This window comes from Heterodontus francisci, chromosome 7 (genome assembly GCF_036365525.1).
Source record: "Heterodontus francisci isolate sHetFra1 chromosome 7, sHetFra1.hap1, whole genome shotgun sequence".
NCBI classification, from domain to species: domain Eukaryota; kingdom Metazoa; phylum Chordata; class Chondrichthyes; order Heterodontiformes; family Heterodontidae; genus Heterodontus; species Heterodontus francisci.
This window is the reverse complement of record NC_090377.1, coordinates 96,962,714-97,080,697: the sequence shown is the minus strand read 5'-3', so window position 1 is coordinate 97,080,697 and position 117,984 is coordinate 96,962,714. Positions and strand designations below refer to the sequence as shown.

At 41.6% G+C, this 117,984-nt stretch overlaps 1 protein-coding gene and 1 long non-coding RNA gene across 4 annotated transcripts; one reads left to right on the top strand and one right to left on the bottom strand.

The window, feature by feature from the left end:
• Positions 1-8,029: 8,029 nt before the first annotated feature.
• sf3b1 (splicing factor 3b, subunit 1) lies at positions 8,030-80,635 on the top strand. Of its 2 annotated transcripts, XM_068035692.1 has the most exons (25): positions 8,030-8,132; positions 21,475-21,650; positions 30,163-30,264; positions 30,800-30,914; positions 33,904-33,983; positions 34,108-34,272; positions 35,679-35,988; positions 39,149-39,364; positions 39,985-40,106; positions 41,244-41,441; positions 43,713-43,814; positions 43,894-44,073; positions 45,796-45,882; positions 45,996-46,266; positions 46,514-46,659; positions 47,238-47,384; positions 50,298-50,423; positions 67,772-67,993; positions 68,292-68,474; positions 68,597-68,708; positions 69,537-69,657; positions 69,993-70,124; positions 70,541-70,813; positions 73,926-74,142; positions 78,957-80,635. In XM_068035692.1, exons 1-25 carry the CDS (start codon positions 8,105-8,107, stop codon positions 79,113-79,115), a joined length of 3,990 nt encoding a protein of 1,329 aa, XP_067891793.1. In that variant the 5' UTR covers positions 8,030-8,104; the 3' UTR covers positions 79,116-80,635. The 2 variants fall into 2 exon arrangements, with proteins under 2 accessions (XP_067891793.1, XP_067891795.1); XM_068035694.1 differs by lacking the exons at positions 8,030-8,132; positions 21,475-21,650; positions 30,163-30,264; positions 30,800-30,914 and adding an exon at positions 30,928-33,543.
• Positions 80,636-102,218: 21,583 nt separating this feature from the next.
• LOC137372164 (uncharacterized) lies at positions 102,219-117,756 on the bottom strand. Of its 2 annotated transcripts, XR_010975409.1 has the most exons (3): positions 117,643-117,756; positions 105,526-108,588; positions 102,219-102,449 (listed from the first exon to the last, which is right to left on the bottom strand). It is a non-coding gene; the product is annotated as an uncharacterized lncRNA (long non-coding RNA). The 2 variants fall into 2 exon arrangements; XR_010975408.1 differs by lacking the exon at positions 117,643-117,756 and having other exon boundaries at positions 105,526-110,987.
• Between the last annotated feature and the right edge of the window lie 228 nt (positions 117,757-117,984).

The window sequence follows — 117,984 nt, the reverse complement described above, 5'->3', positions numbered from 1 at the left end:
CAGCATCTGTGGAGAGAGAAGCAGAGTTAACATTTCAGGTCAGTGACCTTTCATCAGAACTGGCAAAGGGTAGAAATATAATAGATTTTAAGCAAATAAAGCGGGGGTGGGGGGAAAGAGAACAAAAGGGAAGGTGTGTGATAGGACAGAAGGCCGGAGAGATTAACTGACAAGGAGGTCATGGGGCAAAGACAAAGAGAGTGTGCTAATCGTACGTGACCCTACTTCGGTCTGCATATGTTGGAGTCCAGATGCTTCTCCTTGCTGCTGCAGAGAAACACCAGCTTAAAATTACAGATGGGTGGGGGCGGGGGTTGGGGGGGCGGCTTGTCACATAACAGTCACCCAATGATTCAAACATGATAGTTAGCAGTGTATTTCTTCTTGCTAAAAAGAACAGGCAGTTCCCTTAAATTTCACAGGGCTTGCAATGTCGGATACAGTGTTGCAAATTAGGTGGCCATCTTAAGCTGCTAGCAAAGTTCCTTTTTAAATTTCTTTTAAAAATATAAATTCAGATCTCCAGTCAGTGGAGTAAAGAAAATTATCATTCAACAAAGCATGTTGGCATGACAGGTTGTTTAAAAAAAATCAAGTTGGAATCACAAATTTCTATCTTTTTAGGCTTATAAATTCAAAAGTGATGAGGAAAGTCAAGAGATTTGAACAAAATAACTTGTATCATTAACTGGAGTCTTCCACTTCTATGATTCACAAAGATTACCTTCTTTACCCAGCCAAAGAGAATATTCTATTTAAATATTGCTACCCACAACTTCATCTACACTTCTAATTTGTTTCCCCTAATTAAATAACCCTCTGAATATCTCATACATGAATCATTCTCTCATTTGCTATATGCATAATTAGAATTATAGCACATAGAAAGAAAAGTTGCCTGATCAAATGTTAATCACCAGCCAAGATGAATTAATACTGCATTATATTATATCATCAGACCATTGCATTTTGCAAATGATGGCCATTTTATAAATGGTTTAAGTACTATAAAGCAGAGCAAAATGTATAAAATATAGACCTAAGAAAGATACATAGAAATCACTGTGTACAAGTGAAGAGAGAAAGCACCTTTCATGACCTCTGAATGTCCAAAAGTGCTTTACAGCCAATGAAGTACTTTTGAAGTGTAGTTATTTTTGTAATGTTGGGGCATGTAGTCATTGTTATAATGTAGCCAATAACTACATTATATTTTTTGACTCATCTTAATTTACAGAATTGACCAATGTTTGCATTTGGACCTCTTTTAAGGAGCAAAAATGCCTATCATTCAACAGAGGTAAAAAGAGACTGAGGTTCCAATCAGTTGAACAAGGAATATGTGGAATAATGGGCTGGACTCCTCCAAATAAAGAGAACAGCATGAACGAAGACATTCGACCCTTCTTACCTGTGCCGATTCTTTGAAAAAGCTATCAATTAATTCCATTCCCCTGCCTTTTCTCCATAACCCTGCAAATGTTTAATCTTCAATTATTTTATCTAATTCCTTTTTGAAAGTTATTATTGAATCTGCTTCCACCATCCTTTCAGAAGTTCATTCCAGATCTTAACAACTCAATGCGTAAAAGTTTTTCTTCTAATCTCACCTCCAGTTGTTTTGTTAGTTACCTTAAATCTGTGTCCTCTGGTTATCAACCATTATGCCGCTGAAAACAATTTCTGATTATTTATTCTATAAATATGCTTCATAATTTTGAAAACCCCTATCAAATCTCCCCTTAACTTTCTGTGCTGTAAGGACAACGACCCCAGCTTTTCTGGTCTGTTCACATAACTGAAGTCCTGCATTTCCAGTACCATTCTAGTAAATCTCCTCTACACCCTCTCCATGACCTCGACATCTTTGCTAAAGTGTGGTGCCCAGAATTGGACACAATACTCCAGCTGATGCCTAACCACTGTTTTATAAAGGTTTAGCATAACTTCCTTGTTTTTGTACTCTATGCCTCAATTTGCCAAGGATCCTATATGTTTTTTGATAGTCTTCTCAACTTGTCCTGTCAACTTCAAAGATTGTATGTACACCCCTAGATGTCTCTGTTCCTGCATCCCCATCTCCCATCATGCTGCACGTGTAGTCTTCAGAAGTAGGTTTAAAAGGTGGGTGTTAATTGGACCAGGTACACAATTATAATTCAGTCCTTGTTTTGAAGTCATACATTGTATCCTAATTTTTAAATACTACTTTGATTTGATACTTATATATAGCAAAACACATGACAACTTAAGAAGCATCGAAGCAGAGGTTTTTTTGAACACATGAGATTGCAATACAGGTTGAGGAGCTGGGAAATGCAAAACTAAATTACTGCAGTGCCACCATTCCCAGAAGTATTTATACCATGTCAAGTTTATATGGGCAGTTTCCATTATAAATGTCGACATAAGAGTTTAAGGCACTCCATAAAATGTATCTCGTTGGCCAAGCTTTTGGTCATCTGTCATAATATCTCTTTATGAGGCTCTGTGTCGAATTTTGTTTGAATTTGTGAAGTGCCTTAGGACATTTTACTATGTTAAAGGCACTATGTAAATACAAGTTGTTGTTGTAATGGAAAAAAGAAACCCTCTACAACTAGGATCATTATCTTATGTGATCATCAAATCCAGGTTTCAGTAGAATTCCTGACAGTAGTTTTAAGGTGATGTAATCGCAAGATAATTACAGATGAGGAAGACCATTTGAACAATATTAATTGATCCATCCAGAAGCAACCTGCCATCACTCCATTGCAGTATCCAATTGTTTCTTAAATGCGCCTATGGTTTTTGCCTCCAGCACTCCACCGGGAAGTCCATTCCAAGCATAGCTGGATGATTAATTCTCGGAGCCCTGGACACAAAGAATATTCTGGGCCCGTCCACACCCTCTGCACAACACTCCCCCCTCCTGATCCATTAACACAGAAACTCTGCTGTGTCCCCCTTCTGACAGTAATTTTAAATGCTGGATTATTTTGATCCAGCAATTGTATGTATTGTATATTTTGCATTATGGTGAGCATTAGAGGTGGCCCCATATTTCTGAGGCCCCTGGGCAGGGGATGCATCACTCCATTGGTTAATCAGTCCCTGATTTCAAATGTTGTTCATTCTTTGAAGAACTTCCTGATATCAGTCCTAAAGTTATCTTTCACTAGATTTAACCTTTGTCCCCTTGTTATACCCCATAATTTAATTTGAACCAATATTTCAGATTTACCTTTTATTTACTTTCTCATATACCTCTATAATTCTCATATACTTCCGATGAATAACATAACAAAGAAATACAACATGGAAACAAGCCATTCACCTCAACCAGCTTGTGCTGGTGTTTTTTTCCTCATTCAAACAGTAGCCCTAATTCCTTGTGCCTCTCCTGTTGCAATATCCCTTTAATTCCTTTCATTCAAGTTTTCACCCTTAACATCAGGAATCCATCTCATGTTCCTTCTCTGCAATATCTTGAGAGCTTGTGACTCAGTGACCAAAACTGGATAAAGTATTCACAGTGAGGTCTGACTCGAACACTGTTAAGTTTGATCATGACTTCCTTTGTCTTGTATGCAACTGCTTTGGCTAGTGTCTCATTTTACTGGCATTGTTGATTGCTGCTCTGCACTGAAACAAAAACAAAATACTGTGGATGCTGGAAATCTGAAATAAAACAAATGTTTCAGGTTGGTGAATCTTCACCAGAACTCACAAAGGGTTACCAATCTGAAATGTTAACTCTGTTTCCCTTTCCACAGATGCTGTCAGACCTGCTGATTATTTCCCACATTTTCTGTTTTTATTTCAGATTTCCAGCATCCACCGTATTTTGTTCTTGTATTAGTGAATAAATTACAAAAGGTAATGAGGCAAGTAAAGAAACAAAAGATGGATCTAGAGGACGTGTAAATGGTTACAGTAGAATAGCAGAGGGGGAGGAAAGGATGGAAGATCTGGCAAAGAAGAGAATGCTTCCATGGCCAAATATGTGGTGAAAAATGGTGGGTTAACCGCAGGGATGCAGACCACCCTGCCAACCATGTCCTGATAGGAGAGCCTCATCACAAGCACCAACTCACACCTCCTCCATTCCCAGTGTCTCTGGTGCATTACCAGAATTTGCTGTCTGAAATAATTGGAGAAGTGGTTAAGACTGAAAGTTGTTAAACTCGATGTTAAGGCCAGAAGGCTATAGAGCGACTAGTAGAAAAATGAGGCGCTGTTCCTCGAGTTTGTGTTCAGCATCACTGAAACAGAGTAGGAGACCAAGAACATAGAGGTCAGAGTCGGAGAGTTAAAGTGACAAGCGACCTGGAGTTGAGGGTCACACTTGTGAACTAAACTGAGGTGTTCATTGGCTGTAAAGGACTTTGGGAAGTGCTAAAGTTGTGAAAGGCATTATATAAATGCAAAAGCAAAATACTGTGGATGCTGGAAATCTGAAATAAAAATAGAAAATGCTGGAAACCCTCAGTAAGTCTGGCAGCATCTGTGGAGAGAGAAACAGTTAACCTTTCCGGTCTGTGAATTTTCATCAGAACTGAGAAAAGTTAGAAATTTAATAGGTTCCGAGCAAGTGAAAGGGGGGGAGGGAGGTCTGTGATAGGATGTCGAGCAGGAGAGATTAAATGTCAAATAATTTCATAGTACAAAACCAAATGGAGTGGTTATGGCACAAGTAATGAAACAAAAAATGTGTCTGGATGAAGTGTGAATGGCAGGATAGCAGCCACTCGAATGCAAAGTAATGGAATTAAGAAAGAAACAAGAGAAAAACTGAACCAGCAAAAAACCAAACAAAATGGGGGCAAAGGTTATGATCTAAAATTATTGAACTCTGTGTTGAGTCCAAAAGGCTATAAAGTGCCCAGTCAAAGCGATTGCCCAATCTGTGTTTGGTCTCCCCAATGTAGAGGAGACCATGCTATGAGCAGTGAGTATAATATACCAAGTTGGAAGAATTACAAGTAAATCCCTGTTTCACCTGACAGGAGTGGGAATCTGGACAGTGGAAGGGAGGAGGTGAAAGAGCAAGTATTGCATCTCATGTGCTTGCATGGGAAGGTGCAAGAAAATGGAAGTGCATATTAGAGGTAGGAAGAGTGGAGCAGGGTGTCGTGGAGGAAATGGTCCTTTCAGAATGCTGAAAGAGGAGGCGAAGATGAATTTGATGGTAGCATCATGGTGGAGATTGCAGAAATGGTGGAATTGATCCGTTGAATATGGAAGCTGGTGGGGTGGAAGGTGAGAACAAAGGGGACCCTCTCATGATTTTGCAAGGGAGCAGAAAGGATGAGAGAGGAAGTGTGGGAAATGGGGTGGTCACAGTCGAGGGGCCTGTCAACCACAATGGAGGGGACTCCTTGGCTGAGGAAAAAGGAAGACCTTATGGAAACTTTGTTGCACATGTTTAGCATTGAGTCAATTACCACAATTTATGGAGTACGTGTGTTACTTATTTTTCTGTTCAGTGGTTAGTATTTTTCACTTGTGTGCATAAAATCAATACTGATACTCCAGTGCATTACTGAGGGAGTGCTGTACTGTCAGAGGTGCTGTCTTTCAGATAAGATGTTAAACCGAGACTCCATTTGCCTGTTCAGGTGCATATAAAAGATCCATAGCACTGTTTTTAAGAAGAGCAGTCGAGTTATCCCTGGTGCCCTGGCCAATATTTATCTGTCAAACAACATCACAAAAACAGATTAACTGATCATTATCACACTGCTGTTTGAGAGTTTGCTGTGCGCACATTGGCTACCATATTTCCTACATTACAACAGTGACTGCACTTTTTAATGAAAGTGCCGTGCCTCTGCTTTGTTGAATATATTTTTTGAAGATTCATTTATGAAAGATTGAAAAAATGTTAAACTTTGAGGTTTTCAAAGGGGGTCATGTCAAGGCCACTTTGAATACACAGTTCCTAGAAATGTTTTTTTTTAAAGGGGCACTGAGGAGTGAGGAAAACAGGCCTTTCCGGGAAACCACTTGACTTCCAGCAACAACAACAAGCCTTTCTAGGAAACTACCTGACTTTCATCTCAATAAACAACAGAGAACATTGGACACCTGGAGAGGTTGTTTACAAAGAAGTGACAGGTCTAGATTGATGGAGGTCAAAAGGTTGACCTGTTGTTGGTTTCACTTTAGAATTGTTTTGAGTTGGGGTTGAACTGTATAACAAGGGAGAGAACTTCCAAGGAGAGGAGACAATTCCAAAGGAAGGAGAAAAGACCACAACCCAGCTCAGCTTTCCAACATCTCTCTAAAAGACCCTGAGAAGTCCACTGTGTCAACTCATCTCATCTCCTGTCTTTGAAGAAAAGCCTGCTAAATTAATTCTCAATGCTTCCTGAAAAGAACTGTTCTAAAAGATCCAAGTGACCTGTCTACTTGTACTCGAAGGCCAGACTCTATGCCAGTTTTGGAACACAACATATCTCATCTGCTGTTTCTTCAATTCAGATTGCAGAGCTCTGAGATGCAGAGGGATCTGGGTGTCCTAGTGCATGAATTGCAAAAGGTTAGTATGCAGGTACAGCATGAATTAGGACAGTTAATGGAATGTTATAATTTATCGCAAGGGGAATTGAATACAAAAGTAGGGAGGTTATGCTTCAGCTATACAGGGCATTGGTGAGACCATATCTGGAGTACTGTGTACAGTACTGGTCTCCTCATTTAAGGAAGGATGCAAATGCGTTGTAGGCAGTACAGAGAAGGTTTACTAGACTAATATCTGGAATGGGCTGGCTGTCTTATGAGGAAAGATTGGACAGGCTAGGCTTGTATCCGTTGGAATTTAGAAGAGTAAGAGGCAACTTGATTGAAACATATAAGATTCTGAGGGGTCTTGACAGGGTGGATGCGGAAAGGATGTTTCCCCTTGTGGGAAAATCTAGAACTAGGGGTCTGTTTAAAAATAAGGGGTCGCCCATTTAAGGCAGAAATGAGGAGAAATTTTTTTCTCTCAGAGGGTCATGAGTCTTTGGAATTCTCTTCCTCAAAAGGCGGTAAAAGCAGAGTCTTTGAATATTTTTGAGGCCGAGATTGATAGATTCTTAGTAAGCAAGGGGGTGGAAGGTTATCGGGGTAGCTGGAAATGTGGAGTAATTAGTTCAGCCATGAACTGATTGAATGGTGGAGCAGGCTCGAAGGGCCGAGTGACCTACTCCTGCTCCTAATTCGTATGCTCAAGAATGAGCAAGTATTCAGCCCAAGTGTTTTTTTTTGTCTCTAATAGAGCTGTAAAATCAAATATCCCTTTATTTTTTCAGTTAGTTGGTGTATGTGTGTGTGAGCCTGAGGGGCTAAGGTAGAAAAGGAACTTAAATATTTCAATCTGTGTGTTTATGCTTTACTTCATGACTGGTTAAGACTTGTTTTATAATAAACTGATATTTTTGTTGTTTATTAAAGAAACCTGGTTGGTGTGTTTTATTCTGGGAGAAAAATAGAGTCTATGATTATGTTGTGACCTGTGGAGAAGTGGAACTGGAATAAACAGTGCACTCCTCCCGCCTCGGTCGCAGCAACTTCAAAAGTACTTCATTGGCTATAAAGCGGTTTGAGACGTCTGGCGGTCGTGAAAGACACTATATAAATGCATTATTTTTAAATTCCATGTGCCATTCATCTGCCCATATACTTAAATACAGGAAAATGAGCAAATTTCAAACCTGTGTAACCAAATCACAGGCAATAAGAGTTTAATTATCTTTCTGGTGACATTTGGATAACAGAGTTTCCCCAGATGTGGAAAAAAAGCGGATTTTTCATGTCCCGTTTACATTTTAGAAATTTCTTAAACAACTGACGAAATTGCAGCGCAACAATAGTACAAAACTAGAGAGGTGAGGCATCCACAAAAAGAAAACAGTTTTCAGAATGACAGTTGCAATTTATTTTGTTCACAGCAATGGACAAATATATTCCTTGAATTGTGGTGGAACCATCCAGAGAGAATAACAGCACTGCCGACTTTCAGCTCAGGTTTGGAGCACTTCTGCTGTTGCAGAGGAGCTGCTGCCTATCAATCCCGGCCCCGCCCCCTGACCGGGCAACGTCAGCACCGCGGTGTCGCTCACTATCGTTGTACAAAATGGCGAAGATCGCCAAGACTCACGAAGGTAATGGGAGATAATTTCGGGGTTTATTCAGTCAGATTTTTTTTTGAGGCGAGTCAAGTTAGTAAGAATGTTTCTCGAAGTGTGTCTGCGGTTGTTCTTATTGTGAGAAGGGCTCCAGGCGGAGGAGTGCGGCTGCCGCAGTTTTTTGTGCGAATGGTTGAAGTCAGGAAATGGCGTCGCGCTGAGAGCGCAAATGGGGCTGAGGAGAGGCCTGGACCCCGAGTAGCACAGTCCAGTTCTCAATGTGAGGGCACTTGAACACAAAAGCCCCTGCCCACGCGAAGTACTGGGTTCTTACTGGCTGCGTGTTCTGGAGGTTTGATCCAGGCGGGATACGCAGTTGGCCTGCGGCCTTGTTAACAACAAGCCCAGTTGGACACTATAGGCCGATGCCATCATCATCAAAAGCGAATAGCTTTTCGCATCTCTGCAGATGTTTGCTGGATTTAATGTTGAAATTGTTGGGACAGTAGATCAGATTTCAACCCAGTCACCCCTACTTACGTAGCAAAGTTTTGAATTCGCTGCTCACGTGTTTTACTAGCGCCATTGAGCGCCCATTCATGAAAATAACAAACCTTTGCATTCAAACACACAACGGGGTACTATTTTGGAATTGTAAAAATTGAGTTGAGATTTTCTGTGAAAACAGACACTAACCACCGAAAATGCCTTTTTTGACATTTATCAAAGAATTGTTACAATGTAGAAGGGGATCATTCGGCCCATCATGTCTGCACTGGCTCTCCGCATGAGCAATTTGCTTGGAGCCATTCCCACACCTCCCTGTAACCCTGCACATTCTTGCTTTTCAGATAACGGTCTAATTCCCTTTTGAATGCTTCAATTGAACCTGTCTCCACCACAATCCGTCAGTGCATTCCAAACCTTAACTACTCACTGCGTGAAAAAGTTTTTCGTCGTGTCACTTTTGCTCCTTATACCAATTACTGAAAATCTGTGCCCTCTCATTCTCGATCCTTTTACAAGTGGGAACAGTTTCTCCCTGTCTACTCTGTCCAGACCCCTCATGATTTTGAATACTAGTATCAAATCTTCTCTTAGCCTTCTTTTCTCCAAGGAAAACAGTCCTAACTTCTTGCCGGACAGGTGGTTGATGTGTTGGTGGGGGAGCATTTTGGTGATAGCGACCATGACATGGTACAATTTAAGCTTTTATGGAGAAAGAAATAGACAAGTTGCAAAAAAAGGTTTTGGATTGGGGGAGAGTGAATTTTAGTAAAATAAGGCAGGATCTGGCCAAGGTAGACTAGAAAGAGTTACTTGTCGGGAAATCTACAGAACAGTGGGGGGCATTCAAAAAGGAAATGGGGAGGGTACAGGCCCAACATGTTCCCTCTAGGGTAATAGGTAGGAACAACAGGCCCAGAGAACCATGGATGACCAGAAACATTCAGGGTACGATGAGAAGGAAAAGAGAGGCTTTTAGCAAATACAAGGAGAGCAAATCAACGGAAGCATTAGTGGAGTACAGAAAGTGTAGGATGGAGCTTAAGAAAGCAATTAGGAGAGCAAAGAGGGGATATGAGAAAGCTCTGGCTGGTAAAAGTAGGGAAAATCCCAAGATATTCTACAAGTATATCAATGGGAAGAGGATAACCAGGGAAAGAGTAGGACCCATTATGGACCAAGGGGGAAATCTGTGGGTGGAGCCAGAGGACATTGGTAGGGTGTTGAATGAATGCTTCACATCTGTCTTCACCCAAGAGAATGAGGATGTAGATATGGAACTCAGAGAGAAAGACTGGGAGGTTCTTGAGAAAATTGTCATAGGGAGTGACAAGGTATTGGAGGTTTTGGCAGGCTTAAAAGTGGACAAATCTCCAGGTCCGGACGATTCGTGTCCCAGGATGCTGTGGGAGGCAAGGGTGGAGATTGCAGGGGCTCTGACCCAAATTTTCAATACCTCTCTGGCCACGGGGGAGGTGCCAGAGGACTGGAGAACCGCTAATGTGGTCCCACTATTTAAGAAAGGTTGTCGAGATAAGCCAGGGAACTACAGACCAGTGAGTTTCACGTCAGTGGTAGGGAAACTATTGGAGAAAATTCTGAAGGAGAGAATCTATCTCCACTTGGAGAGGCAAAATTTGATTAGGAATAGTCAGCATAGCTTTATCAGAGGGAGGTCATGCCTAACAAATTTGATTGAACTTTTTGAGCATGTGACCAGGTATGTAGATGAGGGTAGTGCAGTTGATGTAGTTTACATGGATTTCAGCAAAGCCTTTGACAAGGTCCCACATGGGAGACTTATCAAGAAAGCAAATGCACATGGGATACAGGGTAACTTGATAAGGTGGATTCAAAATTGTCTTGGCTGGAGGAGACAGAGAGTGATGACAGACGGCTGTTTTAGTGACTGGAAGCCACTGTCCAGTGGCGTACCACAGGGATCTGTGCTGGGTCCCCTATTGTTTGTCATTTATATAAACGACATAGATGACTATGTGGGGGGGTAGGATCAGTAAGTTCGCGGATGACACAAAGATTGGCCGAGTGGTTAACAGTGAGGTTGAGTGTCTTGGGTTACAGGAAGATATAGACGGGATGGTTAAATGGGCAGAAAAGTGGCAGATGGAATTTAACCCTGAAAAGTGTGAGGTGATACACTTTGGAAGGAGTAATGTGACACGGAAGTATTCAATGCATGGCCTGACACTGGGAAGTTCCGAGGAACAAAGGGACCTTTGCGTGTTTGTCCACAGATCTCTGAAGGCAGAAGGGCAGGTTAATAGGGTGGTGAAAAAGGCATGTTGGACACTTGCCTTTATCAATCGAGGCATAGATTATGAAAGCAAGGAGGCCATGTTGGAGTTGTATAGAACTTTGGATAGGCCACAGCTGGAGTACTGTGTGCAATTCTGGTTGCCACATTATATGAAGGATGTGATTGCACTGGAGGGGGTGCAGAGGCGATTCACCAGGATGTTGCCTGGGATGGAATATTTAAGCTATGAAGAGAGGTTGGATAGGCTTGGGTTGTTTTCGCTGGAGCAGAGAAGATTGAGGGGTGACCTAATCGAGGTGTACAAGATTATGAGGGGCATGGACAGGGTGGATAGGGAACAGCTGTTCCCCTTAGTTGAAGGGTCAGTTACGAGGGGACACAATTTTAAGGTGAGGGGCAGGAGGTTTAAGGGGGATTTGAGGAAGAACTTTTTTACCCAGAATGTCTGGAATGCACTGCCTAGGAGGGCGGTGGAGGCGGGTTGCCTCACATCCTTTAAAAAGTACCTGGATGAGCACTTGGCACGTCATAACATTCAAGGCTATGGGCCAAGTGCTGGCAAATGGGATTAGGTAGACAAGTCAGGTGTCTTTAATGCCTTGGTGCAGACTCGATGGGCCGAAGGGCCTCTTCTGCACTCTATTATTCTGTGATTCTCCAATCTATCTTCATAATTGAAGTTCCTCATCTCAGGAACCATTCCCATGAATCTTTTCAGTACTCTCCCCATTGCCTTCACATCTTTCCTAAAATGTGGTGCCCAGAACTGGACGCAATACTCCAGCTGTAGCCGAACTAGTGTCTTGTACAAGTTTAACATAATCTCCTTGCTCTTGTACTCTATGCCCCTATTAATAAAGCCCAGGATACTGTATGCTTTATTAACCACTCTCTCAACCTGTCCTGCCACCTTCAATGACTTGTGCACACATACAGCCAGGTCCTCTGCTCCTGTACCCCTGTTAGATTTGTGCCCTTTATTTTATATCATCTTTCCATGTTCTTCCAGCAAAATTAATCACAACATTTCTCCACATTGAACTTCATCTGCCACCTCTCTGCCCAATCCACCAATTTGTCTATGTCCTTTTGAAGTTCTACACTATCCTCACAGTTCACAATGCTTCCAAGTATCGTATCATCCCCAAACTTTGAAATTGTGCCCAGTACACAAAGGTCTAGGTCATTAATATATATCAGAAAAAGCAAGGGTCCCAGCACTGACCTCTGGGGAACTCCACTACAAACCTTCCTCCAGCCCAGGAAACTTCCATTAACCACTACACTTTGTTTCCTGTCACTCAGCCAATTCTGTATCCATGTTGCTACCATCCCTTTTATTCCATGAGCTATAACTTTGCTCTCAAGTTATATTGTCCTTTAGTTTCATGAGTGTTTTACGGCTGGCTAGATTTTTAAAATTCGTTTGTGGCCAGCATTTATTGCCCATCCCTAATTGCCCTTGAGAAGGTGGTGGTGAGCTGCCTTCTTGAACTGCTGCAGTCCTTGAGGTGTAGGTACGCCAACAGTGCTGTTAGGAAGGGAATTCCAGGATCTTGACCCAGCGACGATGATGGAACGGTGATATAGTTCCATGTCAGGATGGGTGTGTGGTTTGGAGGGGCACTTGCAGGTGATGGTGTTCCCATGCATCTGCTGCCCTTGTCCTTCTAGGTTGTCGAAGTCATGGGTTTGGAAGGTGCTGTCGAAGGAACCTTGGTGAGTTGCTGCAGTGCATCTTGTATATATTACACGCTGCTGCCACTGCATCGGTGATAGAGGGATTGAATGTTGAAGGTGCTGGATGGGGTGCCAATCAAGTGGGCTGCTTTGTCCTGGATAGTATCCAGCTTGAGTGCAGCTGCAGCTGCATCCATCCAGGCAAGTGGAGAGTATTCCATTACACTCCTGGCTTGTGCCTTGTAGATGATGGACAGGCATTGGGGAGACAGGAGGTGAGTTACTTGCCGGAGAATTCCCAGCCACTGGCCTGTTTTTGTAGCCACAGCATTTATGTGGTTGGTCCAGTTCAGTTTCTTGTCAGTGGTGACCCCCAGGATGTTGATGGTGGGGGGATTCAGTAATGCCATTGAACGTCAAGGGGAGATGGTTAGATTCTCTCCTGTGGGAGATGGTTCGATTCTCTCCTGTTTGAGATGGTCATCATCTGGCACTTGTGTGGCACGATTGCTGTGTACTGCATGTTTTTCTGCACACACTCAATGCATTAAGACAAAACTTTGCTTATGAAGTAGCTGGCAACGCACGACACCCTGCCACCACCCCTCCTCTCTTTCTCCCCCCCCCCGCAACTTTGTAAATCCACGATGACTCAAGAATGGTATTGAGCCCAATTGTTGCCTTATTTCACTCTGAAACCTCATCCTTACAGTGATAAATGCTCTCTGATCTATGAAATGCATGTGTGGTTGCAGTTTATTCAGTTTAATGGGAGTTAATGTAAGAAAGAGGCAGCAATGAATTTATTTAATACACCTTTTAGGCATGTCTGGTACTTGTAAAATCTAATTTGAAATTTCACATTGCTTTGGTGCTTGGATAAATAACCACAAATTATGTTTGAAAATTGGTGAATTTTCTGGGTTCCAAGTGAAGTATCAGCAGTTGATATGATTGAAACCTAAATTTATAATGGGAAACATTTTTGTTTCGTTTTAAGGGGTCAGTGATTCTACATACTTTGAAAATCTATTAATGAGAAGCAAAGCTGTTCAAGGTACAGTTATCTTGCATTTCATTGCAGGATAATTTATAATGGATTTTTAAAAGATTTTTTTTTCAGGTATGCCATAATACCAGCATAGTTTTAATGCTGAATTGCTGGCTTGACTATGGGAATGATATTTTCTGTGGGTTATATAATTGCAATAGAAAGTTTTTAGTTCACAAATCTTGACTAACAAGAATATAACGGTACTAATATTCCTTAATATTAGGAGTTCTTTACTGCTATAACTACCAAAGTAAATATAAATTGACATTCTGTTGCATTAAAAATAGTGCTTCTCATTATTTATTTTATTTATTTAAGTTATTTAGAGATACAACACTGAAACAGGCCCTTTGGCCCACCGAGTCTGCCGACCATCAACCACCCATTGATACTAATCCTACACTAATCCCATATTCCTACCACATCTCCACTTGTTCCTATATTCCCCTACCACCTACCTATACTAGGGGCAATTTATAATGGCCAATTTACCTATCAACCTGCAAGTCTTTTGGTGGTGGGAGGAAACCGGAGTACCCGGCGAAAACCCACGCAGACACGGAGAACTTGCCCTTTTTTCTGTCACATCTAAATCAGATGTGTTGACACTACATTTTACCATTGTGATTCTTTCCATTTCTACACTGGCCACCCTTACAACTTTTTTAACTGAGATGGTTAACTGCTACTGAAAAATTGAGAGTTTAATATGGTGGACTTTGCATACTTGTGGAGGGGGGAAACCTCATAATTAGGCTGGATTGGATTCAATGGCATGTCACAGTGAAAAAGAACAAGTGTTGCAAGCTGCTGTATTATATAGGTCACCTCAATGCAAGTTATTTTAACCTCTTCTGTCTGTCTATTCTCCCCATCTTTCCTTTTTTTACACTGTCACATAGTAATTCTAGATTTTAAAAAATCATGGTATTTTTAGTGCACTTTTACAGATAATTGGAATTGTGACATTTATTATGGTCTCCCTTGATAATTTTAAATGCAAAACATTAATTCCTTCTGCTCTGCAGTGAGATTATATTGTGTTCCTTTTGACACCTCCAACTTTTTTCATCATGGCTTTTTATATTGCAGACTTGTCAATTTCTTTGTCTTTCCCACCTGTATTCTATGCTGTTCATGACAGTCCCCAAATTCTGTGCATCAACAACCTACCTCAGATTTGTCCTCAATTCTGGTCTTCAAATGGATTTTTAAATTTTCCAATCTTTTATTACTCTTAAATCTTAATTTAGCTTTGGGTTACCTGTTTAAGGACCAATACTAGTTTTGTTCTGTTTTTAACATCATGAAAACAATGAGGGATATAGCTCATTGAGCTTTTTCATCTCTGATGCTTGGTCCAACTGGCAGTCATTTCTGTACAAGCTGGAAGTTGAGTCAATAGGTGAATCAGTACTAATCATTCTAATTAATTGGAATGAACATATTGGGTCAAAGCTTTCTTTTATAGATTCTTCTATAATTCATAACAGTTGATTTTTGTAATGTGAGCTAGTGCCTGTTTTGGACTTATTCATTTTGGGGATGTGGGTGCTGCTGGCAAAACCAGCATTTATTGCCCATCCCTAATTGCCTGTAATAAGGTGGTGGTGATCTGCCTATTTGAACCACTGCAGTCATATGGTGACAGTGCACCCACAGTGTTGTTAGGGAGTACCAGGATTTTGACTCAGCGAACGGTGTTATTTTTCAAAGTCAGGATGGTGTGTGATTTGGAGGTGATGGTGTTCCCATGTGCCTGCTGATGGAGAGAGTGAATGTTTAAAGTGGTGGATGGGGTGCCAATCAAGCAGGCTGCTTTGACCTTGATGGAGTTGAGCTTCTTGAGATTTATTGGAGCCACACTCATTCAGGCAAGTGGCGAGTATTCCATCACACTCCTGACTTGTCCCTTGTAGATGGTGGAAAGGCTTTGGGGAGTCAGGAGGTGAGTCAACTAATCTCGTAGCCGCAATATTTGTGACTGGACTAGTTATGTTTCTGGTCAGTAGTGATTTCCCAGGATTTTGATGGTGGGGGAATTCAGTGATGGTAACGCTTTTGAATGTTGAGGGGAAATGGTTAGATTCTGTCTTGTTGGAGATGGTCATTACCCAGCACTTGTATGGTGTGAATGTTACTTAACACTTAGCAGCTCAAGCCTGAACGTTGTTCAGGTCTTATGCGGGCATGGACTGCTTTGTGTTGTGGTGCGAATATGCGAATAGAACTGAATATTGTGCAGTCATCAGCGAACATCCCCACTTCGACCTTATGCTGGAGGGGATCAAGCAGCTGTGGATGGTTGGGCTTAGGACACTATGGTTGGAAACTCCAGCAACGATGTCCTGGGCCTGAGGTGATTGGCCTTTTAACAACCACAGCTATGGAAACATAGAAAAGTTTATGGCACAGAAGGAGGCTGTCCAGCCCATCTTGTCTGTGCCTCTGAAAAAACTATGCAGCCTAATCCCACCTTCCAGATCTTGGTCCATAGCCTTTTAGGTTACAGCACCTCAGGTGCTATCCAAGCGTCAGGGTTTCTGCCTCTACCACCCTTCCAGATCATGAATTCCAGAACTCCTCCACCCTCTAGGTGGAAAAAAAAACTCAACTGCACAGTAATCCTACCAATTAGAACCATAGTAGGCCCCCAGTTATTGACCTATTTGCTGGGCACTTCCTATCTACTCTATTTAGGCCCCTCATAATTTTTTTTGTGCTGGGTATGACTCTAGACTGTAGAGTGTTTACCCCTAATTCCCATTGACTTCAGATTTTCTAGGGTACCTTGATGCCTCTTTTGGTCAAATGCTGCCTTGTTGTCAAGGCCAGTCACTCTCACCTTACCTCTGGAATTCAGCTATTTTTGTCCATGTTTGGACCAAGGCTGTACCAAGGTCTGGAGCTGAATGGTCCTCGCAGAGCACAGTGAGCAGGTTATTGGTTAGTAAGTGCCACTTGATAGCACTGTCAATGACACCTTCCATCACTGTTGACAATTGAGAGTAGACTGATGGGGTGGTAATCGGTCAGATTGGACTTGTCCTGCTTTTTTTGGACAGGACGTATCTGGGCAATTTTCCACGTTGGGTAGATGCCAATGTTGTAGCTGTATTGGAACAGCTTGGCTACCGGTGCGGCTAGTTCTGGAGCACAAGTCTTCACAATATTCGAGATCTTGTCAGGGCTCATAGCTTTTGCCATATTTAGGTGCAGCTGTGCTTCAGTTGGTCGCCTGCTTACCTCTGAGTCAGAAGCTTGTAGGTTCAAGTTCCACTCCAGGACTTGAGCACAAAATCAAGGCTGACACTCTAGTGCGTACTGAGGGAGTGCTGCATTGTTGGAAGAGCCTTCTTTCGTATGAGTCATTAATCCAAGCCCCGTCTGCCCTCTGAGGTGGACGTAAAGGAACCCCTGGCACTATTTTGAAGGAGAGCAGGGGTGTTATCCCTCGCGTCCGGGTCAATATTTATTCCTCAATCAACATTACAAAACAGAGTGTCTGGTCATTATCACATTTCTGTTTGTGGGAGTTGCTGTGCACAAGTTTGCTATCATGTTTCCTACATTACAATTGTGACTACACTTCAAAAGTACTTCATTGGCTGTAAAGCTCTTTGGGATGTCCGGTGGTCTTGAAAGGCACTATATAAATGTAGGCCTTCCACGTTTTTCTTTTTTATCCAGTGCTCTCAGCCGTTTCTTGATGTCACATGGAGTGAATTGAATTGGCTGAAGACCAGCATCTGTGATGGTGGAGATCTCAGGAGGAGGCTGAGATGAATTATTCACTCTGCGCCTCTGGCTCAACATGGTTGCAGACGCTTGTCTTCCACTCACGTGCTGAGCTCTGCCATCATTGGTGATGTTCGTGGAGCCTCATCCTCTTGTTAGTTGTTTAATTGTCCACCACCATTCACGACTGGATGAGGCAGAACTTTGATCTGATCCATTGGTTATGGGATTGTTTAGTTTGTCAATAGCATGCTGCTTCTGCTGTTTAGCATGCATGTAGTCCTATGGTGTAGCTTCACTAGGTTGGAACCTCAGTTTTAGTTGTGCCTGGTGCTGCTCCTGGCATACTCTTCTACGCTTTTCATTGAACCAGATTTGATTTCCTGCCTTAATGGTAATGGTAGAGTGAGGGATATGCTGGACCAGGAGATTACAGATTGTTGAGGAATACAATTCTGCTGCTGCGGATGGCCCACAGCCAGTTTTGAGCTGCTAGATCTGCTCTGAATCAATCCCATTTAGCATGGTGGTCGTGCCACACAACATGAAAGAGGGTGTCCTCGCTGTGAAGATGGGACTTCATCTTAACAAGGTCTGTGCGTGGTCACTTCTACCAGTACTGTCATGGATCGATGCATCTGCGACAGGTAGAATAAAGATGAGGTCAAGTAGGAGTTTCCTTCATGTTGGTTCTCTCACCCCCTGCTGTGTGGCCAGTTTGGCAACTATGATTCTTCAGGGCTCAGTCTGCTTGGTCAATACATTGAAGCCCCCACCCAGACTACATTCTTTGCCTTTGCTATCCTCAGTGCTTCTTCCAATTGGTGTTCAACATGGAGGAGTATTGATTCATCAGACGAAGAAGGGCAGTAGATGGTAATCAGCTGGAGGTTTCCTTGCCCATGTCTGATATAATGAGGCTTCTTGAGCTCCGAAGTCAGTGTTGAGGACTCTCAGGGCCACTTCCTCATGACTGTACATCACTGTGGTGGGTCTGTCCCACTGGTGGGACAGGACGTACCCAGGGATGGTGATGGAAGAGTCTGGGCTATTGTCCGACAGGTATGATGCTGTATATGGCTATGTTAGGCTGTTCCTTGACTAGTCTGTGGGACAGCTCTCCCAATTCTGTCAAGTCTCTAGATGTCAGTGAGGGGAACCTTGCAGGGTTGACTGTGCTGTGTGCCTTTGTCATGTCCAGTGCCTAGATCGATGCTCGATCCATCCAGTTTTATTCTTCTTAGACTTTTTTGTGGTAGTTAGATGCAACTGAGTGGTTAGCTTGGCCATTTCAGGTGGCATTTAAAAGTCAGCCACATTGCTGAGGGTCTCGAGTCACATATAGGCCAGACCGGGTAAGGGCAGCAGATTTACTTCCCTAAAGGGCATTAGTGAATCAGATGGGTTTATATGAAAATCCAGTAGTTTCATGGTCACCATTACTGATATTAATTTATAATTCCAGATTTATTTAATAACTTGAGTTCCCTAGCTGCCATGGTGGGATTTAAACTCATGTCTCTGGATCATTTGTCCAGGTTTCTGGATTACTAGTCTCGTAACATCATCACTAAGCTGATTGCAACAAACTTCAGCCAGAAGTGCTGAATTGATGATCCAGCTCGGCCTCCTCCTGAAGTCCCCAGCATCACAGATGCCAGACTTCAGCCAATTCGATTCACTCCGCGTGATATCAAGAAACAACTGAAGGCACTGGATACTGCAAAAGCTATGGGCCCTGACAATATTCCAGCAATAGTACTGAAGACCTGTGCTCCAGAACTTGCTGCACCCCTAGCCAAGCTGTTCCAGTACAGCTAGAACACTGGCATCTACCCTGCAATGTGGAAAGTTGCCCAGGTATGTCCTGTACACAAAATGCAGCACAAGTCCAACCCAGCCAACTACCGCCCCATCAGTCTACTCTCAATCATCAGTAAAGTGATGGAAGGTGTCATCAACAGTGCCATCAAGCGGCACTTACTTAGCAATAACCTGTTCAGTGATGCTCAGTTTGGGTTCTGCCAGGGCCACTCAGCTCCTGACCTCATTACAGCCTTGGTTCAAACATGGACAAAAGAGCTGAACTTAAGAGGTGAGGTGAGAGTGACTGCCCTTGACATCAAGGCAGCATTTGACCGAGTATGTCATCAAGGAGCCCTCGCAAAACTGAGGTCAATGGGAATCGGGGAAAACCCTTCACTGGCTGGAGTCGTACCTAGCGCAAAGGAAGATGGTTGTGGTTGTTGGAGGTCGATCATCTGAGCTCCAGGACATCACTGCAGGAATTCCTCAGGGTAGTGTCCTAGGCCCAACCATCTTCAGCTGCTTCATCAATGACCTTCCTTCAATCATAAGGTTAGAAGTGGGGATGTTCGCTGATGATTGCACAATGTTTAGCATTGTGACTCTGCAGATACTGAAGCAATCCGTGTAGAAATGCAGCAAGACTTGGATAATATCCAGGCTCGGGCTGATAAGTGGCAAGTAACATTTGTGCCAGGCAATGACCATCTCCAACAAGAGAGAATCTAACCATCTCTCCTTGACTCGATGGCATTACCATCACTGAATCCCCCACTATCAACATCCAAGGGGCTACCATTGACCAGAAACTGAACTGGAGTAACCATATCAATACCCATGGCTACAAGAGCAGGTCAGAGGTTAGGAATCCTGCGGTGCGTAATTCACCTCCTGACTCCCAAAGCCTTCCCACCATCTACAAGGCACAAGTCAGGAGTGTGATGGAATATTCTCCACTTGCCTGGATGGGTGCAGCTCCAACAACACTCAAGAAGCTCGACACCATCCAGGACAAAGCATCCCGCTTGATTGCCACCCCATCTACAAACATTCACTCCCTCCATCACCAACGCACAGTGACAGCAGTGTGTACCATCTACAAGATGCACTGCAGCAACGCACCAAGGCTCCTTAGAAGCACCTTCCAAACCCGCAACCTCTACCAACTAGAAGGACAAGGGCAGCAAATGCATGGGAACACCACCACCTACAGGTTCCCCTCCAAGTCACACACCATCCTGACTTGAAACTATATCGCCGTTCGTTCACTGTCGCTGGGTCAAAATCCTGGGACTCCCTTCCTAACAGCACTGTGGGTGTACCTACCCAACATGGACTGCAGCAGTTCAAGAAGGCAGCTCACCACCACCTTCACAGGGGCAATAAATGTTGGCCGAGCCAGCGACGCCCACATCCCATGAATGAAAAATAAAAGTTACAGGTTGATTGACAGGAGGTATAAAAGTGCACTGGACAAAGGTATAGCAGCGTTTTACAGTTGGGGTTGTAACTTTTTTCAAGAATAGTTTGTGTGGAGACGGTCATCTGAATTTTCACAGCTCTACTGAGGTGGCTTGTTGTGGGGTGGGGAGGGTGCGCCATGGAAATTTGGAGAGCTGTGCAAGCAGTCGGCTCCATTTTGTGTTCCTGTCTCTAAGCACTTTTCCCAAACGCAGGTTTCTAGCAGCAGTGGCTACCTGCAGAACAGTGGCAGGCACCAAATTAAGGTCCTTAAAAGGGCAATGAAGCCCTATTTTTTTTCGACGAGTGTAAATTTTATGAGCGTGCACCGGCCCCCCACTATGTCCACTTCCAAGCAGGTAAGAGGGCTTCACAGCGGGAGGTCCAAGCCTCAGAACCTCTAAGTCTGTTGATGAGCTCAGTGGCAGCAAATGGAAAGGCTGCTGTCAGCCCATATTGCAGCCTTGCCATTGAACTCTTAAATAGTGGAGACTGATGTCTCTGATGACCAGATGCATGTTACTTTCCAGCCGCTGCACAATGCTAATGGTGGCTGCAGTACTACCTCCCTGCTACTCAATCAATCCGGCTCTCATTGGGGGCTGTCGGCCTGCATTGTAGAGGGCTGCGATGTCCTGCGCTCCTGCCTGCCGTCACTAGTTAGCTGCCTCCTGTAAAATAAGGCCATCGGACACGCATCCAAGATGCATGGGGTCAGGACCCAGAAATGAACCCACTGCCCGCGGGAAAATTCAGCCCAGTGTATTTTCCATGGACAAGTACAAAAGTGTCAATGGACTTCTTGCAAAAAAAAATTCACTCAAGTTGTAACTACTTTTTTCCTTTTCCTAAAGATATTGAAGCACAGATCAGAGAAATCCAGAACAAGAAAGCAGCTCTTGTTGTAGAAGGTGATGCCGATGGAGTTGGTCTTGATTCAACTGGTTACTATGATCAGGAGATCTATGGTGGAAGTGACAGCAGATTTGCAGGATATATGACCTCAATTCCTGCAAATGAGCAAGAAGAGGTAAATAATTTTGCTTAAAGTGTCTACATTTAGTTACAAACTATTGTATGAACGTTATTATTCAATCACACTTTGTTTCTAGACCATGTTTTAAGTTGTGTTAACCCAAATAATTTGCTAGTGGAAGTGCTATTTATGAAAATTAGATACAGGTAAGGGGAGACATGCCATCTTAAGTGATACCCTGAAATTAATTATTTTTTAAGAAAAGCAGCAAAGTGGCTTCTAATGGTGTGGTGTATGAGACATTGATGCACAACATGGAGTGATATGAAACTTTTACTCTGGTTTTCTGTCAAGTCCGAGCTCTTAACTGTATGGGTTAATATTTCGTGGAATTTGACAAAAAGCTTTTTAGGCATCTTGATATATTTGCTTTACTGAATGAAAGAGAATGAACGAATGACTAGGTATTCTGAACTGACAGTAGGAAATGCTAAAAATAGTAATGTTCAGCCTATGTTTTAAATTAAAGTTTTAATTTGTTATCATAGCTGTTTTCTAGAACAATTCAAAATGAAGCCCACTTCACACTCTTTCTATTGCCCTTTTATAACTACATTTTTGGCAGTATTTAAACTTTGGCAGATCTTTTGCAACTTTGCAAGTATTTTGATTCTTTGGCAGAATCCTTGATGTTAGATATATCTCTTAGATGGAATTGACATGGTGGAGATACAAGAACCAACCATTCCTTGTGTTAATTGTATATTGATTGTGTTTAATTATATGCAGGTGGAGGCATTAATTGGGGTTTCACTTGAACACATACAAAGAGACACTTACTGAAACTGGTGTGTCTTTGAGTTAGAAGCTATATGCTTGCAATGTTTCACTCTGTAAATAAATGTTAGACTGAGTAAAGATTGGCTCTGATTCTATCCTTTGCCAACTGGCTTTCTTGAATATAGCATGAAACATAGAAAAATAGGAGCAGGAGTCGGCCACTTGGCCCTTCGAGCCTGCATCGCCATACAATAGGATCATGGCTGGTCATCCAAACTCAGTACCCTTTCTCCCCGTACCCTTTAGCCCCAAGAACTATATCTAACACTTCCTTGCATATGTTTAATGATTTGGCCTCAACTGCTTTCTGTGGTAGAGAATTCCACAGGTTCACCACACTCTGGGTGAAGAAATCCCTCCTCATCTCAGTCTTAAATAGCTTACCCCTTATCCTTAGACTGTGACCCCTGGTCCTGGACTCCCCCGCTATCGGGAACATCCTTCCTGCATCTAGTTTGTCCGGTCCTGTTAGAATTTTGTAGATTTCTATGAGGTCCCCTCTCATTTTTCTAAACTCTAGCGAATACAAGCCTAATTGACCCAATCTCTCTCCATACGTTACTCCTGCCATCCCAGGAATCAGTCTGGTGAACCTTCGCTGCACTCCCTCCATAGCAAGAACATCCTTCCTCAAATAAGGAGACCAAAACTGCACACACTACTCCAGATGTCATTTCACCAAGGCCTTGTATAATTGCAGCAGGACATCCTTGCTCATGTACTCGAATCCTCTCGCTATGAAGGCTAACAAAACATTTGCCTTCTTAACTGCCTGCTCCACCTGCATGCTTACTTTCAGCGACTGGTGCACAAGGCCACCCATGTCTCACTGCATCTCCCCCTTTCCCAATCTATCGTGTTCAGATAATCTGCCTTTCTGTTTTTGCCACCAAAGTGTATAACCTCACATTTATCCACATTATACTGCATCTGCCATGTATTTGCCCACTCACTCAACCTGTCCAAATCACACTGGAGCTTCTCTGCATCCTCCTCACAGCTCACACTCCCACCCAGCTTTGTGTCATCTGCAAACTTGGATATATTACATTTAATTCCCTCTTCTATATCATTAATATATATTGTGAATAGCTGGGGTCCTAGCACTGATCCCTGCAGTACCCCACTAGTCACTGCCTGCCACTTGGAAAAAGACCCGTTTATTCCTACTCTTTGTTTCCTGTCTGCCAGCCAGTTCTCTATCCATGTCAGTACCTTACCTCCAATCCCATGTGCTTTAATTTTGCACACTAATCTCTTATGTGGGACCTTATCGAAAGCCTTCTGAAAGTCCAAATCAACCACATCCACTGGTTCTCCCTTATCTATTCTACTAGTTACATCCTCAAAAAATTCCAGTAGATTTGTCAAGCATGATTTCCCTTTCACAAATCCATGTTGACTTTGTCCGATCCTGTCATTGTTTTCCAAGTGCTGTGCTATTACATCTTTTATAATGGACTCTAGCGTTTTCCCCACTACTGATGTCAGGCTAACCGGTCTATAATTCCATGTTTTCTCTCTACCTCCATTTTAAATAGTGGGGTTACATTAGCTACCCTCCAACCCGTTGGAACTGTTCCAGAGTCTATAGAATTTTGAAAAATAAGCAGCAATGCATCTACTTCCTTAAGTACTCTGGGATGTAGATTATCAGGCCCGGGGGATTTATTGGCCTTCAATCCCATCGATTTCCCGAATGCCATTTCCCTACTAATACTGATTTCATACAGTTCCTCCTTCTCACTAGACCCTATATTCCCCAACATTTCTGGGAGATAATTAGTGTCCTCCTTTGTGAAGACAGAACCAAAGTATGTATTTAATTTGTCTGCCATTTCTTTGGCCCCCATTATAAATTCTCCCGTTTCTGACTGTAAGGGACCCACATTTGTCTTCACTAATCATCTTCTCTTCACATATCTATCGAAGCTTTTACAGTCAGTTTTTATGTTCTCTGCAAGCTTACTCTCATGCTCTATTTTCCCCTTCTTGAGCAATCCCGTTGTCCTCCTTTGCTGAATTCTAAACTGCTCCCTCAGGTTTTCTGCTTGTTCTGGCCATTTTATATTTCTCCACCTTGGATCTAATACTATCCCTAATTTGTTTTGTAAGCCACAGTTGAGCCACCCTTCCTGTTTTATTTTTGCGCCAGACAGGAATGAACAATTGTTGTAATTCATCATGCGCTGTTTAAATTTTAGCCATTGTCTATCCACTGTCAACCTTTTAAGTAATTTTCCCCAATCTATCATAGCCAACTTGCGCCTCATACCTTCATAGTTTCCTTTATTTAGATTCAGGACCCTAGTCTCTGAATCAACATTCACTCTCCATCTTAATGATAGCAGGGAAAGGTTGTCTGAAGGTGAAGATTGGAAACTAAGAAAAAAAAATTCAGACAGAAGATTACAATCCTAATAGCCATGGTGAGAAATAGCAGAAAACAAGTGTAAATTGTTGTGATATGATTACCCTCCAATGTTCTAGAAGTCTGAACCGTGTGACCAGTGGAAGAATGAAGTGGATATGCAGACACAGGTTACGGCCATACCAAAGAGGAAACAAGGTGTGGCCTTGGCATTGTCACTTCCTACCAGAAAAAAAATTAGTATTTTGTGAGCTGGATGCCCATCAGTTGGATACTAATGAAGAGTTGGATCTTCTATTAAAATTCTTGGGTCAAATTTACAAGAAAGATGATCTAATAAGTGCTTATAAGGCATGGTCAGACTTTGATAGATTTCAGAAAACAGATGAATATTTCACAGACTTTAATAGACTATAAAAAATTGAGGAAATTCAATTTAGAAAAATCTGGTTCAGTGCTAGGATTTAAATTGCTGGATTATGCCAAGGTGTCGCTTATGGACAAGCTCCTGGTTCTAACTGGTATTCAGTTCCTGGAGAGAGACTCCCTATTGGATCAGATGTTTGCTGCCTTCAAAAAATTCCTGGGGAAACAGTTATTTTCTGCAACCTTGGTGGAATAAATGGGACATTCCATGTGACACAAAGAATAGAAGATTGTTGGATTTCAAAATAGTCTAGATACTGGACGCGGGCGTCAGAGCAATGGAAGGGTTACAGATGGGCAGAATGGCAATGAAAGTGCCTTTCGCAGATCTGATGACTACAGAAGACGACGGAATTGGAACAGCAGAAATCGGTGAATGAATCCCAAGGAACAGTTAGTAGGTCCCTCAGGTGTGACTGAAAGTATCATTATGTAATGAACTGCTCAAAGTGGAGAGGCAGGGTCCTAAAAATGAAACATAACACAGAGAATTCTGAGGCAGAAGATGAAGGTAATGATTAATCTGAACAAATTGTACTGGTCACGAGTTTTAGTCCTGTGAGGAATGTGTTCGACGCGGATGTGTTCAGTTGTGCTATGTTTGATAGTGCTTGCACTTCGACATTGCGCGGAACGGATTGGTTAAAATAGTATCTAGATTAATTAAGCAGTGAGGATCGATGCAAGGTTCAGGTGTATAAAAGTACCATTTGTTTTAGGTTTGGTGATGACAACATATTGAGGTCATGAAAGAGAGTTGTAATTCCATGTAAATAGCTGGAGGAGGGCATTTCATCGGTACTGAAGTTGTCTCTAGTGAGATAGCTTTGTTGTTCTGTAAGCTTTTTTTTATTCTTAAAAAAAAGGCACAAATGAAACTTGACATAGAGCATGAAAAGGCAATTATTTTTGGAAAGTCTGGATCTGCTGTTTTCCCAAACAGGACCTTATTGTATTCCCTTAACAAAACCTGATGTTTCTCATCAGAGTGTTGGAGAAGTATTAATGGCATCAGGTGATGAGAATCAGAGGAAAAAAAGCAATTGTCTTAAAGTTACGACAATTTGCTCACCCTACTTGTCAAAGATTAAAAACCCTGCCAAAGGATGCAGGTGTAGTTGATGGAGAATATACAAGGACGATGGAGATTAGGGAGAGGTGCGAAATCTGTTTAAAATGTATCGGAGGACACCACTGTGTTCTATTGTAAGCCTTCCATTAGCATGTGACTTTAACAAGGTAGTGCCATGGATGTAAAGGTATGGAACAAAGACAGATATTATCATTCTGCATTTTATAGACCTGGCAACCAGATTTAGTCTCTCGTCAATAATACATAGCAAGGACAAAAGGGTGATTATAGACAAAATCACAGAGAAATGGATAGAGACCGGACTAGGGGCACCAGCTGAGTTTCTGGTAGATAATGGAGGGGAATTAGCCAATGATGAGTTCAGAGACGTGTGAAGGCATGACCATTATGATCATGAATACTGCACCTGAAAGTCCTTTGAGTTATTGATTCTGTGAAAAGAATCATGCAATGATCGGTGAAATGCTGCATAAAATGTTAACTTGCAATCTGGTTGATCAGCTAACAACTGGGCAGTTCATGCAAAGATTCGCTTCAGTTGTTTGCAGGGTGTAGTACCTATCAATTGGTCTATGGGCGAAATCCCAAATTGCCTTATGTGCTGTGTGATAGTCCTCCTGCTCTAGAAGGTACTACAATTAGTTACATTTTTTTTCTGCACGTTTGAATGCTTTACATGCAGGGAGATGGGCTTTCATCAAGGCTGAGGTCTCGTAGAAATTTGAAGAGCTCTGAGACATCGTATAAGACAATCTGAGATGGAATTTAATTCGGGAGATTTAGTGTACTTTTAAGAGAGAGGATCAAAGGGAATGGAAGGGCCCTGTTAAGGTAATAGGTCATGATGGTAAGACAGTAGTTATCAAACATGACAAGCTGTTGAGGTTAATTCTTCTCAGTTAATCGGGATTAATTGCAAAATCTCAGACTCTGAACAACTGGTGGAAGTAAACGAGGCACCTTGTACCTAATGCTGGTGCATTTTGTGGTGAAGGTCCCGAGGAGCAGAATACGGTAGATCAAGGGCTGGATAGTGGTAATGAGTGATCATGATGCACAGGACAGAGCTGTCAAAGGCCAATTGCCCAGAGTGGGTACAGTAAAAGCTTTATTATCTGGCATGTGCTGGACCTGAGAGGTGCAATGTAAGCAAAAATTCCAGTTAATCAACAGTTGTACTTAGCAAGGTGGGTTGAGATTCAACCTCCCATTCTGAAGTTATTGCCGGGAGAGTGAAGGGTACCTAGGGCCTGGCATTGGGCAAGCCAGTTCTTAATTTTTCCTTAATCCTTCGGCGTTGGTATACCAAGATAATGCGCGGGAGAGTACACCCTTTTCAATGAACCATCCCCAGTGGAGATTGGATGCAGAACTCCGGAGCAAAACGCATTTGACTGCAGGGACCAAGAATCCCATTGTAGTGAATGGAGAACCAGTCACAGAGGCAAGGTAGCATTTCTAACCTCAGGTGACAACCTGAATTCCCGCAGAAATTCCAGATCATAGAGCTTGCTGATTGGTAAAGTGCCGGACAGCAAAGCTTTTACTGTACATAAATTCTAGAGGAGTCGAATGAATGGAAGGATGCAACAATTGTGGGACGTGCAGGAAAAGCTACTGGCAAGTCCAAGAATCAAGGTTCATGGACTGGTAGAATGGGCTGAAAGAGTGGAGAGTAAAAAGGTGCAGTGCAATTTCTATTAGTGGATCTGGAAGTAACTCGTGTCAGAAAATGATCAAGTACCAGAGAAAGAGCCTCCAAGAGTGCAGGAGGGAGATCACTCAGTAGTACTCCTGACACACATCAAAGTGCAAGTATAGGACATAGCTTGAATAGATTATACAATGAAATGTAAGATGCAGAAGTCCCCATGACTCTGAAATTTTGGTGGCCGCCAGTAAACTTGAGGATAAAATGAGAGGCGCAAATCAAAAGGAATTAGATAGTTGGAGAGAGTTTGGAGTTTATTCTGAGGTACTGGATTAGAGGCAGTCAGCCTTGTCACATACATGGATTTGTACTGAAAAAATCCTTGCAGATGGGACTTAGCCGTGCTGTAGCCTTTAAGGGTTTGAAGAGCGACTGGGTGGTATGGATGTAGAGTGGACTCTCTCATAGCTGTAAAAGTAATCTTGAAAATCTTTTTAGCTCATTTTGGACACAGATTCATGGGGGTGTAGATCAATTAACATAAAAGCCACGTTTCTGCAGCGTGCTACTTTTCAGAGAGAAGTGTTTTCTGAAACCACCCAAAGAGGCAACAGGTGCAGAAGGGAAACTATGGAAACTAAACAAATGCATCTATGGTCTGAGTGATGCATCCAGGGTGTGGTAATTTTCAGTGAGATCTCTTTTGCTGAAAATAGGTTGTGTTCAACTAAAAGCAGTTCCTGCAATGTTATGTTGGCACTATAAAAGAGAACTTTCAAGCGTCTTCATGATGCATTTTGATGATTTCATACATTGTGGTACTGCAGAATTTGAGATGTGTTATTAATAAGATTAGAGTGCAATTCAAGCTTGGGAGTCAGGCTTCTGGGGCTTTTAAACCTGTTGGTGTGGATAATAAGCAGAGTAGGTCTGGGATAACTTTAAATCAACAATCCTATTTAGAGAGTGTTACTCTCATCCCGGTTAATCATGCTAGGTCATCACAGAAATATGATCTTCTATCTAAAGAAGAGAGCAATTCCAAATCTTGATTGGTCAATTGAACTGGTTGTGCACGGTGACTAGATCCGTCCAGACACTAGTTTTGATGTGTTGGAGTTAAATACTACGATGAAACAATCGAGTTGAGAATGTTTTAACGGCAAATGAAACGTTGAAAAGATTAAAGTGGAGACATGCGTACTTAAGTTCCCCTCCTTAGGTGACCCAAAAAACACACAATAGTCATTTTTAGTGATACTTCACAAGCTAATCTTCCTGATGGGGTAATCAAGTGCAGTTGGTTTTATAATATTTCTACTGGGTGAAAATGGGAAATGTTGTCCTTTAGCTTAAGAAGTTAAGAAAATAAAAAAGATTGTTAGTATTTTGGTTGCTGAAACATTGGTTCTGGTGGAGGCACTGGATATGGGATTCTATTTGTTAAATACTTTAAGATTCTATACAAGGGACATAAGATAGTATAACCATTGAATGTTATGTAGATAATTGTTCCTTGTGGGATAATGTACACTACAAAAAATGTGAGTGCGAAAAGATTATGGATTGACCTTGCTGGCTTCAAACAAATGCTGGAGAGAAAGGAAATCTCTAAAATTAAATGAGTGGATGCAAATCATCAACTGTCTGATTGTTTTACAAAAGGAACTGCATGTACAAAGTAATTGTTAGGGGTCCTCGAGGAGGGACATCTTTCAATGTAATGTTTTGTACAGAATATGGAAGTTTATTTGATGTGTTTTCAAATTTTGTTCGTACATAACTCAAGTTTTATTTAAAGAGAAAAGGGAATCTGTTAATTGTATATCAATTGTGTTTAATTATATGCAGGTGGAGGGTATTGTGATTCCACTTGAGCATATATAAAGAGACCCTTATTGAAACTGGTGTATAATTGAGTTAGGAGGTGTATGTTTATCATGTTTCACTCTAAATAAGTGTTAGACTGAGTAAAGATTGGCTCTGGTTCTATCCTTCATCTGGCTTTCTTGAATATAACACTTTGCACCTAATTGTGTAAATGATTATGTTTTTAAGGAGGAAATAAGAGTAAAACAAAGCTAAAAATATGTATTTTTTGTTAAGTTGAAATAAAATGAACATAGATTCATCATAAGAAAAGGTGTATTTCACTTTACTGCATTGCATACGTTTGCTTTCACAGGATGATGATGACTATTCGTCTCCAAGTTTGCTTGGTCAGAAGAAGCCTGGATATCATGCACCAGTTGCACTACTGAATGATATACCACAGTCGAATGAACAGGTAGAATTCTGTTCGTTTCAATTTTGTGTGTTTATTGAACACTTAGTGCTGGATTGAGAAGGATATATTTTCTTTCCTTCCACTTGTGGAAATTCTTCTCATTATTTACATATTGTGTAGGTTGGCAGATATATAGAGTCATTATAAAACTGTTTATCATAAACATGCAAATCAGTTGGGCAGTAGATGTCAATCTTACCAGCGATGCCAATATCCCAAGAATGAATAAAGAAAAAGCAGTTAATTTTCATTCTTTTGGAAGCTCATCCTCTAATAATATAATTTCCATTCGGGCAAGATTGCTCAATTCATTTACAAATCTATCCTTCTTTACAAGAACTGTAGGCCCACTTGCATTTGGGTACTTGATTTTATTCGCTGAATATTTCTGTACAACCTTTTGATATATTTTTCAGTTATTAAACAGATTGTGAAAAAATAGTAATTTGAGCCAACGTATTAGATAAAATTTAAGATTTTGTAAGTTTACAGCTTAATTTTGTTATTTATCCCTTTGTTTACTTTGTATTTACAGTATGATCCATTTGCTGAACATCGACCACAACGAATTGCAGAACGGGAAGATGAGTACAAAGCACGTAGGAGACAGATGATTATTTCCCCTGAACGCCATGATCCGTTTGCAGATGGTAATTTTTCAGATTGTGCTGCTCTTTGTTGAGGGTGTATACCAGTTCAGCCCTTGAACTTTATTTACTATGTTTATTTCACAGTTTGCACTATTTAAAACATCTTATTTTGAGAACTTGTTAAAATTAGATTAAATTATGTAAAGCACTTCAAATCTTGCATATCAGTGTGCACAAATACATGTGGATATGCAACATGTGAAGGGTTACTTTTACCTGTGTTTTGTTGTCTACACAGCAAGCTGTTGAAACAGTATAACAGAAAAGTTAAGCATTTATGTTCAGGGCTGTATGCCCATTGCCTTCCACAGTAAATTAATGAGACATTCCTTTTGTTTTAAAGGAGACCCGTTGGCTGAATTGTTCTTGTATGGAATGAAAGATTGCTCATGGGGACTAGAGATAGTTTTTTTTTCTGGAAGAACAACATTTGTAATGCGAATACCGTAAAAGAACAGTACTTTCAGCCCCGGTCTTGTGTGGAAGGCTTTGGTACATCTACATAAATAATTATGTGAAAGATTAAAGAAAAAAATTAGGCCTTTCCAAATATATACAGAGGTTTGCTGGCCCACCAAACAAGCCATCTCCCAAAGCTCACCTTGCAAGTGGAAAATATTAAATTGCTTTTACCCCTCCCTGTTCATTTGTTCTACCAGTACCGATGAGATCGATTTCAGAAGGGTTCTTGTGTTCCATTTAGATAGATATAATCTTGTAACATTTTCTAATCAATTTTTCAATTTAATTATTTGTGAACTATGATCCACCCAACATTCTGAACAGTTGTCTCAAATCCAACTACGTACGTACATATATAAAAAAAACAAAAAATTGAGACTGGTCTGCAATTGTGAAACTGGTTTAAGTGCATTGCTATCAAAAAAGTTATTCTGCACATATTGAATAATGCAGACCAAGGTACTGCTAATGGACTGTGTAATCTGTGCGTAATTGTGTACAAGTGTGTTTGAAAACTTATCAGTCAAAAACAACCTCAACTTAACTAGGTTGGATTTTTCAGAAAGTTTTCAATTGGTGCACTGCTATATACAGATTGCATATTAATGATTTGGCTTGCACATTCATCCATTGCAGTAGCTGGCTGGGTAACCCGTTTTCAATTTTAGAGATCACAATTTAATACAAACTGTTAAATTGAAAGCTGCAAAGTGTGTCCAACTTATTCCAAGTTTTAATTTCTCCTCAACTCCTTTTTAGTTAACTAAAAAGGTTGGGCTTTTGTTTATTTTAAATGGCACTGTTATCTCTAGAAAATGTTGCAAAATATGGAGTGTTGCAAAACTCTTTGAAATATATCACTCCATTGCTTACAAGTGATATTATCTTTATGAAAATAACACTTGAGCTTCCCCAGTGGTCTAGCACCTTCACTAAGTAAGGCATATAGATCAGGAGGTCAGTTTCCAATCTCTGCCTTGTTAACTGGAGCCAGAGTTGGACTCTTAACATTTGGCCTCAGTGCTCCTGGGCTAGGGAGGATGGAGAAGCTGGCCATTACTCTGCTCCCCAAAGCTATTCACTGACCCCACTGAAAAGTCCACATAAGTGAACATTGGATGATAACAGGATTAGCTCTTTGTGCTACCACCCCCGTCCTTCCTCTAGATCAATAGCCTACCAACACCCACTGTGCAGACCCACACATAATGAATGCCCACATTAATGAGGTACAACAGGCTATGCCTGTGGAACCATTCTTTAATGATCTGTGTTTCCATAAGAAATGGGAAAAAATGATTGGAAGGGAGAGAATCTGGCTGTTCCAGTTCTGGGATGAAGACAGATTCCCTTGATCACAAATATAGGTTGGAGCTTGTCATCCTCTGAATTAATTTGGAGTGGCCTTTTAGAAACTGTGTTAATGGTAGTTAGTTAGATGCTAGTGATATGTTTGCTACTGGGAGGCATAGTGGGCCAGATGGAAGTTTTGTTTTTTTTTTTCAGGTGAGTGAGTTTACATTTTTCAGTGAGATAGCAAGTTTTGTTCTATTTAGTACATTTTCAGTTTAACTAGTGATGCAGGTTTAATTGAGAGAGGTATCAGACCTACAGTATGTATGTTTTAGTAGGGATAGAATCTGACATTTTTGTATCTGTAATTGCTCTAAATATGTTTGCCGGAATTCCACGGGCCCATACTAACTGTCCTTAATTTCTTTCCTACAGCAGTACTGCTATGACAGTCCTGTCTGCATTCTTAAGGGTGCAGTGCAACAGATCGTGTGTAGGTTATGCTGAAAAAGTAAACCAAAAGGAAGTCCAATGAAAGTGGCAGTGTGACATTGCCAGTGTAGCATGTTTTTAGACAAACCCAAACAGCATAATCCCAAATAAAAGTATCCTGTTGAAGTAACTTTTTATGCTTAAATAGTTGCATTTACAATTATATTTTAATATGGTTAATATTAAGCAGGTAAAATTTGTTTTCTCCTAAGAAGTTTGTTAGTACACATATCGAGTGAGATTTTAAAAACTAACACAAGGTGTGATGTTTTGAATTTTAAAACCCTTTCCAAAGTGTTACTAATGGTAAAGAGATAATTTTCTAGGCTTCTGTTCTGCTGCTTGAAGTCAGAACTGCTGATGGAGACACAGGCCCGCCAGTGTACGTATTCCGGAACATCAACGAAGGAAAACCAACAATAATGGACACTTAATGTGTTTTGATATCTTGCGTATGATTTGCTTATAACTGCACTTAGGCATTTATTTTTAGATTGTTGTAATTATTACTGTTTGTATTCAAGCAGGTTAAATTGACGATCAGGTTGCTTCTCTGTAAGTTGCTCTGATTTGAACAAATATAAAAATTGAGAAGTCAGCAATTTTAAACTTAAAAGTTGAACCAAAATAAATTGTAGACTGTTAATGCAAAAATATCATTAATAAATAAGCTAAAGTTGACATTTCTCTTATTTTTGCACTAACTGTTTTCCTGTCTATTCTCACTATTTTTGTCCCTCAGGCGGAAAGACACCAGATCCTAAGGTCCATGCCAGAACCTACATGGATGTTATGCGAGAACAGCATTTAACAAAGGAAGAGGTAATGGCAGTTTTTTGGGTTTGAAATGTTAGTTCCACATATGTATAATACCTCATATATCCATGCAAAATGGTGGTAGCCTGGTTTTATGTTCAACTTTGGTTGATCTGTGTATTTATTTCAGAGGGAAATAAGACAACAGCTAGCTGAGAAAGCTAAAGCTGGAGATCTTAAGGCAGTCAATGGATCAGCTCAACAGCCTGCCAAGCGCAAGCGTCGCTGGGATCAGACAGCAGATCAAACTCCTAGTGCCACACCCAAGAAAGTATCCAGCTGGGACCAAGCAGAGGTGAGAGAGAAGGTTAACTTTTTTTCCCCCAATAAAAAAATAAAATACTGCGGATGCTGGAAATCTGAAATAAAAGCAGAAAATGATGAAAATGTTCAGGTCTGGCAGCATCTGTGGTGAGAGAAAAATGGAGTTAAGTTTCAGGTCAATAACATTTTGTCAACTGCTGCCAGATCCGCTGGATATTTCCAGCATTTTCTGTTTCTTTTTTAGCTTTTTTCCTTGCCCTGATGACCTTTCTCTTATTACATGCAATTCCACAAGTGTTGTTAGCCTCTCATTCATGTAAGGTTTCTTCACATGTGAAGCATGGCAGTGTATATTGGGGGCCATAAAATCTGACCCAGGCTCAGTGGCACTCCATCTGCAGGTTAACTAACTCAATCTATCAGAGATTGAACCTGTATTCCTCCCATTTCCAGTGACCCACAATGCAACATGCTTACTCGCTAGCCATTGGGAATAGTAGAAAAGGATTTGTATATTCTTATTTCATGCTTTATTAACATGATCTTTAAGACTCAATAATGTTTATTTGTAACCAGTACTTTTCTTCCATCACCCATCCCAAATCATTTTGTACTCTGAACCTTCTTTGAAACCATCTATTCTCATGGTTGCAGCCACAGGACTTGAAGGATAAAACAAGTGGTTGGTGTGGGGGGGGGGGGGGGGGAGAGAGAAGGGGGTAGGATTATTTGAACAGGAATGTAGTCCATCTATTTATGCTTATTTTCAATTTAAATATTAAAAACTCCTTTATGGTGGAGGGATTAATTTCTTCTGTCCCGTAGAAATCCACCAGTTTGAGTCCGGACTTGGTGGAGTTTCTTTTTAGATAATTGGATGATTGTAAGTAAAAGCATAAATTACTTCTTAAGTTGAATGCTGGTTTCCTTTCAGCTCTCACTTGTCAAATAAAGCCAAGCTCTATATTCCTTAAACCTTCCCACTTAGCAAACTGCTAGAGAATTGATGAAACTTCATCACTCTCACCTCCAGCAGTTTTTACACCGCCTCATTTTCACCCACAGGAACTCTATCAGGGGACCAGGATTGATAGAACACACTGCTCTTTGGTTAACCAACCAGGAGGTAGACTTGATCTTTCACTTTTCCACCATCCAGCAACCTATCACATTACTTGTACCCTGGGAAGCACCAATGTAAATCCCAGTGCAAACTGAGGCTGTGGTCAATTGATAATCCTAACTTAACATTGACTACTAAAACAGCCGTTGGCTGCCGCATTTAGTGGAAGAAATTGAATCTGCAGCTGTAAATTTGTGAAGTTCCTATTTTTATGATCTATGTTGTTGTATATCATCCAGTGAAAGTTTATTTAATGGCTAATAAGTCTAGATTGACAAATTCAATCTAACATACTTGTGTATTTTCTTTTGTAGACTCCAGGGCATACCCCTGGGCACACACCTGGACATACCCCTGGGCACACACCTGGACATACCCCTGGCCACACACCAGGAAACACTCCTTCTCAGAGCCGCTGGGATGAAACACCTGGTCGCTCAAAGGGCAGTGAGACACCTGGTGCAACCCCAAGCTCAAGAATGTGGGAGCCCACTCCAAGTCACACACCAGCAGGGGCTGCTACACCTGGACGAGATACACCTGGGCATGCTACACCAGGTCATGGAGGCGCGACTTCCAGTGTGCGCAAAAACAGATGGGATGAAACTCCAAAAACAGATAGGGGTGAGATTAAGTTTTCTTTCTGCAAGGAAAATGGCACTTCTATCATAGTGATTCATGTTAAAGTATTGATTAAGGAAAATATGGCTGTTCAAAATTCTGTGAAATGTTTTTGAGCACATTGATTTAAAATCATAAAGACTTCAAAACTCTTAGTCGATTAAAGTGATTGTGTTGTACTAACATACAGATCGAAATGGAGATGATGGATTTTATACCACAGTATGCCCAACAATTTTGAGATAAAATTATCCAAGTTGGTGGATTCCTTCTGGAGGTAAACGTATTGGGAAGGTTTCATGTATTTAGTTAATGAATCCAAAAATCTCTTTTTTTTTCAAATTTTATCCGCTCATCTCTGGAGTTCCTTAATTTCTTGTGGGGATATCACCACTGAGCCTGATCCTACCAACTTTTGCCAGAGACACACGTACACTTCAAACAGGGGTCACTGGATAAAAATCAGTAGTATGAACCTGCAATGAATTATCCTTCCCTAACAAGGGAAGTTATGCCAATTATACTGCTCAACTGCTGTTACAATTCAGATCAGCCAATTCACGGTCAATTGGGGATTAAATCTGGGACTCTCTGTCCATTCTCAGAATGGTTGATCTCATTGGATGAACTTGCTGAACTGTCAGAGGAGCAGCCGTCTGACTGCAACATAACTTTTCCTTTTCGGCTTTTCACCAAAGTCAATCAGTTACTAGCTGTTACCAGATCGATAATTCTTTGAAAAATGTGTGCTTGGAACCATCAACCTATTTGACCATTCAAAAGCACATCTCTAAATGGTTTGTGAATTTGGTAATTGAAAATATTCAGATTTTTAGGTTTTCGATATTAAAAGGGGTACATAGAAACCAGTTGTCCTAACCACAATAACTGAATTATCCCAATAATTTTGGTGGTTTATTCGGACTATGAATTGACTTTCTTCGAACGAATATAATTGTCTCTTCCAAGTAAGCTGTTAATTTCTGTCCATTATTTTGCTGAAAGTAGCTTCATAGTGTAGATTCGGGAAATAAACTGAATATGTATTATAGCACCCAAAATTAAAGATGTAAAAGGACCAGAGCAGAAGCGCAATAAAGTTGGACAGGTTAAAACCGTAGATGTAAAAACAGTTAAATTAGTCTGATAAGAGCACATACAGAGATGATCTTAGTAATGGGGGAATTTTCTGAGTGGATGGGAGTTCTATTTCATTCCACTCCTTCCAAGATTTGAGTTATAGGGAAACATGTAAGCCTGTTTCAAGCAATGTGGAGATGCTAAACTTAAAAACGTACAATGAACTGTGATGTGCTAAAATTTGTTTTTAATTGTTTCTCCCAATACTTTTTTTAAAAAGGAGGAAAGTCCACTTACTGTATCTTTGAACTGTATGGGCTGAAGTCCCGCTGCAGGGGCCAAAAGCAGGAGCCGACCCCGCGCAGGCAGCGTGACCCTGGTGGCATTTTGCCATCACTGGCCAAATAACAGGCCCCCTCTGGGGCCACATTCAATTGAGGATGGTGGCCCTCCCCCCAGGAGGCTGCATCACCAGGGAGAGGGCACCACAATGCTGAGGCGCCCTTGAAAACATGAGGACCATGGGGAAGCCGAAGCGAGGCAGGCCCTGGCAGTTGGGCGCAGGGGTAGCCATAGCCCCCAAGGAGGGCCTGCTCTGGGAACCCGCTGGTAGGCCGTCAAAGTTTACCTGGTGGTCTCCTGACGCAGGCAAAATTACCTCGGGTGGGAAGTGGCCCTTAATTGGGCCATTATGTGCCTCAATTGGCCACCCAGTGGGCAGTGGCGCTGCTAAGGTTCCTGCCCCTGGCAATATGCTATGGCAGTGGGAGAACATCAGGCTCCCCTCCCAACGCCTTCCCCTGCCATATTGCCAGTCCTCCTGCCTCTCAGCCTGTCTCCAATGGCTCAGGAAAATTCGGCCCTATGGTTTTTATCTAAGCAAAACAATACATAAGCTGTGAGTGTTTTTAAAATTTCATGGAAATAGGCATACATGAATATACTATAAGGCCATTAGGCCTATCAGTAGTCCCTTTGTTCCTGCAATCTTGTGCACCCCCCATGACTTGCTAGTGATGCTGATTTCTGTGGGAGACAAAAAAAAGTTTTTAAAAATTGACCAATGTCAGAAAAAAGTCTTTTAAAAATATTTCCCTTACTCCTTAAGACAGCCAAGCAAACTTGGAGATCTTGGTTACTTTTGATGCATCAGTCAGTGCAGTTAACTCTACCTTTCTCTGAAATAATTGTGGCTGCTTTGAACCTGTTTTTCAAAATGTTTTCAAATGTCATACAACTTATTCCTAGATACCTAGAATGAAGATAACTTTATAAAATTAATTAAATTCACTTTATCAGTGCTGCAATACACTTTTTTCCTTCTAACAGAATAGTCCCTAAGCACATTCAGCCCATCAGGGTCTTTTGAACTCCAGTACTTCGAACTCAAAGCTGAAGCAACAAACTCAAGGAACCAATAATGACATTTGGGACTTTGAGTAAGCATTAATTACTCTTTGGAACTGCAGGATTGAAGTTTTCATTGGTACATATAACTGGGATAGGATTGATTACAGTAGTAATCAGAGAAAAATACATTAAATACTAGATGTACACAGATCCACCAGCATTTGAAAAGACCAGCTAATGTTTTTAGATGGAGTTCTGAAGGAAGGTTTCTATTTGACACATTTTCTGCTGTCAGATGGGGATGCACCTGTGTTTTTCATAGGAAAATAAGAAAGTACGCAACGTTGCAGTCAATCCGACAAGTCCCAACATTCAAGGAAGATAAACAATGCCCAGTCTGTCATTCCCCTCAGGAAGTGACCCAACTGTCTCGAAACTGCTGGCACTATCTGCCAGCACTTTGTTTTACATTTTTTTAAAATTCCAACATCCATGGTGTTTTCTTTAAATTGGTACTAATTGGAATGATATTGATAGTTCTTGGACTTGTCGAGTTTTACTTTGGTTTGCACAAATAAACTAGATGGAGTCTCGTGTAATATTGAATAATGTTACTTTAAAAGCTATTGTGACATGTTTCAGGTGATGTAGAACAAGGAATTTTCCTGAATGTTTTTCTGCTTTTAAAGTGTTGATCTTGGGCTCTTGTTCACTGTCTAATTTCTTATTTTAGAAACGCCTGGACATGGCAGTGGCTGGGCTGAGACACCACGTACAGATCGTGGAGGTGACTCTATTGGTGAAACTCCAACCCCTGGTGCAAGCAAAAGAAAGTCTCGTTGGGATGAAACACCAGCTAGTCAAATGGGTGGCAGTACTCCATTGCTTACCCCTAGTGGAATTACACCAAAAGGCACACCGGCAATGGCTATGGCAACACCTACACCAGGTATATGGTGATGAAGGAAAAGTTGTACTTTTACTGAGTTTATATTTGTAGAATATTTCTGATAAGACTTAAAATTTGGCATTTTATATCAGATATTTAGACATAGTTCAGTAACCACCAGTGGCCCTTTTGGTGCTTGCCCAAATGACTGAGTCTGAATGTCTGAGTCTGAATGATGGAGGGGAGGCAGACAGCAGTGTTAAGATCAGTCCTGTCCTCGTCACGCCAACATGCACACTTGCAATGGGATCTGGATCTAGTGGTATTAACTCTAAAAATTGTATTATGTAACAATTAAGGAGGTATGGAACAAGTTAGTTGAGCTGCCAAATCAGTTTATTTCTAATTTTAAAGTAGAACCAGCAAAAAGTATTGTGTAAAGTCAGGTGCTTAGATTCTGTTTCAGTACTGATGTTTAAAGCATTAATTTCATAAATAATGGCACTTAAGCCATTTTTTTCCATAGCAAATTAGAACAAACTCTGGGAAGTTTAACTTGGAGATTATGGAAAGGACAGACTTGTACAAAGGCATTGTATTCTACTAAGAGTTGAAAGTATTTAACATTTCATGTTCAGATAAATTTTAGAGAAAAGTATTCAAATAATTCAACTTTATAGGTCACTTGATGAGTATGACACCTGAACAACTGCAGGCATGGCGCTGGGAGCGTGAAATTGATGAACGAAATCGCCCACTTACAGATGAGGAACTGGATGCCATGTTCCCTGAAGGCTATAAGGTAATCTAATGTAAACCTGGTGCACTGTCTGCATTCTGTAGTGACATTGTGTTTTTATATTTGTATTTAATGGAAGACACTGGACTCTCTTGAAGATTCTTCATTGGAGGAGAGAGTATACTGTTGAGGTTACCTGGGCTAGTGACAGGAATATATCTGTCATGAATCTAGATGTTGGCTTTATTAAGGATGCATATTGTTGTCCACTTGGTACTGTTGGTGATGCACAGGTTGAACGGCATTAGATTAAAAATGCAGATACCCTAAAACCATGCAGATTGAAACTGATATTACTGACTTTGTGGGCTGGTATCCGGTTCGCTAATTTTTCAACAAGTTACCTTGCTCCCACCAAAGGGCTTTTCTTCCTGCATTGTGGAGGTCTGTGCATCAAGGTGGCACATTCTGGCCTACAGGCCATTAACCTCAGTACAGGCTAACTTCTACCCAATGCAGCAGTGCGCACCATGTCATAGGTAGCGACCATATGAATCACAATTTTTTATAACTGGCTGTCCATTTCTTGGGTGCATTGGATAGAGGCATGGTGGTGGCATTAATCTCTGCAGACGGTTTTTGAAAAATGACAATTGGGTGACCATGTAAGATTGATGTTAGGGGCTGCACTTTCTTGCAAGAGTAGTTACTTTCAAATGTTTGTTCCTGGACAATAATATTGTCCTATTTAAAGGCATATCTGTGGGGAAATGGGAGTTTGGCTTTTGAAGAGGGTGCAGAATGAATGCCAAGTGAACCCCACAAACGAGAGCTTAACCAAATGCTATCATTATAGTCTTCACTCACAGTAGAAGAGTGTGATGACTAAGTTGTTAATGATATGATGTTGGTAGTATGTTGCAAAAGGTATTCAGTATTTTTGTTTCAGTTTAATAATTGCCAACAAAAGGGCGGAGAGTTGATTTGGTAATGTTGCTTGCCCGGTTTCAAAATTTGAATAAATGGTCACTGAACTGTTAATCCACTGACCTATTGAATAAGGAAAGAATTGTCCAAGCAAAACGTTGAAATTGAAACTCACTAATGCTAAGGAAAAGTTGTTAACCTTGTTTTTTATATCTAAATTATTACCATCATTTATTGAATGAACATTAATAGCTTTGTTTTAAATGCTGACAGGTCCTTCCACCTCCAGCTGGTTACGTCCCAATCCGAACACCTGCTCGTAAACTGACTGCAACGCCAACACCACTTGGAGGCCTAACTGGTTTCCACATGCAGTCTGAAGAACGTTCTGCAAAGAACATGAATGACCAGCCCTCTGGGAACCTTCCATTCCTGAAGCCTGATGACATCCAGTACTTTGACAAATTGCTGGTAAGAGTGGTTGAGAATTTTGTAGTTTCCTGATAGCCCCCAGCAAAATTGGGTATTTATATATATAATAAATGGAATAAGAAATGTGAATTACAAATTTTATCTGGTAAAAAAGTGTTTATTACTTGTAAGTTACATTGATACATACAGGTGGTATCAGTGACTTTTTGGAAGTGGATTGTCCTCCAATTGCTGCTTATGCTGTATATCAGGTCTCCAAGCTTTTCTTTAGTGAGAGTTACTTCTGATAAACTAATATCACAAGCCACTTAAACATATATTGAAAAAATATGGATAGATAAATGTAAACTAAATATGTAGCAATTACAATTACATTATAGTATATTTAATGTGAAGAAAAACTGATCTTAACTTTATTTCATTGTGATACTTGACACTGCATGCAAGCAAGCCTTGTCAAGAAATCACTGTACTTGCCGGTGTCCAGAAGCCCAGCAGGGGCTTCATGAGTGGTTGTTGTCCATTTCGCAATGTCATCTCCCCAGGAATCTACCTCCCTTGACAGTCTCACATTGGAAATTGTTGGGCCTGACTTGGCTGAATAATACCTGGGGTTAAACCCAGCAGCTTTTCCTCCATCTGCACTCTAATTCAAACTGGTGCAACAAAAAAGACCTACGCAGGAGGTCAGGGACTGAATTCTGCATCCAACACCCACCCGATACAAACTGACTGTGTTTCTCGACTCCGTTCTGTGAGCAACACCTGCAATAAAACAAAAGCAAAATTCTATGGTTTCTGGAAATCTGAAATGAAAGAGGAAAATACAGGAAATACTCAGCAGGTCAGGTAGCATCTGTGGAGAGAGAAACAGAGTTAACGTTTCAGGTCTGTGATCTTTCATCAGAACATGAAAAGTCACTGACCTGAAACGTTAACTCTATTTCTCTCTCCACAGATGCTGCCAGACCTGCTGAGTATTTCCAGCACTTTCTGTTTTATATTTCAGATTTCCAGCATCTGCAGTATTTTGCTTTTATTCTTATTGGGGTTGTTTGAGGCCTACATTGGGTGTTTATGAAGACTCCTCACCCACCCATGACTCCATTCTTCTGCATGTGGCAGTTTCTCACCTGCTGCGGATCCGACATGACAGCCTCCGTCCCACTCCACATCACACACACTGCGCATGCTGCAGTCACCGCTGGCGAGCTTCTCAGAGACTGTCAGCAAGCTACTTGTAGCTCACGATCGACATGTTGGCGACCCCTGCTGCATACGGTTTACACATAAATATGCAAACTTTCAAACTGAACTAGTTTACACTTGGAAATAACGTGTGAAACTTAATGTATCAACGCACCAGCTGCGTACATCTTTGCAGCACTTTTATTAGAGAGCAACTCGTGTCTCTTTTGGGAGCAAGGAATGAAGTGGAGAAATTTTGAAAGGAATGGTAGCAGATGGGGCATGGTGGTGGTTAAGAGAGAGTAAAAAGTAATTTGGAGTAAGGAGTGAAGGGTATGTGTAGGAACCTACAGTTGCAGGCGGTTATTACAGAGGTAGGTTGGCAAAACCATGGAGGAATTTGAACACTTGGACAAGGATCTTATAATCCACTGGAGCTTGATCAGGATGGAGCTGATAGTGCTATTGCATGCTATATTGTGAACAACTTGTTTTTGGAAGCAGTGGAGAAACCTAACGTCAAGATAATGTAGGCATTGATTAGGGTCTTAGCAGCTGGGCAGGGGAAGGTGGACAGACAGGCGATATTAACGTGGAAGAAGGTTGTCATAGTAATAAATTAGATGTATTCCCCCCCCCCATCTCCCCACCTCCCACCACACCGGTACCCTAATTTATATGCCTATAATACATTTTCGTCTATGAGCCAGATGGTCGTGGGCTCAAACCCACTCCAGGTGGATTTATATAATCCAGGTTGGTACAGTGTGGAGAGAGGGCTGCACTGTCAGAATACCTCTACAGTCTTACCTTTCAGTCAACTCCTATCAAAACTGGAAAGCTCAACTTTCTCCTGTCTTTCTTCATAACTTGGTCTCTGCTGTGAGATTTTGTTGACCAAATGAAAATATGAGAAAGCAAATGGACTACCAGGCACTAATTATTTGCATAATATTTCACAAGTCTGATATGGATACATTTAATCTGAGTGTGTTATACTTGCACGTTTTCTCGCAAAACTGTTGAGATAATGATTCTGCATGAGTTGTGTAGCTTTTCTCGGAGGAAGTTTTGAGCAATCAAGCTCTGAACAAGCATATTTGTTACATTTGTACTCATAAGGTTGAAGTTGATGAATCGACTCTAAGCCCAGAAGAGCAGAAGGAAAGAAAGATAATGAAGTTGCTCCTGAAAATAAAGAACGGTACTCCACCGATGAGGAAGGTAAGCATAATTATTTTGAGTTATAAAGGGTTGGTTGTGTTATACTGGAGCAAATATGACTTTCTTCTTTTTTTCCAAGGCTGCCTTGCGTCAAATAACTGATAAAGCCAGAGAATTCGGAGCTGGTCCCCTGTTCAATCAAATTCTTCCGCTGCTGATGTCCCCAACACTTGAAGACCAGGAGCGTCACTTGCTGGTTAAAGTTATTGACCGAATCCTGTACAAATTGGATGATTTAGTTCGACCATATGTGCACAAGGTATATTTATGTTTGCTAGGTTACATTGTTAATTTGAGCAGTTTAAAAATATGAAAAGATCAAGGGGTATAATTTAAAAAAAATTGATCATGGGCAACACTGGCAAGGCTACATTTATTTCATCTTCCTAACTGCCCTGAGAAGATCATGGGAAATCACCGCCATGAGCCACTGCAGTTCTATGATGGTGCTTCCACAATGGTTTTAGGCAAGAAGTTCTAGAATTTTGACCCAGTGATGAAACAGCAGTTTAAAAATCTGAGTCAGGATCATATGTAAATTTGAGGTGGTTGTGTTCGATCACATTGCTGCTCTTGTCTTAGTGGTAAAAGTTGCACGGCTGGCATGTGCTGTCGATGTAAGCTTGGTAAGTTGCTGCAGTCCATCCTGTGGATAGCACACATTTGAGTCACAATTGCACCAATGCTGGATGTTGAACCCAGTGCTACTCTGTACCAACCAAACCATATCTCTGATGTTGAGTTTCTCGGTTATTACAGCTGCACATGCGAAGTGTTAAGTATTCCATCCTACTCCTGACTATAGTTTTCTCTATGGTGGAGAGGCTTTGAGGGATCAGGAGCTGAGCCAAATGATGCAATGTACCAAGTGTCTGTCCTGTTCTTGTAGCTGTGGTAGTATTACAGCTGGTTAATGGTGTCTCCTCCTCAAATGTTGGGGAGGGAGCTTGGTACTGGTAGATTGCCTTACATCTCAGACCTGCCATTTTATCACCTTTGCGCAGTGGGGGAAACCAAATTGATCAAGTTATGTACTTTTGACTGCAGTATCACCCTGTTGCAGTGTTTAGTTTGACTTGGGTCTGCATTCAAGAATGCTTGGAGATGTTTCTGGTAGATTTCAAAAAAAAATTTTTGTGTTTCAAACTATTTGATTTGGGTTTTATTTGGTGGCTGTTTTAGCAAATGCACTTCCCAATATTAAATTGAGTCATATGGACCAGAAAGATCTCAGTTTTGATCCATACTTTGTGCTAAGGTTCCAGATATCTGTCAAAGATAGTTGGGAGGGAACAGTTCGCTCAATATCCCTGAGATAGGAATGGAAAAATATGTTACAGGTGCTAAGTGGTTTTGGACTGATCTCTGTTGGAGAATGCATGTGTGTGGATTTTGGATGAAGACAGGATGGAGCTTGTCTGATTGCCTGTAAAATAACCTTCTCTAACCCATAAAGATTGGCAATGTGGATGAGATACCAAAGGCTGGCTGGGTACCTTTGTGTGACCATGTTAGCATGATTCAATGCCGTTACTGAAGCAGGCAAGAAAATTGGCGATGAGGGGGCGAGTAATATTCATTGCTTTAAAAAAAAACCTGGATTCTAGGGTTTTATTTTTGTTAGGAAGTGAGCAAAGTTTAAGATCTGTTTATGATCTTGGCGAGCAGTATTTTCTTTTCCTGAATCACTAAATTTTCTGTGGTCCTGCAAGGGAGGGACAGCAATAACAATCGGAAGTAATTTTAGGATCCTTTAATGTGCTGTCTCATGTAATTATGGGTAATGAGGTCATGAAGTCCAGATTTCAACCATGTTGCTGTTGGAAGGTGATGAGCAAAGGTTAGATGCTTTCCCTCAAGGTGAGAGAATCAAAAGGTGAGTCAGATTGGGGTGTTTTCGTTCAGTTCTTTCTAATCCTGTTATTAAGTGACAGTGAAGAGTATGTATTTAATATAACGATTACTTTATTTGTTAATACAGATTCTTGTGGTTATTGAGCCATTGCTGATTGATGAAGACTATTATGCCAGAGTGGAAGGTAGGGAAATCATCTCTAACTTAGCAAAGGTATGTGTTCAGTCATTTACAATTTCAGTTGAATCCAGTATCAAATTTCAAAATTAAAGGAATTGATCTGCTTGTCTACTGGTCTGACATGTTTTTGTTTTGTGTATTTTTAGGCTGCAGGTCTTGCCACTATGATTTCCACTATGCGTCCTGATATTGATAACATGGATGAGTACGTGCGTAACACAACAGCTAGAGCCTTTGCTGTTGTTGCCTCTGCTCTGGGTATCCCATCACTATTGCCTTTCCTTAAAGCTGTGTGTAAGAGCAAGAAATCGTGGCAGGCTAGGCACACAGGAATCAAAATTGTACAGCAGATTGCCATCCTTATGGGTTGTGCTATCTTGCCTCATCTGAGGAGCTTGGTTGAAATTATTGAACATGGTATGTACTGATAAAGTAGCAAAAACGGCAGAAAATTGTCCAATCTGTCACGAGTAACTTTTGAGAAGCTTTTTAGTAATGTGTACTTCGTGAGGAATCTAATTTGAAATTTATAAATTTCTACATAAAACAATTTACACTGCAAACTGTATTTTTATAGTTTTATGTGGAGACTTTAGTTAGAGTATATTATAATAAGTTGAATGGGTATGTAGGTTGATCTTAAAAAATGCTCCCTTTTTCATAGGTCTGGTTGATGAACAGCAGAAGGTTCGAACCATTAGTGCTCTGGCTATTGCTGCATTGGCTGAAGCTGCAACCCCATATGGTATTGAGTCATTTGACTCTGTTCTAAAACCATTGTGGAAGGGTATCCGTCAACACCGAGGCAAAGTAAGATTGTCCATATGAGCATAATTTTATAATTCATTCTGTGCTTTTAACTATTGGTATTGAACAGATGTTACCATACCATAGCCAATATTCAATGGAATAACGGTGAATACAGGTCAAGGGTATCTGCCACCAAGGAACTTAAGACAGTCAATCTTTTAGTATATTTATAAAATGTATTTTTTAGTACATGTGAATTTTTTTGCTTCAATAAAAACGAGGTGTATTTGACAAACATTGACCGTATTAATGTGTGCAGATGCAAAAGTTAAGCGTCAAATTTGAAGTTTTTTTTTGTGATCTTCCCCACTTCATGCAACCAGGCAATGTGCCCCAGAAATTTCATGATATCTGTAGCCAGATGTAGTGATGTAACTATTGGGATTTGTTGACTTTGTCATACACTCCTCGCACCACATGGAGAACCACTTGGCCGTTGCAGTGTACTTTCCCCAATAGTTGGTAACTTATAAAGTAGAGAATCCCAGTAAAAATTAGAATTTCACCATTATGTGATCAGAAGAGATAAGCTCCCTCATAAGCTTCGAAACACCTAATATAAATGCTGTCTGTTCTAGGGTCTGGCTGCCTTCTTAAAGGCTATTGGATATCTGATTCCTCTCATGGATGCTGAATATGCTAACTACTATACTCGGGAAGTGATGTTGATTCTTATCCGAGAGTTTCAGTCTCCTGATGAAGAAATGAAAAAGATTGTGCTCAAGGCAAGTTTTTAACAATAAGACTGAGCATATCTTATAGGATGTGCTCAATAACAACTTTCAGCATGACTGTAGATACTCAAATGAAAGGTATGCACTGCTAGGCTTTTCTTTAGTTCACTTTCTTAATTTTCAGATCCTTTGTAATTCAGTTTCTCGTGCAGTACAAGTTTTTAAAAAATTCATTCATGGGATGTGGGTGTCACTGGCAAAGGTAGCTTTTATTGCCCATCCCTAATTGCCTTTGAGGAGGTGGTGGTGAGCCGACTTCTTGAACTGCTGCAGTCCATGAGTTGGAGGTACTCCCACAGTGCTGTTAGGTGGGATGTCTTACAATTTTGATCCAGTAACAATGAAAAAGAGCTGCATTTATATAGGGCCTTTCATGATCACAGGATGTTCCAAAGTGCTTTACAGCCAATTCAGTATTTTTGAAGTGTAACCATCTGGATGGTTTGCACACAAGCTTCCACAAACAACAATCAGGTAATCTGTTTGTGATATTGATTGAAGGATAAATATTGGCCAGGAAATTGGGCATAACTCCCCTGCTGCTCGTCAGAATTGTGCCTTGGAATCATTTACATCCACCTGAGATGGCAGACAGGGCCTCAATTTAACATCTCATCTAAAAGAAGGCATCTCCAACAGTGCAGCACTCAATACTGCACTGGAGTGTCAGCCTTGATTGTTGTGCTCAGGTCCTCGAGTGGAACTTGAACCCACAGCCTCTGACTCACAGGTGAGAGTGCCACCAACTGAGCCATTGAGGAGTGGTGATATATTTTCAATTCAGAATGGTGTGTGACTTGGAGGGGAGCTTGTAGGTGGTGGCATTCCCATGTCCTTGTTGCGTTTGTCCAAGGTGGTAGAGGTTGCGGTTTTGGAAGATGCTGTCAAAGAAACCTTTGGCAAGCTGCTGCAGTACATTTTGTAAATGGTACACAATGCATCCATGGTGTGTCGGTGATGGAGGGAGTGAATGTTTATGGTGGTGAATGAGGTGCCAATGGGCTGGATGGTGTCAAGCTGCTTGAGTGTTGTTTGGGTTATATTCAATCCATCACACTCCTGATTTAATGCCTTGTATATCATGGAAAGGCTTTGGGGAGTCAGGAAGTGAGTCATTCACTGCAGAATACCCTGCTCTTGTAACCAGAGTATTAATGTGGCTGGTCCAGCTAAGTTTCTGGTTAATGGTGACCTCCAGGAAGTTGATGGTGGGGTACTTAACAATGATAATTCCATTGAATGTCAATGGAGATGGTTAGATACTCTCTTGTCGGAGATGGTACTTGTGTGGCACGAATGTTACTTACCACATATCAGCCCAAGGCTGAATGTTGTCCAGATCTTGCTGCTTATGGGCATGGACTACTTTGTTATTTGAGGATTTGCAAATAGACTGAATGCTGTGCAGTCATCAATGAACATCCACGCTTCTGACCTTATGATGGAGGGGAAAGTCATTGATGAAGCAGCTGAAGATTATTGGGCCAAGGACACTACCCTGAGGAACCTCTGCAGTGATGTCATGGAGATGAGCTTAATGGCCTCCAACAACCATGACCTTTTGTGCTAAATATGACTCCAGCCATTGGAGAGTTTTCCCCTGATTCCCATTGACTTCAATTTTACTAGCACTCCTTGAGGCCACACTCGGTCAAATGGTGCCTTTATGTCACGGGCAGTCACTCTCACCTTTGGAATTCAGATCTTTTGACCATGCTTATACCAAGGCTGTAACAAGGTTTGGAGCTGAGTGGCCCTAGTGGAACCCAAACTGAGCATCGGTGAGCAGCTTATTTATGAGTAAGTGCCACTTGATAGCACTGTCGGCCACCCCTTCCATCACTTTGCTGATGATTCAGAGTAGACTGAAGGGGTAGTATTTGGCCGGATTGGATTTGTCCTGCTTTTTGTGGACAGGGCATATATGGGCAATTTTCCACTTCGTCAGCTTGGCAGGAGGCACAGCTAGTTCTGTAGCATAAGTTTTCAGCACTATAGCCGGGATGTTGTTGGGGCCTGTAGCCTTTGCTGTGTCCAATGTGCCGAGCCATTTCTTAATCACGTGGAGTAATTCGAATTGGCTGAAGACGCGCTCCTGTGATGATGAGGACCTCAGGTGGGCGGAGATGGATCTTCCACTCGCCACTTCTGAAAGGACACTGGTTGCTGGGGGAGGAAAAATTGTTTTATACAGCGAGTTACTATGATCTGGAATGCACTGCCTGAAAGTAGCAGATTTAGTCGTAACTTTCAAAGGGAATTGGATATATACTTGAAAAGGAAATGTTTTCCGTGCTATGGGGAAAGAGTCGGATAGTGGGTCGAATTGGATAACTCTTTGAAAAAGCTGGTACTGGTTACAGTGTGCTGAATGGCCTCCTATGCAATATGATTCTCTTAAAGTTTTATTTTACTGGAGTATATTTCATGGGAAGTAATTTCTAATAATTTTGATGTCCTGATAAGTATTTGTACCTTTGGGTGGAATAGGCTTATCAGTACTTGAATTTATATTACTTTTGAGACATAAATTCTTTTGGTTGGCGATAGATGAAAGAACCAGATACACTTTTGGTGTAGTTTAAAATTACACAGTTGTACAGCCAAGTGAGGTGAAAACACTTTTACTGCTTTCAAAACATTGTAAGTTGAATAACTATATTTTAATAATATACTGCCTATCACTGAAGATTGTCAGCATTATTGCCGTAACTAATTTGCATGGCCAAGAACTTTTTATATCACGCATGATCTAACCTCAGGTTATCTATTTCAACCTATTGAGTATGGAGTTTAATGTTTCTCTATGAAATAACTTTAAGTCTCTTCTAACACTATGTTAGTTAAACCAGTTGTAAAGAACTACAGTGACCTCTGCTAGTAACTTGAATGCATTCTTTGTAGGTCGTGAAACAGTGTTGTGGGACAGATGGTGTGGAAGCCAACTACATCAAAACTGAAATCCTTCCTCCATTCTTCAAGCACTTTTGGCAACATCGAATGGCTTTGGACAGAAGGAACTACAGACAGGTAAAATAATTTTTTGTTTTGGTACAGATGTTCAGGTTCCAGGAAAAATATATTCCACTAAAAACCATATCAAACTAAACACGAATGAGGCTTCATGTGTAAATAAAGATGCAAGGAAAAATTTAATGTAAAGATAGCAGGTGGGAGAGGATGACGAGGGAGAATGCAAAGATATCAGGAGAGAAGTCAGAAAAAATTGGAAGGCACTGAGGATCAATTAAATTAAATTATCAAGAAACGGAGTACAAAATAGCAAAATATTCTACAGTCTCAGATAAAAAATAAAGGAAGCTCAGCAATCGACACAGGAAGTGATAGCGAAATGGCAGACATATTAAATAATAATTTTTGCTTCAGTATTTTACCAGGGAGACAGATCAGGTGGCCATGGCATCAGAAGATGAAATTAGAAATGATATAACTACATTAAAAAAAAATTAAAAATAATTCAGGACAAAATCAATAGTCACATGGACAAATGCGAGTTAATTAAGGAAAGCCAGCATGGATTTCTTGAGGGAAAATCATGTTTAACTAACTTGCTGGAGTTTTTTAAGGAGGTAACAGAGGGTTGATGAGGACAATGCTGTGGTGTGATGATGTGGTGTACATGGACTTTCAAAAGGCGTTCGATACAGTGCCCCACAACAGACTTGTGAGCAAACTTGGAGCTCATGGAATAAAAGAGACGGTAGCAACATGGATATGAAATTGGCTGAGTGACAGGAAACAAAGAGTAGTGGTTAATGGATGTTTTTCGGGCTGGAGGAAGGTTTGTAGTGGAGTTCCCCAGGGATCGGTGTTGGGACCCTTGCTTTTCCTGATATATATTAATAACCTCAATGAAAGCAACGTAGAGGGGCATCTGTTGTTCACGGCATTTCTCCTGAAGCTGGCGATGGGAGAACAGCATGTCAATGGTGGATCTCTCTGCTCGAAAGCCACACTGTGCCTCAGGGTAGACACGCTCAGCCAGCTTCTGGAGCCTGTTTAAAGCGACTTGAGAGAAGACTTTCCCCACAGAAGAAATGCCGTGAACAACAGGTGCCCCTCTACGTTGCTTTCATTGATCTCACCAAAGCCTTTGACCTCGTCAGCAGATGTGGTCTCTTCAGACTACTAGAAAAGATCTGATGTCCACCAAAGCTACTAAGTATCATCGCCTCATTCCATGACAATATGAAAGGCAAAATTCAGCATAGCGGCGCCTCATCAGACCCCTTTCCTATCCTAAGTGGCGTGAAACAGGGCTGTGTTCTCGCACCTACACTGTTTGGGATCTTCTCCCTGCTGCTCTCACATGCGTTCAAGTCTTGAGAAGAAGGAATTTTTCTCCACACAAGATCAGGTGGCGGATTGTTCAACCTTGCCCGTCTAAGAGCAAAGACCACAGTATGGAAAGTCCTCATCAGGGAACTCTTCTTTGCTGACGATGCTGCATTAACATCTCACACTGAAGAGTGTCTGCAGAGACTTATGGACAGGATTGCGGCTGCCTGCAACGAATTTGGCCTAACCATCAGCCTCAAGAAAACGAACATCATGGGACAGGACGTCAGAAATGCTCCATCCATCAATATCGGCAACCACGCTCTGGAAGTGGTTCAAGAGTTCACCTACCTAGGCTCAACTATCAGCAGTAACCTGTCTCTCGATGCAGAAATCAACAAGCGCATGGGAAAAGCTTCCACTGCTATGTCCAGACTGGCAAAGAGAGTGTGGGAAAATGGAGCACTGACATGGAACACAAAAGTCCGAGTGTATCAAGCCTGTGTCCTCAGTACCTTGCTCTACAGCAGCGAGGCCTGGACAACGTATGTCAGCCAAGAGAGACGTCTCAATTCATTCCATCTTCGCTGCCTCTGGAGAATCCTTGGCATCAGGTGGCAGGACCGTATCTCCAACACAGAAGTCCTTGAGGCGGCCAACATCCCCAGCATATACACCCTACTGAGCCAGCGGCGCTTGAGATGGCTTGGCCATGTGAGCCGCATGGAAGATGGCAGGATCCCCAACGACACATTGTACAGCGACCTTGTCATTGGTATCAGACCCACCGACCGTTCATGTCTCCGCTTTAAAGATGTCTGCAAACGCGACATGAAGTCCTGTGACATTGATCACAAGTCATGGGAGTCAGTTGCCAGTGATCGCCAGAGCTGGCAGGCAGCCATAAAGGCGGGGCTAAAGTGTGGCGAGTCGAAGAGACTTGGCAGTTGGGAGGAAAAAAGACAGAAGCGCAAGAGGAGAGCCAACTGTGTAACAGCCCCGACAACCAATTTTTCCTAAAGCACCTGTGGAAAAGTCTGTCACTCTAGAATTGGCCTTTATAGCCACTCCAGGCGCTGCTTCACAAACCACTGACCACCTCCAGGCGCTTTCCCGTTGTCTCTCGAGACGAGAAGGTCTAAGATAAGATTAATGACCTAGATCTTGGTGTACAGCGCACAATTTCAAAGTTTGCAGTGATATGAAACTTGGAGGCATTGTGAATTGTGAGGAGGTTAGTGTAGAACTTCAAAAGGACATAGACAAGTTGGTGGAATGGGCAGACAAGTGGCAGATGTAGTTCAACGCAGGGAAATGTGAAGTGATTCATTTTGGTAGGAATAACATGCAGAGACAATACAGAATAAAGGGTACAATTCTAAAGGGGGTGCAGGAGCAGAGGGACCTAGATGTATATGTGTGTATGTCATTGAAAGTGGCCAGACAGGTTGAGAGAGCAGTTAATAAAGCATACAGTATCCTGGGCTTTATTAATAGGGGCAAGAGCAAGGAAGTTTTGTTGAACTTGTATAAGACACTAGTTCGGCCTCAGCTGGAGTATTGTGTCCGATTTTGGGTGCCACGCTTGAAAGACATGAGGGCATTGGAGAGAGTACAGAAAAGATTCATGAGAATGGTTCCAGGGATGAGGGATTTCAGTTATGAAGATAGATTGGAGAAGTTAGGATTGTTTTCCTTGGAGAAGGCTGAGAGGTGATTTGATGGAGGTAGTCAAAATCATGAGGGATCTGGACAGAGTAGATGGAGAGAAACTGTTCGCGAACGAGAGGGCATGGATTTAAAGTATTTGGTAAAAGCAGCACAAATGACGTGAGGAAAAGCTTTTTCACGCAGCGAGTGGTTAAGGTCTGGAATGCTCTGCCTGAGAACGTGGTGGAGGCAGGTTCAATTGAAGCATTCAAGAGAGAATTAGACAGTTATATGAAAAGGAAGAATGTGCAGCGTTATGGGGAGAGGGCAGGGGAATGGAACTGAGGGAGTTCTTTCGGAGAGCTGGTGCGGACCCAATGGGCCGAATGGCCTCCTTCTGCACTGTAACGATTCTGTGATTTATTATATTAATCAAATTCAAAAGTGAATTAAAACCCCAGGTCTGGAAGGATTGCATCTGTGTATTTTAAAAGAATCTAGTGAAGAGGTAGCAGAGGCATTATGACTCACTACAATTTTTTCAAAAGAATTATTAAATGTATCAGAGGACTAGCAGATAGCTAAACTGTGTTGAAGAAGGGAGGTAGAATGTTTCCAGGGAACTATAGAACAGTCAGCTTAACATCGAAAGTAAGAAAAATAATGAAATCCATACTAAAGGCGAAAATAGAAAAAACATGTAGAAATCAAAAATATAACAATGAATAATCAGCATGGATTTAAAACTGAATAGTGTAGCTTGACCTACTTCATTGAACTCCTTGAAGAGATAACAGAGGGTAGACGAGGGTAATGCAGTAGACATAATTTATCTAGATTTCCGTAAGGCTTTCGTTAAGTTGTCACATAATAGACCAGTGAATAAAGTGAGAGCATGTGGCTGGCTGCAAGACAGAAAGCAGAGAGCAGGGATAAAAGCTAGTGGGGTCACACAAGAATCAGTGCTGGGACCACTGTTCACAATTTATATGAACAATTTCGAAATTTGTGGATGACACTAAATTGTAGATGAAGAGTCAATACTGAGGACGACTGCAACAGATTTTTTTTTAAAATTCATTCAAGGGATGTGGGCGTCGCTGGCTAGGCCAGCATTTATTGCCCATCCCTAATTGCCCTTGAGAAGGTGGTGGTGAGCTGCCGCCTTGAACCGCTGCAGTCCTTTTGGGGTAGGTATACCCACAGTGCTGTGAGGAAGGGAGTTCAAGGATTTTGACCCAGTGACAGTGAAGGAACGGCGATATAGTTCCAAGTCAGGATGGTGTGTGACTTGGAGGGGAACTTGCAGGTGGTGGTGTTCCCATGTATTTGCTGCCCTTGTCCTTCTAGTTGATAGAGGTCGGTGTTTGGAAGGTGCTGTCTAAGGAGCCTTGGTGCATTGCTGCAGTGCATCTTGTAGATGGTACACACTGCTGCCACTGTGCGTCGGTGGTGGAAGGAGTGAATGTTTGTAGATGGGGTGGCAATCAAGCGGGCTGCTTTGTCCTGGATGGTGTCGAGCTTCTTGAGCGTAGTTGGAGCTGCACCCATCCAGGCAAGTGGAGAGTATCCCATCACATTCCTGACTTGTGCCTTGTAGATGGTGGACAGGATTTGGGGAGTCAGGAGGTGAGTTACTCACCTCAGGATTCCTAGCCTCTGACCTGCTCTTGTAGCCACGGTATTTATACGGCTACTCCAGTTCAGTTTCTGGTCAATGGTAGCCCCTAGGATGTTGATAGTGGGGGATTCAGCGATGGTAATGCCATTGAATGTCAAGGGGAGATGATTAGATTCTCTCTTGTTGGAGATGGTCATTGCCTGGCATTGTGTGGCGCGAATGTCACTTGCCACTTATCAGCCCAAGCCTGGATATTGTCCAGGTCTTGCTGCATTTCTACACGGACTGCTTCAGTATCTGAGGAGTCACGAATGGTGCTGCACATTGTGCAATCATCAGCGAACATCCCCACTTCTGACCTTATGATTCAAGGAAGGTCATTGATGAAGCAGCTGAAGATGGTTGGGCCTAGGACACTACCCTGAGGAACTCCTGCAGTGATGTCCTGGAGCTCAGATGATTGACCTCCAACAACCACAGCCATCTTACTTTGCGCCATGTATGACTCCAGCCAGCGGAGGGTTTTCCCCCTAATTTCCATTGACCTCAGTTTTGCGAGGGCTCCTTGATGACATACTCGGTCAAATGCTGCCTTGATGTCAAGGGCAGTTACTCACACCTCACCTCTTGAGTTCAGCTCTTTTGTCCATATTTGAACCAAGGCTGTAATGAGGTCAGTCGCTGAGTGGCCCTGGCGGAACCCAAACTGAGTGTCACTGAGCAGGTTATTGCTAAGCAAGTGCCGATTGATGGCACTGTTGATGACACCTTCCATCACTTTACTGATGTTTGAGAGTAGGCTGATGGGGCGATAATTGGCCAGGTTGGACTTGTCCTGCTTTTTGTGTACAGGACATACCTGGGCAATTTTCCACATTGCAGGGTAGATGCCAGTGTTGTAGCTGTACTGGAACAGCTTGGCTAGGGGCGCGGCAAGTTCTGGAGCACAGGTCTTCAGTACTATTGCCGGAATATTGTCAGGGCCCATAGCTTTTGCAGTATCCAGTGCCTTCAGTCGTTTCTTGATATCACGCGGAGTGAATCGAATCGGCTGAAGTCTGGCATCTGTGATGCTGGGGACTTCAGGAGGAGGCTGAGATGGATCATCAACTTGGCACTTCTGGCTGAAGATTGTTGCAAATGCTTCAGCCTTATCTTTCGCACTGATGTGCTGGGCTCCTCCATCATTGAGGATGGGGATATTTGTGGACCCGCCTCCTCCAGTTAGTTGTTTAATTATCCACCACCATTCACGGCTGGATGTGGCAGGACTGCAGAGCTTAGATCTGATCCGTTGGTTATGAGATCGCTTAGCTCTGTCTATCGCATACTGCTTACGCAGTTTGGCACACAGGTAGTCCTGTGTTGTAGCTTCACCAGGTTGACACCTCATTTTGAGGTATGCCTGGTGCTGCTCCTGGCATGCCCTCCTGCACTCTTCATTGAACCAGGGTTGGTCTCCTGGCTTGATGATAATGGTAGAGTGGGGGATATGCCGGGCCATGGGCTTACAGATTGCGGTTGAGTACAATTCTGCTGCTGCTGATGGCCCACAGCGCCTCATGGATGCCCAGTTTTGCATTGCTAGATCTGTTCGAAATCTGTCCCATTTAGCACGGTGATAGTGCCACACAACACGATGGACGGTATCCTCAATGTGAAGGTGGGATTTCGTCTGCACAAGGACTGTGCGGTGGTCACTCCTACCAATACAGTCATGGACAGAAGCATCTGCAGCCGGCAGATTGGTGAGGACGAGGTCAAGTATGTTTTTCCCTCGTGTTGGTTCCCCCACCACCTGTCGCAGACCCAGTCTAGCAGTTATGTCCTTTATGCCAGTTCGGTCAGTAGTGTTGCTACCGAGCCACTCTTGGTGATGGAAATTGAAGTCCCCCACCCAGAGTACATTTTGTGCCCTTGCCACCCTCCGTGCTTCCTCCAAGTGGTGTTCAACACGGAGGAGTACTGAGTCATCAGCTGAGGGAGGGCGGTAGGTGGTAATCAGTAGGAGGTTACCTTGACCATGTTTGACCTGATGCCATGAGATTTCATGGGGTCCGGCGTCAATGTTGAGGACTCCCAGGGCAACTCCCTCCCTCCTGTATACCACTGTGCCACCACCTCTGGTGGGTCTGTCCTGCCGGTGGGACAGGACATACCCGGGGATGGTGATGGCAGTGTCTGGGACATTATCTGTCAGGTATAATTCCGTGAGTATGACTATGTCAGGCTTTTGCTTGACTAGTCTGCGGGACAGCTCTCCCAACTTTGGCACAAGCCCCCAGATGTTAGTAAGGAGGGCTTTGCAGGGTCGACAGGGCTGGGTTTGCTGTTGTCGTTTCCGGTGCCTCGGTCAATGCCGGGTGGTCCGTCCATTTTCATTCCTTTTTATTGACTTTGTAGCGGTTAGGTACAACTGAGTGGCTTGCTGGACCATTTCAGAGGGCATGTAAGAGTTAACCACATTGCTGTGGGTCTGGAGTCACATGTAGGCCAGACCAGGTAAGGACAACAGATTTCCTTCCCTAAACCAGATGGGTTTTTACAACAATCGACAATGGTTTCATGAGTCTCTGGGTTACTAGTCCAGTGATAATACCACTACGCCACCGCCTACCCAATGATTACAAGAAGGTATTGATAAAACCTGCAGAATAGGCATATAGTTGGCAAATGAATTTCAAGCTGGATAAGCTGTTACATTTTGGTTTTTTAAAAAGAATGAGATCACATATTACTTAGAAAATAAGAAGCTAAATGTGCAAGAGAAGCTGAGAGTTTTGGGAGTACAAATACACAAATCATTCAAACTTATGACAGGTCAATAAGGCCATAACAAAAGCAAAACAAGGACTCGGCCATATTTCTAGAGGGATAAAATTGGAAAATAGAGGAGTTAAACTGAACTTGTATCGAACCTTGGTTAGACCACACTTGGAGAACTGTGAGCAGTCTTAGTTGCCATATATCAAGGATATAGAGGCACTTGAAGAGGGTACAAAAAAGGATGATACCAGAACTACGATGTTGTACCTACCAAGAAAAGATGAACGGCTGGATCTGTCCTCTTGGAAAAAAGAAGTCTGAGGTCTTCACAATGATAGTTTTTGCTAGAGTAAATACAGAGTGTGTTCCCACTTGTTGAGAAGAGCAAAACTAGAGGTCATCAATGTAAGCTAATCACCAAGAAATCAAATGGGGAATTCAGAAGGAATTTCTTAACCCAGAAAGTGCCAAGAATGTGAATATCACGACCATAGTAGTTGAAGCGAATAGTATAGATACATTTAAGGGCAAGCTGATAAGTATATGAGGAAGAACAGAATAGAGGCTTATGCCAGAACTAGATGAGGAAGGAGAGGAGGAGGCTTAAGTGGAGCATAAATACCAGCATGGGTTGATATGGGCTGTTCATTCTATGTAATTCTAGGTCTCTCCAATGGGGGTAGATAGAATTGCTAGCTATCAAAGTCAACATCACTTATTCTAAATGGAACACATGCAGATCCCTCCAGATGGCTCATCTCAGAAAGGTATGAGTAGCTGAGTCCCATGGACAAGTCAGGTCCTAGGTTCAACTGTTGCTCTGTGGTGAGTTTGCTTAAGAGTCTGGGCAGCAGTGGGGGTGTTGAAATGGGTTAGGGTTGGGCAAAAAACAGCTGGGGGGATTGCTATGTAGCAATCACCACTTGAAATATTTGTGTACAAGTCAAGTAAGTGGAGGTTTTGTTTACTTAGCTGTGATGCTGCCTGTATTCAAATAGCTTACTAGCACATGCTATCTAAGCTCACTGATGAAGAATGGCCACTTTGGTGAAGTACCATTGGGCAGTGGAACTGTACTTTAGTAAAGGGGCAACACCTATGGGAGGGAGAAGATTGGCAGAAAAGGAGAAAAAAGTAAAAATAGTGGCCTAGTAACAAACCAATAAACCGTTGACCAGAAAGCCATAGGTTTAAGTCGCAAGGGCTGTCACTCTGTATCTATTCGATTTAATACTTTGTGGCACTTAATTTCTGGAAGAGAGAAGCAATAATGGTGATTGTGATACTGCCAAGTCATAAAGCATTGTAACTGCACCAAGGCCTGGTATGCCTTCCTGGTTGATAGATGTGTGGATAGTGGCACACAAAAAGAGGGGGAAAACATAGGATTTGGGAGCAGGAGTAGGCCAATTGGCCCTTCAAGACTGCTCCCTCAATCGATAAAATCATAGCTGAACTGGTTGTGGTCTCAACTCCACTTTCCGATATGCCCCCTTTAACCCTTGACTCCCTTGTCTATCAAAAATCGATCTAACTCAGCCTTAAATAAATTCAGTGACCCAACCTCTACTGCTTTCTGGGAAAGAGAATTTCAAAGACTAATGACCATTTGAGAAAAAAATTTCTCCCCATCTCTGTCTTAAAAGGGAGACCTCTTGTTCTTAAACTGTGTCCCCTAGTTCTAGTTTCCCCCACAAGAGGAAACATCCCCCCCGGTATCCACGCTATCAAGTACCCTCAGGATCTTATGCTTCAATAAGATCACCTCTTATTCTTCTAAACTCCAGTTGGTATGGGCCCAACCTGTTCAACCTTTCTTCATAAGATAAGCCCTTCATCCTTGGAATTAGTCGAGTGAACCTTCTCTGAACTGCTTCTAACACAATTATATCCTTTTTCAAATAAGGAGACCAAACTGTACTCAGTACTCCAGATGTGGTCTCACCAATGTCCTGTACTGCTGCAGTAAAACTTCCCCACTTTTATACTCGATTCCCCTTGCAATAAACGCCAACATTCCATTTGCCTTCCTAATCACTTGCCATACCTGCACACTAACCTTTTGTGATTCATGTACCAGAACACCCAGATCCTTCTGTACCAGAGTTCTGCAGACTCTTTCCATTTAAATAGTATACAGCTTTTCTATTCTTCCTGCCAAAGTAGACAAGTTCAGATTTTCCCATCTGCCAAACTTTTGCCCACTCACTTGACCTATCTATATCCCTTTGTAGACTCTTTACCTCCTCTTGCCAACTTACTTTCCTTCCTATCTTGGTGTCATTGGCAAATTTAGTTACTATACATTTTGTCCCTTCATCCAAGTCATTAATATAAATTGTAAATGGTTGAGGCCCCAACACTGATCCCTGTGGCACTGCACTAGTTACAGCTTGCCAACACAAAAAAGACCCATTTATCCCTACGCTCTGCTTCCTGTTAGCTAACCAGTCCTTTATCCATGCCAATATGTTACCCCCTACATCATGTTCTTGTGTAGTAATTTTTGACGTGGCACCTTATTAAATGCCTTTTGGAAATCCAGTACCCACATCTACAGGCTCCCCTTTATCTACCTTGCTTGTTACTTCCTCGAAGAACTCTAATAAACCCTGTAGACTCTGTCGGATTGCATTATGATTTTCTAAACATCCTGCTATAACCTCCTTAGTAATGGATTCTAGTAATTTCCCTATGACAGATGTTAGGCTAACTGGCCTATAGTTTCCTAAAACAAAACAAAAAAAAAACTCGTCAAGAAGGACCCATCCGTGGCATTCTCAGGAAGTTAAGGAGAGTATTAGACTAAAGGAAGAGGCTGACAATGTTGCAAAAAATAGTAGCAAATCTGAGGATTGGGAGTGTTTTACAAACCAGCAAAAGGCCACCAAAAAGTTAGAGTAAACTAGCCAGCAATATAAAAACAGATTGTAAGAGCTTTTATAAGTACACAAAAAGGGAGAGTAGCTGAAGTAGATGTTGGTCTCTTAGAGGCAGAGATAGGAGAAATCACCATGGGGATTGAGGAAATGGCAGAGGCATTTAACAAATATTTTGTATCTGTCCTCACAGTAGAGAGTGTGTATAAGTTCCATACCAGAAATAGGCAGTAACCTAGGGGTTAAAAAGAGTAAGGAAATTAAGGATATTGATATCAGACGAGAAAAAGTATTGGAGTAACTTGGACTAAAATCTGACAAGTCCCTGGGACCAGATGGCCTTCATCCTAGGGTTCTTAAAGAGATAGCTGCAGAGATGGTGGATGCGCTGGCTATGATTTTCCAGAATTCCTTAGATTCAGGAGTGGTCACGTCAGATTGGAAGTTGGCAAATGTTACACTGCTTTTCAAGAAAGGAGGGAGAGAGAAAACGGGGAATTACTTGCCAGTTAGCCTAACATCAGTTGTTGGGAAGATATTGGAAACTATTATTAAAGAAGTCTTAACATTGCACTTGGAAAAGCATAGTATGATTAGAACATGTCAGCATGGATTTACTAAAGGCTTGACAAATTTATTAGCATTTTTGAGTATGTAACTACTAGGGTAGATGAAGGGGAACCAATAGATGTAGTATACCTGGATTTTCAAAAGGCATTTGATAAGGTGCCACATAAAAGATTAATCGGCAAGATAAGGGCTCATGGAGTTGGGGGTAATATATTAACATGGATAGAGGATTGATTAACAGACAGGAAGCAGAGAGTGGGCATAAATGGGGCATTTTCAAGTTGGCAGGCAGTGAATAGTGGGGTGCCGCAAGGATCAGTGCTGGGGCCTCAGCTATGTACACTCTATATTAATGACTTGGATGAAGAGATTGAGAGTGATGTATTTACATTTGCTGATGATACCAAGCTCGGTGGAAAGGCAAGCTGCAGGGAGGACGTAGAGAGGCTGCAAAGAGATATAGAGAGGTTAAGTGAGTGGGCAACAAGATGGCAAATGGAGTGTAATGTAGGGAAGTGTGAAGTTGTTCACTTTGATCGTAAAAATAGAAAAGCAGAATATTTTTTAAAAGGTGTGAAACTGTTAAGTGTTGATGATCAGAGACTTGGGGGTACTCGTACAAGGAATGCACAAGGTTAACATGCAGGTGCAGCAGGCTATTAGGAAGGCAAATGGCATGTTGGCCTTTATTACAAGGGGATTGGAGTACACAAATAAACAAGTCTTACTGAAATTGTACAGGGCTTTGGTGAGACTGCACCTGGAATACTATATGCAGTTTTGGTCTCCACATTTAAGGATATACTTGCACTGGAGGCAGTGCAGCGAAGCTTTATTAAATAGGCGGAGAGAGAAGCAAAGTTAACGTTTCAGGTCAGTGACCCTTCATCAGAACTGATGAAGGGTCGCGAACCTGAAACGTTAGCTCTGCTTCTCTCTCCACAGATGCTGCTAGACCTGCTGAGTATTTCTTGTTTTTATTTCAGATTTCCAGCATCTGCAGTATTTTGCTTTTATTTTACTAAATTGGTCCCTGGGATGAGGGCTTATCCTATGATGAGAGGCTGAGTAAATTGGGCCTAAATTCTCTGGAATTTAGAAGAATGAGAGGTGATCTAATTGAGACATACAAGATTCTGAAAGGGCTTGATGGGGAAGAAGCTGAGAGATTGTTCCCACTGGTCAGGGAAACTAGAACATGGGGACACAGTTTCAGAATAAGGGGTCAATAATTCAGGACTGAGATGAGGAGAAATTACTTCACTCAAAGGGTTGTAAATCTTTGGAATTCTCGACCCCAGAGGGTTGTGGATGCTCCATCATTGAATACATTTAAGGCTGGGATAGATAGATTTTTGGTCTCGCAGGGAATCAAGGGATATGGGGAGCGGGCAGGAAAGTGGAATTGAAGCCCAAGATCAGCCGTGATCTTATTGAATGGCAGAGCAGGCTCGATGGGCCATATGGTCTACTTCTCCTATTTCTTGTGTTCCTTCTTTCTGTCTCCCTCCTTGTATAAAGGTGCTCCATTTGCTCTTTTCCAATCTGCTGGGACTCTTTCAGAATCTAAGAAATTTTGCAAAATTATAACCAAAGCCTCTATCTCTGCAGCCACTTCTTTTAAGACCCTAGGATGCAGACAATCTGGTTCTGGGGACTTGTCAGCATTTAGGTCAAATAGTTTTCCCAGCACCTTTTCCGTGGTGATGCTGGTTGTTGTAAGTTTCTCCCTCCCTTTCACCTCTTGATTTTCAAGTATTTTTGGGAGGTTTTCAAAGTCTTCTACAGTGAAAACAGACACAAAGTACCTGTTCAATGTCTCCACCATTTCCTTGATTTCCATTATCAATTCCCCAGACTCTCACTCTAGCGGACCAACACTAGCTTTAGTTACTCTTTTCCTATTTAAATATTTGTAGAAACCTTTACTATCTGTTTTTATATTACTAGTTAGTTTTCTCTCATATTCTACTTTCTTGTTTTTTTTTCACCAAAGGGAAATTAAAAACCTTTATTTTAAACCTCCAAATTCTTTATTGTTTGACGAATGTCAGGCTCTAGGAACAAAATAGACCATTCAGCCTTTCAAACCCCTTCTGCCACTCAATTAGAAGACGGCTGAACTGTGATCAGTGTGCCCACATTTGATCCATATCCTGTGGTACCTTTACCTAATGATAAAAGGTTGATTTCAGTTTTGAAAACTTTAAATTGAGCCAGCATTTACAACCTTCTGGGGAGGGAATTCCAGATGTTCACTACCTTTCGTTTGAAGAAAATTCTTTCTGATTGCACTACTACGTGTCTCTAACTCTAGTTTTAAGATTGTGCCGCCTTGTTCTAAATTTCCCCCAGCAGCGGAGCTAGTTTATTTGCCCTAGTCAAGAAGAAAAAAGGAAGCATTCGTAAGGGCTGGAAGGCTGGGAACAGACGAAGCCCTTGAGGAATATAAAGACAGTAGGAAGGAACTTAAGCAAGGAGTCAGGAGGGCTAAAAGGGGTCATGAAAAGTCCTTGGCAAACAGGATTAAGGAAAATCCCAAGGCTTTTAATACGTATATAAAGAGCAAGAGGGTAACCAGGGAAAGGGTTGGCCCACTCAAGGACAGAGGAGGGAATCTCTGTGTGGAGCCAGAGGAAATGGGCGAGGTGCTAAATGAGTACTTTGCATCAGTATTCACCAAAGAGAAGGACTTGGTGGATGATGAGTCTAGGGAAGGGAGTGTAGATAGTCTCGGTCATGTCGTTATCAAAAAGGAGGAGATCATAAGAACTAGGAGCAGGAGTAGGCCGTCCGGCCCCTCGAGCCTGCTCTGCCATTCAATAAGATCATGGCTGATCTTTTTGTGGACTCAGATCCATTTACCCGCGCTCTCACCATATCCCTTAATTCCTTTATTGTTCAAAAAGATATCTACCTTAGCTTTAAAAACGTTTACTGAAGAAGCGTCAACTACTTCACTGGGCAAGGAATTCCATAGATTAACAACCCTCTGGGTGAAGAAGTTCCTTCTTAATTCAGTCCTAAATCTGCTCCCTCTAATCTTGAGGCTATGCCCTCTTGTTCTAGCTTCACCTGCCAGTGGAAACATCCTCTCTACTTGTATTTTATCTATTCCCTTCATAATTTTATATGTTTCTATAAGATCCCCCCTCATTCTTCTGGATTCCAATGAATATAATCCCAATCTACTCAGTCTCTCCTCATAAGCCAACCCCCTCAACTCCGGAATCAACCTAGTGAACCTCCTCTGCACCCTCTCCAGTGCCAGTGTATCCTTTCTCAAGTAAGGAGACCAAAACTGCACACAGTACTCCAGGTGCAGCCTCACCGGTACCTTATACAGCTGCAACATAACCTCTCTGCTTTTAAACTCAATCCCCTTAGCAATGAAGGACAAAATTCCATTTGCCTTCCTAATTACTTGCTGTACCTGCAGACCAACCTTCTGCGATTCATGCACAAGGACACCCAGGTCCCTCTGCGTCTTGCAAAGGATTAAGGTAGAAAAGTCCCCAGGGCCTGATGGGATCTACCCCAGAATACTGAGGGAGGCAAGGGAAGAAATTGCTGGGGCCTTGACAGAAATCTTTGCATCTCATTGGCTACAGATGAGGTCCCAGAGGACTGGAGAATAGCCAATGTTGTCCCTTTGTTTAAGAAGGGTGTTGAGGATAATCCAGGAAATTATAGGCCGGTGAGCCTTACGTCAGTGGTAGGGAAATTATTCTTATTAAAAGAGGATTCTTCGGGACAGGATTTTCTCCCGTTTGGCATGGTTTTGTGAAGGGGAGGTCGTGTCTCACTAACTTGATTGAGTTTTTTGAGGAAGTGACGAAGATGATTGATGAAGGAAGGACAGTGGATGTTGTCTATATGGACTTCAGTAAAGCCTTTGACGAGGTCCCTCATGGCAGACTGGTACAAAAGGTGAAGTCTCACGGGATCAGAGGTGAGCTGGCAAGATGGATACAGAACTGGCTTGGTCATAGAAGACAGAGGGTAGCAGTGGAAGGGTGCTTTTCAGAATGGAGGGCTCTGACTAGTGGTGTTCCGCAGGGATCAGTGCTGGGACCTTTGCTGTTTGTAGTGTATATATAAATGATTTGGAGGAAAATGTAGCTGGTCTGATTAGTAAGTTTGCGGACGACACAAAGGTTGGTGGAGTTGCGGATAGTGATGAGGATTGTCTGAGGATACGGATAAATGTGAGGTAATGCATTTTGGAAGGTCTAATGCAGGTGGGAAGTACACAGTAAATGGCAGAACCCTTAGGAATATTGACAGGCAGAGAGATCTGGGCGTACAGGTCCACAGGTCACTGAATGTGGCAACGCAGGTGGATAAGGTAGTCAAGAAGGCATACGGCATGCTTGCCTTCATCGATCGGGGCATAGAGTATAAAAATTGGCAAGTCATGCTGCAGCTGTACAGAACTTTAGTTAGGCCACACTTAGAATATTGCGTGCAGTTCTGGTCGCCACACTACCAGAAGGACGTGGAGGCTTTGGAGGGGGTACAGAAGAGGTTTACTAGGATGTTGCCTGGTCTGGAGGACATTAGCTATGAGGAGAGGTTGGATAAACTTGGATTATTTTCACTGGAACGACGGAGGTGGAGGGGCGACATGATAGAGGTTTACAAAGTTATGAGCGGCATGGACAGAGTGGATAATCAGAAGCTTTTTCCCAGGGTGGAAGAGTCAGTTACTGGGGGACATAGGTTTAAGGTGCGAGGGGCAAAGTTTAGAGGGGATGTGCGAGGCAAGTTCTTTACACAGAGGATGGTGAGTGCCTGGAACTTGCTGCCGGGGGAGGTGGTGGAAGCAGGTACGATAGCGACGTTTAAGAGGCATCTTGACAAATACTTGAATAGGATGGGAATAGAGGGATATGGTCCCCGGAAGTGCAGAAGGTTTTAGTTTAGACAGGCATCAAGATCGGCGCAGGCTTGGAGGGCCGAATGGCCCGTTCCTGTGCTGTACTGTTCTTTGTTTGTTCTTTGAATCCTTTCATAAACAGCTGAATTAGATCGCCCCTCAACCATCGAAACTCGAGAGTACAAGCCAAATTTATGCAACCTATCCCCATAATTTAACCCTTTAAGCTCTGGTATAATTGTGAATCTGCACTCTACTCCCTTTGAGGACAATTTAACGTACTGAGGTGCAGTTCCTGAAAATGAACACACTACTCCAGTTGGGCTCTAATCCAGACAGTGTATAACCGAAGCATTACTTCCTCCTCTTTGTATTTCAGTCCTCTTGAGATAAAGGGTAACATTTCATTAGTCTTTTTGATAACTTTTGTACCTGTGCCTTTGGTGATTTGCGTACTGGAATTCCAGACCACTTTACTTGTCCACAGTTCCTAGTTTCTCGTAATTTAGAAAATACTCTGATTTTTCCTTCTTGGATCCAAAGTGGATAACCTCACACTTCTCCACAGTGAAATCCATCTGCTGCAACTTTGACCACTCCCTTAATTTGTCTTTGTATCTCTCTGCTCCCATGTACACATCTTGCTGTGCCTCATAACTTAGTGTCACCTACAAAGTACATTTCCTTTTCCCCTACCTCCCACCAATTACTAACCTGTGTCCGGTTCGATGCATTTTTACTTTTATAATCTCTTATGCAGAACCTTACCAAATGACATCTGGAAGTCAATATGGACAACATTCATGGATGCTCCTCTGACCAACATGTTCGTAACTTCCAGAAAATTCAGTGAGATTTGTCAGATCTCCCCATCACACATCCATGCTAACTCTTTGACCAGCTCATACTTGTTGAAGTACTACAGGCCTGTGGTAACCTGGTTTCTCTCTCCTCCTGTTCTTAAATAATGGAGTGACATTTGCAGTTTTTTGCTCCAAAGGCACAAATCCTGAATCGAGAGCATTGGAAAATTATGGCTAAAACATCTGCAATTTCCCCAGCTGTTTCATTTAATACCTCAGGGTGAAAACCACCAGGTCCTGGAAATTTGTCTATCTGAAGCCCCATTATTTTAACCATGACTGTGTTATTAAATTATTAAATATGCACAATTGTTTTCACAGTATTACATTTTATAACTCTCATTCGGCAATATTTTGATTGTAAGAGGTCAATCGTAAAACTTAAAGACTGAGTCAAATGATCGCTGTCGGAGTACTGCTTGATGGCCTCAATGCCCCTGTGAAAAGGAGAGGAAAATACCCAGGAAGTCACAGAAAAAGCAATCCTTGCTGAAGTGTGCATCAGATGAGGAATGAATTGAGCTTTGTTGTGATGCTTTCCCTGTAGGAATAGTATGTCAGCATTTATGGTTTGAGTTAACATGTGAAGACTGACCTTGTAATGCTGTTGCCAGTGTAATTGTAGTTGAGCAAGATTCATGACTTCATTAGACTGTGAGAAGATATAGTTTTAGAGGAAAATTTTGGTAAATTTATGTAAGCTTTCAGTTATTAGTCCAATCTTTTATATGTTTTTGAAAGGATCTTCCAGTGATCAGCTGTTTAAGATCACCTATTGACTGGTTCGGGTAAGAGTTTAAAAGAGTCATGTTTTAGGTACTTGTAATTATTGATATTTCTATTCTTTACAGTTAGTGGACACCACAGTGGAGCTTGCAAACAAAGTTGGAGCAGCTGAAATAATCTCCAGAATAGTTGATGACTTAAAAGATGAAGCTGAGCAATACAGAAAAATGGTGATGGAAACCATTGAGAAGATTATGGGTAACTTGGGAGCTGCAGATATTGACCACAAATTGGAAGAGCAGCTTATTGATGGCATCCTGTATGCCTTCCAGGAACAGACTACCGAGGTTTGCAACTATGATCAGATTAAACTGCAACTTTTTGCATATTTTGAGTGATTGAATGGAAAATTTGATTTCTTTCAAACAGCCATGCAGTGCAAAACTGTGCTGGTTGCAAGTTTAATTTCTGTTCTGTTTGAGTTTTTAGATGATTTTGCAACAGCTTTTTGTAATGTTACAATGCCATAGCATTTTCACTTTGCTCAAGTTTTCTTTCAATGAACAATTGTATTGGCCTTTTTGCATATTGTTTCCTTTTATACATTTGCTCTAGTATTCACGGCCCTTTTCCCCCCCCCCCTAGGATTCTGTAATGTTGAATGGTTTTGGTACAGTGGTAAATGCATTAGGTAAGCGAGTGAAGCCCTATTTACCCCAGATTTGTGGTACAGTATTGTGGCGTCTCAACAACAAATCAGCCAAAGTGAGACAGCAAGCTGCAGATCTAATCTCTCGCATTGCAGTCGTCATGAAAACTTGTCAAGAGGTATGTAAACTTTTCTGTACAATATTTGACTTATCTGGCAGCTCTAGTGAACTTGATTGCAGATGTATTTTGACGGTTTCCAGTCCAAATCATGTGAATTAATATAGTATTTTTATTTGTAGGAAAAACTGATGGGCCACTTGGGTGTTGTGCTGTATGAATACCTTGGTGAAGAGTACCCAGAGGTTCTGGGTAGCATCTTAGGAGCACTTAAAGCCATTGTAAATGTTATAGGTATGTCTATTACTTTAGTAAATTTACATTATTATATGTAATGGTCAATATTTAGGGCGGCGCAGTGGTTAGCACCGCAGCCTCACAGCTCCAGCGACCAGGGTTCAATTCTGGGTACTGTCTGTGTGGAGTTTGCAAGTTCTGCCTGTGTCTGCGTGGGTTTCCTCCGGGTGCTCCGGTTTCCTCCCACATGCCAAAGACTTGCTGGTTGATAGGTTAATTGGCCATTATAAATTGCCCCTAGTATAGGTAGGTGGTAGGGAAATATAGGGACAGGTGGGGATATGGTAGGAATATGGAATTAGTGTAGAATTAGTATAAGTGGGTGGTTGATGGTCGGCACAGACTCGGTGGGCCGAAGGGCCTGTTTCAGTGCTGTATCTCTAAACTAAACATTTTGGATTATTAAAGTTTAGATTAGAGACACAGCACTGAAACAGGCCCTTCGGCCCACCGAGTCTGTGCCGACCATTAACCACCCATTTATACTAATCCCATATTCCTACCAAACATCCCCACCTGTTCCTATATTTCCCTACCACCTACCTATACTAGTGACAATTTATAATGGCCAATTTACCTATCAACCTGCAAGTCTTTTGGCTTGTGGGAGGAAACCGGAGCACCCGGAGGAAACCCACGCAGACACAGGGAGAACTTGCAAACTCCACACAGGCAGTACCCAGAATTGAACCCGGGTCCCTGGAGCTGTGAGGCTGCGGTGCTAACCACTGCGCCACTATGCCGCCCTAAAGTTATTAATTTTTTTTCCACTGTAGATGTTTAAAAAGTCCATTGCAAAATATTTTTCTTCAATTCAATATACAGGTATGCATAAGATGACTCCACCTATTAAGGATCTGCTTCCACGCCTCACTCCAATCCTGAAGAACAGGCATGAGAAGGTTCAGGAGAATTGTATTGACTTGGTTGGACGAATTGCAGATCGGTAATTGGCATTATTACTACTTGTCTAAATAATAGTAAACTGCATTGTTAAATTTTTGTCTTGTCAAATAATAGTGTAAGAACCAAACGGTACCATTATTTCCATTCTTATCTGACCAAATGTGAGCGTACCAGAATATGTGAATGGAATTTATATCAAGGTAACCTGAAAGTAATTTGAAGGAAAATCCAACAAGTTAGATAGGGCCTGCTGTGTCTTGAAATGTGTAGAAATGGAATTAAAATTGATTTGAGATGTAATTATTTTATACTGATCAGAAATTATATGGTGATGTCAATTCACTGTTTCTAAACATCAATGGGTCTTTTCTTCAGAGGTGCAGAGTATGTATCTGCTCGTGAATGGATGAGGATCTGCTTTGAATTGTTAGAACTTTTGAAGGCACACAAAAAAGCCATTAGAAGGGCAACAGTAAACACCTTTGGTTACATTGCAAAAGCTATTGGGTAAGTTACGTTTGAGTTTGTCACAGCAGCACAGTGGATCACAATTGTCTATGCTCAGTTTTTTTTTGTTGTGTTTTCTGTAAAACAGTACGGTTATCATGTGTTTCACTTCAGCTAAGATTACTAGATGCAACTGTGTAAAAGCTGAAGTGAGTGACACAAGACCACTGTGCACTTGCATGCATATAGCAGATCTCTGATAGAGGTTCTCATTTTGCTTTTCTTGTGTTACATCATTTAGTAACTAAATTGTAAAATCTAAATTTATGTTGGTATTTGAAGGAAAATTTTAATTTCTGTAATGATGCACAGAAATGGTATTGAAATTTCTAGTATTGTTTGATCATGATTTGCCATCTATACAAATGGCACCTTTCAGGTGGGATCTCTCAACTTGCTGTTTAACTTTCTTTCAGTCCACATGATGTACTGGCCACACTGTTGAATAACCTGAAGGTTCAAGAACGTCAGAACAGAGTCTGTACCACAGTAGCTATTGCTATTGTGGCAGAAACATGCTCTCCATTCACTGTGTTACCTGCTTTGATGAATGAGTACAGAGTTCCTGAACTGAATGTGCAGAATGGTGTGCTTAAATCCCTTTCGTTTTTATTTGAGTACATTGGAGAAATGGGAAAGGATTATATTTATGCAGTTACGCCATTGCTTGAAGATGCTTTAATGGACAGGTAAGTTCAGTTTGAATGCTGATGACAGATATCCTAGTAGTGAATGATCACTGTTAGTCAGGCGTAGAGCAGACCTCTTAATCCAGCATGGAAGTCTTGCTAATTTCATGTGTTTTCTATACTGAAACACAGATCTCAAATTCAACTTCAAATGTATAATCTATTTATTTAAAAAATAACTAACTTTCTGGGGAAGGAATATATTCAGATGTTATCCATGAACACCTACAAGTGATCTCAATAGCTTGTTAGTGGATTTTTGCCAAATGTTTAGTTTAGTTTAGAGATACAGCACTGAAATAGGCCCTTCGGCCCACCGAGTCTGTGCCGACCATCAACCACCTATTTATACTAATCCTACACTAATCCCATATTCCTACCACATCCCCACCTGTCCCTATATTTCCCTACCACCTACCTATACTAGGGGCAATTTATAATGGCCAATTTACCTACCAACCTGCAAGTCTTTTGGCTTGTAGGCGGAAACCGGAGCACCCGGAGAAAACCCATGATGACATAGGGAGAACTTGCAAACTCCACACAGGCAGTACCCAGAATTGAACCCGGGTCGCTGGAGCTGTGAGGCTGCGGTGCTAACCACTGCGCCGCCCTTCAGAATGTCTTCTGATTGCTGCATTTCTTTTGAAAGCAACCATGCTAGGAACTATTGTTGATTTGTCACCTCATCAATATTTCAAAAACATTCTCCCCATTAACACCCTTCTTGAGGTGGACTGTATTGCTAAGATGTCATTTCACAGGAGATGGCAGCCTTCTGATGTTTCAAGCAACTGTCCATTTGTCACTCTGGATAGCGGGTATTGGGCTATTCAACGATAGTGACAGTAGAATCATATTCTGTTTCCACCTGATATTGACATCAACTCATAATTCCTTTGAAGTCACCGGAGTGAGAGGCCTAACAGTTTCATTCTTCTGTTCCCTACCCTGGAGATGCTAAGACCAGTTGTAGTTTCACACCACTGCCCTAGCCGAGACCGACTAACCCAGCATATAACTAAAATTGAACCTCGCTGATCTCTGATGTAATGTAACCTAACATTTGTGCACCTAGTTAACTTTGTTGGCCTTGGATCCAGACTTATTACTTGCATCATTTGCCTAAAAACCAGGCTTCCTACCTGATTATGCAGCATAGACATTGAATAGCCATCTGTGTCATTCTCAGCAGTTGAACGAGACATTTGATAGCAAAAAGTAGTTATATACTTTCAAATAAATATTGTTTTAAAAAAAAATAGATCGTTTGGATAAACTGTAAAGAATACTGTCTTTATATTAAACTTTAAAAATGCATGCAAGTCTGTTGAGACGAGGTACAGCACTGACCCATGGTATCTGACACAGTGTTCTAATCTCAACTAAGACAGAAACTCCTAAAGGAGGGGCAAACTGGGGAGTATCACTATTGTTATGCCTTTATTGGTGGATCTGATAACTCACTCACTTGCTCATTCTTTCAAGCTGAGATGGGTAATAAAATGGAATGGGAATGGGGGCTGCTCCAGTAAATTAAGGCATTGCTGGAAAAGTTTCAGCTGTGGTTCATTTGCCTTTCTGTGCTGAGTTAGCTGATCCCAGGAAAGGCAGCACTGGGACACTAGAATTGACTACGTGCTTCTAAGCTGAACTACATTCCGTGCGTATGGTGCTGTATCCCACCTCATGCTCCTTGATATGTTTTGACTTGGGATGGACAATAAATGTTAGCCTTGCCAGTGACACCCACATCCCAGAATTAATTTTTAAAATTAGGTAACATCCTCCTCCTCTGTGGTCCACTTCTGTAGCACTGCGATCTCATTGTTTCAGTCCTACCTCGCCCAGCATAGCTAGTACATCAGTTTCTCCTTCAATATCTTCAAGGTCACCTTGGTTGTGTGGCAAGTTTTTGTCTTTGGGGTTCGTTCTTATTTCTCACCACTATGTTGCTTCTTGGTGACGTTATCAACCAGCAAGGGGAGAGTTTGCATATATGCACAAATGGTGTCCAGTTTCACCTCTTCACTATACCTTTGATGACATGACAGGTACCGTTCCTGCCGGATTGACTGCCCAGCATCACATTGTGGATGATCCAGTATTTCTTGGAGCTTGACTTTGGGAAGATTGCTGACATCCTTGTTTGGTCCTTGCCAGAAACTCCTTGGTTACCGATTCCTTCTCCTTTCCAACTCAAGTTCAACTTTATACACCACGTCAGTGTCCTACACAACCCTGAGCCCCATCCACAGTCCATTACACAGAACCTCTGAAACATTATCCATCTCAGCCCTGCTGTAGTTGAAACTTTGCAGGCCCCATGAGCTTCAACTTGCTTAAACTCCAACTCATGCAGAGTTTCATCACCTACATTCTATCCATTCACAGATGGGCCAGATCTACTGACTGCCATTAGTTGCTGTCCCTCAGCTGATCTCCCTGCCCCACTCTCCCCTCCTAAATTTTCATAACTGTCTTAGATTTTTTTAGATTTAGAGATACAGCACTGAAACAGGCCCTTCGGCCCACTGAGTCTGTGCCGACCATTAACCACCCATTTATGCTAATCCTACATTAATCCCATATTCGTACCACATCCTCACCTGTCCCTATATTCCCCTACCACCTACCTATACTAGGGGCAATTTATAATCGCCAATTTACCTATCAACCTGCAAGTTTTTTGGCTGTGGGAGGAAAGCGGAGCACCCGGAGGAAGCCCACGCAGACACAGGGAGAACTTGCAAACTCCACACAGGCAGTACCCAGAATTGAACCCGGGTCGCTGGAGCTGTGAGGCTGCGGTGCTAACCACTGCGCCACTGTGCCGCCCTTCAACTCCTTTCCCTTCATTATTTGTTTGGAAGAAGATTTATACAAAATCTTTTTAATTAGCCAAATTAACTAAGTGAACAATTTTGTTAATTCTCTTTCCTTTCACCTCCCAAAAAAGGTTAATGATGGGAAATGGGGGTTTCTTACTAAAATGCATATGCTTCTAATTACTGTTTCGGTGGAAGATGTTTTTACGGTATTACGGAAATTTAAATGGTTTTGTTATATATTCTTTGTAATGACGAAATATTTGTTATTTTTCCTGCTGTAGAGACCTTGTTCACAGACAGACAGCGAGTGCAGTTGTGCAGCATATGTCCCTGGGAGTATATGGATTTGGCTGTGAAGATGCACTGAATCATTTGCTAAACTATGTATGGCCCAATGTTTTTGAGACATCACCACATGTTATCCAGGCAGTTATGGGGGCATTGGAGGGTTTAAGGGTTGCATTAGGCCCTTGCAGAATGCTACAGTATTGTTTACAGGTAAGTTCAATGCTCTGCTTCTAACCTTGTACTTGGATTAGATTTGTTCTGCATGCCAACAATTGGTAGTCTACTGTTTCCCCATGACCCTTTATGTAATGACCTGCAGCTTTTGGACCCCCCACCCCCTGCCGTTCTTCCAGCAATCTTCATACATGTCACCCTCTCTTTTTGAGAGCATGGACTGAATGCTTTCTCCCAGGTTGCCCTCAGAGTGACTTTAAGAGTGACTAAACGAAGGTACACAAAAGTAGCCAAGGTGCCAGATTTTTCCCTCTCTCTGGAAAAGTGTCCAGCCTCCTCATAGTTAATAATTCGTCTTGGATGCAAACCTGCATCCTACCACTTTGTGAAGTACAGTGAAGCACTACAATCCTGGCTCAAAGTTAAGAATGCATTTTGTTCATTCATTTGTTGGTGTCCTCTTCTTCCCATAAGGTTGACTGCTATGGATCTCCACCTCTGTCTGTCCTTACACATTCTGCATAGGTCAACTAAATCCAGTCCATTATATCTGTCATCCATTTTCTTCTCTGCTTCCCTCTCCTACGTTTTCCATCGATCTTTCCGTCCAGTAATTGTCTCTGTAGCTTCTGCTCTAATGATGTGACTGAAGTATTGTATCTTTCTCTCTTTGATGTTATGCACTAATTTCCTCTTTTCTCCAGCCATTTCCAGCACTTCCTCATTAGTCTTTCTGGCTGTAGGATATGCGGAACATCCTCCGATATATCCACGTCTTGAATGCATTTAGTTTATCAATTGTCTCTTTGTTTGTTGTCTATGGCTCCAAGGCATATAACATAGATGACAAAATGTAGCACCTCAGCATTCTTTTCCTAAGATTCAGGGTCAGTTTCTTTGATGTTAACAAGTCCTTCATTCTGACAAAGTTGGTCTTGACCATTTCAATCAGATCTCCCGTCATCTCTAATGACCTGTCCAAGGTATGTAAACTTTTTCACTTGTTCCAGGACTTGACCATTTACTTCAATTTTCACTTCCTGCGTTAGGTCTCTGCTTGTCACCATTGTCTTGGTTTTCTTCACATTCATAATCTGTATTCCACACTCCTGGCATTCACTTTGTTGACAATTTCTTGTAGTGCCTCTTTTAACTCTACAGTCAGTGCAGTGTCACCTGCGTATCTCAAGTTGTTAATGTTTAACCCACCAATATTGCAATCTGGTAGATGTTCAATGTCTCTGAAGATAGCTTCAGTGTACAGGTTGAATAGTTTTGGGGACATCATACATCCCTGATTGGGGAGCTGTCTGACAAGCCACTGTCAAATCTCATCACTGCTGATTACTTCCAATATAGATTCTGAATTATCTTTTTAACATTTCTGTCAATTTCTCGATTCTGTTGCTATCTCATCGATTCCAGGTGCTTTCTTTGCTTTCATCTTTTTGATCACTGCATTGACTTCTGCCGTTATTATCTCTGGTCCTTCTCTTCCCTCTGGTGGTACCAACTCACTTCTTTCTTTATTGTCATACAGCTCACTGATGTATTCCACCCATCGTTTCTCTGCCCTTTCTTTATCGAAGAGACGTTCACCTTCCTTGAGCCTTATACAGCCACTATTTTTGGATAATTTCTTCTTGTCTGTCAGTGCTTTAACTTTCACATTCAATGCTCTCATGTTATGCCTTTTCTCCAGTTCTTCTATTTTCTTGCGACGGTTTTCATACCGCTTTTCTTACCCGCCTTTCTATTTTGTAATTTTTCTTTATTGTTTTATTCTTTCTCCTTTTCTCCATTATATCTACTATTTGATCAGTCATCCACTCTTGATGTTCCCTCCTGTCTCTCTTTTAGGGACTGTCTCAGTTACTGTGCATTTCATGCTCTGTTTCAACCTTTTCCAATGCCTTTCTTCTGTTTCCTTCTCACTTAAACCTTGCACTGTCTCTTCCTGAAGTAAAGGTTCATACTTGATAGTAACTGCCACAACATACTACTTCATCACATCTTCCCCTCTCAGTCTGTCTAAGTTGGCTTGATCTTTCGTGGGATTCCTTTTTTGGGATTTGCGGCCTGATCTTCTTCTTCATTACAAGCAGGCAGTGATCTGAATTGATGTCTGCACCTGGGTAAGTGACGGCATTCTTGATGCTGTTCTTGTATCTTTCATTGATCAGCAGAAAATCTGTTTGATTTCTGTGAACATCTCCTGGACTCTTCCAGGTGTACTGTCATCTTGGGTGTTGTTTGAAGAGTGTATTCAAGATGACCAAGTAGTTCTCCTCACAGAACTATCAGGCATTCACCTCTGCTGTTCTTTGTTCCTAGTCCATAAGCTCCTACCACATTTCCATGCCTCTCTTTGCCAACGTTTGCTTTCAAATCACCCATGACTATCAAAATGTCTCCACTCTTCACATGCTTCAATGCTTTTTGCCCCTCATAAAATACTTCCACCACTTCATCACTGTGATCCTGCGCGGGCCCATACAGTTGTAAACATACAATGTTCATTGGTTTCCCTTGAAATTTTGCTATAATCACTTCCTGATATTGGCCAGTATCCCTGCATGATTCTTGCTACCTTCTTTGTCATTATTCCAACTCCATTTTTATATTCTCTATCACCTGAGAAGATCAAGCTGCTTTCCCTTGTCTATTTTCCCACATTCCATCCATCTATTTATTTTGAAACTAATGTTAGAAGGACAGCATTACCCCTGAAATAATCAAGAGTGCCAAGCCTGCTATACTCTCAGCACTACATGAACTGCTATGCCTGTGCTGGGACGAGGGAGCAGTACCCCAGGACATGCGCGAAGCCAACATCATCACCCTCTATAAAAACAAAGGTGACCGCGGTGACTGCAACAACTACCGTGGAATCTCCCTGCTCAGCATAGTGGGGAAAGTCTTTGCTCGAGTCGCTCTGAACAGGCTCCAGAAGCTGGCCGAGCGCGTCTACCCTGAGGCACAGTGTGGCTTTCGTGCAGAGAGATCGACTATTGACATGCTGTTCTCCCTTCGTCAGATACAGGAGAAATGCCGTGAACAACAGATGCCCCTCTACATTGCTTTCATTGATCTCACCAAAGCCTTTGACCTCGTCAGCAGACGTGGTCTCTTCAGACTACTAGAAAAGATCGGATGTCCACCAAAGCTACTAAGTATCATCACCTCATTCCATGACAATATGAAAGGCACAATTCAACATGGTGGCTCCTCATCAGAGCCCTTTCCTATCCTGAGTGGTGTGAAACAGGGCTGTGTTCTCGCACCCACACTTTTTGGGATTTTCTTCTCCCTGCTGCTTTCACATGCGTTCAAATCCTCTGAAGAAGGAATTTTCCTCCACACAAGATCAGGGGGCAGGTTGTTCAACCTTGCCCGTCTAAGAGCGAAGTCCAAAGTACGGAAAGTCCTCATCAGAGAACTCCTCTTTGCTGACGATGCTGCTTTAACATCTCACACTGAAGAATGCCTGCAGAGTCTCATCGACAGGTTTGCGTCTGCCTGCAATGAATTTGGCCTAACCATCAGCCTCAAGAAAATGAACATCATGGGGCAGGATGTCAGAAATGCTCCATCCATCAATATTGGCGACCACGCTCTGGAAGTGGTTCAAGAGTTCACCTACCTAGGCTCAACTATCACCAGTAACCTGTCTCTAGATGCAGAAATCAACAAGCGCATGGGTAAGGCTTCCACTGCTATGTCCAGACTGGCCAAGAGAGTGTGGGAAAATGGCGCACTGACACGGAACACAAAGGTCCGAGTGTATCAGGCCTGTGTCCTCAGTACCTTGCTCTACGGCAGCGAGGCCTGGACAACGTATGCCAGCCAAGAGCGACGTCTCAATTCATTCCATCTTCGCTGCCTTTGGAGAATACTTGGCATCAGGTGGCAGGACTATATCTCCAACACAGAAGTCCTTGAAGCGGCCAACACCCCCAGCTTATACACACTACTGAGTCAGCGGCGCTTGAGATGGCTTGGCCATGTGAGCCGCATGGAAGATGGCAGGATCCCCAAAGACACATTGTACAGCGAGCTCGCCACTGGTATCAGACCCACCGGCCGTCCATGTCTCCGTTCTAAAGACGTCTGCAAACGCGACATGAAATCGTGTGACATTGATCACAAGTCGTGGGAGTCAGTTGCCAGCATTCGCCAGAGCTGGCGGGCAGCCATAAAGACAGGGCTAAATTGTGGCGAGTCGAAGAGACTTAGTAGTTGGCAGGAAAAAAGACAGAGGCGCAAGGGGAGAGCCAACTGTGCCCCAACAAACAAATTTCTCTGCAGCACCTGTGGAAGAGCCTGTCACTCCAGAATTGGCCTTTATAGCCACTCCAGGCGCTGCTTCACAAACCACTGACCACCTCCAGGCGCGTATCCATTGTCTCTCGAGATAAGGAGGCCCAAAAGAAAAAAGAAAGAATGTTAGAGTAAACTGGAAAACTTATAAGAGCAATCCAGGTTAACTATCCTGGTTTTCACTGTTGGGTTCTTCCTCAGGCAAGCAAAGCTATTTTAAGGAACTAAAATGGTAAATTGCAGTTATGCATTTAGATTGTACCAACCTCTCTGCCAATCTGATTTGATCCACCAATACACCAAGCTGCCCTTTTTAAATACAACAATAAATCCACATCATACTTGCATTGAACTTTCTGTTAGCATTCATGAACAGAGGGAAATATACTTCTAGGACCCTTCTTGCTGTCAACTTCATGACTGCAATTCTTGTCTAAAAGGTTTGTGGTTAAACATGTTTCCCAATCATGACATTTCTATTGGTCCATCAGCAGAGTAATAAAATTACGTTTTCCTTCCTTCTTTGATAGGGCTTGTTCCATCCAGCTAGGAAAGTACGTGATGTATACTGGAAGATCTACAACTCCATTTATATTGGTTCACAGGACGCCCTAATTGCACATTATCCACGGATCTTCAATGATGATAAGAATACACATGTCCGTTATGAACTTGACTACATCTTATAAAATGGGATTAATATTCTCTGCATAGTCTTTGTTGTCTGCTATTTTACTGCATTGTAATTCCCCAAACTTATGCTGTGCTTCGGACGTGATGTGATGAAAGTTTGAAATAAAAACATTATCATCTTGTTGGAGCAGATTGTAAAGTAGTAAGTGGATAGGGCTAGTAGCACAATTTTATTTTCAATGGGACTTATAGATTATAAATCTAATCTCATTACTTGTTCTTGATGTTAAGTAACTAAATCTTATAGTGACCAACAGGATGATGAATACTTAATTTACAATCCATTTAAATTTGTCTTTATTGAGATTTAGGTTTCATTCCTTGTGTTAAGGGGTTGTTTCTTAGAAAAAAATAAACATAATAAGTCTAAGTCCAGTTTATATTTCTCAAGTTATTTTTGAGGTGTTTTTTTTATTAAGTTTTAAAACAACTGGTTTTCAAACAAAGATCACATTATCTTCTTTGACCTTCGTAGTGCAGTTTAAATTTCCCAACTTTCTTTACATGACCAAATACACATTTTCTACTTTTGCTAAAATACCCCAATGGTTCGCTTTGCACAACTTTTTCTACAGTTTGTGACAAAGATATTCAGAGCTAACTTGTAAGAAAATATGTTGAGTATTAGTTGTGCAAGAACTGTCCTAATCAGGGCAGTTAGAGATCCTTACTCTGAAATAAATAATCTGCAATCAAACTGACAGACTGAAAACCATAATTGAACTAATCCATTTCTGAAATCCATGTAGCTGCAAGCTTTAATGTGGCTATTTATCCCAGTGGAACAATTGTGTCCTAGTCATGTGATAAGCCTTCTGTGAAAATGATGTCACTGTTCATAAACAAAAAGGAGACTTACACTGGTTCCTGGCCCATGAGCTAAAAAGTAAGTGAATAAGCACATGGTTCTCCACGATAGAAAACCCCCTTAGGATTAAAACCTGTGATATCTTTTGCACCAGATATTTTAGGATTGATTATCTTTTTTCTGCGTTTTTCATAACTTGTTAGCAGTGACAGTAAGTGTTGGCTAATTCCTCCAAGTATGTGGACTTAAGTTCATGAAGTACTGTTTCACTGCCATTAAATCTCTCTTGCTTATGTTGTAAATACTCTACATTATCGTGTAATATTTATAAATTGGTTGGTTACATCTAGTAGCATAAAGCTACTACAGTATGAACTTCAGAATTAATGTTATGATCAGCTTTATTTCCCACTCTGGCAATTTAAATTTGACTGAAGTCTGATTTTGACAACTTGTGAATCCAGCCAACATGATAAACTCGTCACTCGTTAGTTGTGTGGTCAGGTTCACTTATGATATCTTATTCCACAACTGGCAGGCTTGTACCTTCTGTTTGGTTTAAAGAATTCAGTGTAGGTAAACTTGGTGTTTTAATAAATACATCACTCCGAATTGATGCCTCCTGATGCTTTTTTATTGGAACCAATATTGTAGAGGTGTTTGAGAATGTGGGAATAAACATTTTTTGAAAAACATCAGTGCAGATTTTATCAATATTTCATGGATTTTTGCTTTCTCATGTCATAGTTCCTCTATGGTTCTAGATAGACAAAAACTAATTGCTTAGTGTTCGCTTTTTGTTCTGTCTTTCAACCTTCCTCACAATATAGTATGTTTGAAGTCCCTAATGATTGAGTCTGTTGTCTTGCTCAAATAGCTTTTTATTTTTATGCAAACCTGAATGACAGTAGAGGACAGCACAGTTGAGCTGAATCATGCTTTTACTAGGTGCTCATGTATACACACTTACACCAAGAATGAGAATCCTGACTGATTTATATTCAGCCATTTGGTTGGACTATTCAGGCCAATTGTAGCATTTTACCACCACCATTCTAATGGAGGTCTAACTTGGTAAAAATGACTGGGTACCTGGTGCATTTACCTACTGAGCTGTGTGGGGGGTGGGTAGGAATGGCTCCACTTGTAGCATTTTCAATTGGATCATTCTTGCAATTTTTTTTTAATAGTTCTCTGCAGAGCTATGTAACTTCAAATTCAGATAACCCAACTGTCGGGAGCCATGTGAATGTTGAGAAAAACTGAGTAGGTTGATTTTTCAGGTGTATGTAATTCATTTGTTAGGTGGGAACATTGTCATACAAATCCAGGTTTGAAACCAATCTTGAGTCCTTTTTGCTTGAGTGCTTCATTTTGGGCAGGAAATTGCAGGGTTGTCCCTGCTGTGCAGTAGCATTAACAGGAAGCTCATGATTGGTTGCGGGGCGAAGGCTGCAAGTTGTGTAGAATCAGGTGTTGGATGGAATATTGAAAAATAGCATCCTCCAATTTTAGACTTGCAAATCATCTTTGTCAATTTCAGTGAGTGTTGGTTGTGATGAGACTATACAAAACTGCATTAATGCAGGAAACATTTTAACCAAATCATCACAGAGCCAAAAGGGAAGAATATGATCTGTATGTGTTGAAGTGCAGTTCGTGAAAGGATTGTTGCTCAGTGCCTGGAAGAAATAGTTTCTATTTTGAGGTTGCAGCATTGAATTGCAGCATTTTGGTTAAATATTTGTCCTTGCTGTTCTATTTTGGGTTAGAAATTATTAAACTTGTCATCTTATGCTGTATTGTAGACATAATGTAAAAAATAGACCTTTCCCAAGATCTAATAATCCATTCCTTGGCTCTATGCTCCACTCACTTGCCCAGGTCCTGCACTACCATATATATTTTACTCACATAGCTCATTAAGTACTCAAGAAGTATAACAAGTTGCCTTTAGACATTAAATGATTGATGGTGAAAAGAATGTCTCTCGAGGGGGTGCATGCCACTTTTTTATTTCTCATAGGATTTTCCTCCACACAAGATCAGGTGGCAGGTTGTTCAACCTTGCCCCTCTAAGAGCGAAGACCAAAGTACGGAAAGTCCTCATCAGGGAACTGCTCTTTGCTGACGATGCTGCATTAACATCTCACACTGAAGAGTGTCTGCAGAGACTCTGACAGGTTTTCTGCTGCCTGCAACGAATTTGGCCTAACCATCAGGCTCAAGAAAACGAACATCATGGGACAGGACGTCAGAAATGCTCCGTCCATCAATATCGGCGACCACGCTCTGGAAGTGGTTCAAGAGTTCACCTACCTAGGCTCAACTATCACCAGTAACCTGTCTCTAGATGCATTTTGGTAGGAAGAATGAGGAGAGGCAATATAAACTAAATGATACAATTTTAAAGGGGGTGCAGGAACAGAGCAATCTGGGGGTGAATGTACACAAATCTTTGAAGGTATCAGGCAGGACAAGTTGAGAAGGCTGTTGAAAAGCACATGGGATCTTTGGATTTATTATAGAGGAAAAGTGTACAAAAACAAGGAGGTTATGCTGACTCTTTACAAAACACTGGTTAGGCATCAACTGGAGTATTGTGCTCAATTCTGGGCTCCATATTTTGGGAAGGAAGTCATTGCCCTAGAGAGGATGCAGAAGAGATATACTAGAATGGTATCAGGCTTGGCAGACTTCAGTTTTGTGGTAAAAACTGTGGTTGTTCTCCTTGGAGCAGAGAAAGTTAAGAGGAAATGTGATAGAGATGTTCAAAATTATGAACTGTTTTGATAGAATAAATAAGGAGAAATTGTTTCCAATGGCAGGAGCATCGGGAACCAGAGGACACAGCTTTAAGGTGATTGGCAAAAGAACGAGAGGTGACTGGCAAAAGAACGAGAGGTGACATGATGAAACATCTTTTCATACAGCACCTTGTGCTCTGGAATGAACTGAAAGGGTAGGGTAGTGGGAGGAGATTCAATAGTAACTTTCAAAAGGGAATTGGGTAAATATTTGAAAGGGGAAAAATGTGCAGGGCTATGGGATAAAGAGCAAGGGACTGGCACTAGTTGGATAGTTCTCCCAAAGAGCTGACACAAGCATGATGGACCGAATGGCCGCCTTCTATGATTTACTCCAATCATTACCCCTTCAAACTACCTGCTAAAACCCTGCATCTTCCCTCTTATTCTGAAGACTTACCTTCCTCTAATTCCACTTATTCCCTCCCCCCTACCACAACAACCAACACCCCCACAGACCCCCCCACCCCCACTGGAAGTAGTGGGGCACTATGTCAGGGCCAGGAGCGGTTGGCCACACATGATCCAGCAGCGGCCAATTAAGGGCAATGAGGCATGAGGGTCAACCAATTACGTGGTTGGTGGTGGAGGTGGAGACACCATTGTCAGCTGATGCCACGGCAGGTGCTGATGCCAATTTTAAAAGACTGCCAGCCCTGCATTCAATCTTGCTGTGTGCACTGAGAGGATTGGGAGAGCTCTGAAAGGCTGCAAAGTGATGGTGGACAGAAGACCATGTGTGGCCCAATGCTTTAGTGATGCCTCCCTCCAGGTGCTCTTAGAGGTTACCAGCGAAACACAGCATATACTATTCCCAAGAAGGAGGAGAGCTGGGAACCTGACCAAGTGATCTTGGCTGCAGATTGCGGAGAAGGTCAGCAGCCATGGGGCCACACCAAGGATTCGGGTTCAGTGGCGCAAGTCGCTCAATGATCTCATCCAGGCAGTGAAAGTGAATGCCTCTTAAAGCCTACACCTCTTGGGTCTTCCATCTGGCAAAGTAGGAGGATGCGTTGGATGGAGAGGAGGTGCCCATGCAGGCATGGGCAAAGGGTTAAGGGATCCCAATTCCAGGTCATTAATCTATATCAAAAAAAGCAGTGGACTTAATATCGATCCATGGGGAACATCACTGTATACTTCCCTCTAGTCTGAAAAACCATCCACCACATACTCGCTTTCTGTCCCTTAGCCATTTTCATATCCACACTGGCATTATCCTATCATAATGACAAATTGTATAATTAGACTAGAACAAGCAGACATAATTCAGTTGCCATTTAATATCTGTCCTTATTTTTATACTTTCAATATAAATTTTCTGTCCACGTTTATAATTAGAACTGCCTCTGAACTTGTCTTAATGTGATTACAGCCTCCCCGCAGTAGTGATGCAACAGTAGCTCCACTGGGTGGCAGATGGGTGGGGTGGGGTTGGGGGAGCGAAGAGAGGATGTAATTACAACACAACATAAGCAGTTTCAATTATAAATAGGGATGTAAGAGTTTAGAATGGAGGAAGTTGACAGAAGTGTGCATATATGCAACATTATTGATATATCAAAAGTGGATCTTTCATGTTGCTGCTCACAGTCATGTGAAAGAATATACTGTTTTATAAGTAAGGGATAGGTGAGAAAGTATGGCCACTTAAAAGGATGTGGAAAAAATTTTAATTCAGCAAGTGTTGATTTTTTTTCTCTTGGGAAATCTGAGGCAATCATGATTTTTTTTATATATGTGATGTACCCTGTAGGTATCATAGATCCATGCTAGACGCAAAACATTTACTTTTACCAATGTCAAATGAGAGTCCCTTGTTAACATGTTTTGTATTGCTGGTAGAGATAACGTAAAGAAAAATCTTTTAAATAGATGTAACCAGAAGGATAGATATTAGGGCATTTCAGTAGAACTATTTCCAATATGATTCTCAGTGCACTTAAAAAATTGCCAATACTATAAAACCAACACAACTAAATTTCAAACTATGATACCCATTATTACTTTTGCCATATTTACATACTTGAATCCATGCAATGATACAAAATAAGGTAGATATATGAATTCATTTCCTGATCCAACTGCTGGAGCACAAACTGCAAATTTAGGACATGTAGGTCAAAGCATCCAACACAATATCTCGCAATTACTTTTGATTGGCTTTCTGAAAAATAATTTTTTTAATAATTTAATAGTCGGGCCATAATGTAAAACTAATCTTCCTGTTATGTCAGCTTGAGTAACAAGGCATCACAATTGTGAAATTTTCAACTGCATTAAAACAGGAAATGTTGACACAATGGAGTAAATTTTCATCTGGGCTAATTTTGAAGCTGAGGCAGTATGCTCCCAAACCAAGAGGCTTGAATATTTCCAGGAGTTGGTCCTTGAGCCTCAACTAATATTTACCTCCTCTGCATATTTGAGGAGAGGGGAAGGGAGGTTGGGGGTGATCACCAGGATTGTGGAGTTGGGGAACACACCTGCTACTCAGAAAGATTGAAAACAAACTTTGCTTTAGTTAACGTCTGCATGAACCACTGAAGAATCCTGCCTGATCTGCTTATTGATAACAAATTTTACAGGTAGGTCTTTCAACAGGCATTTGACCCCTAATTAACATATTCAAGGTGCCTAACACCTATTTTACTCAGCCAATGGGGACGCCTGTAAATAGTGCCTCACAAATTTAGCAGAGGGCCCAATGCCTGCGCGGATTGTACATAGGCCATCCCATTACTAAATTGGTACACTATGTACCCCAAAAAATGAGCGCAACACATACCAATTTCTACCCCAATGGCTTTTCCAAATAATGGTGTTTACTGCCAGGATTTACAGAAGTTCAACTTTGTGTTTGACCATGAGCTAGTTTCAAAAATCTTTCAAAAAAATCAGTGATGTCCTTTAAAACATCAAAATAGTTCAAAAAGCATTGGAGGGAAAAAGGCCTTCATAGGCCTGGTAGTTGAAAACTGCATGGACTTATATCCACGGGAGAGAAATAGCCCTGTGTTAGGATGATGGAGACAAATCAGCATTAAAAATACCAAAACTTGATCAATACTTGAGGAAAATTTGTGCCATTGTAGATAATATATTTATCACTAGGAGTAATTATCCAAAAAAAAGTCAATCAGTTTAGAACAGATTGCACTGAAATGAATGCATAAGAAATTGAAGAGCAAGAAAATCCTACTCTGTAGATTTAAAAAAACACCAGTTGTTAAGATATTGAATAGAAGAATTTGGAATTACAATCAAAAAGAATTGATAATTAAAAAGCAAACGCCTAAATTTGGAAAAAAAAAACACTATTGGCTTGTAAGGATATCAAAGAACTAGAGGAATTAAATCAAGAACAAGAACGAAGTGAAAATCTACCAGTAAAGAGCCTGAGATCTCGGAGTGTGTTAACTATAGACAAATACATTTTATACCAGAGGAATAAAAAGGAGGAGCTGTTCATAATAGAGCAGAACCAAACATACAAAGAATTCAACAATAGGATCTAAAGCAACTAAATGTTCATATAATTCTGTGGCTTAAAATATATACATACTTTGTTGAGATAGTCAATCGAAGTTGGAGTTTCAGAGGTGAGAAAAGGGCTAATTAATTTTGCCTACTTCATGCCTCAAACCTATGCTCCAGAACCAGTGAGAAGAGAAACCATGGAGGGAATAGCAATTGAGACATGAATTGTGCAGTGGAATGAAGAAATGGTGAGCCACATTGATAGTTAGAAATGTTATCCACAAGGAAAAGGGTTTCTATGTAAGTGCTAAATAGTACCATAGCTAACCCAGAACAAGGAAGGTGTTAATGAAGAGTACTGAGGAGATGCTACAAAGTTTTTCATGTAATGAATCTTTCGCAGGAGAGGGTATAGTTACTTGTTATGAGTGCTTCCCTTTTTGTTAAATTTTGAAGATTTGTGATTCAAAACTGAAATGGTTCCATAGATGCTGGAACTTTGTGTGTGTTTTTTAAGGGAGGTCACCAGAAGGTTTTTGGGCTGAGCGTGAAAACAAACAAGTACTGGAAGGCACCTGTCTGCAGACAATTACCCCACATGGGGTTGTTTTTGACTTGGGGAAAGATGTTTACAGAAAAGTGACAGGTCAAGATTTATAGCAGTCAGGAGGCTTGACGTCTGAAATGTTTTTGGTTGCACTTTGAATTGTTTTCAGACAGTTGGGGATGAACAGTGGTTTGTAAAGGAGTTGGAGAAAACTTGCCAAGAAGAACAAACCATCCCAACTTGGTCTGTTCCAGCAGTTTGGAAAAAGCCTGCCTTGTTTTCCATCTCTCGAGGAGCTGAAAAGCAAGACTAAGAAGCAGACTGAAACTGTGGCTACATTCCTCATGTAATGCCTGTGTCTGAAACCTCTATTGGTATATTTCTAGGTAGCCTACCCAAACGGATCTTCAATGTCACCTGAAAAGAACTGTTCTAGGAAGATCCCAGTGACAGCCATCTATATGCATTTGGGATGCCAAACCAAAACAAAGGACATCTTTCCATATTGTCACAGACTTGTAATTATTTTTCTCCTCGGATTAAAAACAGTGCGTGCCTTTAAGACTCAGTTAAAAACAGTGCACCTTTAAGGAAGAGGAAGTTCTGGAATTTCTAAGGCACAGTGTGCCAGCAGCTGCACTTGTTACCCTGGGCGACAGCAGGAGAGAGAGGTCACATGGTGTGGTGTTTTGATTTGACTATGTGTGAGATTGGCAAAAAACTGTCTGAACCAGTTAGTTTTGAGAGACTCTCCAGCAAGGCATGCTACTGAAGAGAGAAGAGAGCTGTCTAATTTCTCTCAGCAAAAGTTCTACAGGGAGCTACGGGCTGAATTAATTGCCTAAAGAAGAAAAGCCTTCTTTTCTCAAGAAACCATTTGTATTGCTGAAGGAACTGTTGATGCCTACTGCAGCCTAAGAGTTGAATGCCTATAAGAATCGACTACTGCATCAAATTCACGTGAAGACTTTGAGTGGCCTTTGACTATTTCCACATTAGAATACTTCATCCATCAGGAATGTAACCCAAAACGACCTATGTATTTATTTTTTCTATAGAAACAACTAAATTTTAAAACGACCACTTTTAAAACCAGTTGACTACTGTTATTTTTGAGTGTGTGTGTGTGAATGGGGGAGTTAGATTAAAATAAATTATAAGGTTTTTTGACATAGGTTTATCTTAATAGTGTTTAAGATTTAGTTTCTTTTAATAAATAGTTAATTTGTTGTTGTCTAAAGATACCTGGTTTGGTCTGTTTTTTTCCAGGGGTTACCAGAATGTTTGATTTGGCTGTTTACTGGTTGGGTGGAAAGCTTTATAGAATATGCTGTGACCTGTGGAGTGATGGGACTGAATTGACAGTGCATTGCTCCCACCATGGTCATAACATATTTAATTGAGTGGGTCGTCTGGGGTCAGAATCAGATTAATTGGGGGGCTCGCATTTTGAATCATATTAATTACTCATCTATGGGACAACATATAAATTGGGGTCTTGCATCTGGCATCATATTAATTGCTCTCACGTCTGGGATCATATTAATTGGAAATTTGATTGTTAGGATCTAAATCTAATGCTAATTACGAAAAAATAAAAGGAACCAGGTTTCTTGTATAATAAGGTACAGTCTATATCATCAGAATGCCATGAGCAGTTGCAGCAGAGTTTCTGGGAAAGGAGAATGTTTCCCTCAGCAATTTGATAACTTAAACTAAGAATAAACTAAAAGAATTGGCGATGAAACTGGGGTTAGAATTGAAATCAGGTGCCAAAAAAGCAGGGATAATTAACCTAATAGCCCAACATCTGGAATTAGAAGAAGAAAAAGATGAGGACAAGAAGGTAGTAAGTCAGAGTGATGCAGTGGTATTAGCCAAAATTCAGTTAGAAAGGGAAAAACTTAGGCTTCAGCAGGAAAAGGAAATAGCAATAAGAAAAATTGAATTGGAAAGAGGAAAGGGAGAAAGGGCGGGAATTTAGGCTAAAAGAGATGGAACTAAGACAAAAGGGTGGTTTTGACTCCAGGGAAAAACCTGGTCAGGAAGAATCTGAATTCAGCCCAGTCCCCAGTGAAAAGCTGTTTAAAATTACAGAAGCTCTTCCGAAGTTTGAGGAAAGGGACGTAAAGGCATTTTTCATATCTTTTGAAAAGATAGCCAAACAGATGAAATGGCCGATGGAAAGCTGGACACTGCTTATGCAAAGCATGTTGGTAGGCAGAGCTCATAAAGTTTATGCCATGCGTCCTGAAGAGGCTACTGCTGATTATGAAATGGCAAAAAAGGCTATTCTTGCTGCGTATGAGTTAGTCCCTGAAGCTTACCATCAGAAGTTTCAGAACTTACGGAGATTGGCTGGGCAGACGCATGTAGAATTTGAGAGTGTGAAGCAAATTAATTTTGATCGTTGGATACGGGCATTAAAGATGGAAACCACATATGAGAACCTTCGAGAGTTGATTCTCTTGGAGGAATTTAAAAATTCCATTCCTTCAGTAATGAGAACTCATGTAGATAACCTGAAAGTTCTGAAAGCTAGGCAAGCAGTGGAAATTGCTGATGATTTTTAGCTTGTGAATAAGCCAAAACCTTTTGTCCGTCACCCCCATTAACACAAGAAGGATAGAAAGTGCAAGAGTGAAAGGCAGGCAAGTAGCCGGGGACAAGAAGGAACAGCTGGGAGTGCCCCAGGAGCACCTCCTCAGGCCAGAAAGGAAGGTGCTGAGGGTAGAACTGAGGTTTGCAAGCCAAAGTGTTATCATTGCCACAAAATGGGTCATCTTCATTCAGAATGCTGGAAATTGCGAGGTAAACCACAGGACTTGTTGGGGTACGCAAAGCTAATGCAGAGGAAAAGACTCTGACTGAGAGTATAGCAGACCAGGCTATAGCTTTAATGGGAGCTGTGGAACCAGATACAAAAACTAAAGTGAACGTAGAGGTTAAGAATAAAATACCCGAAAGTTATAATGAATTTTTGTCAAAGGGGAAAGTAATTCCATATCCTTTAAGTGAGGCAGGAAAACCTATCATTATACTCAGGGATACAGGAGCAATCCAAACACTCTTGCTGGGGAAAGATATAATGTTTCCACCAGAGAATGCCTTGAACGCTAAAGTTTCAGTTCATGGAATGGGCGGGGAGTATATACCCGTACCTTTATATAAAGTACACCTAGAGAGTGACTTAATATTTAGGATGGTAACTGTAGGAGTTGTCCACAGTTTGCCAGTAGATGAAACTGATCTACTCCTAGGAAATGATTTTGCCGGATCGAAAGTATCAGTTTCTCCTATAATTACAGAGGAACCAAGTGAAATAAGGGAAACGGAGCAATTACAGGAACAAGTTCCAGGAATATTTCCTGCGTGTGTAGTCACCCAAGCAATGGATAAACAGGATCCATTGTCAGAGGTAAAAGTGGCACCACAAACAGATAGCCAAGTATCTGAAACCTTATTTGGGGATTTAAATAATCCAAATAAGATGTTTAACAGATCTTCTATCACTGCAGCACAGCAAGCTGATCCAGAGATATACTGATTAGCGCAGATGGCTCTGACAGAAGCTGAGGCGAAAGGAGTTCCAGAAGGCTATTATATGGCAAACAGGATTTTGAGGAGGAAATGGAGACTGCCTCATAGACCTGCTGACGAAGACTAGACAGTTGTTGAACAAATAATGGTACCACCTAAATATCTCCAGGGATTATTCAGGTTAGCAGATGACATTCCTTTTGCAGGACATAGGGGAAATCACATATAAGCCAACATTATTACTGGCCAGGTCTTACAAAGGATGAGAGATAATTTTGCAGGACATGCCATACATGCCATTTGGTGGGAAAACCACAACCTACCATAAAACTGGCACCACTAGTTCCCATACCAGTAATTGAGGAACCATTTAGTAGGGTATTGGTAGACTGTGTAGGGCTCTTGCCAAAAACAAAAGCGGGACATCAATACATGCTTACTATCATTGATATGGCTACCCGATTTCCAGAGGCCATTCCTTTGAAGACAATTACTACTAAAATAGTGGTAGAAAAGTTAACCCAATTCTTTACAAGATATGAGTTACTACTTGAAGTTCAATCAGATCAAGATTCTAATTTCATGTCTAAGATATTTCAAGAAGTCATGGGCAATTTGGGCATTAGACAGTTGAAATCTTCAGCATATCACCCACAGTCACAGGGAGCTTTAGAGAGATACCACCAAACTCTCAAAACAATGATTAGAACATACTGTCATGAGTATCTGCATGACTGGGATAAAGGACTAGACTTTCTTTTATTTGCCACCAGAGACTCACCGGATGAGATTACCAGCTTCAGTCCTTTCGAATTGATTTACGGACATGAAATAAGAGGTCCTTTAAAAATCGTAACAGACAGATAATTGTTCAATACTGGACTATGTATCTGTGCTCCCGGAAAGGCTCAGAAAGCTTGTGGTGTGGCTCAGAAACACCTTAAAGCATCTCAAGCCAATATGAAAAAATGGGCAGACAAGAATGCAAAAGCCCGCAATTTTCAACCAGGGGATGTTACCGTTACAGGGAAAACCATTAAAAGCACGGTTCAGTGGCCCATCTCGAGTGATCAAAAGAGTGGGTAAGGTAGATTATTTGATTGACACCCCTGATCGCCGTAAGAAGAATCAGTTGTGTCACATCAATATGTTAAAGTAATATTACCGCAGGGAGGAGGATAAGCCAGTACAGGTACGTCAGATAATCGGGACTGTTGAGAAGGAAAAGGATAGTGAAAATAAGGCAGAAAGAGGCCTAGACAATTCTCAGATTGAACCTCCAACTATCAGATTAGCGAATACAGAATGGCTAGGTAATTTGGACAACATGCTTTTGCACTTAGAGGCGATACAATGTGAAGACCTAACCAGACTTTTCAAAACATTTAAAAGAGTTTGTAGGGATAAACCAGGATGTACAACCTCAGCCACACATGATGTGGATATAGGAGGAACCATTCCTTTAAAACAACATCCTTACCGCTTGAGCCCGGACAGGCTCAAGTAAAAGTAGAGATCGGGTACATGCTGGAAAACAATTTGATCGAACCTAGTCAAAGCAGCTGGAGTTCACCAATAGTTCTGGTACCTAAACCTGATGGGTCAACTGATTTTGTATAGATGATAGAAAAGTCAATGCAGTAACGAAGGCAGACTCCTACCAATTCCACGTTTAGAACACTGTATCGAGAGAGTAGCCAGTGCTAGCTTTCTTACCAAGATTGACTTGTTAAAGGGATATTGGCAAGTTCCTTTGACTCCTCGAGCCAAAGAGATATCAGCTTTTGTATCACCTGATGGTCTTTATCTGTGCTGGGTGATGCCATTTGGGCTAAACCTGTGTCATGCTAGGTCCCAAACAGCCAAGAATGAGGCACATTAATTTTGTCATGAACATTGATTTTTAACTGTTGTTGGCGTGAGGAAATGACTTGTTAAACAGATCAGCCGTGGCTGAAAAAAAAACATTTTTACATACTAACAGACATCGAAGGTGAGGAAACATATGCCAGGGCCTGCTAAGGAGGATACAATCCACACGGGCCAGGACTGGGTAGACCAGCTGGTCACAAGACGACCGGGCTGTTCCAGGGTTTTCTTTTGAACAGGCCGTAAACAGTTTGAACTCGGAGAGAGTCTGTTTGCTCCTGGACTGAGACGATCTCTCCTGTCTGCTCCCATCTTTCTCTCACAAGCCTCCGAATCCACTGAAGAGGCATGAACCCCAAGAGAGAAAGGTCTCCTACAGCGAACAGACATCTGGGTGCTAGCGTCTGGAATTGACCCACAAACAAATGAGAGAAATTGGAAGTGGGAAGCCAAATTGTTCCTAATCAAAATAGAGCAATATTTCAATACAGGTTTTCTTGTGGTTGTGTGTGCTTGAATACTAACATGTCTGTAACTGAAACTAGAAGCTCTCCAAGTCAGGGTGATGTAACTTGGGATAAGTTAAAAGCACTGTCTATGGAGGAGTTGAGGAAAATGATTGAGCAGTGTGGGACCACTGTACATGGCAAGGCTAGGAAGTCTGAACTCATACGGCTAGTGGCCAACCAATTTTCCCTTGAATCTGAAGAAGCAGAAGCAGTGTTAGAAGTAGACCCAGACAGGGTACTGCAAGCAAAGATACAATTGGAATAAAGGAAACTTGAATTAGAACACAGGGAAAGAGAAAGGGAGAGACAGGAAAAAGAGAGAGAGGCAGGAGAGGGAGAAAGAAAGAGCCTTCCAGAAGGAAAGTGCAGAAAAAGTAAGACAGGAGAAGGTACAAGAGAGGAGAGGAGAAAGAATATTCCGCAAGGAATGCCAAGAAAGAGTGCTGAAGCGGCTTGAGTTAACTAGGGGGCGACAGAGTAACCCCAGTGAAAGCATGGCCAATATGGAGGAGCATAATTCAGGGCGGGTACAAAATTGTTAAAACTAGCTCAATTAATTCCAAAATTCAATGAGGAGGATGTATAGCTGAGCCCTGGCCTCTTTTACTGCAAAGCAACCGAACTGGAAAAGCCCATGAGGTTTATTCCCTGTTGCCAGATGAGAGTTCATCAAATTATGAACTAACAAAAAGTGCTATCCTCAGGGCATATGAATTAGTACCCGAAGTCTACGGCCAAAAGTTTAGAACCCTCAAAAAGCAAGCTGATCAAACTTATCTGGAGTTTGAAAGATGTAAGCAGCTGGCTTTTGACCAGTGGCTGAGGGCTCTTAAAGTACAGCTCAGCTATGAGAATCTCAGAGAAGTAATTCCGTTAGAGGAATTTAAAAACTCTCTCCCACTCTCCATAAAGACCCATGTAGAGGAGCAGCGGGTTCAGAGAGCCCAGCAAGCGGCCATTTTAGCTGATGAGTTTGCTTTAATTTATAAGTCGGTATCCCAGAGGAGAACCTTTCCTAGTCACTCCCACAAATCCGAAAAGGACATAGGGTGGGAAGGTGGTAGGAGCCCAAGCAGTCCTGGGAGAGAAAGATAAGCAGGAGACACAGGGGGCCCTCCTTTTGCCAAACAGCAAGGTGTTGGGAGCAGGAAAGAGACCCGGAGACCCGTGTTCTTCTATTGTAATAAGGCAGGTCATCTAAAAGCGAATTGCTGGAGACTAAAGGGAAAACCTGTAGGGTTAATTAGGGCACACCCGCTCAGTGAAGACGGGACCCTGAGGGAAAGCACAGCAGAACAAGCAATGGCTTTAACTGCAGTGAGAGTGAGACCCAGGAAGCCTACGGCTGCAAGTGTAGGAAAATTTAATAGAATTCCTGAAGGTTAACAGGGTTTTGTGTTTGAAGGGAAAGTAACCCCATACCCCTCGAGTGGGGCAAGCAAGCCCATAGTAATTCTCAGGGACACAGGGGCCACTAGATCCCTTTTACAGGGAAAAGGCCAGATCTTTCCCCCAGAGAGTGCAGTGAACGCCAGAATGGTGGTGAATGGTATTGGAGGGCAGTGTATGCCTGCACCTGTACACCAGGTGCACCTAGAGTGCGACCTAGTTTCGGGACAGGTGACTGTAGGGATTGTTCCTAGTTTGCCTGTGGACGGCGTTGACCTGCCCCTAGGTAATGACTGGCGGGGGTGAAGGTGGTAGCCCCTCCAGTAGTGAAAGAAAGACCGCAGGGGGTCAGAGAGACAGGGCAGTGGCAGGAGACGGACCCTGCAGTGTAGTGGATCAGGCTGTGATCAAACCAGCTCCCCCAGAGGAGACTGCATTTGCACTTCAGGCAGATGACCAGGTATGTCTGTCTGAGACTTTCTTTGGAAAGTTAGGAGACCCAGGGAATGAATTAAATGGATTTTCCCTAGCTGAAGCTCAGCGAGCCGACCCAGTATTGCAAGAGTCAGCACAGGCTGCCCAGTCTGAAAGAGAAGTAGAGGGAATCCCTGATTGCTCCTATTTAAAGAATAAGGTACTGGAGGAAATTGAGTTCTCCTCACAGGCCTGAGAGCAAGGAGTGGATAGTAGCTCACCAGTTAGTGGTGCCACAGAGGTACCAGAGAGAAATATTAAGAAGGGCCCACGAGACTACAGTGGCTGTACATGCCAGTATACGAAAGACCAAAGCCCGCATAAGACAGCAGTTTGACTGGCCAAAACTCCAAAGAGATATGATGGAGTACTGCAGGAGTTGCCACATATGCCAGGTTGAGGGGAAATCCCAACCTACAGTGAAACCTGCACCCCTAAGTCCTGTACCAGTGTTAGGAGGACCCTCCAGCCGAGAGCTGGTGAACTGTAAAGGATCCTCACTGAGAACAAAAGGGGACAGGCAGGCACAAGGCTGACAAAAGATTGGACAGAGAAGGGGAAAAAGTGAGCAAGAGGGCAGGTTAAAGGAAGTCTGGGAGGAATCATGGATGCAAACCCCGGCTGTCCGGTCAGCCAACCCTGAAGAATGTGAAACGTTAGACCTCACATCCTCCTAGGTAAATGCAGACACTGGAAGCACCCCACCAGAGTTGTTAACAGCATTTACAGGAACCTGCAGAGATAAAGACCTATAGGGGGCACAGAAACTGTGAGGGTGATGCCTCACCTAGTCAAAGTGCCACAGGGGAGTGCAGTAGAGTCTGCACAAATACATGCAGGCAGGAGTGTCCTCTGGGACAAAGGGGAGATTGGCAAAGAATATTCCCCCACAGTCAGAAAAAAAGCGAACCACCCATTCCCTGAAGTCAAAAGCCTTTGCAGGACTCAGCAAAGCACTGAAAGAGAGTACAGGATAGATCTGCCCACTACTGACTCTACTGAAAAAAAATTACCTCAGCAGGAACAAAGACCCTAGGCAGCCATAGAAATGGGCAAATGGAAGAGAAACTTCCCCAAAAAAGAACCACTTGTTTATTGGGATGCGAAAAAAGGGGTTATTTTAATAAGTTTTAGGATTTATGAATGAATTGGAATGAATGAGAGAAATGCATGGGTTTTTTTCTGTATCATATTTGCTCTCGACCCTTTTAATGAAATGCCCCTTTTCATAAAATGCATTTCATTCCCCTGGGTGTGGAGGTGTCATGTTAGGCCCCCACCTGCCAAGAATGAGGCACATTACTTTTGTCATGAACATTGATTTTTAATTGTTGTTGGAGCGAGGAAATGACTTGTTAAACAGATCAGCCGTGGTTGGAAAAATATTTTTTACATACTAACAGACATTGAAGGTGAGGAAGTGCATTCCAGGGCATGCTAAGGAGGATACAATCCACAAGGGCCAGGACTGGTTAGACCAGCTGGTCACACGACTACCGGGCTGTGTAAGGGTTTTCTTTAGAACTGACCGCAAACAATTTGAACTCAGAGAGTGTCTGTTTGCTCCTGGATTGAGAAGATCTCTCCTGTCTGCTCCCAGCTCTTTCTCACAAACCTCTGAATCTACTGAAGACTCATGAACCCCAAGAGAGAAAAGTCTCCTCTAGCGAATAAGGTTTAAGAAGAATACTGGGCCCCAAGGAAAAGCAAGATCTCTACAATCAAGGACTCGACAGTGAGCTCAAAGACCCGTAACAAAAACTCTTCAGATATTGCCTCAAACATTTCCACTTTATTTTTCTTCTGCTCTTTTCTGTCTCTATTTGCATGTGTGTATCGCGTATGCAGGCTAGCGTGGGTGCATCATGTATCCATAGGCGTTCACTGAATTAGAGTTTAAGTTTAATAAATTTCAACTTTTCTTCTTTAAACCTAAGAAAGCCTGTTTGTGCTGGTTTCTTTGCCTTATAATTGGAAAGCGGTGAACAAGGATTCACCAAAAGGGAGCTAAAAACAGTGTGTTTAAAATTAAACCATGTTACGGTACGACCAGATGAAGCTGAGAGGGACCCCTAGACACCTTTCTCACCTGGTCGTAACACCAGCAGAAAAATCTGTTTGAAAAGTTACAAGCCGTGGAATGAGTGATAAATCTGGAAAAGCAAGAGTAACTTACCTCGGAAACATAGTGGGGCAAGGACAGGTATTGCCAAAAACAGCAAAGGTACAAGCCCTAGTAGAGTTCCCTATCCCTAAATCTAAACAGGAAATAATGAGCTTTTTAGGGATGTGTGGTTTTTACAGGAAATTTGTATGGAATTTTAGTACTGTGGCTGCTCCATTAACCAATTTGCTACAAAAAAAGAAAAACAAAGTAGTATGGTCAGATGAATGCCAGGCACCTTTTGAAAAGCTAAAGGTAACCTTAACTAATGAATCAGTGTTGGCTGTTCCAAATTTTGCTAAACCCTTTAAAATAATGATTGATGCTGGCGACCTGGGGGCTAGTGCAGTCCTATTGCAGGCTGACGAATCGGGCATAGAGAGCCAGTAGGGTACTTGACAAGCAAACTAAATCACCATCAAAAAAAGTATTCCACTGTGGAAAAAGAAACATTAGGATTTTTGCTGGCTCTCAAACATTTCAAAGTATATGTCTGCCAAGACAATAGAGAAATATTAATATACACTGACCATAACATTTGTTAAAATGTTAAAAACTGAAATGCTAGAATATTTAGATGGAATTTGTTACAGCCTTATCATTTGAAAATTTTACATATTTCAGGGAAAAATAACGTTATCGCCGATGCTTTGTCATGAATTTAACCATGTTAGCTTATATGGATGGCGATGGTATAAAGAAACTGCTGTAAATTATCAGTAGAGTGAATGGTGTGTGAATGCGAAAAAATGTTAGTGTGTTTTTTCCAGTTTCTATTTTTTTTCGCATTGTAATGAAATGCATTTCGGGAATGGCATTTCATTTCACCAAGGGCAGAGGTGTCACAGACTTGTAATTATTTTTCTCCTTGGATTAAAAACAGTGTGTGCCTTTAAGACTCAGTTAAAACAGTGCACCTTTAAGGAAGAGAAAGTTCTGGAATTTCTAAGGCACAGTATGCCAGCAGCTGCACTTGTTACCCTGGGTGACAGCAGGAGAGAGAGAGGTCACATGATGTGGTGTTTCGATTTGACTGTGTGTGAGACTGGCAAAAACCTGTCTGAACCAGTTAGTTTTGAGAGACTCTCCAGCAAGGCGTGCTCCTGAGGAGAGAAGAGAGCTGTCTAATTTCTCTCAGCCATAATTCTACAGGGAGCTATGGGCTGAGTTTATTGCCTAAAGAAGAAATGCCTTTTTTTTTCAAGAAACCGTTCATATTGCTGAAGGAACTGTTGATGCCTACTGCAGCCAAAGAGTTGAATGCCTATTAAGAATCGACTACTGCATCAAATTCACGTGAAGACTTTGAGTGGCCTTTGACTATTTCCACATTAGAATACCTCATCCATCAGGAATGTAACCCAAAAAGTCTTACTTATTTATTTTTTCTTAAGAAGCAGCTAATTTTTAAAGTCACCACTTTTAAAACTGGTTAACTACTGTTATTTTTGGGTGCATGTGTGTGAATGGGGGAATTAGATTAAAAATCTTAATAATGTTTAAGATTTAGTTTTTTTTTAATAAATAGTTAATTTGTTGTTGTTGAAAGATACCTGGTTTGGTCTGTTTTATTCCAGGAGTTACTAGAGTGTTTGATTTGGCTGTTTACGAGTTGGGTGTAAAGCTTTAAAGAATATGCTGTGACCTGTGGAGTGATGGGACTGAATTGACAGCATGTTGCTCCTGCCACAGTTGTAACAATATCTTTTCTTTCTTCTTCAAGAATTAGCAAGTATTGAACCCAAGTGTTTCTTTTGTCTGTTGTTTTGTAATAGAGCTTTAAAACACAAATCCCTTCATTTTTCCAGTTAACCGGAGTGTGTGCGCTTGTATGTGTGTGTGTGAGGGGCTAAGGTAAAAAGGGAACTTTTTCAATCTGTGTGTTTATGCTTTACTTCATTACTGGTTAGGACTTGTTTTATAATAAACTAATAATTTTCTTGTTTATTAAAGAAACCTGGTTGGTGTATTTTATTCTATTCTATTCAAATAGAGTCTATGATTGATCATATCGGTAAGTGGGGAAAAATTTATGTTGTGACCCGTGGAGAAGTGAGACTAGAATAAACAGGGCACTCCTCCCACCTTGGTCATAACAACTGGAATTGGTTACTATGGTGTCACACACTTGGATACCATCCTGACTCACTGAAAGATTGTTGCAAAGTTAAACATGTTAAGAAAATTGCAAGTTCTTTCCATCTTGGTAACTACTAGGCTGACATTGAAATCAAAGATTAAAAACACATTTATTTCATGCTATAGACATATCACATTTTCTTAAGGACTTCATTCCACAATGAATAGAGACTGACATTTCAAAAAGTGTGTTGTCACTTGATATAAAAGATTTTGCAAATGAACGCTGAAATCAAGGACTTGACGATTAAATTAAATCTGATAAAGACTGTAACCCAGTTAGCCAGATCACACCAACCCAATGGAGGATAGCTCACCTGCAAGTTCACCAGAGAGGTTGAATCAATGACTTACATGCACAAGTGTATCTAGGCTGAGCCAACATAGATAATGATATCTACTTGAAAGATTGCCTTGGTTTCTTGTGCATCTTTTATAAATTTTATGAATCCTTCATTAAATGATAACAGTGAATAAATTAAAATCTGCCTGAATAGTATTTTCAGCATGTCACCTTTGGAGGCCAGTCGTGCCAATAAATACACAAACACAAACATGGCAGAGATACAAATGTAATGAGAAGCTTTTTATGTTGTCTGATGCAACATAAGTGAGATGCATGAAGTTCAGTTATTGATGATCTCAAAACAGGTTTATTAAACAGCTGAACTATTATACTGTGCAGAGCTATCTATTGACAGGACTAGCCTCTTGGTGTTACAGTCGCAGAGTGACTCTGGCTTGTAGTCACATGACTGCATCCTGGCTAGTAGCTCATTAGCATACTAAGATCTTAAAGGGACATCACACTTAAAGGCAATCACACAACATCCCCCTTCTTTCCAAAGATAAGTCTTGTATGCTAATAGTAAAATATATATAAAATTAGATATCAAAATTATTTACACATGGATAGAGATTATAAACTTTACAAGTATAGAGGCTCAGAAGTCCATATATCGTCTCGGTGGTTTGACAACTCTTGCTCGGGGAATTCGCGTCTCATCTGTTGCTGTTCTTTCTGAAGTTTCTCCCTCTCTGAATTCAGTTTCTGTTGCTCTGCCTTCAGCCTGCTAACATACTCTGTTGCTTTTCTCAAAATGACTACTTTTGAGGCCTTGTCATTCTTGGAAAGTTCCAGCACCTCATTCCGAAGAGCCAGCAGACAATGCTTCAACTCATTCCTCCTCTGCCTCCTCAGGACATTGCATGTCCTTCGCTTCTCCTCATCCTCCGCATCTGAAGGTTGAGGACTTGTTGGGGGAAGAGTACTTGGTCTCCTGGAGATATCTGTCCATTCTGGCTCGTTGTGGTGCTGGCAGTTCTATGAAGAGCAGAAGTGAAGGTGCAGCATAGCTGCGCTGTTGTTGGATTTCCAGACTGAACCGTTTGATGCTGGTCAGAGTCTGCGAGTGGGTTCAGGTCCTTGGAGATTTCCCCTTGGCACTGCTCTCGTGGATCGTTATGATGTTGAGGTCCTTACACGCTGGTAGTCCTGCCACTGCTGGTCCACTTGTGTCTACCAGGTAGAACGTTTGTGGTTTCCATGCTGACTTGCCGTATCTGCATTGCATTGTTAATGTGCCACTGTAAGGGATGGGTGAACTGTTGTATGCAAATAACTTGGCTGTTGTTGGTTGTATCATTGATTTCCAATGTCTCTGGTACATATCTTTGAGGATACAGACTGGTAAGATATTTGCATTAGCTCCGGTGTCGATCTTGACCTTTAGTGTATGTTTACCAGCTTTCTTTGGGCACATGATGTTGATAGTGGTAAAAACTTCCAGATGTCGGACTACATCAACATGATGTGTCAGGTTCACAATGTGGAATGCCTGTTTGTCTTCCGTCTGAGAACTGCTTCTCTCTGAGTCTTGTCTCAGGTCTGTTTTGCCGTGGATTTTGTGTATCGGCTTGCGTTTATGCAGGTCTCTGCTGCTTTTGTTGCTGCTGTTGCCCTGTTGCTGCACTTGCCTTCTGTTTGCTTGTGCCCAGCCATTATTTCTGGCTGCGTCTTTGGAGCCAGAATTCCTGCATAGGCAGGCCCAGTGTCCTTTTACACCGAACGCCTTGCATAGGTCTCGAAATGTAGGAGAGCTTTGCCGTGAGTGGGACCAATCACACTTACCACACAGCTTGCTTGCTCTTTTCGATCTGGTTATGGTGTTGATACTGTTGGCTGCAGCTAGTGCTTGCAGGTGCTGTTGTCCAGTTAAAATGGCTTTGTATTTCCTGCCATCTTCCAACAGTGCATCAATGCTGTGACCTTTCTTTTTCCCCAAAAGGTTTTTCTGAAATGCTTCGATATAATCATCAGCTCCATTATTCGGTCTGACAGCTCAGCTTCTGAGGAATCACACTCGTTGCCCTTACCACGGCATCTGCTGACAAACTGGTTTATTAATTCAAAGCAAAATACTGCGGATGCTGGAAATCTGAAACAAAAACAAGAAATGCTGGAATCACTCAGCAGGTCTGGCAGCATCTGTGGAAAGAGAAGCAGAGTTAACGTTTCGGGTCAGTGACCCTTCTTCGGAACTGGTTTATTAATTCCTCTGGCTGTTGACTGTAGGACATCAATTCCAAGTGGTGCATTCGAAAATTCACTCTCAATTGGGGCTGATCTTCCAGCACTTTCCATATCTTTGCAGGATCTTTCTGGTCCTCTTCAGATATTCCAGAGGCATTGATTCTGTGCAATCCCTCATTTCCAATTGCTTTCATTATTTTTATAGCCTTTTTTATCTTGTTCTACAATTACTTGGTCTCTAAATCATAATTGCATTCTTTGTTGGAACAGTTTGAACTCAGATAGGATGTCCATGGCTTTCCAGTTTATGCTGGGAAAATTGGTATCCATGTTCCTGCTGGTCTTTTGCTTTAAAACCTGCTTTAAGACCTGGTCTGTGACTCTGTATTGCTTTCCCTTTGAAAAACAATCTCTTCTTTAGACTGGTTGGTTTGATTGAACAGGAGCAGCTTGTCTGTTTATCTAGCTTCCAGCACTCTAGTCTGTCTGTTTATACAGCTGTGCAATAGGCATTTCACGTGCTTTTTTAACCAGAGTTTGTTTATACAGTCATTCAAGGGGCAATTCTTCATGCTCGAGTGGTTTATGAGTTTTTTAAACTCTGGCTGAGTGAATGAAGGCTCTTCACACTGGGGTGATTTAATGGTTTCTTTTTATAGCTTTAGCTGCACGAATGGAGGATTCCCATGATTTTTCCTGTTGAGCGCCACCTGTAATGGCGTGGACCTGATCAGCGTGGGGGAGCCTTTGAAAACAATCGATCAGCCTGAAGGAGGGATCAGATTTTCCCTGTTTTTTTCTTTTATTGAGCCTTTAAAAAAAATCAACTTTACAAGCATCTCAAAAAAATTTTTTATTCTGGGGTTCGTATACCAACGGCACACTGGCTCACCCACTCACAGTGATTGATTTGTAGCCTGCCATTCACCTCTATCTTCTACAGCTGGAAGTGAGTTTTTTTTTTGCACTGTTTGGGCCAGTGTTTCCTTTAACTTTCTCTCTTTTAGCTTAGGTAGTTTTTAAAGCTGTTTTCCTATGATCTTCAATCTTGGATTCTGTCTTTTCACACAGCTGTCACCATGTAATGAGAACAGAAATGAGATGCAACATAAATGAGATGCATGGAGTTCAGTTGTTCAAGATCTCAAAACAGGTTTATTAAACAGCTGAACTAGTATATAGTGCAGAGCTATCTATTTACAGGACTTGCCTCTTGGTGTTACATTAGCAGAGTGACTCTGACATGTAGAGACTGCATTCTAGCACATCGCTCATTAGCATACTCAGGGATAGGCACCAAAATGTTGCACCATGAACATTTGACAAAATTATTGACTCAAACAAAACAGTATGCAATGCCAATGCGAATTACTTTTGCAATTACTTTTTCTGCTAGGTTATTTTAAAACACAAGTTTAAAGGCTTGAAGCAGGGGTGCCCATTTTCATGTGGGAGGCCACATTACAACTTTTGTCCCACATAGGGGGCCGGTGAGACAATTTCAGAAAGATAAAGGCATTAGAAATTTATTTTATTATTAATCGAAACAACAAAAGGTGCATTTTTGTGAAGAAGCTGTAAATGAGAAGACTAATTTATTGACTTACTTTCTGGTTACTATATTGGACACTGATTTAGTGAGACACCTGGCATTTTTCTGCTTGCAAAAGTAGTCAATGTTTGCCTGCACACTTGTTGTAGTGATGCGGAGTATTCCAGATAGATGTCCATTGTCAGGAATTATCTTGATCGCTCTCTCTCCCACTTCTCTCTCCCTGTGTCTGTCTGTCTGTTGCTCTTTCCCCCTCCCTCTCTGTGTTCGCCTCCTTGTGTTGTCCCTCCCTCTCTGTGTCGTCCCCCTTGCTCTCTGACCCCTTATTTCTCATTCTCTGTCACCTTTCACTCGCTCTTTGACACCTTCCTGTCTCTCTCTCCCCCTCCCCTCTCTCTCCCCCCCCTCTCTCCTTCCCCCTCCCTCCTTCCCCCTCCCTCCCTCCTCCTTCTCTCTCTCTCCCTCTCTCCTCCCTTCTTCTCTCATTATCGAATAAAACTCTATCAATTGTAATCTTGAAAGTTTCAATTGACCCAGCAGCCACAACTTTTTGGGGAGCAAGTTCCAGACACCAAAGTTGAGTTAAAGTACTCTAATAGGCCTGCCCTCTTTTGAATGTGCACTATGATTGGCAAAATTCTGTCAAATTACATGGCTTGTTAAGGCATTCTTTGCTGTTATTATACAGCAACATCAAGTTATCCAATAATTTTTGAGATTGAATACTACTTCTGAAATTTTTTAAAGGACTGATGACAAACAGTTCAATTGACCCTGCACTATCTTTGTTATCCTGAATGTGGAGCTACCCGTGGAGATTTTCCTGGAATACTGTATACTCAGTTGTAGCGAATTGCTCAGTCAGAAGTGACAAGTGCAGTGGCACATTCTGAAAAGCCAGAATGGAGATAGGATGTGCCAATAGTTTTGTCTTGGCTCCATATGAATTCTATTCCCTTTGACATGGAAACTACCAAACAGATAATACATTAGCCATAATCTAAATTAATTATTTACTGGATAAGCTCAAGTTACTGTATGAAGAGAGCTAAGAAAGGATGGCTGAGCCATATATTGTTGTACAAAATTCCCTGAGTACGACAGTAAGTGGCAATCCATCTGCTGTGAATGGAAACATGCTGGGTAAGGAATTCAATCGCATAGCAACCACTTCCTCAGCAAATAATGATCATGGTGGGGGGGGGGGGGGGGCGGAATTTTGCACTGTGATTTCTTGCACCTCATCTTCTCTGGAAGTGTGTGTGTTGCCAAATTGGAAGCCAGTACCTTCCAAGTGTCCAAGACACCTGACAGATACAGGTGTTAGGAGCTTTGAACATGCAATCGGAATGCCACCGTTGGCTTTTGGACCCCAATCAAAAATCATCAAATTTTATACATAAACTGATTATATGCCCTTATGATCCAGATCTTCAGCATCCTAACCAATAATGTTTAAAGGAGCTGCTGGAGACAGCCAACAAAAAAGGTAAGTAAAGTTTTTTTAGATATAATTCTGTTTCTGTGGAGCCAGCATAGCTGGAGTGCTCCTCCTCACTCCACAAAAAATGTTCAAGCTGCTGCCAGCCAGGGCTCACTTCTCTACTCCTCCCAGGACCTTGTTTGGCATTGGTCAAACTTCCTAAGGCCCTGACCAGCAAACTGCATCACGATGCCCATAGGCAGACCCATGGCTTATACAATCTGAAATTTACACCTTAATTTCTATTTAGTAGGCACTAGCACATGTAAGCCAATGTGTTGTTTTACCTTTTAATGTACAATCACTTTTTAACCATGTAACTGTTCTTTTATTTCTTTTGTATTAATGAATGTAGACTGGTTGTGATGGAGTCCTGTGAGTGTGGAGTCTGTCTCATGGTGGCAACATGGAGCATCAGCATACCCAGACTGAAGGCATCTAGTGAACTGTATTGTGGGCTTGAAAGTACACAATACAGTACACCTGTATTGAAAGCAAGATGGTCAATTTTAGTCTTGACTAATTAAACTGCAAAAGTGCTAGTATCCGGCAAGAGATCCAGGCTTTGCTTGTTAAGAGCTAAAAATACATGTCTGTCTGTACTAGGCTGAAGATTGATAATAGTGCTAGAGATAACGAAGCAGTGAAACTGTCTTTGTTATCTGAAGCAGTGGGCCCTGAAACTCTTACGTGAGGCCCAAGTCTGTAGCTATATACCTTGATTTTCCAAAAGAACAGTGAAGTAATTGCAGACCAATTGAAGGAGTTAAAAACAGGTTTTCCCTTATATGGATCACAACCATAGCAAAAAAAAGGTATAAAGAAAGAGCCCACAGGTGCATCTTTGCTGCAGTGGTTAGGGTGGTGTGGTCGGCCATCTGGAAGTCGCGCACGGAAGATTCACCGGTGGATTGACCACCGAGATGGACTCTGGCTCGCAGGACTGCTAAGCAACCAGTATTATCATGAGAATGTACTATTGCTTAGTGGTGTAATAAAGGTGTACCACATCTAGTGGAACAGTATCTAAGTTGTTGTGTGCCGTTGATACCCAGAGTAAAGGCTAGAACCTTTAGACCAGGTAGAGGGTCTTACACACAGATGATACTGACCTATCAATCTTCTTTGGCCTCCTTATCTCGAGAGACAATGGGTAAGCGCCTGGAGGTGGTCAGTGGTGTGTGGAGCAGCGCCTGGAGTGGCTATAAAGGCCAATTCTAGAGTGACAGGCTCTTCAATATATATTGTAAAACAAGTGAGTTTTAATTTTATGACAATCTACAGCACACCTTAATCGAAGACTCTTCTGTTGTCATAACAAGTAGAATATGGTAATACATGGTATCAGTTTAATACAATAAATAAATTTAAACAAAATAGTGAATAATCTTTTTACTGTATAACTAGTTATGTGAATTAAAACATATGTAAAACTTCAGTTTTACAAACTTTTCAGAATCTTTTACATAGACTATGCAATACTTCTTCATGTTACTGTATTATATTTATTGAGGGTTCTTAATATAATTTATTTTTTCAGATTATGCTAACTTTGTAAAGTCTCAAGTTGCACATATAACAAGCTAAATGATTATTTTCATTGCTTATTTATTCTACTTTCCTTTGGAGAACTTAGTGCAGCGTTAGTTTTTGTGTTTAGCTGAAAGCTTGACTTCCTGTGGTTGCAGTAACTGGTGTCATGGGACTTTTATTTTTCTGTCAGATAACTATATAAACAGAATCAGTATTTTGTGAGGTTTTTACACTATTTCAGCATTTAAAACAAAGTCTGACTAAAATCATTGCCAAAACTTACGACATCTGAAACAGGCACTGGTAGAAATTCCTACAGGTATGTGGTGTTTAATGTATGTTCGCCCCTACTGAGTTCACTTATGATCTGAATCTGCCATTTGCTCTCCACAAACCTGCACTTCCTCCATCTTGTGAATGCAGACAGGAAAGGAAATGAGCTCCAGATTTAACAGCAATTCTTAGATTTTAAATAGACATATTGCTGGGAAACCATGCAACTAGCAATGTTTAGTATAATAACATTCTAGTGAAAATTACATAAACTGCAGTATATTAAAAATATAAAGGTCCAGGTAAAAATGACAATCAGATCTGCACTAACTTTAATACTATGGGATAATTCTAGTGAGAATGCATAGGCTGATATTAAACTTTAAGAGTAGGCTTAAGTGTCAAAGTAACAGAAATTATTGGCACAGTGGCCCTTGCTGCATAACTGCATACAAAGGCAATTACAAATGTATAAATCACTGCAACTAAAACGATTGAAAAAAAGAGTAATTCAGCAACAATTAATGGAGAGTACGTCTCACAACAAGCACTATAGTTTTTCTTCTAAGGTTAAGAAAAGTCAAAATAGTGTTATTACAAATTACAAAACATATTTGTAGCGGAAAGAAAACAAAGGGTACGGAAAAAATCTTCATGTACCCCAATGTTGCCTCCTTGTGCCTGAGTCAATGCCACAAGGGTGCTGAGAAGCGACTGGAAATAAAACTCTTATCTACTGTAAGTATCCAAATTATTGACTTACTTTAAAATATTCTTAATTGTTTAAGTATGGAAAACAAATAATTTTATTGCACAGAATCTACAGGGTTAGAAATTTTCAAATATTTCTCTACCATTTCAGAATAATCACAATATCGCATTATGTGCTCAGTATCATTCCAAGTAGTGTTTATCACACAAACTGTCAGAGAAACCCACTTTTCTGCTTTACTTCTGCAGCATTTTGTTTACTTTTTGAATATTGTTGTTTAAATGGCAGCATAGTGTGAGACACTAGATTGCAAGAATTTACTGAATCAGAGGTGTGAGGGAGCAAAATTAACCAGTTGTAGTAAAAAAAGACTAGTTTTCTCAAGCCAGCAGACTAATTGAGAACCAAAGAAATTTAATTCCCAGCAGCTGTAGCAGAGATTAAATGAGAGTTTTGTGATTTAAACATGCTCTGCAATTTGTACTGGTGGACCACACTATCAGACTGCAGATTTTTAAAAAATCCCCAATGTTCTTCTGCTGTGCGGGCTGGACCTTTCTTTCACCACAATTAATTCCATGTTATGATCATCTTAGCAGTGGTCAGCAGATTTAGGGAAGAAACAAACAGCTATACAAACATTCAGTCCTGTAACCATTAGAATGCTGGGTCCCCTTAAATATAATCATTTTAATCAGTGTAAGCAAAGTTTTTTTGAAGAAAAATTTCAGCAAGCTTCAACAGCTAAAGGAGTAATGAATCACCGACTGTGGTTCAAAGCTCCAAGCTGGCAGAATTCTCCTTAAATATGTAGGTTGGGCTCTCTGATGTCATTGGGAACCCAATCTGCAATTTCAACCTGACACCAGAGTAGGGATGCAGTGACAGCTTCCCTGCTATGCCAAACCTGCAGCTGCCTCCTGCCATCTGTGATGTCCTTGGGATTTGAGTGAGGTTTAGCCGAGTTTACTGTACGAACATACGAATTAGGAGCAGGAGTAGGCCACTCGGCCCCTCGAGCCTCGAGCCTGCTCCACCATTCAACAAGATAATGGCTGATCTGATTGTAACCTCAACTCCACATTCCTGCCTACCCCCAATAACCTTTCATCCCTTTGCTTATCAAGAATCTATCTACCTCTGCCTCAAAAATATTCAAAGACTCTGCTTCCACCGCCTTTTGAGAAAGAGAATTCCAAAGACTTAAGAATTAGTTGTGAGACAAAGAAAGACTGCAGCAGCTTAACAGAAAAGCTTCTTCATTTATTCTGTCTTAGTTTTACTTTCACTTTGCTAGCATGTGTGTTCTACATCAGCATCTAGATGCAATGCAATTTCAATTTCAAAACACCCCAACACTACACCATCCGAATCTCTTATTCTCACCTGTCGGCAAGGCAGTGATTTCTGCCAGGTTCGGTGAGGTCTGGGAGTTAAAATCTCTCCATGTGAGTTTTCCATTTGCCCAGGCACCCCAACCCCAGGAACCTATCCTGCCCCTACTTAAAATCAAGGCCATTGTTTCCTGATAGTTTGACATAGGTAGCTATTTGTTGTACCTTTTAGGAACACTCAGCCCCAGCATGCCACTTGCTTTTAATTTGAAGTTGAAATGTCCATTCATGACCCAGGGTAAATAATTTTTCTTTCTGGCAGTCTGAAAAAGGAATTAAAATGATTTTATGATTTAGCATGGTTAATTGCAAAGATTTGTTTGTAACACTAACGTCAGACTCTGCTGTCTTGTGCTTTCCCTAAAGAGAGATCTTTTACTTGTATCCAGGTTTGCTTGATACGACTGAATATCTGTTGTTGATAAATATTCATATAATCATTGAAATGTTCAAAAATGTATATATTTCTCAGTATAAATGTATTTTTTTGCAATTCCACCAATGTGCTTATTGGATAATCAGAATCAGTAGAACATACTACAAATTCAGTGTCTGCTATAATATTTGTAATAATTTGCAAAGTTAAAACCTGTAAGGCTTTCTTGATGGCTCCAGTGAGCAACTGAGTCATTTAAAACTTTACTCCTGGTCTGTACTGAGTTAACTAATTTCAGATGGGGTGGCAGGACAGGTGCTACAAATTGTTTCAACACCCCTGTGGCTTAGGGAGGCAAAATTAGTCAGTTCATACTCCCTATTGCTATCCAGTGTGTCTATGTGAATGACAGAGGAGGTTAGAAATGTCTGTGATGTCAACAATCATGGTTAAGGTTCAAATGTCAACTGAAGAGTGACATTTCCCATTGAACACTACTACAGCAAAGAGTCAAATAAAGCAGTGCCTTCAATAAAAGACAGAAAGGGAAACATTGAGAAAAGAAAAATTGTATGTCTAACAATAAAAACATGTATTTATATAGCATCTTTAATGTATAAGAAGATCTAAAGGTGCTTTGCAGAAGCATCATCAAATTTGACACTGAGTCCCATTAAGAGTTATTAGGACAGGTGACCAAAAGCTTGTGCAAAGATGTAGATTTTTAAGCAGTGTCTTAAAGGAGAAGGGAGAGGTGGAGAGGTTTAAAGAGGGAATTCGCGAACTTAGGCCTAGGCAGCTGAAGGCACAGCTGCCAATGGTGGAGTGATGAAAATTGAGGATGCGCAAGAGGGCAGAAATGGAGGAGAGCTGATATCTCAGAGGCTTGTAGGGGTGGGCCAAAGTTACAGTGATGGGGAGGGCTGAGGCCATTGGGGGATTTAAAAACTAGGAAGAAAATTTTAATAACGAGGCATTGCCAGACTGGGAACTAATGTAGGTCAGTGAGTACAGGGTTGATGGGTGAGCAGGACTTGGTACAAGTTACTATACAAGCAGCAGAGTTCTGGATGAGATTAAGTTTATGCAGAATGCAAGGTGGGAGGCTGGCCAGGACAGCATTGGAATAATTGAGTCTGGATGTAACAAAGACATGGACAAAAGTTTCAGTAGCAGATAAGCTGAGGCAGGAGCGGAGATGAGTGATGTTACGGAGGTAGGCAGTCTTGATGATGGAGAGGATATGGGGACTGATGAGCTCAGACAGGGCATTCTGGATGTTGCTCTTTGTTGGAGATGCAAAACAATATTAAAATGCTAGATGCATTTGGCCTGCAATCTGAAACTAGCAAGTACATTCCAATCTGCAAAGGTACCCTGGTTGACATGTTTCCACCTACGAATGACGATGGGTACGCAGTAAACAATCCATTAAGGTGGGGCATCTACTCTTGGTGCATCTTTGCTTATGGCAGTGAAGGCCAATCCTTGAGAGGTAGGTTCTGTCACAAATGCCGCAGGAGAAGCTGTCAAGTGACGCTGTGAGTTGTTTTCAGCGTTGGCACCTGTTGCCAAGCAGTAGCCACTGGTCATTGTGGTAGTGCACGCCAGTCCACAGGATGTGTCGCCATTTCCCTCTTTCACCAGCTAGTGATTCCCAAGTGCGATAGTCGACATTTAAGGCCTACATGTCATGCTTGCAAGCATCCTTGAAGCTGAGCTTTGGGTGTCCCACTGGTCATCTGGCTCCAGCTACCTCACCATACAGAAGGTCCTTAGGTACACGACCGTCTTCCATCCTGTGAATGTGTCTGATCCACCGAAGCTGCCTCTGTTTGATTTGTGCCAACACACTTGGGAGCTCTGCCTATGACAGGACTGTTGCATTTGTGATTTTGTCCTGCCAGAATATACCCAAAATGCACCGCAGACAGTGAAATGGAAATTATTGAGCTTCTTTTCCTGGTAGCTGTAAACCACCCGTGTTTCACAGCCATACAGCAAGGTGCTGAGAACACAGGCCTTATAAACCATCAGCTTGGTCCTAAGAGTCAGCCAAAGGTGATAGCTGCTTTCCTTATGTGTGGATCGAGCTCTGCATCAAGGGACAGATTGTCCCCAATATGTTCATCATATAAAAGGTCCCCAACGAAACAACAATTAAACTATGATTGAACTGAGATCTGTTTTTCCAACAATTAGATTTTGTGACTTTAAAGGGAGATAGCTCAATCTTAGCAGAATAATAAATTTTTTATAATAAAAACAAGAAATGCTGGAACCACTCAGCAGGTCTGGCAGCACCTGTGAAAAGAGAAGCAGAGTTAACGTTTCGGGTCAGTGACCCTTCCTCGGAACTGAGGAAGGGTCACTGACCCGAAACGTTAACTCTGCTTCTCTTTTCACAGATGCTGCCAGACCTGCTGAGTGGTTCCAGCATTTCTTGTTTTTATTTCAGATTTCCAGCATCCACAGTAATTTGCTTTTATAATACATTTTTTATTGCAGGCTATCACAATTCTGTCTTTATTAAATAACATATCATCTAACTTATGAGAATCAATACCATAGCTGATCTGCAATTTTATTTTTTTTAAATCTATTATGTAATGCTAACTGAGAGGTGGACAGGGGCTTCAAGGTCTTTGGCTATGGTATTGGGTAACTGGCTGCTAATACATATAAATTGTCCTCGACGACTCATGCCCCGGAATTCTTTCCCAACTTCAAAGTGTATTGTTTCCACTTTGTTTCTCCCCTTGATGCTCCAGCTGAGAACAGGAACTTGTCTTTGTCTTTTTCTGAAGAATTAGAATCTATTCCAGAGTATTCTGACTCATTTCAACTACTTGTATAAATCATGGGCAGGAAGCTGTATCATACCACTCAGTAGTACACTTTGTCACTGTTCATCCTAAAAGCAAATTAAAACTATGATGTTATCTTTGTGCTGATATCAGTAAACAAGATTAAAAGACTAATTGCAGTTTGCATTAATATGAAGCCAAAACCATACAATATCAATCACAAATTGTGTGGCGTAATTCAGGAAAAAAGGGGAGGAGGTAGTCTTACATTACTGGTGCTTCACGTGCACTTTAGTATGCCCATAACCTGATCATCATTTTAAACTTGGCATATCATCTATTTTTTAAAGAACTTCAGTGTTGGAGATCTTGTCTTGCCATCTGACCTTCATTAGCATCTCAGGCAGCCTTGGTGAAAGTGATTCAGTTTCTTAAAGTGGCATGCAAATGTTGCCACAAGCATAAAACAGGGTTGTCAGAACAACCCTGAGATAACCCTGTATACTTTGACATAAAAACAGAAAGTGATGGAAATACTCAGCAGGTCTGGCAGCATCTGTGGAAAGAGAAGCAGAGTTAATGTTTCAGGGCTGTGACCTTTCGTCAGAACAGCTAACTGTATACTTTGAACTTGATCGGCAGGCTGATGCCTCTCTTGTCCCAGAGTTGCTCACGGAGTTTGCCAAAAGCTACATTTCTGGTACAAATGCCTGACGAACAAATCTTGAAGATGATCCTTTATGGCACATTAACAACAGGGAAGCAAGTTCTTGGGGTCCGTGTGTACAGATCCTTTCATTGTGGCAGGACATATTGCGATATTAGTTAGCAAAGCATATGGGATCTTGGGCTTCATAAATGGTGGTATTGAGTACAAAAGCAGGGAAGTTATGCTGAACCTTTTTAAAGATCTGATGAGGCAACAACTAGAGTATTGCACCCAGTTCTGGTCACCACACTTTAGGAAGGATGTGAGGGTCCTTGAGACGGTGCAGAGGAGATTTACCAAAATGGTTTCAGGGATGGGGGATTTTAGCTACAAGGTTAGGTTAGAGAAGCTGGGATTGTTCTCTTGGAACAAAGGAGTTTGAGGGGAGATTTGATAGAGACGTGCAAGATTATGACAGGTTCATATTAGTTAGACAAAGAAAAGCTGTTCCCATTAGCTGATGGCACAAGGACTATGAGACACAGATTTAAGGTTTTGGGCAAGAAATGCAGGGAGGATGTGATGAAGAACATTTTTAAGCAGCGAGTGGTAATGACCTGGAACTCTTGCCTTAAGAGGGTGGTGGAAGTGGAGACGATGAATGACTGCGAAAGGAAATTGGATGGGCACTTGAGGGAAATAAACTTGCAGGGCTACGGGGATAGAGCAGGGGAATGGGACTGGCTGGCTTGCTCTATGAGAGCCAGCACGGACCCGACGGGCTGAATGGTCTTCTTCTGTGCTGTAATGACTATGACTCTATGACTCATGGTGGACAGTAAAAGATATATAAAAACAGCTTAAAAGCAACTCTGATACAGTGCAAATTAGGCATCTATTAGTGGGAACAATTTACTCAAGACAAGAAAGTATGGTGAAACACTATTCACAAAGACACCTCCTACTAAGAGGCCCATTGCATTTCTGATGCTGAATGTAAACATCACCTGAGGAAGTCTCATCTGATAAATCAAGATCCCCAACCTGGTGTATTCAGGATCCACTGTTCAATCTGTGAACACTCAATCCTGGTAAAAGTAGGTCTCATCGGTCATCAAAGAACTCACGGCAGAAAATGAGATTTTGGCTGTTCTCTTTGATGGCAAAGGACAAACACTAATGTATATAACTATAACCTAGAGTAAAACTATGTCTAAAAAGTTTTGAGATGGCTCCTTGGACCACCCAGGAATATTGTAAACTTATTTGTTTTTTTTGCTCAACAATTCTTTCCCCCTGCCTGCTTTCCTGAAAGACGTTTGCTGTTCATGATGCCGTCTTCTCTATATCAGGGAGATCAAACATAGATTGGGTGATCGCTTTCCTGAACACCTCCATTCCATCCGCAAAAGCAACCTTGACCCTCCCTGTTACTTGCAATGTTAATTCTCCATTCCACTTTGATTCTGACCTCTCTGTCCTTAGCTCAAGGCTCAGCAACACATTTTTCTACTCAGCATTTTGCAGCGTCTGACTTGAATAGTGACTTCAACAATTTTAGACTTTAACTTGAATGCAGTTGCAGTTCAAATAGGATGAGTTGCACCTGCATATATATGGATGAGAGAGGGAGCAGATTGGTTCTATAGATGGGGATCCCAATTCTTGCACTGCTCGCAGGTGACCTGAACCTCTAGCCTTGACCTGCCATTTTCTTCTATCAGACCCCTAGTCCACTGGAGCCCGCTCTACTTTGGCAGGTTTTCATGCTTCCTGTCTCCAACTTAGCTAACTTGCTTTAACTATTCACATGGTCACTGGGTCTCATACAAATCTTTTATTTCTCTAACTTCTCTCATCATGCCTCTTGTTGCCTTGTGCTATTTTTACATCTGTTAATTAGCCATCACCTGTTCTCCACCAAATCACTTTAATATTTCTCATTCTTTTTATGTTCTTGGGTTACCTCTAGACTCCACTATTCCAATGCTCTCCTCGCTGGCCTCCCACTTTCCACCCTCTGTAAACTTGAGCTGATGCGAAACTCAGCTGCCTGAATCCTAACTCACAAGACCTGTTCACCCATCAACCCTGTGTTCGCTGACTGACATTGGCTCCTGGTCTGGTAACACCTCGATTTTAAATTTTCATCCTTGTGTTCATACCCATGGCTTCATCCCTCCCTATCATTGTTAACTCCTCCAGTCCTATAAACCTTCACGATTTCTGTCCTCCTTCAATTACAGCTCCTGTACATCCCTGACATTCATGCTCGACCACTGGGGGCTGTGTCTTCAGCTGCATAGGCCCTATTCTCCGGAATTCTCTCCCGAAACCTCTCCGTGTCTCTACCTCTCTCTCCTTTAAATCATTTCTTCATACCCACTACTTTGTTCAAACTTTTGGACACTTGTCCTAATATCTCTTTATTTGGCTCGGTGTCAAATTTTACCTGATAACATTCTTGTGAAGCGCCTTGGGATTTTTTTACTACATTAAAAGTGCTAATAGTGCGAGCTGTTGTTCCATCTGTTTCATTTGATGAGGTGCCACATCAAAGGTTATTGCAAAAAATAAAAGCTCATGGTGTAGGGGGGTAACATATTGGCATGGATAGAAGATTGGCTAGCTAACAGGCAACAGAGAGTGGGCATAAATGGGTCATTTTCTGGTTGGCAAGATGTAATGAGTGGTCTGCCACAGGGATCTGTGTTGGGGCCTCAACTTCTTACAATTTATATAAATGACTTGGATGAAGGGACCGAACGTATGGTTGCTAAATTTGCTGATGGCACAAAGATAGGTAGGAAAGTATGTTATGAAGAGGACATAGGGATATAGATAGGTTGTGAGTGGGCAAAGACCTGGCAAATGGAGTATAATGTGGAAAAATATGAAATTGTCCATTTTGGCAAAAAGAATGAAAAAGAAGCATATCTAAATGGTGAGAGATTGCAGAGCTCAGAGATACAGAGGGATCTGGGTCTCCTAGTGCATGAAACGCAAAAGGTTAGTATGCATGTACAGCACATAATTAGGAAAGCTAATGGAATGTTATCGTTTATTGCAAGGGGAATTGATTACAAAAATAGGGAGTTAATGACTTCAGCTATTCTGGGTACTGCCTGTGTGGAGTTTGCAAGTTCTCCCTGTGTCTGCGTGGGTTTTCTCCGGGTGCTCCGGTTTCCTCCCACAAGCCAAAAGGCTTGCAGGTTGGTAGGTAAATTGGCCATTATAAATTGCCCCTAGTATAGGTAGGTGGTAGGGAAATATAGGGACAGGTGGGGATGTGGTAGGAATATGGGATTAGTGTAGGATTAGTATAAATAGGTGGTTGATGGTCGGCACAGACTCGGTGGGCCGAAGGGCCTGTTTCAGTGCTGTATCTCTAAACTAAACTAAAACTATACAGGGCATTGGTGAGACCACATCTGGAGTACTGTGTACAGTATTTCTTTAAAGGATGTAAATGCTTTGGAAGCAGTTCAGAGAAGGTTTACTAGACTGATACCTGGAATGGGCGGGCTATCTTATGAGGAACGATTGGACAGGCTAGGCTTGTATCCACTGGAATTTAGAAGAGTAAGAGACGACTTGATTGAAACATATAAGATCCTAAGGGGTCTTGACAGGGTAGATGTGGAAAGCATGTTTCCCCTTGTGGGAGAATCTAGAACTAGGGGTCACTGTTTAAAAATAAGGGGTCGTCCAATTAAGACAGAGATGAAGAGAAATGTTTTCTCTCAGAGGATCGTGAGTCTTTGGAACTCTCTTCCTCAAAAGGCGGTGGAAACAGAGTCTTTGAATATTTTTAAGGCAGAGGTAGATAGATTCTTGATAAGCAAGGGGGTGAAAAGGTATTGGGGGTAGGTGGGAACGTGGAGTGATCAGTTCAGCCATGAACTTATTGAATGGCGTAGCAGGCTTGTGGGGCCGAGTGGCCTACTCCTGCTCCTAATTCATATGTTCTTTCTTCCCTATTTCCTTTGCTCTGGTCCTCCTTATAAGCTGTTTATTTGTAACAACTTCCAGTTTTGATGAAGAGTTACACCTGAAATGTCAAAATCTTCCTTTCTTTACAGATGTTTTCTATTTTTGTTACAGAATTGATCATGCCTATGAAGATGTCAACAAACTCTCTTCCTCGCTCCTCCCCAAATGGACGTTGTGTGGATGTGGATAGTTATCTTGGATGGAAAAATCAAGTTCATTGCTTGTGACTATGATGGCAAAATACAATAAAAATACAGCATGATGTTTGCAATGCAAACATCAATCAGCAGTATCTAGTGATCTATATCACACGATATATGACATATCTGAAGTATACACCAGTTTATTCCAGCTGGGTATAATTTCAAAGAGAACTTTTCTGACAATCTTTCATTTTATAATTTAAATACAGAAAAGAGAAACTGATGTGTACACAATGAACACCAGAGGGAGCAAATGTGTGAACGTGTTAACATTACAAGTACTGTACATCATTATGTGCTGCAGAAAAACTGCTTTGTATAACTGATTATGCATGAAAAATACCCTACTAATGACACTGAACCTGTAATTTTGCATGTTCATATTTCTACTGATGTTTTATAATCCTTCCCGAGGGATTGCACCTTGATGTGGTGGGAAGGCTTGGTTACTCTAATGATCCTGAGCTGTGCTGGCATGAATGTAACACCTAGTAGAGTCAAGGGATCTCCTGGTGTGGAATTGTGAGTCATGCTAATGACCTCTCATTATGGAAACAACCCAGAGATAAGCTAGGTATGTTACAGACTTGTAAATATAAACACCAACTGTAGAGAATCATGAACTGCCGAGATTCTAACTAACGAATTAACCGATGGTTTCGAAGTCAAAAGCAAAATACTACAGATGCTGGAAATTTGAAATAAAATCATAAAATTGCGGAAATACACAGCAGATCAGGTAGCATCGACCTGAAATATTAACTCTGTTTATCTCTCCACAGTCGCTGTCTGATCTGCTGAGTATTTCCAGCATCTTTTTTTAAATTTATGATTGTTTATAAAGCCTATTGTTACTCTGCTTTGTTCTGGAGTCAGGTTGGATCCTGCATTTACAGACAGTTTAGCAATAGTGAGTTGTGACCCAGTGTGTATCATCTGTGTAACAGTTTGTCACAAGATTCCGTTTCTATGGTGATTGGTCCATGACGACATAGACTATTGCACCATTAATTATGTGTCGTACAAAAGTTATCACACAAGCGTGAAAGACCCATAAGAAACAAAGATTACGGACATGAGAGAACTCTGACATTTTCTTGAATTAGTGAAAAAATAATCATAGCTATAATATTAATGTTCAATTTATTATATGGGGTGTTGTGTCATGCAGTGCTGGACATAAGTGACAAATAACTTAACTTACCTTATCTCAACCAGGGTTAGATATTTTTAAGGTCAGCATCGATATCACTACAAAACATAAACTAAAGTTTGTAATCCTTACTTACCTGGAGGGAGTTGGGAGTGGTGGTTGCAGCGGCAGACCTGGGTGGAGCCAACTACTGAGGAGCATATAAAGAGACCCAGACTTGGGGCTTTCCACTTACCTGGAGGGAGTCGGTCGCGGCAGTGGACCTGGGTGGAGCCAACTACCTCTACAAGCCAGAGTTCCGAAAAAAAAACAAACCGTGACATCACAGGAAAGTGATGAGTTGATTGGCTGATGAGTATTGCTGCTTAGGGACTGAGTCTGAACAACTGGGAGTTTAAAAACATTAAAAATATTAAATATTAATCACAAGTAACAAGTGGGTAGCTGGTGAATCTTATCTTTTATTTTAAATAAGGTT

Excerpts from the sequence above, each read along its gene's own strand:
- sf3b1 (XM_068035692.1), top strand. The coding sequence starts at position 8,105 with ATGGCGAAGATCGCCAAGACTCACGAAG. Across the intron at positions 8,133-21,474 it reads GATCGCCAAGACTCACGAAG|ATATTGAAGCACAGATCAGA; the intron begins GTAATGGGAGAT and ends CTTTTCCTAAAG. Across the intron at positions 50,424-67,771 it reads ACAGAAGGAACTACAGACAG|TTAGTGGACACCACAGTGGA; the intron begins GTAAAATAATTT and ends TATTCTTTACAG.